General features: G+C 43.3%; 1 protein-coding gene across 2 annotated transcripts; it reads right to left on the bottom strand.

The window, feature by feature from the left end:
• Positions 1 to 68,506: 68,506 nt before the first annotated feature.
• Positions 68,507 to 142,568, bottom strand: LOC124595697. Of its 2 annotated transcripts, XM_047134555.1 has the most exons (5): positions 142,432 to 142,568; positions 132,330 to 132,360; positions 111,283 to 111,522; positions 88,668 to 89,042; positions 68,507 to 69,067 (listed from the first exon to the last, which is right to left on the bottom strand). In XM_047134555.1, exons 1-5 carry the CDS (start codon positions 142,561 to 142,563, stop codon positions 68,904 to 68,906), a joined length of 942 nt encoding a protein of 313 aa, XP_046990511.1. In that variant the 5' UTR covers positions 142,564 to 142,568; the 3' UTR covers positions 68,507 to 68,903. The 2 variants fall into 2 exon arrangements, with proteins under 2 accessions (XP_046990511.1, XP_046990512.1); XM_047134556.1 differs by lacking the exon at positions 111,283 to 111,522.
• Between the last annotated feature and the right edge of the window lie 1,611 nt (positions 142,569 to 144,179).

Below are 144,179 nucleotides of genomic sequence, written 5' to 3'. Positions count from 1 at the left end.
AATATAAGCGGTGACGTGTTTCGATCCCACGACCGAGAACATTTTGATCGTATTCGCTCGTTGCATCTGCTCGGCGCGGACGTCGCAAGACACCCACTTCAGTTCGTTGTTGATCCATTAGGTCAGTTTTTTATTACAGAGGGCAGTTAACCCTCTGACCGAACATTTTGAGCTACCGTGGCGGCTACCTCTAGACCACAAGTGTCGTCTGTCCATATCATACGTTTGCATGTGACCTAACTGATTTAGGAAATGTTGACTTATTTCCTGGGTTGACTTCCATTTACGCCATTTTGCTCACCTGCTACTATTGGAAGCGTAAAATATAGCCAGTGGGAAAGGAAAGGCAGGGAACAGCTGTATAGTCAGATAGAGAAAAAAGTTAAAGTTGGCACCGACTTGCAAATATCTGTTGAACGCCACTGCTGCACTGCCACTGTCGTCGGAATTCCAATTTCCAGTTTAACTACTGAGACCACTTATAGATGTTTAGAGGTTGATGTGGTCATTGGTGACATTATTTGTAAGGGTACTCCATGGTGTGAACGAGTCGTCCTCTGGAAGTCGGTGCAGAAGCTGTAGGCAGCCAGTGGTGAGAAATAATTTATCAGCTTCTGAGCTCGACAGGCCCAGATACAGCATTCATAGGAGGAGGATGTCGACAGACAACCAGTGCATCCAGGCCTAGATGGACAGGCAGAGATGTACTCAGATCAGGCTTGTGCCAGTGCGATGAGATGGAGATCTTGTTAGTGTTGCACCATTCGGCCTGGAGCTGCGTGAGCAGGTGGCGACCCAGACGTTGTGGCTACAATCGGACTAAGTCAACACTCAGCCCAGAGGAAGGTGGCTATGCTGCCCAGGGTCAATCCCAGATCGATCACTGAATGGCAATAACGTGTGCTGGCTGGCCCCAAAAAGCTCTGAGTTGAAAGTTTTGTAAACCCTCGTCGCTAGTTTTGTAAAGACCTCGTCGCTACTGCATTGGAGACCAAGTTGCCACTGTTGTTACGGTAGGCCGAGTTTGTGAGTTCGTGAAACGGCTTCTGGTGCAGCACACCGCAAAGACAATTTCTCTCTGCCACTACTACGCAGTACGCCCCAGGGTCAGGTAACAGGATAGGAGAATGAAGGTTCTACGACACTCCAACAAATAAGTAACAAAGTCACATAACTTGATGAATAATTAAGTCCGTAAAACTGCAAGTAATATAATACAAAAAGGAAACCCTCAATGGCTAGGTGCAGATAATAGTAGGTAAACTTCACAGAACATAGCAAATACAATTGACACCTGTCTATTCACTTCTATGAGTTCACTAAACGCTGTTCCCTGTCTAAGTCAGCCCTGGACGATGATCTACAACCAATTGGGCGAGAGCTGCTCTTGTACGTTCCGAGAAGGGTTCTGTCCGTTGCCGTCCGGCCATTGGCGGATTGTACTCGGCCGGCCGTTGGCCGAGGCAAAGTCTGTATCCTCATCATCAGCGCCAATCGCGACGCCGGTGGAACTCGAGCAAGTGGCGAGTCTCTATGGCACTGGCACCAGTTCGCATCTTTGCGCCTATGGTGCTCTTTTTCCCTGCCTTGTCTTGTTCGGACGACACAGCAGAAAGGACCTTGGTTCGATCCCAGGGCGTCAGCCTGCAGCTAGATTTCTGGTTGGCGGGCAGAAAAGCGTTGACAGCCTCACAGCGGAATCCAACACACAGTGGGCGCTGGTTCAAAGCCCAGCCGAGATGACATGCTAATTCTTGCTCGACAACCAGCTTTTATACAGGAAAAAGCAGATCTTGTCGCGGCTGAGGTTACTTACGCGACCTAACAAGCGTCTTCTGAATGTCTCGAATGACCGATTATTGCCTAAGTGTCCGGATCGCAGCCGCAGAGCCGATGTATAACGTAAATGCTGAGCTTAAGGGTTTGGAATCGGGTCCTACCTTGTGTCCACGCCGTCACAGGAGGAGAGTTTAAGGGAGGTGTATAACGAGTTTGGTGACAGCCTCTTCATCTAGAACCTCATTTGGTGACAGGTGGAAAGGGTCGAAAGGGAAAATTGTCAACATACGGCACACATCCACTGATGTAATGACTGCTTGTCGGCTGTTGGTGAGGGGGAGACGAGGAGTGGTGCACATCGTTTCCGAAAATAGCCATTCGACTTTTCGCTCCCAACCTGCATTAAGAACGTCCTTTCCGTGGAGTATGTAGCCACTTAACTCATGGACGTAAGATAGTTTGAAAAGTGTCTTCACACACATTGATGCTGTATGTGTTCTGAACTGATTGACGTTCCACTGTAGTATGGTGGTGGTACATTTTCGCTGCCTTGCCCTGTGACCTGGGTCGAAAAAAGGCCCCGGGAGTGGACAACATTCCATTAGAACTACTGACTGCCTCGGGAGAGCCAGTCCTGACAAAACCCTACCATGTGGTGTGCAAAATGTATGAGACAGGCGAAATACCCTCGGACTTCAAGAAGAATATCATAATTCCAATCCCAAAGAAAGCAGTGGTTGACAGATGTGAAAATTACCGAACTATCAGTTTAATAAATCACGGCTGCAAAATACTAACGCGAATTCTTTACAGACGAATGGAAAAACTGGTAGAAGCCGACCTTGGGCAAGATCAGTTAGGATTCCGTAGAAATATGGGAAAACGTGAGGCAATGCTGACCCTATGACTTATTTTAGAAGCTAGGTTAAAAAAAGGCAAACCTACGTTTCTAGCATTTGTAGACTTAGAGAAAGCTTTTGACAATGTTGCTGGAATACTCTCTTTCAAATTCTGAAGGTGGCAGCATCACCTAATTTATTTCGACTACATTCCATTATCCTCGTTTTGCTTTTGTTGATGTTCATCTTATATCCTCTTCTCAAGACACTGTCCATTCCCTTCAACTGCTTTTCCAAATCCTTTGCTGTCTCTGACAGAATTATAATGTAATCAGCAAACCTCAGTTTTTATTTCTTCTCCATGGTTTTTAATTCCTGCTCCGAATTTTTCTGTTGTTTCCTTTACAGCTTGCTTAATATACAGATTGAATAACATCGGGGACAGGCTACAACCCTGTCTCACTCCCTTCCCAACCACTGCTTCTCTTTCATGTCCCTCGACCCTTATAATTGCGATCTGGTTTCTGTACAAATAGTAAATAGCCTTTCGCTCCCTGTATTTGACCCCTGCCACCTCCAGAATTTGAAAGACAGTATTCCAGTCAACGTTGTCAAAAGATTTCTCTAAGTCTACAAATGCTAGAAATGTAGGTTTGCCTTTATTTAATCTAAGGTAAGTTGTAGGGTCAGCATTGCCTCAAGTGTTTCAACATTTCAGCTAAATCCATCATCGTACGAACGTCGAAATGGAAGATATTGAGAGAACCAGTCGTAAGGTAGAAAAGCAACTACAATGGCATCAGGACTGGATGAAATATCTAAGTGATTTAATAAAGGTTATGCAAAAGAACTAGGTCCCCTCCCAGCAGCAGTTTACCGTAGGTCGCTAGAGCAACGAAGGGTACCTACCGACTGGAGAAAACACGTCATTCACATTTCAAGAAAGGCCGTAGGACAGATGCATATAATTAGACCTGTATCTTTCACGTCAATCTGTTGTAGTATTATACAACATGTTTTATGGCCAAGAATCGTGGTTTTGGAGAACGTAAATCTCCTGTATGGAAATCAACATGGATTTCACAAACAGAGGTCTTGCGATGCTGAGCTCGCTGTGTTCCTCCGTGAGATCCACAGAATCACCTACAAAGGATCGATGAAAGCTGCAGGTTCTCATGTTCTGCTCGGGACTCGGGTTGATGCCATGGTCCTTGACGTCAGGAAGGCTGTCCCGCACTACCGGTTAATGAAAAAAACTTGTTTATCGAGTACCGAACCAGATTTGCGACTGGATTCAAGACTTAATTGCAGACAGAACTCAAAACGTCGCTGATAACGGAAAATTCGGCAGATATAAAGGTAATTTAAAGGGTAACCCAAGGAAGTACGATAGAACCCTAACTGTTTACTGTGTATACAAATGATGCAGCAGAAAGCGTCGGAAGATCTTCTTGACTGTCTGCAGATGATCTGTGTACGAGAAAGTAACAACGCCAGAAGACAGTATCGATTTGCAGAATCACCTGCAGAGGGTTGAGGAAAGGTGCAGATTCTGCTCATCGTGAACAAATGTAACAAATTGCGCGTATTGAGGGAAAGAAATCCACTACTGTACAACTCGACTGTTAATGAGGAAGTTCTGGAAATAGTATTTAACGTTAAATATGACGGAGTAAACATGTAGAGGGATCTTGTGGAATGACCACATAAAACAAATAATAGGAAAAGCAAATGCGAGCCTGGGATTCGCAGGAAGAATCTTAATGAAGTGTAGCTCATCCACGAAGGAAGTGGCTTTTAAGGCACTTGTTCGACTGATTCTTGAGTATTATTGATCAACATGGGATCCTTATCAGGCAAAACGTATAGAGAAGATCCGAGGAAGAGCGACACACTTCATCACGGGATCGTTTAGTTGACGTGAGAGCGTGACAGAAATGCTCAGCAAACTCTGACACACAGGTTCCAAGAAGTTGGCAGTGCATCACGGAGAGGTTTACTATTGAAATTTCGGGAGAACTCTTTTTGGTAACTGTCGGACAATGTAACACTTCCTCCCACATACATCTCGCGAAATGACCACGACGAGAAAATTGGAGAAATTAGACCTAACATGGAGGCATATCGGCTATCATTCTTTCCACAGACCATTTGCGAGTGTAACAGGTTATGGTGAATGAGTTATTGTTACCGGAAGTACCCTCCGCCATACACCGTTGATTCCTTGCCGAGTATGTTGCAGATGTAGATTCGGTATATGGGTAGCCTCCATTGTTCCGTTACATACACTCTCGACAGCTTAAAGCTGCGCTGATATCTCTCTAATGCTTTACATATTTAGAAATGTGACATTTTCTCAAATATACATTGCATACGTTTAATGACGTTGACATTGTTATTCACCACAAGAAGCCACTGATACTGATACTGATAGACTGATAAGTGGACAAACCACACGAGACACTGTTAGGATTTGAGCGCTACTGCTATCGAACGAATCACCTGAATCCTGGCAGCATTAGGATTTTATGTAGGATTTATGGACGTCCCACGATTAGCTACAGAAGTTAGGATCTGTCAAGCCAGAGCCCCGCTTGTACGGGTAAGCCTCATGGAGCTCAAGGTTCCCAGATATATCCCACTGACGTCTGCTCTGCCTCAACATTCATCCATCTCATTGGCGAGCAGCACAGCTTGATTTTTTTTTATATATATAGAGTGTTGTACTATCGTGGCGATCCGGACGGTTAATGCAATATCCACGATCCCTGTGACACAAAACGTTCAGTAGTAGCACCACACAGAGGCACTGAAGCACACCCATATCTAACGGTTACAGAGGATTGGCGGCTTCATCAATGGTCAGCTACGGTACCTCTGATTCGCGAATGAAGGCTGAGATTCGTGAGGTTTTCGCCATTTTGCATCACTCGGGAGACACGTTTGGCTAATCGAATACCACGAATACATAAACGTTGCCTTCCAAATAATGTTACTAAGTCGGATGAGTGATTAATATTTCTTGATCGTTAAAAATATTTTCAGTGTCGCATAATATTTGTTTAAAAGGCCATCTAGATCAGGACAGATACTAAGCGGCGCACCAACTCCAGAAATTTCTGCTGTATAGCAAAACTTGTTCTCGCATAAAACAAATATCGCTTCATAGATGTGTAGAATGACAACAGGTAAAAATCTGAAAACTTCACTTTTCAAAGAGTATTTTCGACACGTGTTAATTTAACTACACTCATGTTCAGAAAGAAAAAAAAACAGAACACCTTGAACGACTAGAGATAGCAGGTTCATATTAGGTCATGTACTTTAGTATGTTCTGCAGAAATGGTTAGCATTTCAGTCACCTCGGTTCAGCATGTGTCCGTTGCCTAATAGACACAGCGTTCGCCAAGGGCCCTGATAACTTGTTCCAAGCGTGCTGGCATCGACGCGTAACAGGCGTGAATGGCGTCCTATGGCATAACAATACAGCTTGTGTTCAGGTGGTTCCAAAGTTCATCTGTGGTGGTTGGCATAGGGTCACAGCTCTGCACCCGTTATTTCACCATATCCGACACATATTCGATTAGCGAGAAGTCTGATGGTCTGGCGGACCAAGGCAAAAGGCTTACATCCTGTGACACAAGAAGGGATGTTTCCGCGCGGCCTTATGTGGTCGTGCATTGTCATGCTGAAAAATGGCGTCTGTTGTATTGTCAGGAAGGATATGGCTATGGGTCGCAGAATATCATTCATGAAGGTCACAGTGATCACAGTGCCTCGAGACGCACCAACAGTGATTTGTGGTTGTATTCAGTAGCACCCCACGCCGTAAGGCCTGGAGTTGGCTCTGTCTGTCTTGTGCGAATGCAGTCTCTTTGATGCCGCTCCCCCGTGTGCGGCGAACCAAAATGCTGTTATAATTTCAAATAAACTGAACCTGGATTCGTCCGAAAACAATATCTGATGCCATTCCTGCCTCCGTGACGTCATTCCATGCATCATTGCTGTCAAGCAAGTTTCAGCACTTTCGTCAAATACATCTGGAGAAGTGGAGGACACGCACGCAACCCGTGCTGTAATAAATGGTGTCGGACTGTCACTCCTAATAGTGTACGATGCGTTCCACTGTTCCACTGTTGCGCGTGTTGCGCGAGAGTCGAGGACGACGCAGATCCTATCGGATGAGGTGTCGATCTCCTCGGCGGGGGGGGGGGGGGGGGGGGGGGAGAGAGTGTCTGAGTGATGCGACCTCACCCATCTCATCGTGTTCTACGTACTTCCGTGAATCATTCCGCACACACTAGTTAAAACGTAAATGTCTTGTGACTAGGGCCTCCCGTCAGGTAGACCGTTCGCCGGGTGAAAATCTTTCGATTTCATGCTACTTCGCCGACTTGCGCATCGATGGTGATGAGATAATGATGATTAGGACAACACAACACCCAGCCGGGAATCGAACCCGGGCTCTTAGGATTGACTTTCTGTCGCGATGACCATTCAGCTACCGGGGGCGGACACACACTCGTTATACTGCTGAAACACTTCGTCCCACATGTGTAGGAGTTACCCGGATGAACACATCATCACATTGCACCGTCTTTCTCACTACTTTGGCAGTACTGTTCGCGTACACAGCTGAGAGGCATCCTGCACGTCTGCTCAAGTCACAGTGATCCATTACCTTCGGTTTATAGCGACAACGAGAGCCGCAGGCACATTTTCCAGTAGGTGGTGTTGCGCCGCGATATCGATGTTGCCCTTGAATCCTCGGGCCGACATGGTTCAAAGCTAATCATTTCCACAGAATATCTTAATTCCTGTGTCCTGTGAATGTGAACATCCTATCTCTAGTCGTTCTAGCTGTTCTGTTTTTCTTTCTGAGCATGAGTGTATTTTACACAGTCGCGAATGTAACTTTAACGAATAAGGTTACGTGTTAGCATTCTGGAACAAAGCAGAGGAGAGGTAGCTGTTAGGATGTTGGCAGCTAGATAGCTTCCGCCTTTATTCACGAGTTGCGCAGGTCCACACGCCGTGACTCAGACTCTGTCTGCTCCTCAATACGTGACCATTTCCCCCCCCCCCCCCCCCCCCACCATGTTTCCCCACTGTGTGGCGCTATCTGCTGGGCGTTTCCGCGTAACGCAATGGCAGTCGTTTTGAATCCCACTTATCCGCAGCCCAGAGGGAACCGGATTCTCTTAGCATTTCGCGACAGGAAATTGCAGTTAGACCGACTGCGTCCTGTTTACAGTTCTCTGTGTCTTACTTCTCTGGTGGATTCTCTGACGCTTTCGAAATGGGGATACACACAACTACTTCCTCTTGTTATCTCTCTTGCTACTGCTAACGGTGTCGAACTTTCGTGACTACTTCCACAGCTGTCCCTCAATACGTTGAATGGCTTAGTTCACTAGCGAGGAACATAACTACTTATCACTGCGGTATGGGTGCCAGGTGTAGTCAATGTGTAAATTTCACCTTCAATAAAACAAGCTTTAGATGCTTTCATAATCAAACCTCTGAATGTTGGTCATCGAAAGACTAGTAACTTATGCAAATGTCCTGCGTAATGCCTTTCTAATAAAAGACCTAGGGTGTGTTGCTATACAAGAGTGTCAGCCCCTTCTCCAAAGCACTAATTGATGCAACTATTATACTAAATATGTTCAAGGAAAGAAATAGTCGTGTAACTTTTAAGAGAAAGTGGAACTATTCAGATTAAACGTACATGAGACATATCTTCAGTCTACAGGGTTTATGATACGACAGCCCAAAAGCCAACGTAAAATTCGTTGTAATGTTGTTTCAGAAAAAATTTACAACATTCTCTTCCAACTATCGGAAGTTATATTTTTGTTCTATTTAATGTGTTACACATTACGAGACTCTTTTTAAAATAATGGCTAAATTTGGATGACTTCAATCTCACATGGGTTTTACAGTTGTCATATTATTCCCTCTTGGTTTCCATTTTGAGTTTCTAACAATCTCACTGAGGACATCTAAAAAAAATATTATCATAAAGCTGAAATACTGAGCGTGGTGAAGATCTAAGACGAATACAAATTGAGAAGATAACTGTAATCACGTTATTTCGTTTGTCTGGGACGCCTTCGGACCGATGCCTCAAATTATTTTAATTTTGTAACCAGTTGATGTGATATGTTAAGTCACGAAAGTCTGACTGACAGTCATTGTGAGACTGCGACGAACATGACTGTTAGGACAGTTCAGTAAATGACCGACGCGAGAACCTTCGCTAACTGCACGGCGTCACCTCCTGAGCGCTCCCTGGGCTCTTGACCATATCGATCGGACTCTATAAGACAAGAAAACCGTGGCCCTGTCAGATTGAGTCCCTGTTTCAGTTGGTAAGAGCTGATGGTAGAGTTCTAGAGTTGCGCAGACCCTGGGAATCAATGGTCCCAAGTTATCAACAAGGCACTACGGAAACTGGTGGTGGCTCTTTAACACTGTGGGCTTTTCTTTCATGAAATGGGCTGGATCCTATGGTCCAGTTGAACTATGAGACCATTTTCAGCCATTCATTGACTTCATGTTCCATAATAACGACGGAATTTTTCTGGATGACAGTGTGCCATGTCACCGGGTCACAGCTGTTCGCGATCGGTTTGAACATTATAAAGGACAATATTTGGCCGTCCTAATCGCCCGACTTAAATCTGTTCAAACATTTATTGGACATATTTCAGAGGACCGCTTGTACACAAAATCCAGCACTTCCCAATCCAACACTTTCGGAATTATGGCGTGCTACAGATGCAGGATGGCTCGATATTTCTGCAGGGAACCTCCAGTGTATGCTACTTCGAGTTGCGGCAGTACGCCGGGCAAAGAAGGTCCGTCATGATATTAAAACGTACCCCATGACTTCTGTCACCTCGCTGTATGTTCTTTCCAAGATGAAGCTTTAACGAATTTACAAGGACATGCTAGCAAGTGATGCCTCCGAGTTTCTTGTGTGAAAACTTAAAGATTTTTTAATAAAACAAACGTTATTAACATTATACACCTTCGTTCTTCATGTCTTTGTATTTTCAGACCTTTGCCGCAAGAGGATTCCGATTTGTAGCGAGTAACATGACAGTCTGTGCGTGAAAATCAGCATTCTTCAATCGATTTTCGAATTCGCAGAGTTTGTCCACACATGGAGCACCCTCCCCTTCATCATGACAGTCCAGACTACACACGAGCCCCGTGGCACCTGCTACAATCCGATAGCTTGGATTTACTATGATCAATCATTTTCCATTAAGTGGCGACGATTTTTTTCTCTTTCCAAAATACAGAGAATATCCTATGTCTCCACGTTAAAGTCTGAATGCATCACTATTCAGATGAAGTATATAGGAAGTTGTAGAAGTGACATAGATGTTCTTTCACATATTAACATTGTTTGAGTCAGTGCCAATAATGGTACGAAGTACCCTTTGGTGAATGCTGTGCAATGGCTTCGTGAGTGACACGGTGAGTCAGACACGCACATATGGAACATAAACCACACTGAACATGCATGAGATTCACTTGCAAGTATTGTAGCTATGCTAAACCATAATACCTCGCTGTTAAGGATGAGAGAGTGACTTTAAATAATTTGTCAATATGAAAAAGGTGTTTCCTCGACAAAAATCAAGTTTTTATGCCGCCCCCCCCCCTATTCTGCTAGACTGTCAATAAGAAACATTACATAGCAGTTGGATTGGACTAAAACTATAAAAACGAGTTACTTGCAGAGCTTTTATGCTGGCTTTATTTGAAAGAGACCGTTCTCAGTTTATTTTCTAAATTTTAACAGCTTAGCTACAGACGTAAAGCTGGAAAATATAAATCCTTTGGAGTTCACCTAATTCTAATGGTTCTTGTACTACATGAATATGTGGGTTCTGAGCTTGTGGTATCCTGCTATAGCTGTAGATAATAAGTCCTAATTCATAAGTGGTAAAAACAGTGTTTCCCGTCAGTATCAACATCATCAGCCATTTGCCACCTACTGGATAACACACGGTATTCTGTAGATTTTTCCATGCATTACAGATGTAAGCTGTATGCATCAACGTTGCTTCTGCATACTTTCAATTCTTATCCACCCGTTTTCCAAAGGGTCACCGTCTTCGCGTTTTTTATTTCTTGAAATCGAGAAGATTGCTGCTCTGTCTACCATCACTTTCTTGTCTATATTTTCCACCCACCTCCACTTCATTCACTTACCTCCTCAATTCTATTATGTTTCCAACAGGCACCTGTTCATTCCTAGAGACTCAGAGATTTCTTAAATAGCTTTTGCATGAAGGTTCTACATATCACTAAGTCGAAACGTAATACACGCTGTAAATTTTCTTCTCAGACACAGGAGAAAATCCTGCTTCGTTTACCAAAATCATTCCATGACATCTTTGTTCGTCAGTTTATTTCTTTTTTGCCCATCTAGTCGTCTTCAGCTGTGTGCCTATGAGATGCGCAGTGGTAGTTAAATACCTGGTGAAAAGCATCAGATTTTAATTATGTAGTAATTTTATAATCCCTTACGTTTGCGGTACTTCTGGATAAAATTTTGAAATAAGAAGGTAGATGGAATGTATGGAGGGGGGGGGGGGGCCCTAAGAGTAAATCTCAAATGAACCCTTATTGTCGTTCGTAAATTGACATGCATGTTCTTACTGACTCAGCAAAAACGTCCCACCCATTTCTTACTGCCTAGATCAACTGCCAACAATAGCAGGTCGAAATATAGACTCGCATACTGCCGCCTTCCGAATTTCATCCTTGGTGTGTCTACGGAATGCATAGTTAAGAAAACCCAGAATCGCTTGAAAAATAGGGCTGACAAATCCAAGGCCAGGTTCTGGAAATTCGATTGTCTAAAAGACCAATGTAATAATGGTGAGATACAGTAACTTACTTCATTCGAGTTTAGGTTTCTCGCAGAACTGCTCAGTGAAATGTGCTTGGGAAATAGACCGAGTAATACATTTGTCTGAAAACGAAGATGAGGAGTAACTGGTCGGAACGTCGCTCCGAAATGAAGCCGGAAGAATTCGTCAGTACCTCATGTAGTGTCAGCTCTGTGGTACTCAGTGCATGCTTTACCTCATAGTCAAGACAAGAAAAAATACTGTCTCCTATTTGTATGTAGAGTTTTCGTGAAACAGTACATTCAGCATATTGAATTATAGCATTCTTGAAATAATCCATTTTTCAGAAGTTATTTATTCTTCAGTTATCTTTGAGAGATGTAACAGTGAAGTCATCATATCTCCGAAGACATATCTCGCAAACATTCAATTCTGCTTCAAAGTGTTGATAATTGAACATTTACTTCGTAGCTATCAAATGGCTCAAGAATGATCTACAATAGTTGCTATCCATAGAAATTATAAAGTGGATGCATATACGTATGTATGAGTGTATGTGTGTGTGTATGTATGTATGTATGTATGTATGTATGTATGTATGTGTGTGTGTTCCACATCTCCTCCTAAACCACTGGATCGATTTCAACCAAACTTGGCAAATACTTCACTTACTTCTGGAAAGAATCATTGTAGGGGTAAGAACAACCCACCTATGTGAAGGAGTGGGGGTGGGAGCGAAAAATCAGTGCGGCCAACGACGCAAGGGTACCCATACTTCAGTCATCCGCTAGTTGAGTACGAGATTACGTAGAGACTTGCTACGAACGTTACACATAATTTCAAACCGTTACGAAACTTTATCTCCGTGACGAAGACCACGATACGGTGAAAGTAAAAAAGTTTATCACTTAATACATTTTCACTATTCATACAAGTAAAACTGCCTCATGAAGCCTAATGTTTTAATTTATGACTTCCTTACTACTAATTATTAGTGACATTTTGCAGACAGTATTCATATATATCACTAAGAGTACCAGAAAAATCACAGCATTCTTCAAAACTTAGTTTAGGAGATATGACGTCACAAACACTGAGATTGGTGAAAAACTATTGTTTGATCAAGGAATTTCCATTTATTACTTCGTTACTGCTAACTCGATTCGCAACACTTTTCGCAGACAGTATCCACATCTGCCACTCAATGTACCTGAAACAATATATTATTGTACGACTCATAGTTCAGGAGATAAGACGTCACACACTGAGGTGTCTGAAAGCCGGTCGCATCAAGCACGACCTTTTAATTTATTATTTCATTACTACCTATTCTATTCACAACAAATTCGCAGACAGTAGGCACATGCACCACTGGATGTTCCTGCAAAATTATGTCGTTCTCCAGCACATAGTTCAAAAGATACGTCTTCATAAACATTAACTGCATGAAAATGAAACTGCCGGGCGAAATTCGCTAGACATGCAGGTGAAATATGTGTACAACACGTGTGAAATATGTTAACTATGTGTGAAGTACAGCTGACACTTGTCTAGCAGGTAAGGCCACGGGTAAAGAGCTCATCCTAAAATCTTTGAACGATTTTAGTCAAATTTGCTACACATATTAGTTACAATCTGGAATGTGATACTTTAGAGGTAAGAACCAAGAGTCTCCTATTGGAGTGAGTGTAATAACATGGGGAGAGAATGGAGGACGAAGAGATGCATGGACAGCGAGGGGAAGGAGGAGACAGGCACAAATAGGACGACGAGGAGATGGACATACATTGATGGAGGGAGGGGGGGGATATCGACAGAGAGAGGGGAGTAGATGGCCAGGAAAAGGAAAGGAGAGTAGTTGGCCAGAGACAGGGAGAGAAAGAGATGGGCAGAGAGATAGGGGGAAGGAGATGAACAGACAGAAGGGGAAGAAGAAATTGACAGAGAGAAGGAAGAGGAGGGGATGGACAGATAAAGGGCTGAGAGATGGAGGAGGAGATGGAAAGGGAAGGAGATCAGGACAGATAGATGGGAGGAGGAGGTGGATAGCTAGAGAGAGAGGAGGAGATGGAATAAGAAGGGCGACGAGGAGATGAATGGAGGGGAGGGAGTTGATGGACACAAGGGGAGGGAGAATGTCAGGGGAGGAGGGAGCAGATGGACAGAGGGGGAGGAGCAGATTGACAGAGGTCGGCGGGAGGAAGAGAGAGGGGCGGGAGGAGATAAACAAAGAGTGGGACAGGAGGGTATGGACGCAGAATGGTGGGGGGAGTAGATGGGTAAAAAGAGTGATGGAGATGGACAGAGGTCGGGGGAAGGAAAAGATAGACTAATGAGGGAATGGAATACATGCATGCCATGACAGCTCCAAGTACTGAGCTAGCCAAATGAAACCAGTTTCACTTAACGAAAATGCTGTTATTACACAATCAGGAGATTTTTCTAAGGAAATTGTAAAAATTAGTTTATTTGAGGACATGGTGAAGTCGACCTGGATAAATTGAATGAACCAGAGGTTGTAGAGAGTTTGAGGGAGAGCATAAGGGAACAATTGACAGGAATGGGGGAAAGAAATACAGTAGAAGAAGAATGGGTAGCTCTGAGGGATGAAGTAGTGAAGGCAGCAGACGATCAAGTAGGTAAAAAGACGAGGGCTAATAGAAATCCTTGGGTAACAGAAGAAATATTGAATTTAATTGATGAAAGGAAAAAATATAAAAATGCAGTAAATGAAGCAGGCAAAAAGGAATACCAACGTCTCAAAAATGAGAGCGACAGGAAGTGCAAAATGGCTAAGCAGGGATGGCTAGAGGACAAATGTAAGGATGTAGAGGCTTGTCTTACTAGGGGTAAGATAGATACTGCCTAAAGGAAAATTAAAGAGACCTTTGGAGAGAAGAGAACCACTTGTATGAATATCAAGAGCTCAGATGGCAACCCAGTTCTAAGCCAAGAAGGGAAGGCAGAAAGATGGAAGGAGTATATAGAGGGTTTATACAAGGGCGATGTACTTGAGGACAATATTTTGGAAATGGAAGAGGATGTAGATGAAGACGAAATGGGAGATAAGATACTGCGTGAAGAGTTTGACAGAGCACTGAAAGACCTGAGTCGAAACAAGGCCCTGGGAATAGACAACATTCCATTAGAACTACTGATGGCCTTGGGAGAGCCAGTCATGACAAAACTCCACCATCTGGTGAGCAAGATGTATGAGACAGGCGAAATACCCTCAGACTTCAAGAAGAATATAATAATTCCAATCCCAAAGAAAGCAGATTTTGACAGATGTGAAAATTACCGAACTATCAGTTTAATAAGTCACAGCTGGAAAATACTAACGCGAATTCTTTACAGACGAATGGAAAAACTGGTAGAAGCGGACCTCAGGGAAGATCAGTTTGGACTCCGTAGAAATGTTGGAACACGTGAGGCAATACTAACCTTACGACTTATCTTAGAAGAAACATTAAGAAAAGGCAAACCTACGTTTCTAGCATTTGTAGACTTAGTGAAAGCTTATGACAATGTTAACTGGAATACTCTCTTTCAAATTCTGAAGGTGGCAGGGGTAAAATACAGGGAGCCAAAGGCTATTTACAATTTGTACAGAAACCAGATGGCAGTTATAAGAGTCGAGGGACATGAAAGGGAAGCAGTGGTTGGGAAAGGAGTGAGACAGGGTTGTAGCCTGTCCCCGATGTTATTCAATCTGTATATTGAGCAAGCAGTAAAGGAAACAAAAGAAAAATTCGGAGTAGGTATTAAAATTCATGGGGAAGAATTAAAAACTTTGAGGTTTGCTGATGACATAGTAATTCTGTCAGAGGCAGCAAAGGACTTGGAAGAGCAGTTGAACGGAATGGACAGTGTCTTGAAAGGAGGATATAAGATGAACATCAACAAAAGCAATACAAGGATAATGGAATGTAGTCAAATTAAATCGGGTGATACTGAGGGAATTAGATTAGGAAATGAGACACTTAAAGTAGTAAAGGAGTTTTGCTATTTAGGGAGTAAAATAACTGATGATGGTCGAAGTAGAGAGGATATAAAATGTAGACTGGCAATGGCAAGGAAATCGTTTCTGAAGAAGAGAAATTTGTTAATATCGAGTATAGATTTAAGTGTCAGGAAGTCGTTTCTGAAAGTATTTGTATGGAGTGTCGCCATGTATGGAAATGAAACATGGACGATAACTAGTTGGGACAAGAAGAGAATAGAAGCTTTCAAAATGTGATGCTACAGAAGAATGCTGAAGATAAGGTGGGTAGATCACGTAACTAATGAGGAGGTATTGAATAGGATTGGGGAGAAGAGAAGTTTGTGGCACAACTTGACTAGAAGAAAGGATCGGTTGGTAGGACATGTTTTGAGGCATCAAGGGATCACAAATTTAGCATTGGAGGGCAGCGTGGAGGGTAAAAATCGTAGAGGGAGACCAAGAGATGAATACACTAAGCAGATTCAGAAGGATGTAGGTTGCAGTAGGTACTGGGAGATGAAGAAGCTTGCACAGGATAGAGTAGCATGGAGAGCTGCATCAAACCAGTCTCAGGACTGAAGACCACAACAACAACATGGTGAAGTCACCTTTCATAGTATATGTAATATTATGCTTTGCATCATATAACTCTTCCTAGAGTGTAGATCTTATATAAACTATATAAAAGTAAAGGAAAACAAGACAGCACAGGAAAGGAAGAATATGGTGATTCTGCCTTCAGCTAAACAGTGCAGCAATGCTGTGAGGTATTCCGCCTGAGCGGTAATTAATGACGAAGCCTCAGTACAGCTGGAGTTCGCAGAGAGAGTTGTACTTTTTGCGGCAGTCCACATCGTCGTAATACACATCGGAGTAAAGAGCAACGCTGCCATCGAACTTGTGGCTGATTTTGTTGTGGTGATCCTCGGATTACCAGCTACTGAAGTCCATGGAAGAAATGAACTTGCCTGCAGATACAGAAACTAGGTAATAACCCTACTGTATTACTTACTGAATTTCCCTCGTACAATCTTACTTTTTTTCTGAAAGCAGGTTAGTTTCATTCAGGATTCCAATACACCACCTCATCCCCTACTTTTTTGCCTACAAAACCCTTTTTTTCAAACAGAGGTTGAAAATACCACTGCAGTTGTAAATGACTTTAGTTTCACACGACCGGTTTCGGACTCTTATAAGCCCATCCTCAGGTGTCATAGCTGTGCTGTGGTCCCCGAGCGCCACGTGTACCAGGCTCGATGTGCTGTCTATGAGAGCAGAACGTTATCCCCGTTCAATGCGGCGACCTTACGTCACGTTGTTCGAAGCGGCTGCATGCACACATCATACCGCTCTACTGGTGGACGTCGGAGCCAACGTCTTGATGCATCAATAGCCTCCGTATCATCCACGTACAATTTCTTTTCATAGCAGGATCCCTTTGATCGTCATCCATGGCACCCTTACTCCAGGTCGGTATGTCGACCATATTCTAATACCCGTTTTGTTGCCTTGATAGGAAGCCATCAATTTCACAGTTCAGCAACATAATGCCTCAGCACAGAATGCGAGAGTTGCTACCTCTGGTCTTCGGGCTTGCCAAGTCCTACCTTGCCCAGCAAGATCGCAGGATGTCTCCCAGCTCAGAACGTTGGGATGATTATGGACAGGACTTTTCCACCAACTCGGGATTTTGTCTATCTAACTCGCCAGTTCGACATAATTTGGCACGTTATCCCTGAGGAAGACTTCCAACAACTCTGTCAATCGATGCAAAGCCGAATAACTGCTTGCATATTAGCGAGAGCAGGAACAACTTGCTGTATTTTTCAAGCTCTTTCTCTTGTATAAATCGTCCAGTTTTTCAGAAGTTTTCATAATTTGTTCGTCTGAACATTTTAATCACATCTGTCGATATCTATCCTGTTCGGATTACTGGAGGTGCGCGACACTAGTCCGCATTTGAATAAAGGCAGGCGACAAAGCTGTGCTATGTTGGCTGGTGCAGCGAAACAAAAGTTGTTACTGTGGCAAGCGAATTCAGCTGCCCAGAAATGCAAGTTATCGCGATAGCTGTTAGCTGTAAAAGCATGTTACACTGTCGTGTAACGATCAGGAAATTAAGATAACCGAATAGAATGTTGGCTCTAAAGCTATACAGTGACCAAAATAAAAAGTGTTAGACCACGAACATTTTATGCGTGCGGTACCAGACTGACACTCCAAAATAGTCGGCCTCCGTAACTGAGTGAACAGCATGGATGACTGCCATGCGCGGCACCCGGATCCGATTCCCGGCTGTAGCGGACATTTTATCCGAGTCCATTAAAAAGATGGGCGCTACGCGGCCGAACAACCTCAGATAGGGCCTCCCATGCAAAGGTGCCATACTATCATTTCACTTTACTCGACATTTAATGATCCTGTTGGATATGGCATGAAAAAGCCATGGAGATATAATAAATGGCATTGTCAGGACGTCATAAATTTGTAGCCTACTTTCACCAAGTTAGTGGCTCCAAATATTAGCCTCTGGTGGAACCGTTTAGGTAAAAAATACCAGGTTTCATTATTTGCGGGTTTACTGGTTCGTCGTAAGTCTGTAGCGTCACCGGCCCTTACTCTACCTCCATGGTAGCGATTTCTACTGATGAGGTGGCCACTGGGTGTGAGTAACGCTGCAGAAACTTTGCAGGCAGATATGGTTATGTCGATACAGTATGTCCAGAGGACGGACACATGCTGCTTATCGCCTTCGACTTCGAGGCAGGTCGAGACACACGGCAGAGGGACGTACGAGTAGATCCATCATGTCGGCATATCTCACAGACTGTTTGGCTTTGGTGAACTAATTTCTGAACGAGTGATGACGAGGTGCGCTCAGGACAACAGCTTGGCAAGGAAAGTAAACGCCGCTGCTTTTTGCTAGGAGAGTTTCAGCGGAATCGTCGGCAACAAATTGCTCGGAAATGGGTTGATATCTGAGCTGCCATGAGTTATCTATCGCTGCCACCATAGTACAGACAGCAGAGGGAGGTAGGATGTGGATCCAGAGTCAACTAGGACACTGACTGGCATTCTGTGGTGTTCAGCGATAAGTCTTTCTTTCCTTTGTGGCGGCCAGATCGAATAGATGAGCTGGTAAACAGCAGTATGTGACAAGAATGGTAAGCCCTGTTGTCGAAGGATTAATCTCCATCGTAGAAAATAGTATATTCGGAGAGTATGATGTAGGACGACAGACTGCAGTTAACACCACAAACGCCTTAGCGAACGTACGGATCGTTAACTGGTCTGCACAGTTCACTGATTTGTTCATACTACAGAGCATGTCGTGTATGTGGAGAGAAGACGTGTAATTTCATACCAGCCCCTAGTTACAGTGGCCGTCACAAAATTAGGCACCTGAAGACCGTACCAGCTCTTCGCAGTATTTCGTCCGCCTTGTGTACATTGTTACTTGCGCATTAGGTCAGCGCCAGCTCAATATTCTGTTTTACCCTGCTATCTTCTGTTTTCACGTGGGGTTTCAGTCTTCCGTGGAACGGTGCACTAGTGTGTGTTTGGTAGTGAGCGAAATGCAGTAGCAAGAATCTACGTGTACTGCTATCCGCTCGTTGTGCGTAAAGGAAGGAAAGACTGTCGAAAACAATATGAAATTGTCCTGTCGAACGTACTGGACACTTTTTTTGTGGTCTGGGGCACAATGAAGAGGCCAAGAGTAGCATAAATTTTCTGCAATTTCATAAAATTACAACAGAACTTCCTGGTACTTCCTTACAGACTGTAATTCGTGTTAACATTGCCGTAACATCGGCAGAATCTCTAGATGGGAGCAAGTGTTTTGATTCTCCAAGAAAGGGGTAAAAAATATGTCGATTTTGACAAAAAGTTAGTGAGTATATCTGTGCTTCGATATTACGGCAGAGGAGAGTATTCGACGGCTAGAAAAATACAGAGTCACGTCCGTAAAAAGTTGCATTTCACATAATCACAAGCAAAAATACATTTTGCTCGACTTCAGTGGAAATACTGGCCTGAAAGAACAGACAGTTGTTTTCATATAGTATATATCAGTGGTCTTGGTGAGGCGTGCATTGACGAAGAAGCAGCAAGAGCTGCCAATAAAAACATTTCGGAAGGGAGGCAATATTCTCGATCTTATCAAAGCGAGCCGTCGGAATTAGATCCTGACGGCGCTGTACAAGTACTCGAGCGCTGCCGCTCACGGCGTCTCTCGTAAATAAAATACGTTTATACGTGGCACGATACAACAATGGCGTGTCAGATATTACGAAAACTCATTTTCTTTACACAGACGGAACATTTTCACACCGCTTACGGTATTTTTTATGTCGAAATGCTTTTATGTTTACACGATACAATATGTATCAAATGCATCTCTAAACTTCGAGGTTTTTCATATATTATTTTCAGTACAAATATGGCAGTGGTTCTGTTGTTTCTTTCTTTTTCAGTATAAAACAACATGCAGCAACCGGGAAGCTTTTCTTTTGGAAAATACTGCATAGTTTTCTAAACTAGATGTACAGATGTCTGATACTTTTTTCGGTATTTTTTGCTAACTTTTGAATTACCACTAGCTGATCGTAGCAGTTTGAGATGGCCTTGATGGGCGCTGTAGCTATCTCAGTGCACTGCTACAGTGTGTGTGTTTCAGCAATGGCACGAAATTCCTCAAGATGACCTTCGCAGGGGTATTGATTCTATGGCACAATGAATAGAACGTATTCGTGTCTGTGGGAGTCACACTTCATACCGATACTGACGATGGACACAGTTTTGAATGGAATAAAAGTTTAATCATTTTCTCCATTAAGTTTCGGGCATGCAGCTTCGCAAATAGCCAGACGGTGTGGCCGAGCGGTTCTAGGCGCTACAGTCTGGAACCGCGCGACCGCTACGGTCGCAGGTTCGAATCCTGCCTCGGGCACGGATGTGCGTGATGTCTTTAGGTTACTTAGGTTTAAGTAGTTCTAAGTTCTAGGGGACTGATGGCCTCAGATGTTAAGTCCCATAGTGCTCAGAGCCATTTGAACCCTCGCAAATAAAATTTCCTCCACTGATATTTCGGCCGCGTATTGTCCGGTCATCCTCAGAGTGAGTCAAAGACTGACGACAAGACGATAAGCGCTGCCTTATATGCTCCATCGTGGCAGTACTGCGCATGCTGGTCGGCGGCAAAGAAATACGCTTATACATGAGCCGCCTGTGGCGAAGGGGTACAGACATTCGATTCGCTTATCGATGTATGTTCGGCGGCGTTGATAACAAGATGACTTCTCTGCAGTTTAATTACCCCAAGAGCCAGTTCCCATGCTTTGTCCAAAGTAAAACCGTTATCTCTTTTTATTAAATTATTAGCTACTCTAATCTCTATAGTTTCCTTAAAAACAGATTCCCAAAAAGAAGAGGTGGATTTTAAAACCTTCACATCACTGTAATTCATGGAATGCCATGTATCAATAGAATGTTCGGCCTCAGCTGACTTGTCAGGCTGTAATAAGCGTGTGTATCTTATATGCTCCACACATCTCTTATGAAAGGTGATTGTTGTTTGACCTATATATGATTTCTCACAATTTCCGCAAGGAATCTGATACACACCCGCTTTACGAATCAGTAAACCGTCCTTTACAGAGCCGAGTAAAGCTGCAATCTTCGTGGGGAGCCGGACGATCACCTTAACACAGTATTTCTCAAGAATACGGCCTATCTTGGAGGAAAGAGCACCCACATAGGGCAAAATCCCACTTAATCTGAAGGAATAACTATCTTCTCCTCCGTAACGTACCAAAATTCTAGATTTTGAGTTGAATGTTCTACGAATTTGTTTCTGAGAAAATCTATTCGCTTTATAAATGGTATTGAGGTATGTGAGTTCTTCTTGCAAATTATCGGATATACAGTGCGCCCTATGCACTTAGGTCTTAATGACGGACACCTTCGGTCTATGGAGAGTGATGGCAGCTACTGGCATATAGATAAAGATTTGTATGTATTGGTTTTCGATATACGGCATGTCCTAATGCGCCATCAAATTTACGGCGAACGACAACATTCAAAAAGGAGAGGCAGCCGTCTTTTTCTATTTCCATAGCAAATTTGATACTAGCATGGATAGAATTCAAATGCTCAAGAAATCGATGTAATTTATCCATCCCGGGAGGCCATACGACAAATGTGTCGTCCACGTACCTCCACAAGACCGTTGGCTTAAAACTTGCTGAGTCCAGTACCTTGTCCTCGAAGTCTTTCATAAATAAATTAGCTACTAGAGGGAGTGGGGGCTTCCCATAGCAACGCTATCAATCTGCTCATAAAATTCACTATTAAACTGAAAATAAGATGGTAAAAGCACATGTTCAACTAAGGCAGTAATGTTCTTATCAAAAAGTTGGACGATAGGAGAGAAAGAGTCCTTTAAATGTACCTTGGTATATAATGATATCACGTCAAAACTAACAAGCACTATTTAGCCTGACATTGCTAAGTATCTGAATAGAACCCATAGAACTACGAATGTGGTGATTACATTTTCCTATTCATAACGTGTCGAAAGCCTCTAAAAAAATTCTGTAAATATCGGATCGGTAATTGATGGTGTTACACTTGCAGTTTCCTAGAGTGCAACTGAGCGGTCGTCGCATCCTACAAGACTGTTCAGCAGAATCTGTAGGGAACTTAAGCACGTAAGCCTAAAGACGTAACGTAATCTGTACCCACGACTTTTTATGTCCAGCCAACGTAGAATTTGTCCACTCATAGACAAGGGACGCCCGGCAGTCGCAGCCCACGCTGCTCAAAAGACCCTCCTTGTCTAGCCAAAAATGTTCAAACGTGTGTAAAATCTTATGGGACTTAACTGCTAAGGTCATCAATCCCTAAGCTTACACACTACTTAACCTAAATTATCATAAGGACAAACACACACACCTATGCCCGAGGGAGGACCTCCGCCGAGATCAGCCGCACAGTCGATGACTGCAGCGCCTAAGACGGCTCGGATAATACCGTGCGACCCTTGTCTAGCACCACACGGACCTCCCCCTTGCGCTTGCTTGGCTAACCCTTGGCCCATGGCAGGCCGGACGCTGTCTTCCGTGCATACAGTTTTCAAGAGTGCATCATCAGTACAACAAAGAAAGCGGCGCATTGCCGGACAATACGCAAAGAAATATTAACAAGACATTATTGACTCTAAATTCTTCACTACACAATCAGACCACCCATGGATCATGGATCTCGTCGCAGTGGGATGGTTTGCTTGCCTCAACGACGCAGATAGTCATGGCGCAAGTGCGGAAACGTACCAGTGGAAAGGGCAGGTTAATGTGAGGTTCCTGAAGACGGGCAGCACGCTTTCCAGTAGTTACTGCGGATAATTGACATATCTAGCGCAAACCGCCGGGATAGCAGTGCGTGTTAAAGCAGCGCTTCCGAGACGAGTAGGTGCGCCGCCCCTGGTTCGAAACCTCCTGATAGGTTAATGACAAGGATTGTGTGCCTTTAAGCCTGGATGTGGTGTACAGGCGATTTTGTATACACAAGAAAGTCTTCCACTATCGGATGCCACAGTTGGTGACGAAGCCACTGCCTTATTTGTAGTCAGTTCCACTCGGACGATTAAATATGAGCAAGTTGATGACTTCACAACGGGTAACCCAATAGGTCTTGCGATAGCTGATTTTTTTTATGGAAAAATTCGAACAATATGCTCTAAAAAATGCAAATAACGAATTCTGGCGATGGTATCGGTTTGTCGATGATACATTCGTGGTTTTCTAATTTGATAAAGAAGCTTTAGAGGACTTCTTTTGGTATGTGAATGGTATAAATCCAAAGATCCAGTTTACCATAGGATGGATGAAGACAACGCAATAGGGCTTATCCTTCTTGGATATTTTAGTCATGAGACAGACTGATGAGAGGTGAAAAATAAACTATTTCGCAAAGTCGCTCATATTCATAGATATTTGCGTAAGATTTCGAACCATCATACCCAACAAGAAAGATGTGCCATTAAAAGCTTTGTTGATAGACACAAAAGAGTTTTCACGCCCGAACACCTACACGCCGAATTAAAATATCCGAAACAGGCCTGTTTGTGTCACCAAACCCTGAACGCCTGTATTATAAATTACTCCTTCATTCACCTCTGATCTTGCTTCTCTGAGTTCTGAATTTTTTGCCGAAAACTTCTTTCCTGTTTTTCGTAGGTACATGATGCTCTGCTTTGTGTCGCATGCTCTTTTATATGGTATTTACTGCTCACTTTTTGCCAGAATTTACTCGATCTTTCGGCGTCCACCTACCTCCTCGATGGTGAATTATGTATCTTACACAGACAGCACTAGATTGAGACTCTAGAGTCCTGATTGATTTCTAGTGTTATGAGACGCCTACGCATAATAGGATTTGATACGTGTGGCATTCATCTCTGCCCCCTCTAAACTTTTTATCCCTATATACACATGGCAAACATACACTACCGCTTGTGTGATTTTATTGTGACCGTCTCTGATATGGCTTTCTTCCCCACAACGTCCACAGATTACTATCAGTTTAACACAACGACCCAAGTCTTGGCATTGAACGAACCGCGCCGCTACTGGACTGTGTGTTTCACTGAAAGCGATCGTAACCCAAGATAGACTTTTTGTCGCTTCATGTGAGACCTAACGTCAGGGCTTACTTCAGTCACTTGATCGACCACTTGTCTTCCCATTGGTCCTGTCCTGAATCAAACTGCAAAGCCGCTTTCAACACTATTCTTACTCAGTCAATCTTCAAGGTTCTCCATGAGTGTTGTGTCTTTCAATGTTTTTGCATCTGTGCCCTCTGGGATTTCATACGGGATTATTAAACGTTTCTTTTTATTAGGCTGTTCACAAATCAGTATCTCTTGCCCAATGTCGTTGTTCGTTATCTTTTCCTTGTCTCATTTTGTAGCAGCTTCCAGGATAGCTACATAATTGGTTTGCTTGATTTTCCTTGTTCTAATTTCTTTTTGATGGGGTTTATTAAGGTCATTAGCTTTTGTACACTACCTTGGCCTCTTCTTTTGTTATTGACTTTATAAACAAAGTATTTTGTTGCACTGTTTACGTACAGCTATTTTAGGAAGGATGGAATGAAGATTAGGTTTAACGCCCCGTTGACATCAGTAGAGAGGGAGCAAAAGCTTGGATGGTGTCGAGGATGGGGACGCGAATCGGCAGTCCACTTTCAAAGGAAACATTCGGCAATTTGCCTGGAGCAGTTTGGGAAAATCATGGAAAACATAAATCAGGATAACAGGACGCGGTTTTTAACCGTCGTCTCGCTAAACGCGAGTCCAGTGCGCTAATCAGTGCAACACATCTCTCAGTGCTGCGATTTTAGCTGCAGGAGCTGTTTTGGTTACATTACTGCTAGGTAACATCGTTAGCGCCAAACTTGCATGTGTTTTTTCTGGTTTTTGTGTAGTTTCTCTATATCTTTCGTGTTATTTTCGTAGTTGTTCCAACCAGCCAATTAATTCGGCGAAACAGTAATGTGAATAATTTATGTATATTCAAGCCATCGCTAAAGTGGTAAATTGTTATACTAATTGTTAGTGTTTGGCATTTCAGCATTACCCGTTGTTTACCCGTTTCATTGCGTATGAGATAATTAAAATACATAATAGAACTACACATAATTTATCTATTCCGATAAGATCTTTTAGAGAATACTATCAGTTGCAAGTGTACTTTGTTCTCTTAAATAATTGTGACGTACCAGAATGGATGTTTTCCTTCTGACAACCAACGACATTTTAATTAAGAGCAGAATAGAATTGCCGTCAGCAATGCCTTCCTCTTTATGAGTTCTAGTATGGGTACTTCACACTAGTTAGAGGTTTAGGCTGCAACTGAGTTTTAATATATTCCTATGTCAAAACATCTCTAAAGTTTCGATGAAAAATTAAATTCAATTACTAATGACAAAATCTACATGTACATTCATGTTCAGAAATAAAAGACAGAACACCTTGAACGACTAGAAATAGGACGTTAATATTCACATGACATGTACATTAGTATGTTTTATAGAAATGATCAGCATTTCAGTCACCTTGGTGCAGCATGTGTCCTGTTGACGAGTAAGCACAGGGTCCGCCATGGTCCTGATAACTTGTTCCCAGCTTGATCGCATCGACGCCTATCGGGCGCGAATAACGTCCTGTGATGTAGCAATCCATACTGCATTCACCTGGTTCCACAGTTCATCTGCGGTGGTTGGCATTGGGTCACATCTCTGCACCTATTGTTTCACCATATTCCACACATTTTCGAATGGCAACACGTCTGATGATATGGCGGACCAGTCCAAAAGCGTGACATCCTGTGACACCAAGAAGGCACGTGTCGGTGCAGCAACAAGTAGTCGTGGATGGTCTTGCTGGAAAAGGTGTTTGGGGTGTTAGGCAGAAAGCGTATGGCTACAGGTCGCAGGATGTCGTTCACGTAGGCCACACTGATTAAATTGGCTTTGACACGCACCAACTGTTATCAAATAGAATCTGGATTCGTCCGGAAACACTATGTGATGCCACTCATGTTTCCAGTGGCGTCGTTCCGTACACCATTGCCGTCTAACTTGTTTCTGCACATTCGTCATAGGTATGCGCTGAGGGGACGACGTGCACATAACCCGTACCCTACTAAACGGCGACGAACTGACACCCGTTACAGTGTACGAAGCGTTCCATTGTTCCACTGTTGCTCCAGAGCCGAGAAGGACGCAGGTCTGTCGTGCAATGCCACTCGTTGAGGTTGGAGGTTGTCTGGGTTCTGCGATCTCATCCATGTAGTAGTGTTGTACAGCCCTGCGGTAACCATTCTGCAGTCACCTGTTGCACTGTCTAAACGTTCTTCCCTCACTATCACCTATTTCCTGGATGGATGCATCACATACTGTCATGGCAATAATGCGCCCTCTTTCAAACTCACTGTTTGACAGTATAGTTCGCGCATATATCTGATAGACGTCCTGCACGTCTGCTCAAGTCACAGTTATCTAATACTCTCGGTTTATAGCGACAACGAGAGCCGCTGTCACATTTTACCAGCAGGTGGTGTTGCCCACGACATCGGTGTTGACCTTTAACCCGAGGGCTGACATAGTTCAAATGCTAATTATTTCTGCAGAAGATAGTAATGTACATATCGTGTGCATAGGAGCGTCCTACCTCCAGTCGTTCAAGGTGTGCTTTTTTCTCAGAATGAGTGTACATTAGCAGGATCATACAAAAAAAAAAAATTCAACATCACGTCATTCTTCAGTCGAATAGCGATTGTAGTCTAACAGTTTCGGAGGTAAGTTCTCAGAGCCAGAAACGTCTTTGGGCGCTGCCTACGCAGCAGTCTCCTACTGACAATAGGGGACTGGCTTTCTTGTTTTTCGGGTTACGCCCGCATCTCGTGGTCGTGCGGTGGCGTTCTCGCTTCCCACGCCCGGGTTCCCGGGTTCGATTCCCGGCGGGGTCAGGGATTTTGCCTGCCTCGTGATGGCTGGGTGTTGTGTGATGTCCTTAGGTTAGTTAGGTTTAAGTAGTTCTAAGTTCTAGGGGACTGATGACCTAAGATGTTCAGTCCCATAGTGCTCAGAGCCATTTGAACCATTTTTTTCGGGTTACTTTAAATACCATATCTTGCGGTACACATCGCAAGCTATAGGCAGCATATCCAAAAGTGTGAAGGGCTGTCACGTGGTTTCCACGTAGTGGGGAGCTGCGTAGCAGGCAACAAGGCGACTTCGTCTGGAGAACTCAAGGGCACACGGTAGGAGACGAGTGAGCCCTCGCCTCGCTATACGGTATAAGGAACGTCACTCCAGTGCCTGTTGCTCCTCCGTGCTCAGCCCCCACTTGTGATAGCTCGCCTGCGTCTTTTTACGCAGAAACGCCTATCGCATGCTCTCGTTATTTCGCAGAAATTGCGATTGAGGTAGAGACAGGAAAGTGGTTTTCTTGAACATCATTCTGAGAAGGCACATGGCTAAGCAACGAACATAACACAAGTAATCAACAGTAATAAGAAATAACAGAGCGTAGCAGAAGGTATCTGCAGGACACAGTAGGAAACGAACATGACCGCAATTATCTGATGTTGGCCAGAGTAGTATATCAAAACATAGACCAACAGTTCTAGGAAATCATACACAGCGAGTCGATTACATACCATTCTCACAAATCGCATCACAGTACTGGTAGTGAAATTATTTTTTGGCCCAGATTAGCACCAACTTTTAAACTATGGCCTCTATAAAGCAGTGGAGCAGACATTAACGGTCGGCGATAAATTAAGAAGACATGAACAAATATGAGAGTAAGGGGAACAGTGGTTTATAATTTAAATAACTTAATTATATTTTTTTGCTTAGCACAACGCGTTTCGAGAATTTATTCTTTGTTTCAAGTGCATTTGTTTGCATGAATATTTTTTGTTATTTCTGCGTGTGTGATTTTCTGTCTTTCTTGCACTGACGTTGCCTATTTGAGATTATACTCGAAACGGAAAATCGGACAACTGAATCTACAATAGCTTTTTGTATGCTGAAGTTAGAGACAGTATTTTTTCCTACTTACAAGTATCCATTACACATAATATCATACACACACAAATTACCTCTTGCACTGTTCGTTTTCGTTATGGAAACATGCTATAGAGATGCTTTCACGAGGAGTTTGTGTGTAGCCATAGGTATTACATTTTCTGTGGATTCGTTATACACATAAAGTTATCATTCGTAAAATTTATTTTATCACTATTAACTATTGCGTTAACTACTGCATTAACGATTTTGTTCCTATTTTTATTTTAGATGTTGAGTAGAGCCTATCGTGTGATCAACATATTTATCGGAAATTACCATAATTGTCGTATGTAGGAGAAACATTTGAAAGAATTAACTGATTTACTAACTAGTTTGTCATTCGGAATTTTTTATTCTTGCTTTTAGTGGTGTACAAAAATTTCCAGCCTCTACATTAAATCCATTAGATGTGATTTTCAGAAAGTGGTTGAGTATTTTAAGATCTTATTCTACGTTTTTGAATGTGTGTACTGTGTTTTCTATGTACGTTGCTGTTGCTGATTTTGTAAACTGATTATATGTGTATGAGTTTAAGTGTTCACTTTCACTGTCTGAGGGATACTGAATAGCAGATCGTTAAACACAGACAGTGCAAACAGTCATATAGTATTTACATGCTTAGGTAAAGCTCGTAAATGGTAAGTCTCTTACTGTGCGGTAAGCACAGCGATTGTGAGAGTGCTGGACGTGGGCAAACGGTGACATATGCAAGTACTGTGTTGGTCCTGGGAGCTTGCTCAGATAGCCGAAGATGTTGAGATGACCTCTCGGGTAAAGCGGAAAATCCGGGTTCGAATAACGGTCCAGCACAAATTTTCATTAGTCGCGAATAAACTGTACAGCTGGAACCTTATTGTATTCGAAATTCCGGGAACTTTTCTTGTTTTCCCTACAGCTGTAGATCGTAGCGTGCATGCAAGTCTGAAAGACATCGTGTAGTAGACGGTTAAACAGACACTGCAGACAGAATTTACATGCCTATACGAAGATCGCGGTAATAACAAGTACGTCTCATCAAAGTGACTGTGTGAGTGCAGGATGGAAATTTTTGGAAGTTTGTGGTAAGTTCCTGTAGGACCAAACTGCTGAGGTCATAGGTCCCTAGGTTTACACACTACTTAATCTATCTTAAACTATCTTACGCTAAGGACAACACACACCCATGTCCGAGGGAAAAGGGGAACCTCCCATGGGGTGGAGCCGCGAGAACCGTGGCAAGGCGCCTCAGACCGCGCGGCTGTCCCGCGTGGCAGTGCAGGATGTAGACACAGAGTGACATCCGGTGGTTTTTGTTGGTCCTGGAAGCGAACTCAGACAGCCAAAGTGGTTAAGGCGAGTGCTCATACAAAGAAGGAAATCTGGGCATGAGTCCCAGTCCGGCACGCATTTTCATCTGTTGCCGGTAAGTAATACACCTGAAGTTCATGGTATTCGTTGCGAGTACATTTCTGGTTTTCCTTTTCCAACATTAGTGTCACCGTGCTGGCATTCTGTGTTACTTCAGACATGTTGCTCTATCCATGTTGATATTTAATCTTCGTTCCATGTTCAGCTACTTTAATGAATCGTCTGTCTCGGTCTGTGTCGCCTTGCCACAAAGAGCTGTTGCAGGACGATTGATTCACGGATCCAGTTTTATGGGTCCTTCAGTGTATAGCGATTTTACGACTATGACGAGTGGGGCCTGAAGATGGCATCAATGTAATGCCGAAACTGGTAGCACATAGAAGTTCTTAAAATAAAATAAACTTCTACAAATCACACGGCTGTTGGTAAATTATTGCATCAAGATGTTGATATTTGTCTTCCTGAAAAGAAGACCTTTTTCCGACTCGAGATATGTGAGGCGACTGTATGATCCTGAAATCTTGATGTCCTTACGGGCGCTAGCCGTTTGGTGAGATTGAAATTCTGCCTAGTGCTGAGTATCGCCCTCATGCAATCATCGATTTTATATTCGCAGGACAGTCCCGGTTAATGCGAGCAGTAGTGCCACAGAACGATAAACCGCAGTCTACGATTCTTCCACTGTCGAATTTTGGCAGTTGTTCTAAGCGTTTCTCCTTCTTACAGAGACAATCTACATTTACAGCGATTTCGTAATGAGAAACTTTCTGCAAAATCATTTCTTATGTACAAATTGTAGGTAATATTACTGTTACTTATTTTGTGCGATTGCGCTTAAATGCTAATCATTTGTATCGCCAGTATGTAGACCATTTCATGCCCATACTAATTTTGTTGCATGCTCCCACCATAGTCGTACAATTTTAAAATAAAGCACTTCATTTTTAACATAAGGTTAACTTGTTAAATTTTTCACGATTGTAACCAATAGAAATGTTCAGCTATTTTCATGAATCGTCTGTCAACCTCTCATCTACACTGTCGGAAGAAAATCACGACACCTAGAAGGAGTTTGTGCGACACATACGAAAGTCGGTAGGCGTGTTTCTACATCATAAAGATGATGTTTATTCAGATTTCGCACCATTCGCATAAGAGTAGCGCTAGTAACGTACATGCGAGGACGCAAATCGGGTTTGCTATAAGTACTCGCTGTGCTGGTCGTGAGCGTTAATTACCTTTAAGGTTGGACGCGGTCAGTTGATGTTAGTCAACGATACCTTTAAGGCGTTGAAGATGTCATTATCAAAACCACACTGAATTAAAACGAGGTCGTGTAAGAGAACTACGAGAAGCTGGATGTTGCATCCACGATATTGCACAAAGACATGGCGTGAGTGCAGCCACTGTACGTGATTTCTGGCAGAGGGGGTCACGAGAATATACGGTCGAAGGAAGACCGGGCTCCGGACGGCCACTGCCACTAACGAGAGGGAAGACCATCGTGTTCGGCGTGTGGCTCCGTCGCATCGTAGTGCGTTTGCAGCAGCGATTTGAGAAGCAGTTCGCACCACAGTGACACAACGAACTGTTATAAATCGGTTACTTCAAGGACTGCTCTAACCCAGACGCCCTGAACCCAAACCACCGCCAATGGCGACTTCAGTGGTGTAAAGAGAGAACTTACTAGAGGGCAGGGTGTACGTGTTTTGAGTGAAGTGCGAGACCAATTGATGGCCTCCAACCAACCTGTTTACGTGCTAGAAACACCCAACCTACATCTGGCGTTGTAACCTGGAGTAGGATTTCGTGTGACAACAGGAGCACTCTCTCGGTTATCCCAGGCACCCTGACTACAAATTTGTACGTCAGTCTGGTGATTCGACATACTGTGCTGCCATTTCTGAACAGCATTCCAGGGGATTTTTTCCAGCAGGATACCACCACTGTTGTAACCCACCACGTTCGACAGTGTGTCGACAAGTTGTCTTGACCTGGTGGATCACCAGATCTGTCCCAATCGAGCACATATGGGACATCATCGGAAAACTCCAGTGTCATCAACGAACAGCATTAACCGTCACTGTACTGACTGACCAAGTGCAATACACATGGAACTCCATCCCGAAATCTGACATGCAGCATCTGTACAACACAGTGCTTGCACGTTTTCATGCTTGCATTCAACGTTCTGGTGTTTCACCGGTTATTAATGTACCAGCAGTTATTAATGCACCATCAATTCATGTCTGCAATGGCTTATCACGCGCATACATTGACCTTTAATCTTGCAGTGTTAATCATTTTACTACTTTACCTAGACAAATGTATCCCAGAAATTTCAATGCTCTGTATTAATTTTTTTTTGGTGTGCGATGTTTTTTCATCAGAATGCTGATGAAAGCTTAGTCTGTCCCTGATCCAAGGATAGCCGTTTGATGGTTAGTGTCTGTAACCAACCGGTCGGCGTTCCAGACACAGTGGACCTATAACTGGCGTTACGGTCTGGGGTGCGATTTCGTATGATAGCAGGAGTACTGTCGTGGTTATCCCACGCACTATGAGTGCAAGTGTGTACGTCAGTCTGGGGACTATACCTGTTCTGTTGTCATTCGTGACTAGCATTTGAGCGCCCGCCCACATACGGCTGTTGTAACCTAATATGCTCTACAGAGCGTCGACATGTTCCTTGGTCTGTTCGACCACCAGATCTGTCGCCAGTAGAGCACATGTAGGATATCATCGAACGACAACTGCCGCGTCATCCACAAACAGTATTAACCGTTTCTCTATTGACCGACCAACTGCCAACACACATGCAACTCCACCCCCAAACTGGTATCCGGCACCTGAACAGCACGATTCATGCTTGCATTCAACGGTGTGGCGGTTACATCGTTTATGAATGTAACAGAATTTCAGATTTTCAGTGGCACATCGTGCTAACTTGTGATCTTGTAATGTTAAATATGATACCTACACAAATGTATTCCCGTAATTTCATTACTCTACTTATTATTATATTTTCCTCTTTCGATTTTTTTCAGTGAATGTACGTTCGTATGTCATTCGACAAGGGAATGCAGTTGTTGAATTTGTGACTATAATAGCTTTACACAATTTACAATCAGGTACTTCGGCCAGGGACTTATCAGTCATCAGTAAGAAAGTGTTCTACGATTTCCATTATCTTTATAAATTAACTGTTCACAACAATAAAAATTATTTAAAAGACTAATCTGAATTTTTATAAATCTGTTATGAACGAGTAGGTACTTTATGGCTCTATGAAGTATGTATCACCTATTGCATGCTATTTTCTTATTATTAACATAGTGCATCCTTTGTTTTTCAGGTAAGCACATGCCACAAACCGCATCTGGGACAAGGAATGTCTTCCCCATTAACAATTGAAGAAGGTAGTAGTAAGGTAAGTGTTGAAATTAATAGCGGTTTCCATTTCTACGCATCAGGAGTGCACGTAACGTGTATCCGCAGGACATGTGACTTGTAATTGAAGAAGTGTCATGATGATCTCTCCATTGGCAAAAGATTCCGGAATAGTCCCCCATTCGGATCTCCGGGAGCGGACTGCCAAGCGGGAGGTTTCCATGAGAAAAAGATTGAATAATCAACGAAAGGATAACGTTCTACGAGTCGGGGCGTGGAATGTCAGAAGCTTGAACGTGGTAGGGAAACTAGAAAATCGGAAATGGGAAATGCAAAGGCTCAATATAGATATAGTAGGGGTCAGTGAAGTGAAGTGGAAGGAAGACAAGGATTTCTGGTCAGATGAGTATCGGATAATATCAACAGCAGCAGAAAATGGTATAACAGGTGTAGGTTTAGTTATGAATAGGAAGGTAGGGCAGAGGGTGTGTTACTGTGAACAGTTCAGTGACCGGGTTCTTCTAATCAGAATCGACAGCAGACCAACACCGACAACGATAGTTCAGGTATTCATGCCGAAGTCACAAGCTGAAGATGAACAGATAGAGAAAGTGTATGAGGATATTGAAAGGGTAATGCATTATGTAAAGGGGGGCGAAAATCTAATAGTCATGGGCGACTGGAGTGCAGTTGTAGGGGAAGGAGTAGAAGAAAAGGTTACAGGAGAATATGGGCTTGGGACAAGGAATGAAAGAGGAGAAAGACTAATTGAGTTCTGCAACAAGTTTCAGCTAGTAATAGCGAATACCCTGTTCAAGAATCACAAGAGGAGGAGGTATACTTGGAAAACACCGGGAGATACGGGAAGATTTCAATTAGATTCCATCATGGTCAGACAGAGATTCCGAAATCGGATAATGGATTGTAAGGCGTACCCAGGAGCAGATATAGACTCAGATCACAATATAGTAGTGATGAAGAGTAGGCTGAAGTTCAAGACATTAGTCAGGAAGAATCAATACGCAAGGAAGTGGGATACGGAAGTACTAAGGAATGACGAGATACGTTTGAAGTTCTCTAACGCTATAGATACAGCAATAAGGAATGGCGCAGTAGGCAGTACAGTTGAAGAGGAATGGACATCTCTAAAAAGGGCCATCACAGAAGTTGGGAAGGAAAACATAGGTGCAAAGAAGGTAGCTGCGAAGAAACCATGGGTAACAGAAGAAATACTTCAGTTGATTGATGAAAGGAGGCCGGCCGCGGTGGCCGTGCGGTTCTGGCGCTGCAGTCCGGAACCGCGGGACTGCTATGGTCGCAGGTTCGAATCCTGCCTCGGGCATGGGTGTGTGTAAAGTCCTTTGGTTAGTTAGGATAAAGTAGTTCTAAGTTCTAGGGGACTTATGACCTAAGATGTTGAGTCCCATAGTGCTCAGAGCCATGTGAACCATTTGATGAAAGGAGGAAGTACAAACATGTTCCAGGAAAATCAGGAATACAGAAATACAAGCCGCTGAGGAATGAAACAAATAGGAAGTGCAGGGAAGCTAAGACGAAATGGCTGCAGGAAAAATGTGAAGATATCGAAAAAGATAAGATTGTCGGAAGGACAGACTCAGCATACAGGAAAGTCAAAACAACTTTTGGTGACATTAAAAGCAACGGTGGTAACATTAAGAGTGCAACGGGAATTCCACTGTTAAATGCAGAGGAGAGAGCAGACAGGTGGAAAGAATACTTTGAAAGCCTCAATGAGGGTGAAGATTTGTCTGATGTGATAGAAGAAGAAACAGGAGTCGAGTTAGAAGAGATAGGGGAACCAGTATTAGAATCGGAATTTAAAAGAGCTTTGGAAGACTTTCGGTCAAATAAGGCAGAAGGGATAGATAACATCCCATCAGAATTTCTAAAATCATTGGGGGAAGTGGCAACAAAACGACTACTCACGTTGGTGTGTAAAATATATGAGTCTGGCGATATACCATCTGACTTTCGGAAAAGCATCATCCACACAATTCCGAAGACGGCAAGAGCTGACAAGTGCGAGAATTATCGCACAATCAGCTTAACAGCTCATGCATCGAAGCTGCTTACAAGAATAATATACAGAAAAATGGAAAAGAAAATTGATAATGCGCTAGGTGACGATCAGTTTGGCTTTAGGAAAAGTAAAGGGACGAGAGAGGCAATTCAGACGTTACGGCTAATAATGGAAGCAAGGCTAAAGAAAAATCAAGACACTTTCATACGATTTGTCGACCTGGAAAAAGCGTTCGACAATATAAAATGGTGCAAGCTGTTCGAGATTCTGAAAAAAGTAGGGGGAAGCTATAGGGAGAGACGGGTCATACACAATAAGTACAACAACCAAGAGGGAATAATAAAAGTGGACGATCAAGAACGAAGTGCTCGTATTAAGAAGGGTGTAAGACAAGGCTGTAGCCTTTCGCTCCTACTCTTCAATCTGTACATCGAGGAAGCAATGATGGAAATAAAAGAAAGGTTCAGGAGTGCAATTAAAATACAAGGTGAAAGGATATCAATGATAAGATTCGCTGTCGACATTGCTATCCTAAGTGAAAGTGAAGAAGAATTAAATGATCTGCTGAACGGAATGAACAGTCTAATGAGTACACAGTATGGTTTGAGAGTAAATCGGAGAAAGACGAAGGTAATGAGAAGTAGTAGAAATGAGAACAGCGAGAAACTTAACATCAGGATTGATGGTCACGATGTCAATGAAGTTAAGGAATTCTGCTACCTAGGCAGTAAAATAACCAATGACGGACGGAGCAAGGAGGACATCAAAAGCAGGCTCGCTATGGCAAAAAAGGCGTTTCAGGCCAAGAGAAGTCTACTAATATCAAATACCGGCCTTAATTTGAGGAAGAAATTTCTGAGGATGTACATTTGGAGTACAGCATTGTGTGGTAGTGAAACATGGACTGTGGGAAAACCGGAACAGAAGAGAATCGAAGCATTTGAGATGTGGTGCTACAGACGAATGTTGAAAATTAGGTGGACTGATAAGGTAAGGAATGAGGAGGTTCTACGCAGAATCGGAGAGGAAAGGAATATGTGGAAAACACTGATAAGGAGAAGGGACAGGATGATAGGACATCTGCTAAGACATGAGGGAATGACTTCCATGGTACTAGAGGGAGCTGTAGAGGGCAAAAACTGTAGAGGAAGACGGAGATTGGAATACGTCAAGCAAAAAAAGGTTCATCTCTACTTAGATGAACTGATGATTATGAAGACAATTTTTTGACACAGACGATGAGCTGCAGTCCAGAGTAGAAAATTGTCGAAAAGCACTGGCGGCTGCCTTCTGTAACGAGGGAATTGAAAAGTTGGTACAACACTACGACAGATATTTATGCCTGAGCGTCGACTGTGTTGAAAAGTAGCTAACCGTTGCAAATAAAACAGTTTTGATTTTCACTGTGGTTTCCAGTTCGCGACCTATCGTTTCTTACTTTCCGAATAGCCCTCGTTTTAAAAGGCAGGCAGCATTAGAGAAGAGGGTACGATTGCACCTATGGGCGGAGTTAAAATGATATTGATTGTATAATCTCTAAGCAAGTCTCAGTATAAAGCTTAAAATCATTGAAACTCTGTAAAAAAAAAAAGAGCTTTTTCTTCATATGCTTCGTCTCACAGTCGCAGCTGGATCTCATAATGGTAATCTGCAGGTGGAGGCTGAAATGGCTGCAAAATCAGTCATTTGTGTCATTTCAAGAACATGGAACAGTAAGTTCACATCAGCTGGGAAATTTCTATGACCCTCACTCATTCGTTCACAGAGGCGCTCGGCTGAATATGTCTGAAGATGAGGTGTGGTGGAGATGGATTCTGGCGATGAAGAAGACTGGCGGAAAGTGATTTGGTACCGTCTGCTACCTAAAAAGGAAGAGTCGTGTACACATGTTTCTCGTCCATCACATAATTTCGATTGGATGAACTGTGGATATTCTGACCGCCGAACCGGCCGAACAGTAAAAAGAAGCTTTAAGAAATTGGTCTCCTTCCCTGACTTTTATTTGAGGCAGCTAACCAGTAACATGCTCCCTAATATTTGGTGCTGAAAAACTGTGTGCTCCTCTCTTTCTGTCTCCGTCTATGGCCTGTGAGATTGGACGTCGGTAAAATAGTAGAGTTTCTCCCTCTGACTTCTACATTTTTTGTGTTTGCCGGTCCTGGCTGTTCTTATATTGTGTTTAACTACTGGTTCTTACAGTGTCTGAGCTCCGATTTCCAATAGATTATGTATGGAGCTCGGTGTATTTCGAAAAAGCTCTGATTTCTACGTTCTGTCCACAAAAGAATCCTGCTGAGCCCTGCCAAAAGTGGTACATCTCCTCCTCCCTCATGCAGGTCGTTGAAATGGTTCAAATGGCTCTGAGCACTATGGGACTTAACTTCTGAGGTCATCAGTCCCCCAGAACATAGAACTACTTAAACCTAACTAGCCTAAGGACATCACACACATCCATGCCCGAGGCAGGATTCGAAACTGAGACCGTAGTGGTCTCGCGGTTCCAGACTGCAGCGCCTAGAACCGCATGGCCACTTCGGCCGGCGCAGGTCGTTGAAACAGACTCTTCCGATGGGCGTACTCTGCAGGAGATCGTACCTTCATTAACTCCTGGAGAGCAGCGCCAAGGGGTGGTTCTTCAAAGCAAAGGCCGGTCTGGTCAAGTGTAATTGACCACCACAGCTGCTGGCGAGTCCATCGAGAAGATCTCCTGGGGGTAGCCTCCCAGCCAGCTAACGTTACCTTCTGTACACCAGCTGACTTGCAGCCCAGCTCGACATGCTTACGTAATGATCTCTCTTTGATGTTAACCGTGCAGTTCTGTATGAAAATGTAATCTATGTTAGTTCTGGTAATCACTGGTACTGATACATATCTGATTTATCACTGAGGTCTAACTATTCTTATTTGATTGCATGTTTATTTCAACACTGCCTCTTCCATATGTTCAAGATCGTAAGCAGACAGTATGTGATAGCATATGATGTGATACCTTTTAGAGATAAGCACAAATATTTTGCGGAGTTAGCGCCATCTTGTGTAATGAACGTAAAAAATACAAAAAAATCGTAAAAATGGTGTCTTAATTACGTATTTCTACCCTTTTACTCCAACTTTCACCCTTCTACTTGAGTCAACTTAATTAACTTTGTATACCTGTCACATTCTGTACCATACATAACCAATGCGACAGAAAACAGCAACAGCAAACATACAAGTAAGTCATCTTTATATGTATTTATAACAAAAATGTGAGAGGTAAGTAACTGAACAACACAACTCTATATCTACATCTATATCTGTGCCCTGAATATCACTCTGAATTACATAACAGAAAATACTTCCCATCTTACTACGAATTACGGCAACTTCCCTTTACATTCACACAAAGTGCGGGGCAATAATAATTGCCTAATTGTCTCTTTTAGTGACGTGATTAGCCTGATCTTTTCTTAGATTCGCGCACTGGAGCTATATGTGGTTGATTTTAGAATGCTTCTAGATTTGTCTTTTAATACTGGCTCTTTAATCTTTGTGAGTAGGCTTTTGCAACATATTTGTCGTCTATCATGAATCTTCTGTCATTTTATTTTGTACATCATCCCCGAAACTCCCTCCAGTGGGTCAAAAAAACCTGTTACCATTTGTGCTGCCTCTTTTGTATACTGCCAACATCCCTTGTCACTCCCACTTGGTGTGGGTAGCACACACTTGAGTATTTGTACGCAATGTGTGTGTAACAGATATGATTTCCTCAACTGTAGTTCGGTACCTTACACCGGTCTTCGTGATATGGAGTAAAATGGACCGATAGGTGAATAATTTATTTTAGGATCATTGATATTAGATTCTGGAAACGTAAAGTGACATTTGCTTATCAAACCATGCGTGGCAAGACTGTACTGATTTCTTCAAATCATGGTAGAACCCCAGTCTGGCTGGAACGATGTAGCTTTTAATATTGAGGTATTACTAGGGAAATCTCAGATTTCACCTCAAGACAAGTATGTTGGGTAGTTAGTGACATCAAATTTCACACTTTGTGGAGTATTTCATGTTTTATTCACGACAGAAAGAAAACCGGATATTTGAGTCGAATCGCGTATTCAAGTGATCTTCTTGCTGCTGAAATATTTACTGTTGTTCATGTTTTGATAGTACATTGATACACCGTTTCCTGGGTTGCGATTATCAATCGGGAAAAACGTAAACCTCACAGGACCACATCGCTATCCGTCTCTTCTCCGTCTGGGTTTCTCAGAAGTAGGTAGAGCAATCAAGTAGAAATTTAAATGAAATGTTAAGATACATGGTACCTTGGCAGTTCGAAAAATTTAGGTCTCTAAGTCAACGCAATCACAACATACGGGAGTTTATGTCACATATTTTTACACTCGCAAATTCATTCTTCGAAACTTGTACGGTACTACTTGTTGATCTAGCATCTTCAAATTCGGAAAGAAGCAAGGTTTCGCAGTAGGAGTAAAGCAAAAATTCCGACCATTGTAAATATGTAATTACACCGCTCAGTAGATTTTTTTTTTTTTTTTGTCCGTCTGTCTGTCCGTTCTTCAATTCTCAGGAAGGGATATATATATCTAGTTAATACTTATGTCAAATACTAGGGTCTAAGGTCTCATACGATATAAAAAAAAATTAAGCTTCCAAGTCAATGCAATCAAAAGACATGGCTATTTGTCTCACATGTTCTGGCGCCCTCAATCTCACTCACCAAAACCTACAGAAAAACTATCTATATACTGAATTAAATTTGCCCTACTCGCACTGCGAAGAGTAAAAATGTCATATTCGCATGCAGATATGTCAAGAGAACGTCTAAGAAACTCATCAGAGGACATCATATCAGTAACTGGGGAATTGCTCGGTAACAGTCGCAACAAGGATACTATCAGTAAGTACGCTGCGGTTGGCAGCGAACCAGTCCAGTATCCTTTCACACACGACCGCAAATGTATCACGAGATACTGTCTGGATGGAGCAGTGTCTGTCACTGCATACGCTCGTGAAACATCCGCAGTAATGTGAATCTCTACATCGAGGCGACGAAGCCACTAAAATGCAGATTTATGTTTCTTTGTTCGTTCCTGGACCATGCGAGGTACAGCAAACAGCAATTCAGAATTTTCTGTTAGCCTTTGTTTGTGGCATATTACATTAATTATTTCATAATCGGATTTTTTTCCTACCATTAGACCAAGTGCAAGCGATCTTCAGAGGTTTGTATGTCTGGACAGCTGTTCACTGGAGAATGTTCTGCTACAAAGGTATTTGTCCGGTTATCCTGTTGTGTTACCCCTACTTCTGCCGCGTGCCTTTTATTGCCGCAATCCGTTTTACAGTTTGTTACAGCTTTTCTGATAGCATAGCATTTCACAACGTGTCTGGTTAATGTGACTCCCTTCTTTCAATGTTCGTATTACATTTTAGCGTGCATTGTTTCATATCAGAATAAGTTGAATTTCCTTATTTGTTCTTAGGTTTTATGTTCCTTCATTAGTGTATCGTGAAGCTAAAATTTCCTTGGTTACATTTTCTTCTGTCGTGGATTTCTTCATTGTCTCTCTTTCTGCTTCATATAACTTTTTCCTCCATAAAACTATATTCTGGTTTGATGACATTCTGATGGTAGTGTTTTCAGTTATGTACATTTTGACAATAGGAACTACATTTGTTTTAAAGTTAACTGCTTTACCGATGAAACGGTACGTTAAGTATTTGCACTATAGAGCACAGCAGGAACATCCGTTTCCAATGCACAAGTTCAAGTGTCTGCCGGCATTCTCTTACAGGCTTTCTGTACATGTTGCTTAACACAACTCCATGAAATTATGTCTACTGAAACGGAAGTTATTGAATATAAATACGAGCGCTATGCTAAATTGCATGTTCGTCGCAAGTACCATCGAGAAATTGAAAAGGATATTTGGGGAATATAACTTATTATTTGAAACACAACTGTGCAGCAAATAACACAATAACCTAAATGTATCTGAAACGTGAAATTTCGTGCTAGTAAATACCTAGAACGGAGCTCTTGAGTGCGAGTTCGCGAAAGGCACATATTACCTACCACGAAATCACAATATTAGCTGCTAATGGCGGGACTGGAAGTATCTGCTGGTGGACACAGCATGACGCTGTGGGTCGCAATTGAAATTCTTAGCCGACAGTTGACAGTGCTAATAGTGTTGATACAAAATAAACAAAGAAAACATTGCATTACATGAAACTTCCTGGCAGATTAAAACTGTGCGCCCGAACGAGACTCGAACTCGGGACCTTTGCCTTTCGCGGGCAAGTGCTCTACCATCTGAGCTACCCAAGCACGACTCACGACCCGTCCTCCTGGCTTCACTTCTGCCAGTACCTTGTCTCCTACTTTCCAAAATCCACAGAAGTTCTCCTGCGAACCTTTCTTCCAGGAGAGCTAGTTCTGCAAGGTTCGCAGGAGAGCTTCTGTGAAGTTTGGAGAAGGTAGGAGACGAGGTACTGGCAGAACTGAAGCTGTGAATACGGGTCGTGAGTCGTGCCTGGGTAGCTCAGATGGTAGAGCACTTACCAGCAAAAGGCAAAAGTCCCGAGTTCGATTCTCGGTCCGGCACACAGTTTTAATCTGTCAGGAAGTTTCATATCAGCGCACACTCCGCTGCAGAGCGAAAATCTCATTCTGGATTGCATTATATCTTCAGCAACAGTTGCCGAAGTTGGCATTTCATCAGAAAGGAATCCAAGAAACTTCGCAGAGTGAGAAAGAAGACAGCATAAAGTCTCTAAGCACGTCCACATTACGTAAATGACTCATTTCAGGACGCTGGATTGAAAGAGGAGAAGCAGAAGATGAACGTCATAACCGGTGGCCTGCCACGTCTCCAGATCTCACACCCTGCGACTTTCATCTGTGTGGTTACGAAAAAGACCGCCATTTTATGCCCCCCCTCCCCCCACATGCCTGACGCTCTTGGAAGCCTGCGACATCGCATTGGTGAAGCTGTGAATTTAGTGGTAAGAGACCAGCTGTGTCGTGTGTGGCAGGAAATTAGATACTGTTTTGATATTTGTCTTGTAACACATGGAGCTCACATTGAATGTATAAAAATTTGAACTTTTCTCTCTTCAGAAATAAACGTTTGAAATCTGTTCCTTCTTTTTGAATAACCCTGTATTAGCATATCTGCAAGATGGGTCAGTGGAATGTGTGGTGGCGTATACGCTAGACTGTGCGGACATTGTACATGAAGAGTACGATGATGACGATACATGTTCAACAAGTGAAAGCGATAATGAAACAGGAGTCGAGCCATGCAGTTCATCGTCCTTCCAGACAGGTGGCTACACATCCCGCTCCAATGGAACTTAGTAAAGGACAGTCGTTGTCCAAGGGGCAGGTACTAAACATAATTACCTACATGAAAGATCATCCGCAGCATAGTAAAAAAATAATAATGAAGAGATTTCGAATAAGTCTGTAGCAGTGTGACCGTGTAGAGGATAAGAAAAGCTATTCAAGGGAGGACAAGGCGCACTTGTTACAAATCCGGTGTTTGCGCGTTTCAAGGGTGCTCGCTACAATTTTCAGAATGAGCATAACAGTTACCTGCTACGTTGTACACGTCAAATTGCGCGCGACATAGATTACAATGATTTCAAGGGAAGCAATGTATAGTTGTATGATTTCAAACGGTACGACAGAATTGGGAGACGTAAGATAACGATATATTAAGCAAATCGTCTACTTGAGGATGCATAGCAAGCTGAGAATCAGCTAGAAAATTTGTATATGAGATAAACAAATCCATCCCGTCGTTCAGTAAGAAATTTGTTTTCAGTTCCGACTAATGGAGACACGAAGAGGAACCCTGGCAATTAGAGGTTCCAAGAGAGTCGTATCAATATCAACTAACATCACTGCCTTAACACAATCTTATACAATTACGGTGACTGTTACTCTGAATGGTAAATTGGCTGGAAAGTTATTTATTGTGCTGCGAGAAGTTGGAGGTACTCTGCCCCCTACGATCCTTTCATTTGTGCGTGATCTTGCAAAGGCACTAGGCAATATTTACGTCACAACAAGCATGAATGGAAAAAATGGGCGTAGCAAAACTACGACTGTGGCATCAGCACAGCTTTTTGCCAATAGCTGGTCAAAATAGATGGTTTTGGTTGATTCCTGGTCGGCGTATAAAAGTCATACTCCTTTAGAGCAAATTCTCTCTCCTGAAAAGTGCGTCATTACATTTCCTACCACCGGGAAACACTGGACAAATTGAGCCTGTGGATGTTTCTTTTTTTCCATACCTATAAAACACCTTATTGTACTACCTGCAGGTACCCCTCAGGGATGCATGCATGGTTTGTAGCTCCAAGGAGTTCGCCTTCGATCGCGATAGTGGTGGTGGTAGTAGTAGTAGTAGTAGTAGTAGTAGTAACTTTACTCATCCGTAGATCTCGTTTTACAAGGATATAGGGCATGTCAAAGTATTTACAAGTTTAGGCCAATTTAAAATAAGCTATTTCGTATACACATACATTTACAGACTTCTAGTTGGAGACAATCATTATATTTACTCCTAGTAAACAATACGTTTTTTAGAAATAACTTATTAAATAATGTAATGCCACACTGTTAACTCACATCTCACTATCAGTCACTGCACACACTATACACACATTGTTTCATAACACTTCAGTCACTACACACGCAAACACGCACACACTGGTGATCTCTGGGCCATTTTCTGTATCGCAACTTCCCATTTGCTATCCTGAAAAAAACTGAGTCAGCATCCCTCTATAATGAGTGAGATGTTGAGCTCAGGAAGGGGAAGAGGTGTCAGTATTGTGTAGTGCATAGCTTGGGGGTAAGTTTTCTAGTAAAGGAAAAAAGAAGAAAGAAAAACATGATGTGAAAGTTTTATGTGGAATGTTGGATGTTTTGTGATCATTATTATTATTTGTTTGCATAACACTTTTTTTTACCAAACTCCTAGTCCATTTTATCTAAGTAACCCTTCAACGTATAAAATGTATTGCGTAACAGGTATCTTTTAGCTGCCTTTTTAAATAAGTGTGTTTTTGCCATTTCTTTAATCTCTTTTGATAATTTATTGTACAGTTTTATTCCCTGGCAGAAAATGCTGTTTTGAGATTCATGTTTATTTTTTCTCGGTAAATGTTAGTCGAGTCTACCTCTTGTTCTATGGTCATGTTTGTGCAGTAATTACCAATGTTATTTTTGATGTATACAACTGACTGGTAAATGCATTCACACAGAGCAGTTAAAATACCCAGTGTTTTGAACAGGTCTTTGTGCCGATTCCTTCAAATAATGTACTTTCATACAAGCGAGTTGTAACACGAAAATATCTAGATAAGAAAATTCTTTAACCACAAATAGGGCATTTTCCGTTGTTTTGACATCAAATAGAATCAATAACGACGCATTTTTGAGACGTCCTCGGTGTGATGATGCTTAAAAACAGCATATATTCACAGGGTGTATGTAATAACATAAACCACACCAAGTATGTGTAGTCTTCAGCTGAGAATGAGAAATACAATTTGACCTCTCAGTAATTCTGCTGGTGACGTTGGTTCAAACTTTCGTAGCACGTTGCCGAAATTGTTTTGAATTTCACGAGGGGCAATGTCTCCTGAAAGTGAAATAACAGGAAATGACGTCACAAAACTCGTGCAGCTCCACATCAGCGTTAGCTAAATCGTTCCGTGTGAGGGCGGCTGTAGGAACACACGATGTTTCCCGGTCGGTGTTAGAGTCTAGTGAAGGAGCGCATAATAGAGGCCGTTATAAGGTGTTTCCGATATTTTCTACAATGTATGTTGTTGTGAGACATGAAGTTGTGGAAATTCTTGCTAGAATCATCTACTTCAAAAAATATTTGTCAAAATAATATTATTTTGAACAGATGCGCTAAAGCGGAAAACATCACCGTAGCCTTAGGAGGCTAAGCCTCTTTTTTCTTTTCTGTTGCTTCTTTGACCTTATTGAAGAACTCCTGTGTTGTTCTCTCGGAAAGATCTGCGTCGCGTAAACTCCGTCGGTGTTCCGCACAAATACACAGAACCGCAAGCGACAAAATTGATACACTAGGAACCGGTTTGGCACAGGACAATGATCCCTGGCAGCAGGATGTGGCTGAGGAGTCTCTGTCGAAATCCGATTTGTGTCATGCTTAACGTCTCTCTCTACCACATATTATCTTCCGCTACACCTTCCTCTTTTCAGGCCTTTGTGGCCACAGCTGTGCGTCTGTGTCTGTGTGTGTGTGTGTGTGTGTGTAAACTTCTTTATTGTGGTTTTACCATGTTAAAATATTAAGACTAACCAGAATTTTCCAGTTGGGGAACATTTAGTTTTGTTCCACTCGAGGGCTTGTGATAGAAATCGAGATTTTGAAATCATTATTAGTTTTGTAATTAATATAACAAAGTGTAGACAATAGTTGCTGCTGAAATTAACACATTTAACAATACAGAACTTGACTTGTTATTAATCAAGTAATAAGAACAAAACCCACGCTTTTTTGCAACGAAATTATTTCCTTAGATCGTCTAGGAATTCACACAAAAGAAAGCAATAATCCTGAAATATGAATCCCGGCAGTTCCAGAGGAACATGAGCAACGTTTTCCTTCATACTAGCCCTCGATCAGGCAGAGAATCAACGTGTCCCTGGTAAACGCGTTTTTCAGATATCCTCAGAGTCGCAAGATACACGTATTCAGATCAGATAATCTCGCACGTCACTCTGGAAAATCTCTGGAGATATCTCGTTCGTATTGGGTTGCATTAAGCAGGTCTTTCACTGGGTGAGCGACTTGACATGTCCTCTGGGTGTATTCTCTTCAAAGAAGAATGGACCGAGAATAAGGATTGTTGTGAGTTCACTACACATATACGGCAAGTGCAATGGCTCTTCACGTGCTGAATGCGGTTTAACAGTACCCCAAATTCGTCAGTTTTGTTTGTTCACAGCAACCTGCAACGTAAGATGTGCTTCGTTGCTCCATAGAATATTGCCCGGACACATGGAATCAACTTCGATCTGTGCCAGAAATCGAAAACGAAATTTAGAACGTTGCTGTGGATCATGAAGTTTCAGTTGGTGCACCGTCTGGATCTTGTACAAGTACCAGTGTAAAATAGCCCGTAATACTTTCCGTATTTCGATGGATAATTTTCGTAGTACACAATGCATGAGCACAAGCACTGCCCGAAGGTCATGCTGCATGATTAGTTACAACGACAGCTACCTCATGAATAACTCGCACAGGGATACGTTACCCTTCTCTTCCTGCTACCACACCAACCTCGCTCGTGTCTACGAATTTCATTATCATCGTCTTTAAACCTGTTAATAGCATCGGACCCCTCCTCAGATCTTCTAGTGGACTCCATACAGCACTGCTGCCGTTCACATAAAACAGTTTCACGAACAGTGTGCGGTCAGTTTTCTCAGTAGACTCCTCACTCACGTTATGGATTGTCAAATGACAGTGCGAATGTGTACAGCGCCAGATTTGCATCCGGTGGCCACAACTGGAACTAATTTGCTTTCCGGCGTAAATCGATTCCGCACCAATGCATTAGAATGTCTATCTCATTTCGCTGTCATACGATATTTACAGCCCTGACGGGACCGCCGTGAGCAGCTGCGCTTTAATTATAACCACGGCGCCATCATCGCAGTCGGAGAAGACTTGAAGAATGAAAGGGTGCAAGTGGTCCGCAAAAATGTTCACGTAGTTCACAGCAATCATGGTCCCTTCGATTGGTACCACAGGTCCCATGGAAGCCCTGGTAACTGAAGAATGACGCTGCCCTCACCGACCTGTGTCCGTGGCGTTGTAGATATTTCGAGCAACTGTTCGCCTGGATGATGGCATAAGGCGATGTAAACTTAAAATGACTGACGACTCTTACAGTTGATGATTATCGTTTTTATAAGACAATTAAGAGTGTAATTAGATTTCTGTACTAAGCTACTGTCTCATTAATTTTACATCCGCATAGCTGTACTCAAATGTATTTAATATTTCAGTGCTTATTATGTTCAACGGAATTGCTGTAAAAAATATGGTTTTTTGCTCCAGTCAAGCTAATTGACACCCATTTAGCCGTACATTGCTCGATGACATCCTGCTGCTACACTCTGTCCAACTTTTACATAACAAACACACCACCACAAAAGCTCACGCACTTAACTTACGTAGAACTTAAAATAAACCCTAATGAATTGCAAGAATAAAGATATTACTAGGCAGATAACGTTATTTTCCCCTCAGTTTTAGAATGAATGCAGTAAAATGTTTTATTACGATAGGTGTGTTACTAGCTCTCAGGCCTTTTAAAGTTAGTATTATTTAAAGTCTTAACTTCAAAAAAATTAACTCTGCTACGTAGCCTTATACATAATATTTGCTGATAGCACGTAACTTGCTTGTAAATGTACACTTGAATGCTGAGGAGGTGTACATTCAGTCACGAATGAAATCGCTTCTTGTTTACTCTGCAAAGCGTAGGCCTGTTTAATGTTGAAAAAGTGTTCTCTGTTTCTCAGCCTCACCACTCACATACTTGTCTTGTCTTATTTAATTACTACGCGATTTCAGACCTTTTTAATTACTTATTCGATGTGAATATTCCATTTATCGTTACTACTTTTCACCGTCTTCCAGAGATGTGTGTATCAAAGATGTCCTAAGAAGTATTGTAGAGGGTCGTCTGTCACAGATACTCGTCTGTCACAGATAGTTCTTCGCAATGCACACACGCCACCTGAGCTTCCACTATGAAGGAGTGCACTTGTTTATTCAGCTTCATTTTCAAGCACAACCATGTACTCTATCTTCACGAAATTGTTTTAAGTTATTTGTATAGTGTATTGTGTATTGTGTATTGGGGTATTGTGTATTGAACCGGGGACCTAGAAACGACGGAGAGGCTTCGTTCTCGCCGTAGCCCTCAGTGGTTCACAATCCCACAACAAGCTACAGCAATCCACTCACCCCACCGCCGCCCCACGCCGAACCCAGGGTTTCTGTGTGGTTCGGTCCCCAATGGATCCCCCTCCCGCCTTCTCCCATTGGGAACGTCTCATACCAGACGAGTGTAGCCCCAAATGTTTGCTTGGTACAGTAATTATGGTGTACGCTTACGTGGAGACAGTGTTTGCGCAGCAGTCGCCGACATAGTGTAAACTTAGGCGGAATAAAGGGAACCAGCCCGCATTCACCGGGACAAATGGAAAACCGCCTTAAAAATTATCCACTGGCTGGACGTCACACCGGACCATCTTACTTTTAGGATACCAAATGTTCAAGTAAAACTTAATTTGTCCCTCCGTGACAGCCTACGCGCCTTTTTAACAGCTCGTACACCTCACCATACTTCATTAATCAATAATATTAATCGTGGGTGCATTTGTAGCTTTAATCTTCTTCCTCTCCTTCTGCTCTTACGTTTGCAATCACCGTGAAAACAATTATTGATCTTCTTCATAACTGAAGTAATTGCTATACGCCATTAACAACTCTCGATCTCTTTTGTCCTCCCTTCTCTCTTGTTGATTTCCTTCTGTAACAATTTTTATTCTTTCCTCCATTTCCCAATCCTCTTCTCATGTTTACTGATCCATCCTCACCTCTTTCGAAAAAATTAGACCTTTAACGTTCTGACAAAAGTTTCATTCATCCATACTAGTATGACGCCATTACCTCGTCGCTGAGCATTTTTCTCTCTTCTCTGCCGTACGTTTGCCAAACCAACTTCACCTTTACCTTCTTTCAGTTCAATATTTCTCTTGCTCCTCTAATATCGTTGAAATCTTTCCCCGCTCCCCCCCACCACCGCCCAAACAAAAGCTTTGAAAGACTTGAGATAAAATAATGCAAAAGGGATAGCCCACTTTCCATTGGAATTTCAAAAATAATTGGTGATATTACAACAAAACGACTATTCACGTTGTCAGGAATCTGTGAGACTGGCACTATACCATAAGACTTTCGAAAAATCGTCATCCACGTAATTCTTAAGATTGCAAGAGCCGAGAAGTGCGAGAATTGTCGCGCAGTCGGCTTAACAGCTCATGCATCCTAGTTGTTGACAAGAATAATACACAGAAGAATGGGAAAGAAAACTGGGAATCTGTCAGGTGACTAACAGTTTACCTTTAGGAAAGGTGAATAATGGAAAGAAGACTGAACAAAACTCAAGACAGGTTCACAGGATCTGTGGAAAGGCATTCTAGAACGTAAAATGGTGCAAAACGTACGGAATTCTGTGAAATATGCTGATAAGCTATGGGCAAAGACGCTTAATCTACAGTAGGCACAAGAGGGACGATAAGACTGTAAGACCAAGAACAAAGTGCTCATATTAAAAAGGGTAACACGGGGATGTAGTGTTTCGCCTCTAATATTCAGTCTATACATCGAATAAGAAATGACAGAAATAAAGGTTCAAGAGTGGAATTAAAATTCAAGACGAAAAGATTGGCTAATGACATTGATATCCTCACTAAAATTGAAGAAGAATTACAGGATTTAATGAATGCAATGAACAGTGTACTAAGTACAGAATGTGCGTTGAGAGTCAATCGAAGAAAGAGGAAATTAACGAGGAGTAGGGAAAACGAGGACAGTTGGAGTTAAGGAATTCTGCTACCTTGGCAGCAAAATAACCCGTTACAGGCGGAGCAAGGAGGATAGAAAAAGACAGTTTAGCTCCTGACCAGGAGAAGTCTACTAGAATTAAATATAATCGTACGCGTTAATCTGAGAAATTTTTTTTGAGAATATGCTATTGGAGCACAACATTGTGAAGTAGTGAAGCAGTGACTGTGGAGAAACTGGAACACAAGAGAGTCGAAGCGATTGAGACTTTGTGCTACAGATGCGGTGAATACTGAAAATATGTTGGGCTCATACGATGAGGAATGAGGAGGATTTCAGCACAATTGGCGAGGAAAGGAACTTACGGAAAACACTGACAACATGGACAGGATGACAAGACTGTAAAGACATCAAGTAATAACTTCTATGCTACTAAAGGAAGCTGTAGAAGGTAATAATCGTAGAGGAAGACAGAGATTACGACACACCAAACAAATAATCGATCTCTTTCTAGTGCCACTCTAACATGGAAAGTTTGGCTCAGGAGAGAAGTTCATAGCGGGCTATATGAAATCAGTCAGATCACTGATGACTCTCAGAAATTGACATACCCCCATCATTCAATTAACCTGAAAAGAAAAATGATGATAGCCAGACGTAGGAAACCACGCATTTAGCTATAACACGCACATCCTTCTTCCGTGAATACTAGCTGATTCAGCACGAGAAGTTACAGTGAGTGGGTGACACACAACAAGCCCAACCCAATGCGTCATACAAGATGTAACAGAAGGTAAACAAGAGAAGCGTTCAGCCAACAACCGGCTAACACTCTCTTTCACTATGTTAAGCGTCACAACAAACGGTAGAAGCAAACCAAGAGGCACGTATCCGTTGCAGCAGCACCGAGCGTTGGCAAGTCGAAATCATGTACGGGACCGTTTGTCTAAGTATGAAGAAAGCACAACAGGAGTTTTCTGTCTCCGACAATCAAGCGAAACCGACTTCCGAGAAGACAGACAAGAAACAAAGAAATATACTATATGACATTGACAGAGTAGGAGCGGAATATAAGCTTTCCGACGACTTCAGTGGCGTACAAAAGCGCCGTGTTAACGAATAAAGTGAAAATACCTACAAAACGAGCAACTAGGGGCACGCGTAGCAACAACTGACAAAGAATTCAATTTCTTGTAGTTTAAAAAGATTTTTCACGTAACCTCTAGCAATGAAACTTATGACAGGTCCAAAGAGATAATTCATTGACGCAAGTGTAGTCTTTTAACGATACACATTAATAAAATATATCAGAATTGATGTTAGTAGTTCACAGAGAATTGTTGTAGGATTCTAGTACCAAAATTGTTTTTCTCCGAGAAGTTACGACAACGGAGCACATGATACCAGGGTACGATGAAATTGTTAATGCCTAACCCGACAAAAGAAGAAAACTAACAGCAGTTTCAACAAGAGGAGGAAGTCCTGTGACTAAAATGAAAATGTTATAATCTGTAAGGGGAACAGAAATAAACATTGAAGTTTTATTAATTTAAATTCCTAATAAGAATTTACAACAAGTTAAACAGAGCAACGTTTCATTTAAAAGAAGTTATTTGTTTATTTATTGTGTAGAGACTCAGCTAGCCTTACAATTCCCTTGGTGATATAAATTGTATTCTAAGTCGCAAGATTCAGATAATAAACCATTCCAGATGTATAGCTTTATAAGTTTATAAGCGCCCAAACCGGTCGTGATTGAACCAAAAAAGCTATTTACAACTGAAGCAGTTTATTATCTGGTACTACCACGAAGCTCATTTACGAAAGTTCTTTTAAGAGAATCTCATGCTAAATCATAAGGATAAGAAACCAAATTTTTCCGGTCAGTAGAACTGAAAAATCTGTCCAATGACTTACATGCAAGGAAAATTCATCATCCTTTCTCTTCTGGGTAAATTTATGTAACGCCCAAACCCTGCGGCAGACGTGACAGAATTGATACTCGCCATAATTGGGAAAGATCTCTACCTGAGGCAGAAGTAATACAGGATTTTTTAGTGATCATTGTAGCATTCTTTCAGCATTTTAACTGCACAAGATACTAGTATTTTTTTAAGTGGAATTTAAATGTTTCTCTGTTGAACCAAAAAAACTTGGAAGCCGAAGTATCTCAAGCATGGTCAATATACGTGCGATCGATGGATAAGCACACCGCAGTACTAGACTGGTGGACAAAATATGTCAGGTTCTTGTAAGCTACAGTGTCCAAAGAAAACGATGGAATTTTCTTACAAAATGGTACGAGACCTACAAGAACAGGCAAAATTGCCCATCATAATGTGATAACAAAGAAACCAAAGCGTTATTTCTCGCTAGTAAGAAGCAGCAAAACCGAAGACCTCAAAATCAACTCAAAAACAAAGTCGCTATTAGAAGTTGAAACGACCTCTTCAAAGCAATATAAACCTCTTTATAGCTCTAAACACGCAACTAACGGAAGAGCTTCAGTCTGTGAAATCCAAGGAACAGATAGAACAATACTATTCTCCCCAAGAATAAAGGCAAATAATATAAATAACTTCCGTTCCAAAACGATAGTAAATTTGTATGTAGAATCAGAAAGAGAGACTTTTGCCGTCATCACCAAACTAAACTGCACAACAAAATTATATATTCACTTTTCGAAACACCGTCTGAAATTTGGCTCTGTGGCGTCATCTCGCGCTCGTCGACGCTTGAAACAACAAGGTTTCGACACTTGCGAAATAAAAAGGCCAGAGCTCAAAGGTCATCTGAGCTGTAAAGTGGGGTAATGGTGTCCCATTGTCACCAAATTTCACCATAATTCTGCTCAAAGCCACAGGGGACTTGTCACACTTTGGGAAGATCAAAACACCCCGTATTACCCAAATTTCACCCTTCTTTTGATGCTTCTGTAATGGAGGTCAGAACAGCGACGCCCTGCGTTGAAACCACGCCGTTTTCTTATGAGTGGCCGAGGAAAACATTTCAGACACCCCGCCGCTCAGGATCTGCACTATATGGCCTCAGAGTGGCCTAAAGGGCGACAGTGAAAACGCCCCTTTCCTTCGGACATTGATTCGTACACACTTCGTGGTTGAAAACGACAGTTTGCGTTGTAATGAACAAGGGGACGTTCTTGACAGTCTTGGTACTGCTGATATCTTCCTAGAACTTGAACCCTTCTCTTTTTACTTGGTGAGTTAACAATCCCACTGAACGTGAACTCACCCCTTTGGGGTGCAATACGGGTTGGAACCACTAGAAACCGTTCAAAACCATTCGCAGAAATTTGAAAGTCATCCAAAGCAGCAAACAGTCTTACGCTTTCTCAGTGCTCCTGCTTCACGCCCTCTTGCGGCGTGATCACGGAGGGGTGAGACATCGACATTTGCGCGAATAAAATGCCAAAGGGTCCTACTAAACCACACCAGTCCGGCAATCACCACGGTTGCAGCCGTCTCATTTAGTGAGAATTTTTAAAACGTGCGTTTGCAAATAAAGTCGTCGAATTAATGCTAGGCGCCTGCACGAAGGCAACTGATACTGGAGGTGTGATTTCTTATCAGTTCTCTAACATTCTGCGTAGTGTCTGTTTGTTCTAAATCGTGTCTCCCTACCACTTTCGCGCAACGACGCTCTGAGCGTGTTTTTTTAGGGAATTGACTAGTTTGAACCTGGGACCTGTTGCTGGTAAGGAGACGCCAGACCACACATGACATGTAGAGTTCAGAAGAGTTCAGTGAGACTAGCGATGATATAAACAAATACTTAATGATTTCAGCGTCAGCTACACTGCACTTCCTGTAAAAGAATCTTAATACTAACTAAATTTAGTGGAAGGGGTTCAAGGCTTCCCTATTTTTAGTTAGCTGTTAAAATAACGTCGAAAAAGCAGTTAAGTTTACCATTGGAAATTTTATTACTCACAAAACATTGTTTATAAATTGCACTATTGATAAAAGGAAATATTTTAATACAGGATGATAAAAACCAACTGCGTTCAACAAAAATGTGAACGAATATTACCTGAGTGGCTTTCCAAGTTCTACAATGGATCGAAGGATGACCTATGCCATATCACATCCATAATCTAAATTTAAATTTAAATTAAGTTTCACAAAAGAGAAAACTATCAAAGTTGTCTACAGTGACCCTCAATCATCTTTAATTACTTATCTAACTTGTCGTAAATTACAGTGGCTGATGTGGCTTCTCAATAATTATATAACCGAGAAATCATCGCATTTCAGATTTTAACTTATGTAGCAAATGTGAATACCATGAGATTTAATTGACGATCGACACTAGTATTACGTAAAAAGGGGATGTAACAGATGAGACTTCTGCAGTTCTGAGTGAAGCCTTATGCGCTCAAAAATGCGGCATTGCGTGCGTTTATTACCTTGTCGGTGTTCGTTAGGGGGCGGCGGCCGGCGCAGCTCCATACAGCTCGCTGTCTCGGAAGCAACACTCACCTAACTTCTCCTTACTACAATTTACCGAAGTTGATAGTAAAAAAAATTCTGTCTATCAATGAGAAACGTTATACTTTTCGTGGTGGGACAATGTTTTTAAAGTTTGCAATGTAACAGAGACGCGAAAGTCTCACAAAACTTGCGGCTGGTGTGGCCCTTTTAGGGTTATCGTAACATCTATACTGTTCTTCTGGAGGGCTCTAGCTTTTAACATGGGCTGGGGGGTGGTCCTGGTGGTTAGCTGGAGACGTGGGCGTCCGTCCCTTATTGTAGGGCCTTCTAGCTTAACACGGTTCTGTTCTCGGCTTTTGTTCTCGTTTCTCCCCGCGGAACTGCGTCTGTCTCCCGGTGGGAAGGTGTGATATGCATTTAGGCATTCTTGTGTTAGTCTTTGGTATTCCATTTGCCCATTCGTAACTCGTATTACTTTGGTTAATTTAATGTCACGATTTATTCGGAGCTATGTGACATACTACTGGATTTGCTTATCATGTCAGGGTTTTCATGGAAGGTGTTGGATTTGCCTGACACCTTACAGTTCATAGATTTAGAAATCGAAGAAAGAGACTGAATTTGTATGTGGTTACTTGGAATGTAAACCTGCTATGTGTACGCATGTGTTAGCTTGAAATTTCATGTTGCGCCTAATTTTCGTTATTTGTCTGAGGCAACTCAAGACAGAATAAAACATGGAGTATTATGGTGTAAAATTTTACTGAATTGGGTTTAACAGAGTGTGCTGTTTTCTTTGAATATATACTATTGAAAATCGTACAGTCCAAATAGTCCTGCTGAGTTAATTGCAGCATTTGTTTAATCAAAGTTCCTAGTCACGTCAGGTCTTCTTTCCTGGGGGATGTAAACATCATTTTGAAGGTTTCTAGAGTCTTTTCCTAAAGTTGGAGTGTAGTCATAATAGATGGGACAATGTTTGACTGCAGACCACAGGGAAACAGTTATTATGACCGAGGACAGCTTGATTCACATACATACAGATATGGCAATGATAGGTGGAGGCATCTGGTTTCCTCAAAAGAAAAAAAAAAGTTATAATTTCACGAGTGGCTGGAGTAGTTGGAATACCTGAAGTCTCAGAGGGAACAGTGAAGTCAGTTATTAGGAAGTTACAGATTCAGGTCTGCTAATCGTTCAAGTGTGACCAGCTGATATGTGCAATAATGTGCATGCAAGGAGCTTCCTGCTAAGATAATGGCATTTGCCGTCAGTATCTGGTACAGGTGCTGCAGGGAGGACAGACGAAAGGTCTGAACAACTGAATACGTTAGCTTTAGAAAAGTCAGGAAATTGTTATTTAATGAGAAAAAGCAAAGTGTAAAGTCTTAAACGAGTTCAGTGCTAAGAATAGATATGAATAGAGTTGCTTTGTCGTGTTTTGTGCGTACAGGTAGCGAGGAGTCTGTTGAGAGAGTCAGTGTTTCAGAGTTGGAAAGGGGTAGGTTCATGGCTACTCTTCCTTTACAATGGACCAAGTTAATAGGGGCAATTACCTGAAAAAGTGTTGAAACGGAAAGGCAAGTAGGTATTGAATTTCTATATCACGATTTTACGTTTGACGTGAGTTTTGCCAGTGTCTTAAGTTTCGTGATTGATGTGATTTTGAGGGTAACTTTTTAATCAGTGCACCAATTAGTGATGGATTTGATTTGCTGTGATGTGCGTTTGGAGAATAGTGAGTCCACGTTCAAGTTGACCATGATGAATCTGCAGTTAACGAAAACGGATCTAATTATTGTCTAAAGTTTCCCATCAGGTCTGTCTATTGGGCCCAAGCCTGTCGGAAGTGAGAGTTGTGATCCTGCAATTCTAATGCTAGACTAACAAAGAAACGTTTACACTTTGCAAGAGATATGATATCGGTTTGACTGCGTCGAGGAGGCACACGAAGTGACAATAGGAGAGTTGTTTACTGTTCTGAGAGTTAATTATTATTTTTTCAGTGCACCCTGGGACAATCTGAGGTTATTCTTAAAGGTTTCACGTCAAAGAGAATAGTAAAATCTTTGTGAAGCTCGTCCCATAGCATTTGTTAATGAAAAGAGAGTAGAGGCAGAGATTGAGAAGATTTGTAGTAGGCTATCATTGAGCCCATTGTCAATTCCTCTAATAATCCACTGTTCCAAAGAAGGGTGATGTTATTGGGTTGATGTGCTATTGGGTTGATGCTATATTCGTGACAGATAAACACGATAATTTATTTTATCTTATAGTGACAGACCTTTGCTCTTGGATGAGCTTTTGCAAAAATTTTGTGTGTGTGTGTGAAATCTTATGGGACTTAACTGCTAAGGTCATCAGTCCCTAAGCTTACACGCTACTTAACCTAAATTATCCTAAAGACAAACGCACGCACCCACGCCCGAGGGAGGACTCGAATCTCCGCCGGGACCAGCCGCACAGTCCATGACTGCAGCACCAAAGACCGCTCGGCTAATCCTGCGCGGCGCAAAAATTTTATAGAGTCAGAATTCTGTCTTCAATTTATTTAAGCGCAAGCTATTGAAAAATTGAATTACATTCCTAGTTGTGGAAATATGCAGCATTTCTATGTTATGGTTCTTGTTATCATGTCCACAAGTTACCTTTCAGACAGACTGCTTTCATAACAGGGTTTACAATGTTTTTCCTCCTCATCTAAACAAGAGACAAATTACTACTTTTATGGTATGTTGATTTCTAAGATAGTTGGGAAAAGCATAGTGAGCTACTGGGCAAATAGTTGGGCGGGGGGCGGGGGGGGAGGGGCGGGGGGGGGGGGGGGTTTGAAGATGTTGGTGTGACAGTGAATCTAGAACAATCAGAGCTTGGTAGAAAATACATCAAATCTCTCGGCCATATTGTGACTATATCAGGGGTTTAACCCGATTGAAATTACACTGGAGCGATTCATGATATTTTTACTCTTACTACTGTTAACAGTTCACGAACTTGAACATGTTGATTACACCACATCTGAGTGAATTAATGGATAAAAATCCTGCATAGAACTGGGGTTCCCAGGCATAAACTGGGTCTCCAATAGTGAAACAGTCTATTCACGACACTCTCCTCCTGTCATATCCTGATTCTAGTAAAATTTTTCGTCTTGGGATGGACAGCTCTAAAACTGGTCTTGAAGCAGAAATACCCCAGAAATCTGATGTAAACAGAGTTCTGATACATCGAACAAATGACTTATTTTAACCGAGTGCTCACATAGTGTGAAAGTAACTATTCTGTTGTTTTTCAACTGGAAGCTTTGGCTGTCATGTGGGATTTTGTCAGCGTTTGTTGTTATTAGTTTGATCAGGTAGCCAACACACAAACTACCGAACTTTACAATTCTTTATGAGTGCAAGGTTAACTCACAGGGCATTTAGCCAAATGAGTGGTACATTTACAAGAATGCAATTTCACTACTGTTTATATTCCTGATAAGGATAATGTCATTTCTGGCACTCTTTCAGGATCACCTCTTGGGCTGAATAATGGGACTGAGGATGATCATAATGAGAATAATCTCATTATATTTTGCTTAAAATGTGTTGCTTTTGGCGGTTTTATCACATGTTTGCTTGCAGGTATTGGCAAGGAACAGGATAAGGATTGACATGGAAGGACGTGAAGATGAAGTGGAAAGACCATGCTAATGTTGCAGTTAGATAGTATATTATGTAATCAAAACTGGGATCTAGGTCAGGAGATGATCTGTCTATAGTTCACACTGGGTTTCTGAGGAATTGATTAACGTACTCGTCTGACATACTTCAGTTATGTGCACTACTGAGCAAAGAAATGTTACACAAGATTTGAGACAGGTGTTATTTCTTTAGCACAGGGAAAAAAACTTGCAACGTGGCTCCATGCAAACCTTATCAGAAAGTGGAACCACAGATGGTTTCTCGTCTTACTTCATTATTTCCTCTCATTAGTCCAGAATTGAATGAAATTGCTGCAGAATATTTATTCTTTCCACTCCCAAGCATCACTCGAAGATTTTTGTATGTCTCTGTGGCACCAGAACTGATGTCTGTGTCCCTCATGCCACTGAGGAGAGCCACCAATGAATCTGTTATGCACACCTTCATTAAACGTTTTCTGACACAGGTGGTCACGACGAAAAGATTATTTTTGACATTGAGCCACAGTTTAGCTCCAAATTTTGGAAGCGTGCACTGCAGTGCAGAAGAATTTATTGCCATTGTTTTCATTGATCTCGGGATTTACATGTTCAGCTGTTTGAACAAATCATAACCGAAATTATGAATGACTGTGTAACGGACAGTCAAACGAAAAGAAGATAGATGGAAAAAAAGTAAAGAAACTGTTTATAATTATAAAATGGTCACCATATCTGTTAGTACACTCAGCTACCGTGAGACTGGTGAATGAATGTCTTCATGGAAAAACATAGCCTTCAGTGGTCGAAACAAACTTGGCATTATATGGGTCTACATGTTGCCAAGATTGTTTCAAGTACGGTGCAGAAGTTTTGCTGGGAAGTCCTTACACATCCTCCATAAAGTTCCGATCTCTCATCATGTGATTTCCTTATATTTCGATCCATGAGGAAGGCCTTTGATAGCCATCACTGTACTGCAGCTGAAGTGCCGCATGCCTAGATACAATCATGATTCTGTAGGCAGCCACCATGAGGGCAATGACAATCTTGTCTCATGGAAGGATAAATGTATTGACAGTTATGGTAACTACTTCATAAATAATTCTTACTTTCTGTCCATCCGTCTCGTTTTCATTTGGCTGCTCTTCTACTTCACTACTATCTAGTATTGAAAAATCGGGTTCCCCAAGACACATGTAGACTGTTCCATAGCCTACTTTATCCACACTGAGGCATATTAAAAGTTAGCTCTGGTAATGTTTTTAAGACGGCAGCTGAGAAGCGAGGTCATTAAGGCTATTCTCCATGGGACAACAAGCGCTGGTGACATTGCACAAGTTACCAAGTGAATACCACTCTTCAGTTCAAAAGTTCTTATTTGTTTACGTGGACCATTCAGAGTGAAGCAAGGGGTGCATCAGAGTCCCATCAAAATGGAAACCCTTAGAAGAAAGAGATATCGTAAAAAATTATTTCATGCAATGTAATATCTTAAGTGGAAACGGTAACCTGTGTCATGAATTTACTGAAAATGTTGTTGCAATTAAATATGGATATGTGTGTAATTATGTTTCTTCTGCTATGTATTACGACTGCAGGTTGGTTATGACTTTGAGTGCTTATATGACTATGTACATTATGTTTGTGCCAGCACAAGCGCTTAGTGGATGATACGAATTAGTTGACATCAATAGGAGGATGTTAATGAGTACTTCAGAAGCCATCTCTTGGTAAGGTGTCAGCAATAATTTAAAATTAATAAGGGGAGAGGATTAGATTTTATTCTGTTTCTGATTCAGTTAATGATATTTCTATGTTTATGTATTAGATTCTTTTTAGTTGTACAGTATGATCTAAATGTGTTATCTTGCTAAATAACCCTTTGGTTATAAAAGTATTGTGAATTAAGAGATGGGTGGAGAATTGGGTCACATAAGTGTTGTTTACCCTTTTGTGATGCAAGAGAGGAGTGTGTGGTGTGGCACACTGTTTAAACTAGTGAGTAAGGTAAACAAAATGTAATACAATGTTTTGCACTGATCGATTTTTCGCTTCGACAAAAATCAGGCTTAATAGAGATGTTGTTGCAGTGGTATGTATATGTCTGCATGGTGTTATTTTGATTATATTTTATTTAATTATGTTCTTTTATAATATATATGTTCCTACAGGTTGTAATGACCTTGTGTGCAGGAAATCGACCACAGAGTGAGGAGTATATAGAAAGCATAATGGTAATGTAGACATACCGTAGTGTTATCAGTAATTGATTATGACATGAATGGTGGTTATACGTAATAGCAAAGTGAAGACTAATATAGTAATGAGTGCTAGCACTCGTGATCTTCGAGTGTAAGAGAAAGGACTGGTTTCATAAAGCTTCATAAATGACTACTGGGAACGTAAGACCTGTAAGAACAAATACATTTTGTTAAACAAGGATCCATGTCATGCGCTGACCACTTATACTGAACTTTTCATTTACGTCCTTGCAAGCCATCATATTGTAGAAAATTTTTGTTACTGAATTGCGAAAATTAATCTTACAAGTCTTACATTCTACCATATTGATGTATACTCGACTTGCATTATAATTACTTAGTAATTCGTGCCATAGACACCTATCGTTGGTACTGAAACATCTTTAATTACAGCAAGAACCTCTGCTGAAGCTCGAGCAAGTCTCCGGCTCTTAGACGTCACTCTGATCCCGTGAAAGCGATCTGTGGATGTCAGGCTCGAGCCACGTGCCGGCTGTTGTGACATTCGAAGAATGCGTGATACTTACTCCAATGAATGCAGGTTTAAACTGCGTGCTGCTTTGTGCAAATGTGCTTCTTGGCGCACAAAAAGTGATAAGAAGGAAAATGCTGTGTGTGATAATATAATAGAAAAGTATTACATGATTACGCGATGCTACAGTGTCTTGAGTTGTCCTGATGTTACCGATAAACCTAGCGTTTGGAAGAGTCAACTACACATTGCCCCCGAACTCTAAAAGCTACGCCTACTTCTAGTTTTACCTTTTTGGTACAAGTAAATATGTTTTATGTTACTAAGAGTAGTTGTGGATGAATTTTCGGAAGGTGTTGTGACATTCATGCGTGTGCTTCTAGTAGTGTATCTTTTATGTGTAGTGTTATAGTTGTGAATGCAGTGTAACATTTGGACTGCAGTTCCTGTGAAATTTCTGTGCTGCAACTTTGTAATTACAATGTGACTACGCAGCATTCAAGAAATGGAGTGGCACTTCTCATTCTAATGAAAATGTAAATATGAAATTTTTCACAGTGAAATGATACTCAACTGTCTAAGTACAGTGCTCCGAATGTTTGAACGTTGTTGCTAATTATTAATACTCTTACTGTGTCGCTGAAAACTCTTGGTATCTCGTTGGTTTCATCTGTTTGAGAATGGCTTCACTGATAAGAATTTAATGGGTGAGAATGATCTAACTTTAGCGTCCCTTCGTTCAGCTTCATCATATGCATTAAATGTTAAGGGTTTCAAACTAAAAGAAACTAAATAGGCAAATCTACTTCGCAAACTATACCGAAATGTCTGTTATCATTTAGTTTGTTATCTTTCACTTACCCCTCCTTCTGCATCTACTTGTTGTGTAAACATCAGTCGCCTCTAAATGTTATGTTGTTGTTGTGGTCTTCAGTCCTGAGACTGGTTTGATGCAGCTCTCCATGCCACTCTATCCCATTTAAGCTTCTTCATCTCCCAGTACCTACCGCAACCTACATACTTCTGAATCTGCTTAGTGTATTCATCTCTAGGTCTCCCTCTACGATTTTTACCCTCCACGCTGCCCTCCAATACTAAATTGGTGATCCCTTGATGCCTCAGAACATGTCCTACCAACCGATCCCTTCTTCTAGTCAAGTTGTGCCACAAACTTCTCTTCTCCCCAATCCTATTCAATACTTCCTCATTAGTTACGTGATCTACCCATCTAATCTTCAGCATTCTTCTGTAGCACCACATTTCAAAAGCTTCTATTCTCTTCTTGTCCAAACTATTTAACGTCCATGTTTCACTTCCATACATGTCTACACTCCATACAAATACTTTCAAAAATGACTTCCTGACTCTTAAATCTATACTCGATGTTAACAAATTTCTCTTCTTCAGTAACGCTTTCCTTGCCATTGCCAGCCTACATTTTATATCCTCTCTACTTCGACCATCATCAGTTATTTTGCTCCCCAAATAGCAAAACTTCTTTACTACTTTAAGTGTCTGATTTCCTAATCTAATTCCCTCAGCATCACCCGACTAAATTCGACTACATTCCATTATCCTCGTTTTGCTTTTGTTGATGTTCATCTTATATCCTCCTTTCAAGACACTATCGATTCCGTTCAACTGCTCTTCCAAGTCCTTTGCTGTCACTGACAGAATTACAATGTCATCGGCGAACCTCAAAGTTTTTATTTCTTCTCCATGGATTTTAATACTTACTCAGAATTTTTCTTTTGTTTCCTTCACTGCTTGCTCAATATACAGATTGAATAACATCGGGGAGAGAGACTACAACCCTGTCTCACTCCCTTCCCAACCACCGCTTCCCTTTCATGTCCCTTGACTCTTATAACTGCCATCTGGTTTCTGTACAAATTGTAAATAGCCTTTCGCTCCCTCTATTTTACCCCTGTCACCTTCAGAATTTGAAAGAGGGTATTCCAGTCAACATTGTCGAAAGCTTTCTCTAAGTCTACAAATGCTAGAAACGTAGGTTTGCCCTTCCTTAATCTAGCTTCTAAGATAAGTCGTACTGTCAGTATTGCCTCACGTGTTCCAACATTTCTATGGAATGCAAACTGATCTTCCCCGAGGTCGGCTTCTACTTGTTTTTCCATTCCTGTGTAAAGAATTCGCGTTAGTATTTTGCAGCTGTGACTTATTAAACTGATAGTTCGGTAATTTTCACATCTGTCAACACCTGGTTTCTTTGGGATTGGAATTATTATATTCTTCTTGAAGTCTGAGGGTATTTCGCCTGTCCCATACATCTTGCTCACCAGATGGTAGAGTTTTGGCAGGACTGGCTCTCCCAAGGCTGTCAGTAGTTCTAATGGAATGTTGTCTACCCTGGGGGCCTTGTTTCGACTCAGGTCTTTCAGTGCTCTGTCAAACTCTTCACGCAGTATCGTATCTCCCATTTCATCTTCATCTACATCCTCTTCCATTTCCATAATATTGTCCTCAAGTACATCGCCCTTGTATAGACCCTCTATATACTCCTTCCACCTTTCTGCTTTCCCTTCTTTGCTTAGAACTCGGTTTCCATCTGAGCACTTGATGTTCATGCAAGTGGTTCTCCTATCTCCAAAGGTCACTTTAAGTTTCCTGTAGGCAGTATCTATCTTACCCTAGTGATACTCGCTTCTACATCCTTACATTTGTCCTCTAGCCATCCCTGCTTAGCAATTTTGCTCTTCCTGTCGATCTCATTTTTGAGACGTTTGTATTCCTTTTTGCCTGCTTAATTTTATGCATTTTTATATTTTCTTCTTTCATCAGTAAAATTCAATATATTTTCTGTTACCCAAGGATTTCCACTAGTCCTCGTCTTTTTACCTACTTGATCCTCTGCTTCCTTTACTACTTCATCCCTTAGAGCTACCCGTTCTTCTTCTACTGTATTTCTTTCCCCCACTCCTGTCAATTGTTTCCTTATGCTCTCCCTGAAACTCTGTACAGCCTCTGGTTTAGTCAGTTTATCCAGGTCCCATCTCCTTAAATTATCACCTTTTTGCAGTTTCTTTAGTTTTAATCTACAGACCATAACCAATAGATTGTGGTCAGAGTCCACATCTGCTCCTGGAAATGTCTTACAATTTAAAACCTGGTTCCTAAATCTCTGTCTTACCATTATATAATCTATATGATACCTTTTAGTATCACCAGGATTCTTCCATGTATACATCCTTCTTTTATGATTCTTGAACCAAGTGTTAGCTATGATTAACTTATGCTCTCTGCAAAATTCTACCAGGCGGGTTCCTCTTTCATTTCTTAGTCCCAATCCATATTCACCTACTACATTTCCTTCTCTCCCTTTTCCTACTACCGAATTCCAGTCACCCATGACTATTAAAGTTTCGTCACCCTTCACTATCTGAATAATTTCTTTTATTTCATCATACATTTCTTCAATTTCTTCGTCATCTGCAGAGCTAGTTGGCATATAAACTTGTACTACTGTAGTAGGCGTGGGCTTCGTATCTATCTTTGCCACAATAATGCGTTCACTATGCTGTTTGTAGTAGTTTACCCGCATTCCTATTTTCTTATTCATTATTAAATCTACTCCTGCATTACCCCTATTTGATTTTGTGTTTAAAGCCCTGTAGTCACCTGACCAGAAGTCTTGTTCCTCCTGCCACCGAACTTCACTAATTCCCACTATATTTAACTTTAACCTATCCATTTCCCTTTTTAAATTTTCTAACCTACCTGCCTGATTAAGGGATCTGATATTCCACGCTCCGATCCGTGGAACGCCAGTTTTCTTTCTCTCTAAATGTTAAGTAGTCACATTACTGTAATAATTATATTAAAGACAAAAATAAATTTCCCTGCGCTTGTTTTGAAGTATTTGTGACAATACGTGTAGCAAACCGCGAAGAATAATTATCATGTGATTCTAGATACAGTACAGATGTGCAACATACTTGTAGTAGTTGCAGAAAACCACGTAGCAGTATCTCAATAACAGAGGACATTTATTTATATGTATTACCATCAGCGGCAAGAACAATAGGTTGTGGTCGTTATTTTCCGTTAATCAGTCGCAAATGTTTCAAGATTTTCGTCTTGGTTAAAAGCACTTAAGTCATTAGTGTTAAGCGATCAGTTCTTCTAGATTAATTAGCAACCTGCGACTTGCTTCTACTACGGATAAATGAATGAAATAATTTTATAGCGCTGTGTCACTCAACACCGTCTTTAACGTTATTACTTTAGTAGTATTAGACAGATATCTTTATTACTTGTAAGTAGATATATGAGATTCAAAGTCTCTGATGTTACTAGTAATACTGTGATTTCTCCTATGATGTAGGCGAAAACACATTTCTCAAGTTAAGAATTTGTGCACTATAGTGAATAAAATAAGGACTGAATAGACAGCGGGCGTGACGTTTAATATTAAAAATTACGCAAGTAACGAACCAATAATTTGACCACATCACCACATTTTTTATGGCTTCATACGTTGGTGAAGAGTGACAGTTTATATATGAAATGAAAATAAATGAAGAATGTACGAAGTTCAGGATTTAAAATAAAATGCAAAGATAGTTCAGTTCTATTCATTTGCAGGAGCAATATTACTAATGTGGCGATAATCAAACACGTCTATTTTTGATTGACATTAAACCATAGCAATAAGCAACAAACAGCGTTTGTCAGGAGATACCCATCTTTAGAGTAAATCCCGCTGCTTGAATCATCAGCAAGCGGAAAACCAGCCATGGTAACATTAATCTTACTACCGGAATGCAGAAAAATATGAAATTTGTAATCATTTACGAAATTCAGAGGTAATTATTACAGTGACAACACACAATAAATCTTTTCGTGTAATCTATTACTCTCGACATATTCCATACGCTCGCTAAATAACAATACAAAGCGTGTTCTAGACTTCCCAATAGGCCGCTCTTTGAGGGACTGACTCCCTCTTTGGCTAAACTGCAATTCGAAAAATTAGATATGTATACTCTACTGTATAGTCTACAAAACTGCCTGCTCAGCGCTATTAGAAGGCCTCTTTCTACGTCGCTCTAGCGGCGGCTTTGAAGCCTAGCCGACGCGGGGAGTTAGTTTCATACTACGTGGATGATTTTGCACGATAAATCGTCCTAATGTGGAACAAGTTGTTTTACATTCATATTATAAATTAATTTGTACAAATATTTATACTCTAAACATCACCCTATAATATTATTTTATTTTACTTTTTTCCCGAAATGAAAAGAAGATATACAGGTTGAGATAGTAATTCCTACCCACCACCTTTAATACGTTACAAACATAGAAATTCTTCTACGGAATAGAAGGAGTTCTCAAGGAGAAACTTTTTCAATTTATTTTCAGATTTTACCATGCTGTCTACTACATATTTTACATCACTGGGTAAGTGGTCTCAAATTTTTGTTGCAGCATTGTGCATCCCTTTCTGTGCTAAAGACAAACCTAATGTTGAATAATGAATGTCATTTTTTCTTATAATATTGTAATTATGTACCTCATTGTTCCTTTTGCGCTGTGATGGATTATTTACAACAAATTTCGTGAGGGAACAAATATCCAGTGACGCAATAGTCAGAATGCCCAACTCCGTAAACAGATGTCTACAATATGATGGCGGATGAGCACCACATATTATTCGTACACCACGTTTCTGGGCAACGAAGACCTTCTTTGTTAAAGATGAGTTATCCCAGAACATTATTACATATGACATCACTGAATAAGCAAAATACGTCAACTTACTGATTTCTCTCTCCCCAAAGTTTACTATGATTCTAAGTGCTAATGTGGCCGAACTAAGTTGTTTTAGGAGTTCCAAAATGTGTTTTTTTATGTTTAAATTCTCATCAATATGGACTCCTAAGAATTTTGAAGTTTCCACCCTACGTATTATTTCATCACCATGTGTTACACTTATCACTGGTGCAACACCCCTAGAGGTGTAGAAATGAATATGATGTGCATTGTGAAATTCATTCGCATTAAACCAGTCACTTTGTTCACCATTTCTTCCATTTCTGTATGTATACTGCGAGTGATTACAATACTGACTGGTGTCATCTGGAAAAAGAACTAGTTCTGCTTTTTGTACATCAGACGGTAGATTATTTACACTACTGGCCATTAAAGTTGCTACACCACGAAGATGACGTGCTACAGACGCGAAATTTAACCGAGAGGAAGACGATGCTGTGATATGCACTTGATTAGCATTTCAGAGCATTCACACAAGGTTGGCGCCGGTGGCGACACCTACAACGTGCTCACATGAGGAAAGTTTCCAACCGATTTGTCATACACAAACAACAGTTGACCGGCGTTGCCTGGTGAAACGTTGTTGTGATGCCTCGTGCAAGGAGGAGAAATGCCTACCATCACATTTCCGACTTTGCTAAAGGTCGGATTGTAGCCCATTGCGATTGCGGTTTATCGTATCGCGACATTGCTGCTCGCGTTGGTCGAGATACAATGACTGTTAGCAGAATATGGAATCGGTGGGTTCAGGAGGGTAATACGGAACGCCGTGCTGGATCCCAACGGCCTCGTATCACAAGCAGTGGAGATGACAGACATCTTATCCGCATGGCCGTAACGGATCGTGCGGCCACGTCTCGATCCCTGAGTCAACAGATGGGGACGTTTGCAAGACAACAACCATCTGCACGAACAGTTCGACGACGTTTGCAGCAGCATGGACTATCAGCTCGGGGACCATGGCTGCGTTTATCCTTGACGCTGCATCACAGACAGGAGCGCCTGCGATGGTGTACTCAACGACGAACCTGGGTGCATGAATGGCAAAACGTCATTTTTTCGGATGAATCCAGGTTCTGTTTACAGCATCATGATCGTCGCATCCGTGTTTGGCGACATCATGGTGAACGCACATTGGAAGCGCGTATTCGTCATCGCCGTACTGGCATATCCCCCCCCCCCCCCCCCCCCCCCCAGTATGGGGTGGTGCCATCGGTTACACGTCTCGGTCGCCTCTTGTTCGCATTGACGACACTTTGAAGAGTGGACGTTACATTTCAGATGTGTTATGACCCGAGGCTCTACCCTTCGTTCGATCCCTGCGAAACCCTACATTTCAGCAGGATAATGCACGATCGCATGTTGAAGGTCCTGTACGGACCTTTCTGGATACAGAAAATGTTCGACTGCTGCCCTGGGCAGCACATTCTCCAAATCTCGCACCAACTGAAAACGTCTGGTCAATGGTGGCCGAGCAATTGGCTCGTCACAATACGCCACTCACTACTCTTGATGAACTGTGATATCGTGTTGAAGCTGCATGGGCAGCTGTTTGACTCAATGCCCAGGCGTATCAAGTTTGTTATTCCGGCCAGAGGTGGTTGTTCTGGGTACTGCTTTCTGAGGATCTTTGCACCCAAATTGCATGAATATGTAATCACATGTCAGTTCTAGTATAATATATTTGTCCCGTTTATCATCTGCATTTCTTCTTCGTGTAGCAGTTTTAATGGCCAGTAGTGCATATATATGAGAAACAGTAGTGGACCTAAGATAACGGCACTTGGTTGTATTAGGCACCACCAGATGCGACGCTAGCTCGAAGTATCGATAGTGAAACATTAAATGAACCGCCACAGCTTACTGATTTCTCTTCCTCGTTTCGCTTGTAGCGAGTTTGTTGATTTTTTCCATTACTCTCTACGTCCAACCAGCCGAGTTAAACAGTGATTTAGGCATACAGGTATTAGTCAACGGAATCCATTCGCACATGCAGCTACAGTTGGTAGATTTAGTAAGTAAAATTTGGTGGGTACTTCATCCACTAAAGTAAATACTTAGCGCCTATAGATGAGAAGAGTCGTAGACTAAAAAAAATTAAGTCTAATACGAATATGATGGGCCAGTCTTTAATGCTTAGAAATAATCTGCTCCAGGGCATCACGGTCGACCAGTACGTTATAGACGCAAAAACATGCTACCATAGTCTTAATTATACGACCTTAATACCAGCCAATAAATAATATACAAAAAAAATTGGAAAACTTTCGTCATTTCCATAACTGGAATTTATTTACTCATCTTCTGTCGAGCACCGTCGAAAAATTAAAGTAATGACTTAAATGGATCCAAGATTTTAAATTTCAAAATATTTGTCTTTAAAGACTACGATTGCTATAATACATATACAGCGAACTTTCTTCTGAACGCAGAGCCTTAAGCGTGAAACTCACAGTACTATTATCAATAGACGTTATATTCAGATTAAATGTCACCGACACAGCAAAACGTTATCTGGTGTTCATTATTTCAGTTTGAGGTTGATATTTTAAAACTGAGAAACTAAGATAATAAAGACGTAATAAGGTGTATTCTATCTACACTGAACATTTCATTCTCACAAATATTTCTATCGCGTTACATAACGACGTCGTCCACTGCGTTATACGGCTACTGTGCCTGCACAGATCTGCGGTCTATCTTGGGGCCTACGGCTCACTCTGGCAGTATTTCACAAACGAAGAGCAGCTTCATATCGCAGCGAACGTCGCTGTAGCCTTTCACAGACAGGGCCAAGCAGTTCTCTTCTGCGCCACCGTCGTTGTTATTCGGCTGATCCGGCGCCCACAGCTGGAACTCCATGTCACTTAGGTGCCTTCCTGTAATCAGAGCGCAAAGATTCATAGACTGGGTCACGTTTAACATGGGTAATGTGAACTGTTCATTTTACTGATGAAATTTTATAGCTTCTCGGAGAGTGGCAGTCGATGGAAGGCATAAAGCATCATCCGAAATCGTGCTAAATGCTTTCCCCGAAAATTATTTTGAACAATTAATTCAGGAGCTCACTCGAAGTGTGTATCGTTGCGAAAACGTACTTACCCTCTGAGCAATAAATAATCTTGAGCAAATAGGGACCATCATGATGGATACATGGATTAGCCGTGACTACAAGGTCGTTGTATTGCTACTGAATACCGTAACATCCAAATCCACCAAAAATAAAAGTAAAATGTACGTGTTTTAAAAAGTCGATAAAAATTCCTGACATACAGTATCCACTTCTTTCAAACCATGTACAGGAGATAGGGTTTACATTCAAAGAAATAGTATTGGCGGCAGTTTGGAAATTTATACCAAATAAATTGATCTCCTATGGTACACAAAAGAGGTCAGAACACTGTTGCAGAAGCAACGATTAAAAGCATGTCAAAGTCAAAACTACACAAAATCTCCTATTGGAAATACCTTACTGGAGTTCGGAATGTAGTACGGACTTTAATGCGAGATGTTTTCAATAGCTTCTACAACGAAGCACTGTGTCGAAGTCTGACATAAAATCAAGACGTTTCGGTCATGTGCAAAGTTCACCAGCCGTAAGACACGATCAACACATTCATTGCGGTGTACTAATGGTAATACTACCGATGACGGGGCCACTAAATTACTAAACACGGTTTTCGGAAATTTCTTTATCAAAGCAGACGAACCAAGTATTTCAGAAACCGAATCAAGAACAGCAGCCAAGACGAGTAGCTTCGATGAAGATGTCCTCAGTGTAGTGAAGCAGCTTAAATCACTTAACAAAAGTAATTCTTCTGCCCAGATGGTATACCAACTAAGTCTTTTTGTAAGAGTACGCTGACACAACAGATCCAAACTTTGCTGTCATATACTCGTACAGCCTCTCTCTCGACGGAAGATCCGTATCTGAAGTCAGGAAAGTAGCACAGATCACACCAATACCCAAATAGGGGTAATCCGATGAATTACAGACCAATATCACAGACGTTTATTTGCAGTAGGATTTTGGAAAATATACCGTATTCAAACATTATGAATTATCTGCAAGAAAGTGATCAATTGACATATAGCACGCACGGATTCAGAAAGAAACAGTAATGTGAACGCAACTAGCTCTTTATTTGCACGAAGCAATAAGTGTTATCAGCTTGGGATCTCAAGCTGATTCCATATTTTTGGATTTCCAGAAGGCTTTTGATGATGTTCCACACAAGGGGCTTGTAATGAAATTGCGTTCCTGTGGAGTATAGTGCCAGTTGTGTGACTGCATTCGTGATTTCCTATCAGGGAGGTCACAGTTCATAGTAATCGACGGGAAGTCATCGAGTAAAACAGAAGTGACGTCTGGCGTTTTTCCAGGGAAGTGTTGTAGGCGCTGCTGTTCCTAACCTACATATAAACGATTTTAGGAGACTAGCTGAACACTCTTAGATTGTTTGCGGCTGATGCTGACGTTTACCTCCTAGTAAAGTAATTAAGAGATCAATATCAATTCCAAAATGATTTAGACACGAGAGCTGTATGGTGGGAAAAGTATCAATTCTCTCTATATATCGAGATGTGTGATTACTAAAAAGAATCCGTCAAATTTTGGTTACACGATAAATCAGTCAATTCTAAAAGCCTTACATTCAGCTAAATACTTAGTAATTACGAACTACTTAAATTGAAAAGAACAAACAGAAAATATGGTGGGGAAAGCGGACCATAGACTGCGTTTTATTGGCAGGACACTTAGAAGTTGTAACAGGCCTACTAAAGAGACTGCCTACATTAAACTTGTCTGTCCTGTCACAGGGTACTGGTGAGCGATATGGGATCCTTACAGGATAGAACTGACAGAGGACATCGAAGAAGTCCAAAGATCAGGAGCTCGTTTTGTAGGAGCACGGAGTGTGATAGACATAACAATCATCCTCTTTGGCGATAAACAGAAAAAAAACAATGGGTTTTATGATTGCAGACTAATACCGTTTATCCATTCGACTGAAACACAGTTACACAAATGCAGTAAAATCCATGTAAGGAAAACTAGACCTGTAATGAATTTTACATTTAAAGTATATTAGAAAGGAAAAGACACAAACATAGAACTCGAACTATCAAATTATCGTATGAAAATGTTATCCTCCTTGTTGGTTTTACTCCTACCCGCACACCCAATGCCGACTTATGCGTATCCACATTATCACATGTTTCCATCGATAAGCAGACGAGTCGCTCGTAGGTCATGGGCACTTGGCATGAAAAAGTTTTAATATTTCTTGATCCTAACAGAACATTTACGATGTGCCTTAAGAAAAGAGACACCTGCTGCTCTTTGCAAAGGTATATCTTTATAGTGCTCAACGAAGATGCTCGGTGACACCAAGGATGTTGCCGAACTGAGGGTTTGGGGTGGGGGGGGGGGGGGGTTGGTCTTCGAGAGACTCTTTGCTTTTTCATTCATGCGTGTATCAAAGTCGCATCGCTCTCTGATCGCACCACATGAGGACTGAAGAAGTATAGCCAACTTTGTTGCTTCGCATCACCTTCGAATTTCGTCGAACGCTTTTGAGCGGTCCATAGTGGATCCACCGTGCGCACTCCAAAGCAGTGCGACCACATTCAGTGAAGTGTCTGGCTCACATTGTCCTTAGAGGAGGCAAAAAAGAAGTAATGAAATTCGTTGCCAGTCAGCATTAATTAAATCAATGGGTAAAGTCGAAAATTTGTGCTGTAGGGGGATTCGAACCGGGGGCCTCCTGCTTACTAGGCAGAAACTCTGACCACAGTGGTATGGAAATGAGCCTTTGGCGTCAATGGCCGGGAGGCCCCTTACTGGGCAGGTCACGCTGCCTTGGTGCAGGTCTTATTACATTCGACGCCACGTTGGGCGACCTGCGCGCCGGATGGGGATGAAATGGTGATGAAGACAACACCCAGTCCCTGAGCGGAGAAAATCCCCGACCCAGCCGGGAATCGAACCCGAGCCCCTTAGGACGACAGTCAATCACGCTGACCATTCAGCTATAGGGGCGGACACCACAGTGGTCATTGCAGCTGACTGCGCGGAGTACCCCAGTGGGCGTCCCATCGGATCCAAATTCTCAACTCTTATCCATACACCACTAATTCAGAGCCCCTTGCCCATTAACCTCATTAGTCGCGGCGTTTCGCAGGTTCCCGTAAGAGTTCGAGCGTGGTGTGCATCAGCACTGATCATAGGCCGCTCTCGCTTTAAGTATGGATGTGGTGTTTGTTCTTTCGGACATGTCCAACTGACACCATGTTGATCCTGCACCCACTAAGAATCAAGACACAAAGGAATTAACGACAGTAGCTCCTCCGAGGAGGGTTAAATCATCTGGGTGAGGGGGGGGGGGGGGGGATTAGGGGGCGGCCGGCATTGTCAAAGATTGTAAAGAAGGTCGTCGTTTCCATTTTCGAAATGTATTGGAGTGAACGCCACAGGGTAGGGGGTGGCTCCATTGACCATCTTTATGCAACTTCCAGAGGGCGGAACGGCGGGTGAGTGTGTGTGAAATGTTTTCCTCGGCTACCCATAAGGAAACCGCGTAATTTCAACGCTTGGCGCCGTGGTTCTGATCTCCTTAGCAAAGGCGTCATAAGATGAGGTGAAATGTGTGTAAGAAGGAGTGTGACGACCTTCCCATCGTCTGACATGTCCACGGTGGCGTTGGACAGAATTGTGGTGAAATATGGTGGCAGTGGGATACCATTAATGTATCTTACAACTCACAAGAATATCGGATTGTGTATGTGTGTGTGTGTGTGTGTGTGTGTGTGTGTGTGTCGACACCGTGCTGTTCAAACCGTCGCAAACCCGAGGGTGACGTCGCAGGTTTCCACGCTTTTCGTCCTTACAGAGGAAAGTTGTAGGCCAATTTCAAACTTACGTGTTGCAATGGGAGACAATTACACGACTTCGTAAAACTGACCAATGCTGTTGGGCAGCGTACTTTACTGCCTTTTAATCTGGATATCACACTCTAGACCGTCTGCAATCAGTCTCAAAACGTAGTTTAACAGTATTTTAATAAAATCATTGAAGTCACTGCATGCACAACCTCACGTACTACGACTCGCGACTGTGGCGCACACAGTATACTCACTTGGCTCCAGAACGCAGGAACGCCCCTTTTCTAATTGGTTTATTCTAGTGATAGCCAGTGACACCTTCAATCAAAATCTTTTCGTGTTTCATTCAATTACACGACGCAGTTCGGCCCTGTTGGTCTATCATCAGACTCAAATCGTTTTAATAGATAATTTATTTCCGCTCTTGAGTGTGGTGAAATGTATGTTCTTGTTAAGAGAGGAATAGATGTTTTGTATCATTCAAACAGCTGCGGAAAACAATGAGAGAACTGTGAAAAAACAGTGAAACACTTACTGAGCAATCATGGGGAAATACTTTTATCATCCCACGCCAGCAGACGTTGATTTGTCCTTTCTGTCATCACTCATCTTGTCACTGAAGGCGTATATTTGTGTATAGATCTTAAAAACGTTTCACAATTGTAGTTTAACATCGTATAGTCAAAAATGAGTTTATCACAAAGTGTCAGGTATCTGAGTATTAAATAAATTAATATGTGCAAGGAATAAATACAAAAAACCTTTTTAAAATTATTAAATCAAATATGGCTACCGAAATCAGTGTTTTTATTTTAGCATATGTTGAGTCATTTTTATTTTATGGAGGTATAATGTTAAACTACGCTAGTCAAGTATTTCTAAAATGTACAAGCAAATGTGCACCATGAGTGACGTGATATCCGATGACAGAAAAGAGACTGATGTATGATGGCGTGAGAAGGTTAAAAATATTCTTTCCTGATTGTTCGCCAAGCTGTTCACTGTTTGTGATTCTTCAATTTCTCCAGGCGTATTTTATGACGAAATAAATCTCGGGTGAACAGCACAAAAGAATGGCCGGCCAAGGTGACCGAGCGGTTCTAGGCGCTACAGTCCGGAACCGCGCGACTTCTACTGTCGTAGGTTCGAATCCTGCCTCGGGCATGGATGTGTGTGATCTCCTTAGGTTAGCTAGGTTTAAGTCGTTCTAAGTTCTAGGGGACTGATGACTTCAGAAGTTAAGTCCCATGGTGCTCAGAGCCATTTGAACAACTTGAACAAAAGAATGGCTTGCTTAAGAACCTTGTACACAGAGCTCACACCATCTCCGGCAGGGACAGTCTCCAACAAGAACTGGACCATCTGAAGACCGTGTTTCGGAGGAACGGTTACAAGGAAGGGCAAATTTGGAAGGCTATACGTCCCACACCTGCATCACCAGTGGAAACTGAGGATGAACCCCAGGACGAGGCGGCCTTGGCTATTATTCCGTTTTGTGGGGCCTTATCCGAAAAATTGGACGCATTTTACGTAAACACCAAGTGAAAACCATCTTCCGTCCTCGAAGCAAAACGAAGAGCCTTCTTGGTAGTGTCAAGGACAACCTTGGTCTACGTAAATCAGGGGTTTATCAGATACCTTGCCAATGCGGTAGTATATACATAGGGCAGACCATTCGTACCATTGAGGACCGATGCCGAGAACATCAAAGGCACACTAGACTGCAGTAGCCCAGTATGTCGGCAATCGCTGAGCGTTGCCTGTCGGAACTCCACAGCATGGATTATGACCAAACCAAAGTCCTGACACAGACTTCCAAATACTGGGACTGTGTAATCAAAGGAGCCATAGAGATCAGAGTAAGGGAGCCACAACTAAATCGTGACAGCGGTTACATCCTTAGCAAGGCGTGGGAACCCGCGATCACCCGGATTAAGAAGAAAAAGGATATTTCCCAGAGTGTACCGACTTCCGGGGAGGAGGGAAGAATAACGAGAACGGTGCCAGCAGACCCTCCTGAACGAGAAAACCTAGGACGCAGCGCCAAGACGGCGGGAGAACGGACGCTGTACCTGGACCGCTCGCGGGGCGCGGACAGCACCAACTCATAGGAAGCGCCTGAGGGAGTGGAGGGAGAGGGATTGTCCTGTACAGGGTGTTACAAAAAGGTACGGCCAAACTTTCAGGAAACATTCCTCACACACAAATAAAGAAAAGATATTAAGTGGACACATGTCCGGAAACGCTTAATTTCCATGTTAGAGCTCATTTTAGTTTCGTCAGTATGTACTGTACTTCCTCGATTCACCGCCATGATTTCATACGGGATACTGTACCGGCGCTGCTAGAACATGTGCCTTTACAAGTACGGCACAACATGTGGTTCATGCACGATGGAGATCCTGGACATTTCAGTCGAAGTGTTCGTACGCTTCTCAACAACAGATTCGGTGACCGATGGATTGGTAGAGGCGGACCAATTCCATGGCCTCCACGCTCTCCTGACCTCAACCCTCTTGACTTTCATTTATGGGGGCATTTGAAAGCTCTTCTCTACGCAACCCCGGTACCAAATGTAGAGACTCTTCGTGCTCGTATTGTTGACGGCTGTGATACAATACGCCATTCTCCAGGGCTGCATCAACGCATCAGGGATTCCATGCGATGGAGGGCGGATGCATGTATCCTCGCTAACGGAGGACATTTTGAACATTTCCTGTAACAAAGTGTTTGAAGTCACGCTGGTACGTTCTGTTGCTGTGTGTTTCCATTCAATGATTAATGTGATTTGAAGAGAAGTAATAAAATGAGCTCTAACATGGAAAGTAAGCGTTTCCGGACACATGTCCACATAGCATATTTTCTTTCTTTGTGTGTGAGGAATGTTTCCTGAAAGTTTGGCCGTAACTTTTTGTAACACCCTGTATATTACATGGCGCCGTCCAACTGCCGGTCAGTACATCAGCGCACCTGATGATGGCAACGTGCTCGATTGCCAAAATATTGTGTCCTGTGCACACTCATACCAGGCTGTTCACCAGAGATTTATTTCGTCTGTTCACTGTTTCTTTCTACATCTACCTCTACATCATACTCCGCAAGCCACCTTATGGTGTGTGGCGGAGGGTACTTTCGGTACCACTGTATGATCCCTCCAACCCCGTTCCACTCGTGAATTTTCTCCAAGTGGTCAATGCGCGTGATGTATGTGGGCTGAAGTAATATGTTGTCTGACTCCTCCTGAAAAGTGCTGTCCCGAAATTTCAATATTAAATCTCTCCGTGTTGCACAACGTCTCTCTTCTCTATCTCCTCTATCAGTCCTCCCTGCTAGGGATCCCACATAGATCAACGATACTCAAGAATCGGGCGAACAAGTGTCTTATAAGCCACTTCCTTCGTCGATGAGTTACATTTCCTTAAGATCCTTCCGATAAATCTGAGTCTTGTGTCTGCCTTTCCCACTATCTGTCATTCCACTTAAGGTCGCTCTGGGTAGTTACGCCTAGATATTTTATGGCAGACGCTGTCTCCAGCTGTGTGTCACCAACAGTGTAGTGTAGAGTAGTGGATTTCTTTTCCTGTATGTGCCCAATATGTTACATTCATTTACGTTCAGAGTCAACTGCCAGGCCGTTCTGCAAATTCTTACTATCTTCTGGCGTTACTACTTTGGTACAAACAACTGCATCATCTGTGAATAGCCTTAAAGAGCATCCGACGCTTTCTGCTAGGTCATTTACATGCATTGTGAACAGCAACGGCCCTGTCACACTTCCCTGTGGTACTCCGGATATTACCCTCACATCTGTCGATTAATTTCCGCTAAGAGCGACGTGTTGAGTTCTATCTGCAAGAAAATCTTGAATCCTATCGCAGGTCTGCTCCGATATTCCGTAAGCTCGTATGTTTTTCATTAAACGGCAATGCAGGACGGTGTCAAATGCTTTATTAAAATCAAGGAACACGGCATCAGCCTGAGCGCTGTTGTTCACTGCGCTGTGGATCTCATGGAGGAACAGAGCGAGCTGAGTTTCGCAGGATCTCTGTTTGCGGAATTCGTGTTGATTTTTATAGAGGGGCTGTTCATTTTCCAAGAACGTCATAATTCTTGAGCATAAAACGTGGACCATAATTCTACAACAGATTGACGGTAACTATATAGGTCTGTAATTGTGTGGACCTGTTTTACGGCCTTTCTTAAAAACGGGAACGACCTGCGCCTTTTTCCAGTCGTTAGGCACCTTACGTTGCTCAAGCGATCTACGATAAATTACTGCTAGAAGAGGAGCAAGTTCCTTCGCATAATCTTTATAGAATCTTATAGGTATCTCATCTGGTCCTAAAGCCTTTCCAATACTAAGCTATTGTATGCTTTTCAATTCCGCCACCGGTTATCTCAATATCTGCCATTTCGATGTTCGCACGACGATTGAATGGAGGGACAGTGTTACGATCTTCCGCGGTGAAACAACTTCGGAAGACCGGATTCAGTATTTCGGCCTTCTATCTGTTATCTTCCGTTTTGGGTTTGATGTGGTCACTGAGAGAATGAATAGATGATTTTGACCCACTTACTGATATTACATACCAACAAAATCTCTTAGGGTTTTTACTCAGGTCGGTTGACAACGTTTTACTTTCGAAATCGTTGAACGCTCCTCTCATTGCTCTCCTTACGCTCATTTGCTCATTTTCGCTTCTTTGAGCTTTTGTTTGTCAACTAGGTTTTTACTTCTCTTGTATTTGAGATGAAGTTTGTTTACGTAGGGCTTTTCTAATATGGCTATTAGACCATGGTGGATCTTTCCCATCCCTTAAAACCTTACTCGGAACATACTTGTCTAGGGCATTTTGAACGAAGCCTTTGAATTTTTTTCCATTTGTTCTCCACATCTTCGTCCTCATCGCCGAATATTTGATGCTGACTGCTGAGATATTCTGAAATTTGTATCCTGTCACCCTAGCTGAGCAAATATATCTTCCTACCTTTCTTATCATTCCTTGTAGGACCCGTCGTCATAGATGCTGTCACAGCCTTATGATCACTGATACCTTCCTCTACGGTAACAGATTCGATAAGTTGGTTCTCTAACTATCTGCTCAAGGTAATTTCCGGACAAGACATTCAGAACAATGCCACATGATTCCCTGTCTCTGGCACAAGTTTGGTTGCCATAGCCCTCCTAATCTGTACCTGGCACGTTCAAGTCACCCTGTATTACAGGAGCATGATCAGGAAAATTACTAATTATATGATGCAAGTTCTGTCTGAAGCGTTCTACAACTACAGGTCCTGAACCAGGTGGTTTATAAAAGCATCCGATCACCATTCTATGATAATTTCACCCAGATTAATTCGCATTCGGAATCCGTGATAACCTCGCTAGATTTTATCTAATTTCTTACTGTAATAAAAACGCCGCCACCATAGGACCTCGTTGTCATTGACTTCTAGCTTCAACCAGCTATCTGTTCCCAATACTATCTGTGAATTGTAACCTTCAATACGCGATACTAATTCTGGGACCTTTCCTTGGATGCTCCTGCAGTTTACTAAAATCATATTAATCTTTTCTATCTCTGATCTGCGAGGACCAAGATTCTCTGGGGTCACTTGGGCTGATTTAACGGGAAAATCGTGTTTGCTCCCAAGCGAGGGGTCCTCTAACCTAAAAAAGCCCCCATGTGCACACCACACGTACTCCGCTACCCCAGTAGCCACTTTCTGCGTGTACTGCACTCCTGGCCTAGGGAAACCCTACAATTCTGCACCCTAGAGCGCATATGGAGAAATTCGCATCCGATACCGTCGCAGAGCCGTCTGAGCCTCTGGTTTAGACCTTCTAATTTGCTCCATACCAGAGTACCGCGATCAACCCTGGGTACGATGCTACGAATAGAAGCTTAGCCTAAACCTCGCGCGCGTAGCTAGTTGCCTTCACCAAATCAGATAGCCGCCTAAAGGAGCCAAGGATGACCTCAGAACCCAAGCGGCAAGCATCATTCGTGCCGACTTGTGCCACTATATGCAGCTGGTTGCACCCAGTGCGCTCGATAGCCGCCGGCAGGTTCAAATGGCTCTGAGCACTATGGGACTTAACTTCTGAGGTCATCAGTCCCCTAGAACTTAGAACTACTTAAACCTAACTAACGTAAGGACATCAGACACACCCAAGCCAAAGGTAGGATTCGAACCTGCGACCGTAGCGGTCGCGCGGCTCCTGACTGTAGCGACTAGAACAGCTCGGACACACCGGACGGCGACGCCGGCAGGACCTCCTCCACATCACGGATGAGACCTCTCGGCAAACATACCGCATGCTCACGGGAATTCTTTCTCGCCTTGCCTGCTATCTCCCTGAGGGGCTCCATCACCCCCCTAACATTGGATCTCCCAATGACTACCAAACCCACCCTCTGTATTTGACTGGGCAGGAAAATCGACCTCTGGCCCAACAGGAGAAGCATATCTTGCTGACTCAGAGTTATCATCAACACTGGGAAGTACCTCGTTGCTAAGACGTAGGGAGCCAACCGCACAGCCTGCTCCGTCTTTCGCCTTCCGCCCAGTGACACGCGAAGCCACCACTGTCTGCTACCGACTGTGGAGTGAAGAGGGACCGGTCAGATGTTGCGTACCGGAAGCCACAGTGACGTCCGGGCCACCAGGGGATTCCAGTGACACCAAAGGTGTCGTCGTAGGTCTCGTCAGCACAACTTCGAGCATTAGCTAGAAGCTTGTCGACGGTAGTCAACGCAGCTTCCAGCTGTTTACTGACAGCAGCCAACTTCCTTGTATCCGTTCACAACTAGCACAGTCCCTAGCCACATGGTACTGTGTATAAAATAGATATAGGGTCTCAAATGGCGCTACTTAATTTGAAGATATACCAAAGGAGAATAAAGTTACACTGAAAATTAGTGTGCAGATTTCTTACTGAACTCTGAAACCGCAAGCTATTAAACAGAAATAAACTTCTCCACACTTAAAATTTACTCTAGGAAGCCGCCCTACACAAGGATATTCACAAGACTTACGCAAAAACAAAAACTACTATTAATTTTCTAATCACTAGTCTACACAGTAAAATACACATGTACAGTTCACTTATTTTCAGAAGGACGTGAACGAAAAACAAAGACTAAATTAATTTACAGATTATCACAAAAGTGCTGCTGCTGCTGCTATGCTCAGTTTTTCATCTCATTTTGCAGAGTTTATTCGCTAAATACATAAAATAACACGAACATACATTTCACCTTATTCAAAAGCAGAACTAAAGTACGTACACTATGTGATCAAAAGTATCCGAGATCCCCAAAAACATACGTTTTTCATATTAGGTGATTTGTGCTGCCACATAATGCCAGGTGCTCAATATCAGCGACGTCGGTAGTCATTACACATAGTGAGAGAGCAGAATGGGGCGCTCCCCGGAACTCACGGATTTCGAAAGTTGTCAGGTGATTGGGTGTCACCTCTGTCATACGTCTGTAGGCGAGATTTCCACACTCCTAAACATCCATAGGCCCACTGCTTCCGGACACGAACAGCACTAAAGCGTACAGGCCGATCTCGTCTGTTGACTGATAGAGACCGCCAAAGTCGAAGAGGGTCGTAATGTGTAATAGGCAAACATTTATCCAGAACATCGCACAGGAATTCCATACTGCATCAGGATCCACTGCAAGTATTATGACAGTATGGCGGGAGGTGAGAAAATTTGGATTTCCTGGTCGAGCGGCTTCTCATAAGCCACACATCACGCCGGTAAATGCCAAACGACGCCTCACTTGGTGTAAGGGGTGTAAACGTGGAAACAGTGGAAAAACATTGTGGGGAGTGACGAATCACGGTACACGATGTGGCGATCCGATGGCAGGGTGTGGGTATGGCGAATGCCCGGTGAAAGTCATCTGCCAGCGTGTGTAGTGCTAACGGTAAAATTCGGAGGCGGTGGTGTTATGGTGTGGTCGTGTTTTTCATGGAGGGGGCTTGCATCGTTTATTGTTTTGCGTAGCAGTATCACCGCAAAGCCCTACATTGATGTTTTAACCCTCTTCTCGCTCCCCTCTGTTGAAGAGCAATTCGTGGATGGTGACTGCATCTTTCAACACGATAGAGTACCTGTTCATAATACACTGCCTGTGGCGGAGTGGTTACACGACTAACACCCCTGTAATGGACTGGCCTGCACAGAGTCCTGACCTGAATCTTACAGAACACCTTTGGGATGTTTTGGAACGCCGACTTTGTGCCAGGCATCACCAACCGGCATTGATATCTCTCCTCAATGCTGCACTATGTGAAGAATGGGCTGCCATTCGCCAAGAAACCTTCCAGCTCTTTACTGAACGTATGCCTGCGAGAGTGGAAGCTGTCATCAAGGATAAGGGTGGGCCACACCGTATTGAATTCGAGCATTACCGATGGAGGGCACCACGAACTTGTAAGTCATTGACAGCCAAGTGTCCGGGTACTTTTGGTCACATAGTGTATTAAGACGATCTGCACATAAAGCTGGACCCATAGGGTCCGAAATTAATCGTGCAATTAAATAAAGTACGAAAGTAAATTATTTTAAAGGTGTTTTTATTCTTACTTCTTGTGTGCTGAGTAAGACATTTCATAGCTGCAAAAAAGGATAAATTTATACAAAAAAATCACATATGCGTTTCACGCCACACCCCGCTTTATTCTAAATGGTCATCTTTAGGCGAAATCGAAAATCGATCGACGGGAAGTAGAAGCGTGCAGCCGCCCAATTCAAAAATGTCTAATAGCCAGAGATGACGCTAAAAGGCACTTCCTGTACCACGACAAGCATGCTGAGTCCCTTCAGCGACCATCTGTTACAAGCATAGGCAACAGTATGTGAAAGGAACTTTACAACGCTTTGCGCAATTACTATCTGTTTTCTGTTTTTCAATGTACGTTACTCATTTATTATAACACAAAGTTATTTCACACGCTCAACATTCTAGCTGTTCAGAAGCCTAGATTCGTTCTTCTCCACACATGTTAAAGTAGTAAGCGAACTACAAAATGTTTTTAACTATTGAAAATTTTGTGTTTTCAGAAAATTTCTGTATCTTCAAAACTATGAAATACATTTAATTGAAACTGGTATGGCACAATTATAGTTGTCGATATCTGCACATTACAATTTTATTAATGTTGGTTCACGGAAACGGATAAAACTGAAATCACAATGGGGCAAATGATTTAGCCTCTCGCTACATGCCCGCATGCTGCAGCACGCAAGAGGAGGCATTGTCCAGTGTGGGAACCAGCCACCTGGGACCTCTCCATACAGCGTACATAGGGCCCCCAAACTGCCTAAAACTGAACTACATTTTACTACGCTGCAGAGGATGTGGCGGGGGGTGCAAAGCGTCCCAAGATACTATGGTCCAGGGCACCGACATTTGTAAATCCCACTCTAACGAAGGACAAATTACAGCTGCCATGTTTCCAATGAAAGTTATTTTTTTCGTCAGTCTGACTGGTTTGATAAATCCAGCCAACCTCTGTTTTCCCTGCAGGTTTACCGTTTACAGCTCCATCAAATATCACGGGAGTTATTCCTTGACGCACAGATTGTCGCACAGATGACAAAATGGTAGATATCGAAATAGACGACAGAGGGATAGAGAAACAATTAAAATCGCTCAAAAGAGGAAAGGCCGCTGGACCTGATGGGATACCAGTTCGAGTTTACACAGAGTAAGCGAAGGAACTTGCCCCCATTCTTGCAGCGGTGTACCGTAGGTCTCTAGAAGAGCGTAGCGTTCCATAGGATTGGAAAAGGGCACAGGTCATCCCCGTTTTCAAGAAGGGACGTCGAACAGGTGTGTAGAACTACATCTCTAACGTCGATCAGTTGTAGAATTTTGGAACACGTATTATGTTCGAGTATAATGACTTTTCTGGAAACTATAAATCTACTCTGTAGGAATCAGCATGGGTTTCGAAAAAGACGATCGTGTGAAACCCAGCTCGCGCTATTCGTCCATGAGACTCAGAGGGCCATAGACACGGGTTCCCAGGTAGATGCCGTGTTTCTTGGCTTCCGCAAGGCGTTCGATACAGTTCCCCACAGTCGTTTAATGAACAAAATAAGAGCATATGGACTATCAGACCAATTGTGTGATTGGATTGAAGAGTTCCTAGATGACACAACGCAGCATGTCATTCTCAATGGAGAGAAGTCTTCCGAAGTAAGAGTGATTTCAGGTGTGCCGCAGGGGAGTGTCGTAGGACCGTTGCTATTCACAATATACATAAATGACCTTGTGGATGACATCGGAAGTTCACTGAGGCTTTTTGCGGATGATGCTGTGGTATAACGAGAGGTTGTAACAATGGGAAATTGTACTGAAATGCAGGAGGATCTGCAGCGAATTGACGCATGGTGCATGGAATGGCAATTGAATCTCAATGCAGACAATTGTAATGTGCTGCGAATACATAGAAAGAAAGATCCCAAATGATTTAGCTACAATATAGCAGGTCAGCAACTGGAAGCAGTTAATTCCATAAATTATCTGGCAGTATGCATTAGGAGTGATTTAAAATGGAATGATCATATAAAGTTGATCGTCGGTAAAGCAGATGCCAGACTAAGATTCATTGGAAGAATCCTAAGGAAATGCAATCCGAAAACAAAGGAAGTAGGTTACAGTACGCTTGTTCGCCCACTGCTTGAATACTGCTCAGCAGTGTGGGATCCGTACCAGATAGGGTTGATAGAAGAGATAGAGAAGATCCAACGGAGAGCAGCGCGCTTCGTTACAGGATCATTTAGTAATCGCGAAAGCGTTACGGAGATGATAGATAAACTCCAGTGGAAGACTCTGCAGGAGAGACACTCAGTAGCTCGGTATGGGGTTTTGTTGAAGTTTCGAGAACATACCTTCACCGAAGAGTCAAGCAGTATATTGCTCCCTCCTACGTATATCTCGTGAAGAGACCATGAGGATAAAATCAGAGAGATTAGAGCCCACACAGGGGCATACCGACAATCCTTCTTTTCACGAACAATACGAGACTGGAATAGAAGGAAAAACCGATAGAGTTACTCAAGGTACCCTCCGCCACACACCGTCAGGTGGCTTGAGTAGTATGGATGTAGGTGTAGATGTAGATGTACATGTGATATCATCCTATACTCTGTTCTTGTAGAAACGTTTCCCTCTCCACCGACTCTGCGGGAAACATTTCTTGTCATTGCGCCAAATTTTTATCATCCTTCCACATCTACTTTAACATCACAAAACCTTCTCCTCTTCTTGATTTTCAAGCAGTCCAAAAATACTTCCCTACAACGCTGTACTGGAAATGCACATTCTCGGAAACTTTTTCCTCTAATTAAGACAAGAACACTTCTTTCGGCCATATGTGCCCTCTTTGCCAGTGATTTTCCGCTTTTTAGGTTCTTCTTGCTTCGCCTGTCATCTGTTATTTTGCTACCAATGGAACAGAATTCCTTAAATTTGTCTACTTCACGTTCACCGGTTTTAATTTCAAGTTTATCGCTAGTCTCATCTGTGCTTCACCTCGTTACCGTCATCTTTTTTCGGCCTACTCACAGTCCATACTGCGTGATCGTTAACTGTTAATTCCATTCAATAGATCGTGCAACTGTTCTTTACTTTCACTGAGATAGCAATGAGGTCAGGGAATCTTATTATTGATATCCTCTCAACCTAAATTTTAATCACACTCATTTCGTGGTTTTGTTGACTGTTTTGACACTCAGGAGATGTTCGTCGCAAGCCAGTACAAGGTTGAACGAGGAGAATCACCCAACACCAGATCCGCTACTGCTCGACGAAATCTGAGTACACCTGCAAGAAAATTGTCTGCACAGCTTGCAGCTTCCCCGAGAATTGCTGGTGCTGTATATTGGAGACTCAGAACAGCAGGGATGTTCGCCAGACGTCCGGCAATGTGCATCCCGGTCGCTACAGCACAGAGATTTGGTCCATGTATTGTGGAGTCGACAAAACAAAACTGGACCATGACCGAACGGAGGAATGTTTTCAAAATGATTCTCGTTGTTCATTACTCTGGAGAGAGCCTGGTAGCCGATGCAACCCCTGGAACGCCTTGGAAAGAGACTGGTTTGGTGGTGATGTAGACATGGTGTGAGAGGCGTCATGTTGCTCGGAGAAACATTGTAAACTCTGTCAGAGTACAGAGATGAGGTACTGCTACCACACGTTCGCTGTTTCAAAGGTGCTGTCCGTTCAGACTTCCTATTTGTGGACGACAGCGCCCGTCTGTATGGAGCTGATATGGTGGATCAATTTCTTGAAGGAGAAGATATGAGTCGCACTGACTGGCCAGCGAGGTCCCTGGGTCTGAATCCTAGAGAAAATACCTGGGATGCGTCAGGAAAGCGAATTGCATCACATCAGCCACCACCAAGGAGAGGATGCTTTCAGACGTCTGTACCACTCTTGGTGAGGAATGGGATCGATTACCGAGAGAGCTTTTGACCCATCTCGCACAGAGCGTACCACCTCACTATAGAGAATGCGTGACTCTTAGCAGTACCCATACCCCTATTAACAGCTTCTATTGATGTAGAACAGATTTCTCAGCTGTTTAATTTTCTTGCCAATATGTATCTTAGCTATCAGAACTTTCCAAAACATTACCTTTGAGGCACTGCTGTACGCCAAGCAGCGGCTTGCTAAGTAACCCTTCCGACATACTGATTAGGGAATGTGACCTCTTTCCGTAACTATGCTTAACTTTTGGAAACTGGTGTAGATAAATGTCTTTTAACGGAAATTATTCGAACATTCAAAAATTCAGAATTATTTAATGACAAAATATTTTTAGGTGTCATTTGATTTTTTCATAAGAAAACAGAAAACAAAGCATAAAATAAAAAGACGTTATTTACTGCTTTCTAAATATTGTTTGATGCGTTTTCAAGTTTACAGGGTGACACAGCTGCCCCTACCGAAGGGTTTTACGCAGCTCACAATACCTTCCAAAACCACACGCAAGATTTTCGTATTCCCTGCGCCCCTTAGTCCTACAGAAAACATGAAAAGGCCTTTTTTAAAAGAAATTTAAAGTAATTATATTTTGTACTGCAATAAGTTATCGCTAGAGACCATAGATTTCGAATTATTCAAGAAAAACAAACAAAAGTAACCTTATCACGTCTTTTTATTGAATAACTCGAAAACTGTAGCCTCGAGTTGAAATGTATCCCAGAGCAAAATTCAACTACATCACATTTTGTACAAAAAGACCCTGTTCTTTTTTTCTGCGGTACTGGTAGTTTGTACATAGTGACTGAGAAATTATGAAAATTTTATGTGTGGCTTTTGAAGGGGTTTGTTGGCTGCATAAAACCCATTGGGTAGGTCAGATGATTCATCATGTATATTTTCTGGTGTTCATGTATATCTTTTGATATGTTTGCTGACAGTTTTCCTAGTCTTTCATTTCTCAGGAGTGCAGCACATGACATTTGGCAAAGAATAATCATCATGAACTTTCATTCAGTCATTAATAAACACGTTTGTCATTGCTCGTTCTTACAGTTTGTTATTATACACACACCACAAAAAGTTTTGCATCACCTCGGTTCCGAGATTTCCGGAACCTGTACAGAAAATTGGAATAGAGATGAACATAAATATCATTTTTGCTCTTTTTATTGCTCATGGAAACTACACATTTCTTGTTGTACCACCATACAGAGAGACCTTCAGAGCTGGTGGTCCAGATTGGTGTACACACCGGTACCTCTAATACCCAGTACCACGTCCTCTTGCATTGATGCATGCCTGTATACATCTTGGCATACTGTCTACAAGTTCATCAACGCACTGTTGGTCCAAATTTTCCCACCCCTCAACGACGGTTCGGCGTAGATCCCTCAAAGTGGTTAGTGGGTCACGTCGTCCATAAACAGCCCTTTACAATCTGTCCCAGGCATTTTCAATAGGGTTCATGTTTGGAGAACATACTGGGCACTCTAGTCGAGCGAAGTCGTTATCCTGAAGCAAATCTTTCACAAGACGTGCACGATAGAGGTGCGAATTGTCGTCCATGAAGACGAATGCCTCGCCAATATGCTGCAAATATGGTTGCACTATTGGTCGGAGGATGGTATTAACATATCGCACAGCCGTTACGGCGCCTTCCATGACCACTAGCGGCGTACACAGGCAGCACATAATGCCACCCCAAACCATCAGGGAATCTCCACCTTGCAGCATTCGCTGGACAGTGTGTCTAAGGCGATCAGCCTGATCGGGTTGCCTCCAAACACGTCTCCGACGATTGTCTGGTTGAAGGCATATGCGACACATCGGTGAAGACAACGTGATGGCAATCCTGAGCGGTCTACGTGACATGTTGTTGGACCCATTTGTACCGCGCTGCATGGTGTCGTGGTTGCAAAGATGGACCTCGCCATGGACGTCGGGAGCGAGGTTGCGCATCATGCAGTCTATTGCACACAGTTTGAGTCGTAACACGACGTCCTGTGGCTGCACGAAAGGCATTACTCAACATATGGGCGTTGTTGTCAGGATTCAGCGAGCCAAAATCCGTAGATAGCTGTCATCCACTGCAGTAGTAGCCCTTGGACGGCCTGAGCGAGGCATGTCATCGATAGCACCTGTTTTTCTGTATCTCCTCCATATCGGAACAACATCGCTCTGGCTCACTCGGAGATCCCTGGACCCTTCCCTTGTTGAGAGACCTTCCTGGGACAAAGTAACAATGCGGACGCTATCGAACCGCTGTATTGACCGTCTAGTCATGTTTGAGCAACAGACAACAAGAGCCGTGTACCTCCTTCCTGATGGAATGACTGGAACTGATCGGCTGTCGCACCCCCCTCCCTCTAGTAGGCGCTGCTCATGAGTGGTTGTTTTCATCTTTGGGCGGAATTAGTGACATCTCTGAACAGTCAAATGGAGTGTGACTATGATACAATATCCACAGTCAACGTCTATCTTCAGGATTTCTGGGAACCGGGGTGATATACAACTCTTTTTGATGGTTGTATTTCGAACCTTCTTCTTAAAAAGGGTAGCACTTCATTATCACACTTTTACATTTTAGGTGCCAAACAGCACAGCAGACAGCTGCCAGAACACACGTAGTTTTTGTCCTGACGGATACACGGAAACGTCCTCTCGGTGCAGACGGTACTGAGTACAGGAACAAAACACCGTGAGTGCTGCAGTAGGGTTACTTGTGTAGAGTAGTCAACTGATATAAGGCAGAGCCGCGCGGGATAGCCTAGTGGTCTAGGGCACTTGTCGCGGTCCGTGCGACTCCGCCTCCTCCCCCCCCCCCCCTCCCCCATCCCCCACGGCAGAGGTTCGAGTCATCCCTAGGGCATGAGTGTGTGTGTTGTTCATAGCGTAAGTTAGGTTAGTTAGTGTGTAGGCTTAGCCACCGCTGACCTAAGTAGTTTGGCCCCTTGAGATCTTACTACAAAAGGAAAGAAAGAAAAATATAAAGTCGATCGTTCAAAATGGGCTAAATATCTCCCCAAACCAAACTAACAGTCATAGTGACCATAATGTAGCGCTCCGCGCAGCGTACCTGCGTCCGTGACGAAGTCGCCCTCGCGCTCGTGGTCGGTGAAGCCGACGTAGTAGAGATCTGCGCTGGGCTCGAGTAGGCGCAGCAGCACGGCGGCGCGCACCCACGTGTCGGGGACGGCGAGCGTCGCGTTCTCGCGCCGGCACTCCTCGGCGGCTAGCGCCCGCGGCAGGCTCCGCGCGTGCGTCTTGTAGAAGCGGCCCGCGTCCTCCTCCCACTTGTAGGTGCCCGGCACGCCCAGCGACAGCGGCCGCTCGCACAGGAACGGCGACAGGCTGTCGCACCGCGCCTCGCCCATTACCCCGTCGCTGCGCAGGATGCTGCAGTTCTCCCGCGTCTCGTTAGGCTTCAGCGTCAGACTCGCGTCCAGACTACCTATCAAATTGCAAGTATAGGTGAAGCAAAATATGCCTCATTCTACGAACGCAGGCAGCAGAGAATTCTCATAGAGTTCGTAAATCTATAGTGAAATCCCATATGACCACCATTAAGCCTCATAAGAAAAACTCCGTCCGAACAGGCCTTGAAGGCCCACCGGTACCGACCGGCCGCCGTGTTATCCTCAGCACTTAGGCGTCAATCGCGGCAATGGCCTTGCCGCAGTGGATACATCGGTTCCCGTGAGATCATCGAAGTTAAGCGCTGTTGGGCGTGGCCGGCACTTGGATGGGTGACCATCCAGCCGCCATGCGCTGTTTATCCGGGTGACTCAACCTCGTGATGCCACTTGAGGAGCTACTCGACCGAATACTGGCGGCTTCGGTCAAGAATACCATCATAACGACCGGGAGAGTGGTGTGCTGATCCCACGCCCCTCCTATCCGCATCCTCCTCTGAGGATGACAGGGCGGCGGGATGGTCCCGGTAGGCCATTCGTGGCCTGAAGACGGAGTGCATAGGCGTCACTGCTTGGGGATTCAGCACTCCGCTCTCCCGACCGTTGTCAATTTTCGTGATCGGTGCCGCTATTTCTCAGTCAAGTAGCTCCTCAATTGCCCTCACAAGGTCTGAGTGCACCCCACTTGCCAACAGCAGTTAGCAGCCACGGACAGTGACCAATCCAAGTGCCAGCCAAACCCGACAGCATGTAACTTCGGTGATCTGACGGGAACTGCTGTTACCACTGTGGCAGTGTGTCTCGAGTAATCGTAAATCCATCATAAAAATATATGGAGTAAGGAACAGCGGTACGTCGAACAGTTGCACAAATTTATACCATTAGCGATATTTCTGGACACATTATTTAGGTTACTAGTTTCAGCGCCTCAGTAGCGTCTTCTTCTTACCCCTATATGCCTACAAAAATACTTAACACGATAATGTATAAAATAATTTCAATACTACAATAAAACTCTTACGTCCAATGGGAACAAGTAAATAAATATGAACTAAAAATAATATCAACAACAGTATTTCATAGACGAAAGGTATGAGTGATTTGTAATTTGATGTATGAAGAGGACGTCCATACCTAAAACACAGATTAGAAGAGTTCTATGAATAATGAGAAGGGGGCTATTCTTGAAACATCTAATGAAAGAATAAAGATCAGGGGAGAGCTATAAGAGGAATTATTAGTAACAAATTTTAAAAACGAAATATAACGTTACTAAACAATGTCCATGACACAACTATACATATGAAGTATTGTACATTTGGTAGCCAAAGAAATGAAAGAGGATATGTAAATCCAATGCAGGAGGTAGGTAAGTGTGTGCATAAACGTACTGTTATAAGCAACAACAGTTGGTAACCATGCGTGGTTTAGAATGTCTCAAATGGCTCTAAGCACTATGGGACAACATCAGAGATCATCAGTCCCCTAGACTTAGAACTACTTAAACCTAACTAACCATCACACACATCCATGCCGTAGGCGACCACAGCAGCAGCTCGGTTCTGGACTGAAGCGCCTAGAACCGCTCGGCCGGCGTGGTTTAAAAAATGGAAGGATAATCTTCATGAACCATTTGTCGATATAGATTGAAGAAACGTATCATAAACATAAACTATGTTTAATTTTCATATCATTACTGCCCCGACGTCTTAATCTAACTAGGCAACACTTCTGTATTACGGCTGCAAACTGACACTTCCTATTGAAATATACTGCTGCTGTTTTTCCTATGAGTTGCATTTTACTCTTCAGAAATTTTTGGGCTCCTCCCAGTACCTGGTACGATACATTAAGTAAAGGAGTGAGGAACAACGGCCGATCGCACTGTTGCAGAAATAAATACCATTGGCCGTATTTTTGGAAACTTTATTTATGCTACTAATTTCATCGCCTCAGTAGCGTCTGCAGACCCGTATATGCTACCTCGTATCGATGGAGTGTTCTTGCAACTGAATGGCCGCTGTCTCTTACACCAACTTTAGATGTTTTCACCCCACATTTCACGTGTACGTGCCTACAATTCGCGTAAGATAACATACGGAGGCATGAAGGCAGTCGTCTTTCCCTCGATCTGTTGGCGAGCGGAACACGAAAGGAAAGGAAATCATCAGTACTGGTACTGGGTACCGTCCGCGACGCACTGTACGGTGGCTTCCGGTATGTATGTAGATGTAGACGCACATGTACATGTATGTGTACCAACTTGTATGGCTTTTCACGATGTTTTTGTGTATGACATGATCCAATCCCATCTTCTTTTCAACCTAAGAAATAATTCATTTCGTTGCTAGATACACATTACACACATTCCTACCTCAAGTTGCTTTACATTGTGATATTGTCATTTTCTACTACTACTATTCATATCTTTATCATACACTCTAACTCTTTTACACTATCCCTATTACACCTTCTTTATGAAATTTACTACTTTTGACTTCTTATTAAATGTGTTTCGTATTTTCGATGTTGAATATTAGGTTTGCTACATATCATTACGCTCCATAGTTGCCTTAATAGACCTGATGCACACATACATTACGTATATGAACTGCTATTGTTCATATTAGTTTTAGTTCATAATTATTTACTTCTGTCTGTTTGATGTAGCAGATTTATTGCATTATTGGGCTTATTTTATACTATATTTTTTAAAGTATTGTTAGTAACCATACGTGGACCTGAAGAAGACGCTACTGAGTCACTGAAACTGGTAGCCGAAATAAAGTTTCCAAGAGTAACGGCTGATGGTATATATCACTACGACATTACCCCTCCAATATCTTAGTTTGTCGTCTCAATTAACAATATGCTGAACAAATTGTATAGCCGCTGTGAGGAATATGGAATAAGGATAAATGTGGAGATGACTGAGGCGATGATTTTTACAAAGTAGTTGGGGAAGCTAAAAGCGATGATCTGTAATGAGTTACTGAAACATGTTGATAAATTCATGTAACTTGAATGTAAAAAGGCACTAAAATGACAAGTAATCAAGAATTAATAACAGAAATAGCCGTCGCAGCACAGTCTGCCTCCATAGCTGAGCGGCTCGAGGTCTAAAAGTCAGCAGCAGCAGGGAGAACGGCCTGCTAACTCCATGTTCCTCCATACCGCGTACGTAGGATGCCGTTTGGCGGAGGATGACTCTGCGACATCGCACGATCTACAGGGCCTGATCGCGGAATTTAGTTTTAGCTGCTGCAAAAGAAATGTTTTACAGAAGGAGTGGTATGTTCTAGGGTCCAGTCAATAACTAATAATCGAAAAGATCAGTGAAATGTCTTGTCTGGAATGTTGCCCTCTATGGTGCTAAAATTTGGACACTGCATCGGAGAGGGCAGATACGCTTAGAAATTTTTGAGTCGTGGATCTGGAAAGGAATAGCAGGTGTGAAATGGACTGTTAAAGTAAAGGACGAGGATATGTCACAAACGTTGTGTAAGGAAAGACAAACACTGCAAACAACGAAGAGAAGGGAACAATTGACTAGAATGGATGCACTAGATAGATACACTAGAAGGGATCGTGACAAGGAAGTCGAGGAAGACCTCGATACCAGTTCATTTACATCAGGATGAATGCATCATATGCAGGAAAGAAGAGTATGGAGGAACTTCAGAAGGAACTGAGGATGTTGAACCGCTAGTGATAGACCTCCTCTCAGAGAGAGAAAGAGATTGGGAAGCTTGGAGACGTTGAGGTTTGCTTTCTGATGTGATAATAAAACAAAGTTTTTGTCTTTGGTAAGGATAGAAGCTGAATTAATGAATCAAAATTTGTGACAAAACGGGGACTTGAACCCAGGTCTCCTGCTTGCTAGGTAGATGTGCTATCCACTACAGCCCCTGGCAGAGTGGTTACCAAAGCTGCATGGCTGGTGTAGTAGACAGATGATCTGCTTTAGAGAGAGGGATACCTGTATTCAAGTTCTGGCCTTGCCACAAGTTTTAATTCAATACTTTAGCTTTATCTTTTCGAAGATAAAGATGAGAATCAGTATGTCCCCAGGAAAATGTAATTATATGAAAGTTTCCATCAAACAAGGATTCTTCCACCACGACATGTATTTTGCACAATAGTCATTTGTTTTGACCATGTCTTTTTTAAGTCATTACCTATAATACGGAGAAAGCTACTTTTCCAACGAAATTTACACGAAACAGTGTATTCCTTAATCGGTCCCCAACTTCTTTGTTATTGTAAAGGGTGCCTTCTATCTTTGCACTAGTTTCATCTGCTGTTTGATTTACTCTATATTTTGATCCAAAAAAATGGTTCAAATGGCTCTGAGCACTATGGGACTCAACTGCTGAGGTCATTAGTCCCCTAGAACTTAGAACTAGTTAAACCTAACTAACCTAAGGACATCACAAACATCCATGCCCGAGGCAGGATTCGAACCTGCGACCGTAGCGGTCTTGCGGTTCCAGACTGCAGCGCCTTTAACCGCACGGCCACTTCGGCCGGCATTTTGATCCAAATAAAACCCAAAACAATACATAGCTGCGATTCATGAAGTAGGCCGTAAATTGTTTAACTTTGTGTATATAAAGAGATAATAATTTAAACTAGAATAAACCTTCTAGAATGAAATTTTTACTATGCGGCGAAGTATGCGCTGCTATGAATCTTTCTGGCAGATTAAAACTGTGTGCTGGGCCGAGACTCGAACTCGGAGACTTTTGACGTTGGCGGGCAACTTTTCTACTACTAAGCTACCGCAGTACTACTCTCAATCCGTCCTCACAGCTTTACCTCCGCATCACCTCCTCTTCTATCTTCCAAACTTCACAGATCTCCTCCTGAGAAACTTGCAGAACACCTGCAAGTTTCGCAGCAGAACTTCCATGAAATCGTTAATCATGCATGGGTAGCTCACTCGGTGGTAGGTCCGCGGTGTGGACGGTGCTCAGCAGTCCAAGCTGCTGCGCACGGGTGGTGTTTGTTTACTATCGCGTCACTGCCCTTCCAAGCCGAACAAACTATCATGGCCAACTCTTACAAGGAGAACACTCGTAAGTTCACCTTTCCGAATGCATACGCATAACCCAAAGCACCGGCCTTCCAGCACATCTTACGTGATGATGCCAAGATGCCCTGCGACGGATCGCTGGCATTCAGCTATCAATCGTCACCAACGTCATTTATGATAAGATGGTCTCCGACACTACTTGCAACGATATTATCCAACGGAGGCGACAGTGACTCAAATTTCCACACTCCGACGGCAACATCGGGCCATTAGAAGTCGACAACTCCGAACTTTGTAGAAAAAATCTACATGAATGAATTCTAATTTCAGCACATTAATCTGTCAAAACAGTAATTAATTAATATAAATCAATAATATAAAACATTTTAACCAACCTTCGAACCATCCGTGTTTTCGATCTGACTTTCGACGTACGGGAAGACGAAGTCATCGTGGCGTTAAGCCCGTATACGAAAGTTTACAATTATTTAGCCGAAACTTGGGCACAATTCACAATGTACCCGGTGCACAGCGGTGTGAGACAGGTCCGAATAGACCTCAAAAGTCATGTCCCATCATACATTTTTGTAGGTGGATGCCAAGCAGTGGTGATTTATTATGGACAACACCAAACATGTTCTGATTGTGACTAAGAAGGTCATGTGCGTAATGAATACCTGCAACGCCGTATCACACGACTGCAGCACGATGACACAAACACCGACCGAACCGCAACCGCTTTCTCCATTCACATACACGGCGGCACTGCACGTTCAGCCCTCACAAGACTCGGCGGCATGGCACGCCAAGCCCTCGCAAGACGCAGTTCATTACCATCTCCCGACGTCACCGATGTGGATGAGCGGACTTGGCCAGCATCGCCACCTCTCGCCTGTGTTGAAACTGGCTGACCGTTTTCATGAACAGAGCATGGGGATTTCCCGTCTCCACCCGAATCGGAAATGGGATGTGCTCGTACGCTAAGCCAACACTAAAATTGGGGGTCTTCCCATGGCTACCCCAGCGAGCAATATGGACTGCCATTATCCTCCACGACAACCTTCATAAGCTATGAGTATACCGGCAGCACGGATCTCCCTCTGGGCACACCGAATAGCTACTTTCAACACCGGTAAACTTGATTGCTCTGCAACTTGACACGAGTAGCAGACGTTGACGTCGCCCACTTAAAAGAACTGCGGATGGCGACTTGGTCCAGGTCTTATGGATATGAGACGTACTAGAAGGGATAGCAGTTTCCAATTTATCTACCAACGGAACGAGGGGTGGCCCTGAAAGCTGAAGGAACCATAAACATTAATCTAAACACATCATCGGGCACAGATAAACGGAGGTACAAGTCCAACTTCTATGCAGAAGGCATCACGCCTTTATTTCTCGGAAATTATGATCACCTCACCTTAGGCAAAGATTTGAACTGCGTTCTCGAGAAGCAGACCAGTACCGACATTTCACCACACTCCCGAAACTCTGCTTCTTGGTCAGCCGCCTTTGACTCGTCGGCACTTGGAGAGCGGTATGCGGCGACCACTAGGGGAATACACGCATCATGCATCATAAGCCACACGATCATATATATATATACACTCCTGGAAATGGAAAAAAGATCACATTGACACCGGTGTGTCAGACCCACCATACTTGCTCCGGACACTGCGAGAGGGCTGTACAAGCAATGATCACACGCACGGCACACGGACACACCAGGAACCGCGGTGTTGGCCGTCGAATGGCGCTTGCTGCGCAGCATTTGTGCACCGCCGCCGTCAGTGTCAGCCAGTTTGCCGTGGCATACGGAGCTCCATCGCAGTCTTTAACACTGGTAGCATGCCGCGACAGCGTGGACGTGAACCGTATGTGCAGTTGACGGACTTTGAGCAAGGGCGTATAATGGGCATGCGGGAGGCCGGGTGGACGTACCGCCGAATTGCTCAACACGTGGGGCGTGAGGCCTCCACAGTACATCGATGTTGTCGCCAGTGGTCGGCGGAAGGTGCACGTGCCCGTCGACCTGGGACCGGACCGCAGCGACGCACGGATGCACGCCAAGACCGTAGGATCCTACGCAGTGCCGTAGGGGACCGCACCGCCACTTCCCAGCAAATTAGGGACACTGTTGCTCCTGGGGTATCGGCGAGGACCATTCGCAACCGTCTCCATGAAGCTGGGCTACGGTCCCGCACACCGTTAGGCCGTCTTCCGCTCACGCCCCAACATCGTGCAGCCCGCCTCCAGTGGTGTCGCGACAGGCGTGAATGGAGGGACGAATGGAGACGTGTCGTCTTCAGCGATGAGAGTCGCTTCTGCCTTGGTGCCAATGATGGTCGTATGCGTGTTTGGCGCCGTGCAGGTGAGCGCCACAATCAGGACTGCATACGACCGAGGCACACAGGGCCAACACCCGGCATCATGGTGTGGGGAGCGATCTCCTACACTGGCCGTACACTACTGGTGATCGTCGAGGGGACACTGAATAGTGCACGGTACATCCAAACCGTCATCGAACCCATCTTCTACCATTCCTAGACCGGCAAGGGAACTTGCTGTTCCAACAGGACAATGCACGTCCGCATGTATCCCGTGCCACCCAACGTGCTCTAGAAGGTGTAAGTCAACTACCCTGGCCAGCAAGATCTCCGGATCTGTCCCCCATTGAGCATGCTTGGGACTGGATGAAGCGTCGTCTCACGCGGTCTGCACGTCCAGCACGAACGCTGGTCCAACTGAGGCGCCAGGTGGAAATGGCATGGCAAGCCGATCCACAGGACTACATCCAGCATCTCTACGATCGTCTCCATGGGAGAATAGCAGCCTGCATTGCTGCGAAAGGTGGATATACACTGTACTAGTGCCGACATTGTGCATGCTCTGTTGCCTGTGTCTATGTGCCTGTGGTTCTGTCAGTGTGATCATGTGATGTATCTGACCCCAGGAATGTGTCAATAAAGTTTCCCCTTCCTGGGACAATGAATTCACGGTGTTCTTATTTCAATTTCCAGGAGTATATATATATATATATATATATATATATATATATATATATATATATATCGCTATCGCTGATGCTCTGCGTGTTAGAGAATGGGCGATATATATATATATTGGAGCGTGTGGATCTTTTTGACACACAACGTTTGCTATCTGCGTTTACGGATCTTGACATCTACATCTGTACCATCAGCTTTCGCAGACAATGTACACTGAGGGAAAAAAGTCGCAACACCAAAAAATAATTAATGTAGAATAATGAAATTTCGGGAATACATTTTTCTATTTTACATTTTTAAGTGATTAACATTGCAGGTTGTTAATGTAAGCACGAGATAAGCCACTGAAAACGTGAAATGCTGGTACATTAATAACCGGTGTAACCGGCAGAAAGTTAAATGCGAGCATGAAAACGTGCAAGCATTGTGTTGTACAGTCTCTCTATGCCCATTTTTTCAGAGGTGGTTGCGGCACTCGGCTGTTCGATACAGAATGTCTAATCAAACACCTTACAGCCGTATTGTTTCTAAACTTATTTCATTTGGCTACCAATTTCGGCGATTTACTACGTCATCTTCAGGCTCCTGACCGACGTGTCGGAAGATTCCACCACGGTTCTGGTCAAAACGGGGGCCAGCATTCGAATACTGGTATCTGTAGATTTCTGCTTGCTACAGCGATCACTTCAACCATCATCTGCCGGCAAATCACCGAAACTGACAGCCAAATAAAATAAGTTTCGAAATTAGAGGGCTGAAAGGTGTTTGGTTTGATATCGTTGTGTTGTATAGATGCCGTATGTCAGTTTGTGGGATGGAGTTCCATTTCTGTTGCACTTGGACGCCCATACAGGAACGGTTAATGCTCGCTCTCGATAACTCTGGCGTTATCATCCGACGATGTCCCATATGTGCTGTACTGGACACATCTGGTGATCTAGCTGGCCAAGGCAACATGTCACGCTCTGTAGAGCATGTTGGGTTACAACAGCGGTAAGCGGGAGAGCGTTATCTTGTTGAGAAACACCCCCTGGAATGATAGTCATGAGTGGCAGCAGTACAGGTCGAATCACCAGGCTGGCGTATAAAATTTGCGGTCAGGGTGCTTCGGATAGTAACGAAAGTGTTCCCGCTCTCCTATGAAATCGCATCCCAGATCATAACTCCAGATGTGTCTAGCACGCGGACAGGTTGTTACCAGGGCCTCCAATGTCGTTCTAAGCAACACGCGGCCATCACTGGTACTGAGACAGAGTCAGCTTTCAGCAGGAAACACAACACACCTTCATCCCGCTCTTTAATACGCTCTCGGTTGACACTACTGAAGAAACAAATGTGGGTCAATGGAAAGCACACGACAGGGAGTGTGGCCTAGAGCTGTTCTTGAAGTAGAGGCTTTCAAACAGTTCGGTGTGTCACTGCGGCGCCAACTGCTCCTCGCATTGCTGCTGCAGATGCAGTACGGTGCACAGAGACAAATGTGTGTTACACGACTTCTCTCCCTCTTGGTTGTGCCACGTGGACGACTGGAGTCGATCTTCCTGTAAGCGTACCTTCCCGTGACCACCGCTGCCAGCAATCATGTACAGCGGGTTCATTCCTGCAAAGCCTTTTTGCAAGATCGCAGTCTAATTCTGCGTAGCCCTATTACAAGACCGCTTTCAAATTCAGTGACGTGTTGATAGCGACGTCTTTCTCAAAGGTGTTCTTGACTAACAACGACTCACCACAGCCGGCCGAAGTGGCCGTGCGGTTAAAGGCGCTGCAGTCTGGAACCGCAAGACCGCTACGGTCGCAGGTTCGAATCCTGCCTCGGGCATGGATGTTTGTGATGTCCTTAGGTTAGTTAGGTTTAACTAGTTCTAAGTTCTAGGGGACTAATGACCTCAGCAGTTGAGTCCCATAGTGCTCAGAGCCATTTGAACCATTTTGACTCACCACATCCGATCTCTAAGGTGACTGACGCTTCCGACCATTACAGCGTGTATTTAAAGCGAACCTGATCTGCATCCTCGTAGTGGCGCTACAAGAGCCATTCTTATGCGAACGGCGTGACGTTTCGTTTAAGTCGCACAACTCCTTCTTGGTGCTGCGATTTTTTCCCGTCCTTGTATAGGGCTTAATGCTCGATCCTGTAAACTCAACAAAGTTCTGTTATGAGAAGCCGAATTTCAACAGCAGATTACGGCCACGTGACAGCTTTGTGTTAAACGCATCATGCGATACAGGACCACACTGCAGTCGTGGATACTGTGCGCCAAACCGGCCACCCGCTGCATCCTGGCACATTACGGTAAAGTCAAAGCCAGGTAGAATCAACAAACAACAACAAAAATGGTTCAAATGGCTCAGAGCACTATCGGACTTAACTGCTGAGGTCATCAGTCCCCTAGAACTTAGAACTACTTAAACCTAACTAACCTAAGGACATCACACGCATCCATGCCCGAGGCAGGATTCGAAACTGCGACAGTAGCGGTCGCGCGGTTCCAGACTGTAGCGCCTAGAACCTCTCGGCCACTCCGGCCGGCACCAAACAACAGATTTTTACCGTAGCGCTCTAGGCAATCTCACAGACCTTCGCCCGTCACCAGATCGTCCAAAAGAAGCTCAATGAATCAAAGCAAAAATTTTAACCTTGACCAGGGGCCACTTGGAGGGAGCCACTATACGAGCGTGCATCCAAGACAGGATTAGCGGTGAATGCATCATATAGTTCAAAATTTTCGATGAAGTCGACAGGCCTTAATGTCAGCCTTAGAAATACCTGACGGACGATGGGTGACATCGCAAGCTCCTATCAACGATGCCTTCACAACGCACTACACATTCCTCCATCAAGATACACCGGCCGATCCGGTGGCTATTGCCAAAGTTCGCCAGGGGATCCACGACCGCAATCCTCATCACCGCAGAAGTGACTACTGACGAGTCCTTGCAGCTGTGGCAAAGGATAGCGAAATCGGTCGACTGGCCCGGATGGCTTACCAATCGGGTTTTACACAACCTCAACATCTGATGTTCCTGCGATGGAGGGACATGTACCTGGAACAATGGTCCGGCATGGTGCTCCCGCCACCAGTGTTCATGGAAGGCTTAATTTCACCAGCCACGAAACGCGAGGCAGATCACATTACTTCAAGATCTTCACGCGCCTTCTAGCTGTGCGACTCAAACATGCGTTATAACTAATTGTGTCCCATGAACTAACATCCTTAGGTTGCGATAACAACATCCATACTGCCATTAATGAATATCGAGATATGATCGTCGTTGCAACACACCCGACTGTGAGGCGTTTTAATCTCCACCGTCTTCAACAAAGCGTTCGACTGTGTCAGCCATGCATTACTCAACGCAGCTATGGATCTGATGGCAAATCCCCCACAGTTCATGCAGGCGATCATGTGCCTCTTTCGAGGGACGATGTTCAGGCTTCTCATCAGCGAAAGACTCACAGAATCTACACTGAGCCGGCCGCGGTGGTCTAGCGGTTCTAGGCGCTCAGTCCGGAGCCGCACGACCGCTACGGTCGCAGGTTCGAATCCTGCCTCGGGCATGGATGTGTGTGATGTCCTTAGGTTAGTTAGGTTTAAGTAGTTCTAAGTTCTAGGGGACTGATGACCACAGATGTTAAGTCCCATAGTGCTCAGAGCCAATCTACACTGATCAAACGCCCAGTACAGCAGGGTTTTCTGGTATTGACCATGGTTGACGGCACCGCGATGGAAACACTTATCTGCAGACTACGGCGATACTTGACTGGGAGCACGGTTCCCGCTGTCGCGCGTATGCAGAGGACTTGGCTCTTGTCGTACGTTCAGCGGACGATAAGCAAGCCACGATGCAATGGCTTACCCACTACAGCACACGGGCAGGGAGCGCTACCAACGTCGCAAAATGAGGCGCCATGAAGATCGGCCAATGCATTCCCACAGATAGCGTACCTCCCTGTCATCTGGTAGACACCCTCCGTTGTCCCGGGTTGGTGTACGTGCGAGACATTCGCCGTACCTCGTCAATGAACTTTCGGGCGAACATACAGAGCCATCTGCTAAGCCCGCTGAATACTTGACAGAGGGTCACTTTTCCCAACACATATCTGGCAGTCTGGATACCCCATATCAAACAGATTCTGCCCATCACTGCGACAATGGTAGACAGACTGTAGGCAGATATCGGGTATTTTATACGTTCCAGACACATCTTCAAAGTCCAGTTTGATGCTCACTTTATCGAAGCGGGATGTTGGCCTAGTTCTGTTTAAGGTTAAGAGTTAGGACATCGGCACTTTACACCAATACCATGGTCCGGTTGTGAAAAATCCAGAATAATAGTTTCACTGGAATGTTGACCGTTGATTTCGCACCTATTTTGAAACGCCTACTGACGCTATTGGCTTACATCCCACCAGTTTCACACGTCGGCCGTTTCTATCTGTTAAACAGCTGCAAATGCGCCGAGCTCACTACGACCAGGAAGGCGACCAATCGTGACATCTACCATCCCCGCCCCACAACCCCTTTGAAGCACGTCACCAGCAGTTCGGAAAACAATCCATTAACTATATTACAACACTCCACTAACGCCACCACGGCCTGGTACCTTCTCGTCAAGACAATTATACTCTAAGGCAGAAACTGCACCGCATTGTGCTGGTACACTCACCATTGTGCCTCAAGTGCAACGCCGAAAACACGAATTTACGCATTTTCGAGTGTGAGGAACCAGCGGCCTCTGGACCTTTGTACAGAAGATGTTGGCTGTCTGTCTCCAAGTATCCCCACATAACATTTCTCCAACCACGCCTCTCTATCCTGACGCGGCTTATCTCCCATCATTTAAGTGGTACGCCGTCACATGGATTACTGGCATGCCTATCAACTACCGCTTCAGTGACGACACCGTCAATCCAGCAGACTTCTGGACACATTTCCAAGTACAACATCACAACCTGCGCCGACATCGACGCTATCGGGACACTGTGGCGAACTGTTCACAGAATACTTTTGTCAACCAGCCCAGGAGCTGGAATCTCGAAGAACACTGCAACCAAGACAAAACGACGCCTCTCCCATTCGTCTACCGACAGAACGGACATCTTTCTGACAGCGAGACACCATGGAACATGGCACTGTAAGTCTTCTTAATATACTTAACTTTCCCGTCCCTTTTTTTCCTCTTCTTTTTCTAAACACTTTCCCTTATACATGTTTTTGCATCCGTGGCCTTACTGGTTTTTCTTCTTCAAGTACACTGCCATCGTAGCCATTTAATAATCACATAAAAAATCAAAAAACTAAATTCTGCTTTCCTACACATCCCAGAGTCATCTGCCCCCGGTAACTGAGTGGTCAGCGCGACAGAATGTCAATTCCAAGGGCCCGGGTTCGATTCGCGACTGGGTCGGAGATTTTCTCCGCTGGGTGTCAAATCGAAAGACTTGCACCCCCCAACGGTCTACCCGACGGGAGGCCCTAGTCACACGACATCTGATACAGCGGGGAGAAATTATTATGCAGGCAGTGCTCCAAATACAAAAAAAGAAACAGTCAGTAGAGCACTTGCCCCATGAAATGCAACAGTTCGAAGTTCGAGCCTCCGCCCGCACACAGTTTTAATCTTCAAAGAGGTTTCAAATAGCATAGTTATTCGACAGCTTATTATAAAGAGAGACAATAATACCACTAACTTGTAATATGCATTGGTGACGTTTACTCGACTTTTAATAAAGAAATAATGTAGTTTCGCGAAGCCTTACAATAGATCCTATTTGAAGAGGAACTGGCGTTCATTGGAAATTTCCATAAATACTGTAGTATTGTATAAATTGTTTCGTATCAGCACTTTATACTAGATTTCGCCTCTGAAGAGAAATACTCTACCAATATAAAAATGGAAATGTCGTGTGGCTAGGGCCTCCCGTCGGGTAGGCCGTTCGCCTGGTGCAGGTCTTTCGATTTGACGCCACTTCGGCGACCTGCGCGTCGATGGGGATGAAATGATGATGATTAGGACAACACAACACCCAGTCCCTGAGCGGAGAAAATTTCCGACCCAGCCGGGAATCGAACCCGGGCCCTTAGGATTGACAGTCTGTCATGCTGACCACTCAGCTACCGGGGCGGACACTCTACCAATAGAGCCACACAAGCACTTCTGTTCCCTCAGAGGAACAGACTGATGCTAAGTGACGGCTTTTAAAATTAATAACCAGAAGGAGAAGACCTATCATAATCCACGTCACTTCCACGACGAAGGCTGTTATGCCCCACATTGATCGCACCCAGTAGTTTGACGACACTACTACTGTTCACCACATATGGAGTTCAACTGTGCGCCCAGCCAATCCGGTTTAGATTTTTCGTAATTTCCCGAAATAAAACTAAACATCCTACCGAGCCTAGGAAGACCTAAAAGTACCGACCGAGCGCTATGTCATCCTTAGCCGATAGGCGTCACTGGACGAGCCTATGGAGGGGCATGTGGTCAGCACACGACTCTTCCGGCCGTTGTCGGCTTTCGTAACCGGAGCCACTAATTTTTAATCAAGAAGCTCTTCAGTTGGCCTCGCAGTGGCTGAGTGCACACCGCTTGTCAATAGCGCTCAGCAGACTCGGACAGTCACCCATCTAAGTGCTAGCCAAGCTCGACGGCGCTTAACGGCGGTGATCTGACGGGGAACAGATTTACCATTGTGGGGAGGTGGTTGACCATTTCCTGAAATAAAATGAAGTTCAGGATGCTGCCTTAAACAGGCTACGGCCTAACAATTATTCAATCTTCTCTAACTAAACTAATGGTTAGTTGGTAAAATAGTTGTTGTAAACGAGCAACCAAAGTGACAGTTTTCACATTGCCTCTACAACAGCATCGCCATGTACGCTCAGACTGCAGCATTCACTAAATAGGGTCCTGCGGTTGTCGCCGCATCCCGTACATCTGTCGCCAAACGACTCGATCCCTCCACTGTTATTCATCCTCTTCTATTTTTCTTCTTGGGTTTCCCTTAGCCACAATTTTTGTTGTCTCCCTCTTCCTCTTTTTCAAATGGTTCAAATGGCTCTAAGCACAATGGGACTTAACTTCTGAGGTAATCAGTCCCCTAGAACTTAGAACCAATCAAACCTAACTAACCTAAGGACATCACATCCATCCATGCCCGAGGCAGGATTCGAACCTGCGACCGTAGCGGTCGCGCGGTTACAGAGTGAAGCACCTAGAATCACTCGGCCACTGCAGCCGGCTTAGACAGTTCTCCAAACTACAGCATAACGAACAATACCTTCAGCGGCTCTGTGTCAAAGCTTTCTCAGGCTCCATGAAGACAAAATGATTGCTTACATTCCTTTCCAATGCCTTCGCCATGATCTGCTTTAAAATAATAGTGTTATCGACTCATGGCCGTGTGTACTTAGCCACTTTATTCTTCCCCTTTTATTTATATCCTTCTTCATTCTTATATTTAAAATTCTCTCGAGCACCTTGACATGACAATTGCTACACACTTTCTTGCTTCCCCTTTTATGTACGGATTTTATATTCACTCTGCTGGAATTTCCTTCCCATACCATATACAACTATTAAATAATTTGCTTAGATATTCATAGAGAACACTTGCACCATACCTCAATAATTCTACTAATATGTTTCCAAGACGTGGTGATTTCTCGATTTACATTTGCGTAGCCGCCTTCTGTACCTCTTTCGTGATTACTTTCTCTACCTCTACACCAACCTGATTCTCTTTCATTTCTGATTGTATTTCATTGTACTCTGGGCCTTTAAAATGCTTTTACCACTCTACCATACCGTTAACCGGGAGATTGCTCCTTCTTGCAGCTCTTTCCTCAGCCTATCAACCATTTTCTATGGTGCCATCACTTTTGTATCACCGGGTATAGGTCGACTTCCTCGAATTCATCCTCCTAGATTACATTTTCTCTTTTACAGATGTCCTTTTTTATTCTCTATTCATTCTATTATACAGGCTCTATGCTGTTTGACCCGTTGCTCCAGCCAGTTGTTATACATCTCCTTTATGCTTTGGGTCCACCATCGTTGGGGGCCGATTTCCTTCTTCCGCCGCTTCACATAGGCATTTCTTAATTCCTTGGTACATACATCTCGCCTCTACGTGCCTCAGTTTGATTGCTAACCGTAATTTATAAAGACATTTTACGGACTTGTGTTTCAGACTGTCTAAATTGTATTTAATAGTATCCACTGTCCTTGAGGGAGCATTTGGCTTTTGCTCTTAGCTATTACTACCAACTTTGCACCCAACAAGAAGTGGTCTGAATGAAATTCTGCATCCCTGTAAACTCTTAAGATCATTTGCTCTTATGTTGGAATTTTTATTCTGAACGATATGGAAAGCGTTGTGCCTTGAAGACAGTGCACTTAGCAACACATGATGTTTCCTGATCCGTGTTTCAGTCTAGTGACCGAATATACACTCCTGGAAATTGAAATAAGAACACCGTGAATTCATTGTCCCTGGAAGGGGAAACTTTATTGACACATTCCTGGGGTCAGATACATCACATGATCACACTGACAGAACCACAGGCACATAGGCACAGGCAACAGAGCATGCACAATGTCGGCACTAGTACAGTGTATATCCACCTTTCGAAGCAATGCAGGCTGCTATTCTCCCATGGAGACGATCGTAGAGATGCTGGATGTAGTGCTGTGGAACGGCTTGCCATGCCATTTCCACCTGGCGCCTCAGTGGGACCAGCGTTCGTGCTGGACGTGCAGACCGCGTGAGACGACGCTTCATCCAGTCCCAAACATGCTCAATGGGGGACAGATCCGGAGATCTTGCTGGCCAGGGTAGTTGACTTACACCTTCTAGAGCACGTTGGGTGGCACGGGATACATGCGGACGTGCATTGTCCTGTTGGAACAGCAAGTTCCCTTGCCGGTCTAGGAATGGTAGAAGATGGGTTCGATGACGGTTTGGATGTACCGTGCACTATTCAGTGTCCCCTCGACGATCACCAGTGGTGTACGGCCAGTGTAGGAGATCGCTCCCCACACCATGATGCCGGGTGTTGGCCCTGTGTGCCTCGGTCGTATGCAGTCCTGATTGTGGCGCTCACCTGCACGGCGCCAAACACGCATACGACCATCATTGGCACCAAGGCAGAAGCGACTCTCGTCGCTGAAGACGATACGTCTCCATTCGTCCCTCCATTCACGCCTGTCGCGACACCTCTGGAGGCGGGCTGCACGATGTTGGGGCGTGAGAGGAAGACGGCCTAACGGTGTGCGGGACCGTAGCCCAGCTTCATGGAGACGGTTGCGAATGGTCCTCGCCGATACCCCAGGAGCAACAGTGTCCCTAATTTGCTGGGAAGTGGCGGTGCGGTCCCCTACGGCACTGCGTAGGATCCTACGGTCTTGGCGTGCATCCGTGCATCGCTGCGGTCCGGTCCCAGGTCGACGGGCACGTGCACCTTCCGCCGACCACTGGCGACAACATCGATGTACTGTGGAGACCTCACGCCCCACGTGTTGAGCAATTCGGCGGTACGTCCACCCGGCCTCCCGCATGCCCACTATACGCCCTCGCTCTAAGTCCGTCAACTGCACATACGGTTCACGTCCACGCTGTCGCGGCATGCTACCAGTGTTAAAGACTGCGATGGAGCTCCGTATGCCACGGCAAACTGGCTGACACTGACGGCGGCGGTGCACAAATGCTGCGCAGCAAGCGCCATTCGACGGCCAACACCGCGGTTCCTGGTGTGTCCGCTGTGCCGTGCGTGTGATCATTGCTTGTACAGCCCTCTCGCAGTGTCCGGAGCAAGTATGGTGGGTCTGACACACCGGTGTCAATGTGTTCTTTTTTCCATTTCCAGGAGTGTAGAATCAAATGGAGGATCTCGTGCTAGAAACAGCAGTTTCCAGCCATTGTTACTATGTTTGTGTTGTAAGAGATGAGAATGGGTCTTGTGCATAGTATGTAAATATTACGAGCTGTACATATTCAAGTGCTGTGTTATTGATTAAAGTTATTTTGAGGATTCTTAATTAGACTTCACTTACTGATAGTTAGTAAGTAGCCGAACAATAATTTAAGACAGATTATTAAATGCATTATTGATAACATTTTCTCTGTTGCAGCACTTTTAAATATGAATAGAATATTTGTTCGTACGTAAACGGCCATGTTGTACCATCGAACAGTATTTTACATTAGGAAAAACCTTACTATTGGGGAGTAATTTTTGTAACTACAGAAAAAGACAGCGGCGCACATAAAGTGTTACTACGTAGAACATTCTCCCCTACAGCATATTACTGACCTGGTACTTTTAGACGACGCTCCCATGTGTACTTGTGGATCTGCTTATGAGTAAAGAAACCATTTAAAATCTTCAAGGACAATGTCTCATATAGCAATTACCCTTTATCGACTGTCATTTAGTGTGTCATCTCCATATCTTCTATATATCTTACAACATTTAGTCTTGTTGTGAACAACTGATACTTTCAGTGTTATAAAGTATGACATTTTAAAGATAACAATTTATGTCAGGGAGATGGAGACAGAAAAGTAGTGAGAATCCCTCTCCTGCATTCAGAGTGCCTCTCCTTCCCAGTAGGTTTCTGTCCTGCACCCTTTTGCGAATCTGTCAACCAACGATCCGTAGAGAGCGGTAGTTATGTTGCTTCGTTTCTTTTCAGAAATTCTGTTTCATGTGTTCGACCATTTTTCACTTGCTAATATGATATAACAAGGCGATAACACCAACAGAAACCCCAACACAGCTGAGACTGGCGTTTGAGCAGCAGGCGTTTAGCCCAGCTAGTTCATCGCCACGGTCGAAAAATTAAACAGAGGGATGTAGCAAAAAAAAAAAAAAAAAAAAAAAAATTAATTAATTAATTAATTAATTTGCGTTCGCGATACAAAGAGGATTGTCTATCAAGAATTTATCATCAGCGATAGGATCCACTACAGTCGTATCATCTTTTATTTCCTAAAAGGTGCATCTGCAAAGCCGTAAATAAATAATGACTTCTACCCAGATTGTTAGCATTAAAAGACTGAACAGAACTTATACTAAAATTCTTAAGAAAAAGCCCCATGTACGTATATAACATATGAGTCCCTAAAAGTCGAATAACTGAAGGTAAACTAGGTTCAAATAGTGTATCCCAAGTTCATGGCATATAACAGGAGACCCTCTCAATTTCTTGGTCTGACGGAAAGCCTCTTGCAGAGGAGTACCTACATAAAAAGAGGCAGATCCCCAAATTAATATAATCCAAATGCGAACTATTATAGGACTCAGCGTGCCATAAAACCAAATCCAAAACTTATTAAGCTGCTGGCTTAAGTGCGTGCCAAACATGGATCCGCATGGAAAGGTGGTCTTTCAGGATCTGAAACGATAATAAAATGGGGTATACATCTTTGCACATGAAAACATGTGTGAATACATAATGTGACCCCAGAGAAAAGGTTGCGATTTACCAGTGATGCATACACACCCATCAGGTCTGTGCCAAGCACGCAACGAAGTTGAAATGCCGGCGGGAGAATGCACTGCTCGGGCCAACGTAGGGTCAGCGTCCCATCAAGCGAAACATCTGAATCTGACATCCTAGCCATGTATACTATTTTCTGGTTCTAAGATGACTGAAGGCTCTGCCAAAAGACAGCCTGTATGAGGCAGTCGAAGGATTGTTTTCTCACCATGGCAACACAGTAGTGATGTCGGACAGTGTTTGGCCATAAACAAAATATGTAAGCCGGCCGGGGTGGCCAAGCAATTCTAGGCGCTACAGTCTGGAACTGCGCGACCGCTACGGTCGCAGGTTCGAATCCTGCCTCGGGCATGGATGCATGTGATGTCCTTAGGTTAGTTAGGTTTAATTAGTTCTAAGTTCTAGGGGACTGTTTACCTCAGAAGTTAAGTCCCATAGTGCTTAGAGCCATTTGAACCCAAATTTGTAAATTAAAGGTGGAGGGGAAGAAAGGAAAGGTAGGCGATCACTGCTGTCAGCTGCATTGGGACATTACACATAATCAGCGGCGACGGAGTAAAATGTGTACTGGACCAGGATTCGAACCCGGGATCTCCTGCTTACTAGGCAGGTGCGTGAACCAACCGGCGATCTGGGATACATCGGTATCGCACCTGTGCACAGTATCTCGGCACGCCGATCCACACTCCTACCAAGCGCAACCTATCCGTAGTCCCTGTCCATTACACTCCGTATTCGCTCTCTGAGATTCCCAAAGGAGGACGGACATATTTGCGCATCCGCACTGAAGAAGATGAATCCATTACCCATCTAGGCCATTCAGAACGTGTGGTGTATGTTCTTTCAGACATGTCCTTAAGAACAGACAACATGCATTCATTTAACATCTAACATAAAAAGTGACAGTAACTTTTTCTTTTCCTACTCAAGCCAATTCAAGTTATGCCTTGCCTTCTCCAGCGACATTTTCGTCGTTCGTGAAGAAAGAGAACTGGAGGGGAAGAAAACTGGATTCACTAAGTATAATAGCTGGAGAGGTTTTATAACCAATTTCCTTCAGTTCGTAAAACACTGAGATTAGCGCATTACCTCTGATGGTCCTATTCTAAAGTTGATGTAGTTTTACAGACTTTCTACGAAGTACAGAATGTTAACTACATTATTCTTTTTACTTTTGGGTGTGTCTTCGTACTAGCATTTAAGACAACCTGCAGTGTCGAGACTTGTGGTCACTTTCTGATAGTTACTAGCACTTTTAAATTCTACCCAACATCAAGTAGTAACAATAATAATTTCGTGTGCCTCAATGGCCGGATGTAAACTATTTCAACTGGACGCCACCTAGGCGATATGCGTGTCCCTGATCTGCCCTAGTCATCCATCTGGGTAAAGCGAACCACGTACCGTTGCAGCCAACTCTTCACATCGTTGAGCAGTTTAAAAAATTCACCGTGTAACCATCCCCTTATGTCTTACCATGTTACGCATTAGAACATTCAAGAAAAACCTGTGATAAGCGTTTTCAATGCTATTTACAACTAATTGTCTTCCGCTGTATATCCATAAACAGGGTGAAAAGTATTTAAACCGACAAACTCTGGGAGGTTGTAGGGGACATCAAAACAAATATTTTCCCCTAATGTTATTTTTTCCTATGAGGAGTATTTAAACCGGTAGAGGAAGATTTCTCTGGCGGCAGATTAATTAAACCAACAAACACTTTTCCATTTTTTATGACCAAGAGACAACACATTAACAGAACCCAATCTGAATTGCAGTAGATTTTCAAAAATGCCTCCATTGACATGTAAACAAACTTTACACCGTCGGATGATGTTCTGTCTGACACGGGCAAAAACCCCAGGAGTATCTTAATTGTTCCTGTTGCTGCTACTATCCGGGCAACCAGATCCTCTTCTGACGCAACAGGAGTTGTGTGAACAAGGTCCCGCATCTCTCCGCACGCAAAAAAGTCCAGAGGGGACATATCTGGGGATCAAGTAGGTCATGGTACAGGACCACCTCTGCCAATCCACGTCTTTGGGAACCGTCGGTCCAGGAATCGACGCACACGACGACTGAAATGTGCTGGCGCCCCTCATGTTGGAACCATATACGTTGTCTTGTAAGGAGCGGGACGTCTTCCAGCAAGTCTGGAAATGCTCTGGCGAGAAAATTGTAATAGTTCCTGCCATTTAATGGCCTAGGCAGCAGATACGGCCCAATTAAACAGTCCCCAACAACACCGATTCACACATTAACGAAGAACCGCATTTGTTGTTGATCAGTTCGCTCAGCGGCTCGTCCGTTGTAGTGCGCTGCGAAGTACGCACCAACCGCATCAGTGTACTCACTCCAGGTGTATCGCTCCATTAGTAAAAAGAGACAATGCACTACTACACTGATGGACAGCAGTTACCTGCAACTGAAGAGCGTAATACGCCCTCTAACAACTAACGAACGTAATACGGCCTCTAACAACTGATGAGAGTAATACAGCCTCCACCGGTTTAAATAATCCTTATAGGAAAAAATGACATTAGGCTAAAATATTTGTTTTGATGCCCCGTACAACCTCCCACAGTTTGTCGGTTTAAATACTTTTCACCCTGTATAAATGTCCCATTCTGCCATGAACTGACAGGCATTCAGAGACAATAAATATCCAGAACTAGCCGAATACGTTAGGTGTTCTATAGATTATTTCACCGATGAGTGTCAACCTACCCTGCTGTTTATCATCTGAGAAGCCGAGGAAAGCGTACCAGATGCCCTTCTCCTGGCCGAACACCGACTTCAGCCCATCGAGAGCGTAGCGGTCCGGTGGAACGGCGAGTCTCGAGCCATCGGCCTCGCAGCTCTCCTTGGCGGCCGACCAGTTCTTGAAAGTGCGGTACAGCTTGACCACCGAGTAGCCCGAGACGAACTTGTAGCCTCGCGGGACGTCCGGAACCGTTGCTGCAGCAACTGTTGTCAGGAGACAGACACAGGTATCAGTCGCGAATGGTAAGTAGGTGTACATTCTGTTCCGCGTAAAATCGATGAAAGGCGAGAGCTTGAACAAAAACATGTTGCTTGTTTTTTTTTTTTTGGGGGGGGGGGGGGGGATTGGAGGGATAGATGGATGGGAGAATGGGGGCGGGGTGGGTAGGCTCTTGAATAGGTGGGTCGGTTGGTGCGTATCTGTGTGTGAAAGCCATAAACAGTGAAGTAGATAGGAGGACAACGACAAGTAGAATGAGAAATAGATAGGAGAGATGCAACAATTGCAATGAAAATGGATAGTGGAAATACGTACTACAATTATGTAATTCCAAGTCGAATAACTGCTTGCATAAGGGCCAAAGATTGACCAACATGTTACTGGATTTCTCAATTTGTGAAGCGGTTTCCTTTGAATAGATCATCAATTTGTTCTGAAAATTTAGTCATTTATTTGTCTGTACATATATATCACTTCTACAGATTTCCCTCCCATTCGGATAATTTCTTCGTGGTGCGTCATTTTTGTCTTAAAAAAGTATTATGATTATATTTTATTTTTACTCTGTAATGCATAAAAGTACAACGTGCAAAATTACGTACATCCACCTTAGTTTGCCGGCCGGCCGCAGTGGACGTGCGGTTCTAGGCGCTACAGTCTGGAACCGCGCGACCGCTACGGTAGCAGGTTCGAATCCTGCCTCGGGTATGGATGTGTGTGATGCCCTTAGGTTAATTAGGCTTAATTAGTTCTAAGTTCTAGCCTACTGATGACCTCAGAAGTTACGTCGCATAATGCTCAGAGCCATTTGAACCAGAGCCACCTTAGTTTGTGAAAGAGTTTGTAAAACTGAGGTTATGTTTCACTCAAAGACAGTGTTTATTTCGTGTATTCTTACTTACATTGCGTGTGAGTATTGTATAGGTGGTGTAATTTCAAGTTTTAATTACTGTAATCGTAAATTCAGGCAGATTGTAGCGCAGTCGTTAGGTATTTGTTTTGTTTTGTACGTCGGTGGCACTTGTCTGTCTAGTAGGCTCTCAGAGACCAGGGTGGCCTGAGCTCCCAGTTCGTGCACATCGACAACGCAGAAAGATACGTATATAGCTTCTTTTCTGTTTTTACTTCGTAGATTCTTACTTAAATTGCGTGTGAGTTTCGCATAGGAGGTGTAATTTCGAGTTTTAGTTACTGTAATCGTAAATTCAGGCAGATTGCAGCGCAGTCGTTAAGCAATTGTATAGGTTAGTTCATACATTCTTTGCTTGTTCTCTTGCGTTATCTAGGCACAGACTCGCGTTTCAGTAACTGTTGTTCAACATCGATTAGAATGGACATGGACTGTGATTGCTGTGTTTGGATGAGGGCTGAGTTGGCATCCCTTCGCTCACAGCTGCAGGCGGCGCTGACTTCGGTCGCGCAGCTTGAGGCTGTTGCCAATGGGCACTACTGTGGGGAGCCGGACTTGGGTTTCACGGGGATGTCAACCTCGTCCCGTCTGTCCCCAGATCGGTCTGCCGCTGTGGTTGCCCCAGTTGCTGCCCGCAGTGGGGCTGAGCCCTCGCCTGTGGTTGATTGGGAGGTCGTTCCAAGGCGTGGCAGGCAGCGAAAGACGTCCCCAGAGGCTGATCAGAAAGCCTCGCCGATGCGTCTGACAAACAGGTTCCAGCTGACTGCCCTGTTTCAGAGGATGATTCTCAGCCTTCAAGGTCCGGGCAGTCGCAGAGGGTGGGCTTATTGGTAGTTGGGAGCTCCAATGTTGGGCGCGTAAGGGGGCCCCTTAGGGATATGGCGGCTAAGGAGGGGAAGAAATCCAGTGTGCACTCCGAGTGCATTCCGGGTGGTCATTCCTGATGTGGAAAGGGTCCTTCCGGATGCCACAAAGAGCACAGGGTGCAGCCAGCTGCAGGTGGTGGCACATGTCGGCACTAATGACGTGTTTCGCTTTGTTTCTGATGAAATTCTCTCTGGATTCCAGCGGCTATCTGATTTGGTGAATGCTGCCGGTCTTGCTTACGAGATGAAGGCAGAGCTCACCATCTGCAGCATCGTCGACAGAACCGACTGCGGTCCTTTGGTGGAGAGCCGGGTGGAGGGTCTGAATCAGAGGCTCAGACGGTTTTGCGACCGTGTTGGCTGCAGGTTCCTTGACTTGCACCATGGGGTGGTGGGGTTTCGGGTTCCGCTGAATAGGCCAGGAGTTCACTACACTCAGCTGGCGGCTACACGGGTAGCGGAGTCTGTGTGGCGTGGACTGGGCGGTTTTTTAGGTTAGAAGGCCTCGAGAAAGTACGGGGTGGGCTGCAATCTCAAAGGGTGCATGGCAAATACAGGACGTGCTTGGATCAAGGAACAGTCGGAATTGTAGTTGTAAATTGTTGTAGTTGTGCTGGGAAAGTCCCTGAGCTTCAAGCGCTAATAGACAGCCCAGAAGCTGAAATCGTTACAGGTACAGAAAGCTGGCTAAAGCCTGAAATAAGTTCTGCAGAAATTTTTACGAAGTCTCAGACGGTGTTCAGGAAAGATAGATTAGGCAGAATTGGTGGTGGAGTGTTTGTGTCTGTCAGTAGTGGTTTATCTTGTAGTGAAGTCGAAGTAGATACTCCGTGCGAATTAGTATGGGTGGAGGTTATACTTAACAGCCGAACTAAGTTAATAATTGGCCCCTTCTACCGACCCCCAGACTCCAATGATATAGTTGCAGAACAGTTCAGAGAAAATTTGAGTCTCGTAACAATAAATACCCCACTCATACGGTTATAGTTGCTGTGGACTTCAACCGATATGTTGGCAAAAATACTTGTTCAAAACCGGTGGTAGGCAGAAAACATCTTCCGAGATTGTCCTAAATGCTTTCTCCGAAAATTATTTCGAGCAGTTAGTCCACGAACCCACGCGAATTGTAAATGGTTGCGAAAACATACTTGACCTCTTAGCCACAAACAATCCAGAGCTAACAGAGAGCATCATGACTGATATAGGGATTAGTGATCACAAGGTCGTTGTAGCTAGGCTCAATACCGTTTCTTCCAAATCCACCAGAAACAAACGCAAAATAATTTTATTTAAAAAAGCGGATAAAGTGTCACTAGAAGCCTTCCTAAGAGACAATCTCCATTCCTTCCGAACAGACTATGCAAATGTAGACGAGATGTGGCTCAAATTAAAAGCAACAACAACAACATGGAACTGATCCCCCATGGTACACAAAATAGGTCATAACGCAGTTGCAGAGACAACGGAAAAAGCATGCGAAGTTCAGAAGAGCACGAAATCCCGAAGATTGGCCAAAATTTACAGACGCGCGAAATTTGGCGCGGACTTCAGTGCGAGATGCCTTTAACAGGTTCCACAACGAAACATTGTCTCGAAATTTGGTAGAAAATCCGAAGAAATTCTGGTCGTATGTAAAGTACACAAGCGGCAAGACGCAGTCAATACCTTCGCTGCGCATTGACGATGGTACTGTTACCGACGACTGTGCTGCTAAAGAGGAGTTATTGAACGCAGTTTTCCGAAATTCCTTTACCAGGGAAGACGAATGGAATATTCCAGAATTTGAAACACGAACAGCTGCTAGCATGAGTTTCTTAGAAGTAGATACCTTAGGGGTTGCGAAGCAACTCAAATCGCTTGATACGGGCAAGTCTTCAGGTTCAGATTGTATACCGCTTAGGTTCCTTTCAGATTACGCTGGTAAAATAGTTCCCTACTTAGCAATCATATACAACCGCTCGCTCTGTACCTACAGATTGGAAAATTGCGCAGGTCGCACCAGTGTTTAAGAAGGGTAGTAGGAGTAATCAATCGAACTACAGACCTATATCATTAACGTCAGTTTGCAGTAGGGTTTTGGAGCATATACTGTATCCAAACATTACGAATCACCTCGAAGGGAACAATCTATTGATACGTAATCAGCATGGTTTCAGAAAACATCGTTCTTGTGCAACGCAGCTAGCTCTTTATTCGCACACCGTTCCTCCCAAGCGACTTCTAATCAAGCTGCGGGCCTATGGGGTATCTTCTCAGTTGTGCGACTGGATTCGTGATTTCCTGTCAGGATGGTGGCAGTTCGTAGTAATAGAGGGCAAATCATCGAGTAAAACTGAAGTGATATCAGGTGTTCCCCAGGAAAGCGTCCTGGGACATCTGCTGTTCCTGACCTATATAAATGACCTGGGTGACAATCTGAGCAGTTCTCTTAGGTTGTTCACAGACGATGCTGTAATTTACCGTCTAGTAAGATCATCCAAAGACCAGTATCAGTTGCAAAGCGATTTAGAAAGGATTTCTGTATGGTGTGGCAGGTGGCAGTTGACGCTAAATAACGAAAAGTGTGAGGTGATCCACATCAGTTCCAAAAGAAATCCGTTGGAATTCGATTACTCGATAAATAGTACAATTCTCAAGGCTGTCAATTCAACTAAGTACCTGGGTGTCACAGTTACGAACAACTTAAGTTGGAAAGACCACATAGATAATATTGTGGGGAAGGCGAGCCAAAGGTTGCGTTTCATTGACAGAACACTTAGAAGATTCAACAAGTCCACTAAAGAGACAGCTTACGCTACACTCATTCGTCCTCTGTTAGAATATTGCTGCGCTGTGTGAGATCCTTACCAGGTGGGATTGACGAAGGACATGGAAAGGGAGCAAAAAAGGGCAGCTCGTTTTGTATTATCACGTAATAGAGGAGAGAGTGTGGCAGATACGATATGCGAGTTGGGCATATTAAAGCAAAGACGTTTTTCTTCGCGGCGAGATCTATTTACGAAATTTCAGTCACCAACTTTCTCTTCCGAATGCGAAAATATTTTGTTGAGCTCAACCTACATAGGTAGGAATGATAATCAAAATAAAAGAAGAGAAATCAGAGCTCGAACAGAAAGGTTCAGGTGTTCGTTTTTCCCGCGCGCTGTTCGGGAGTGGAATGGTAGAGAGATAGTATGATTGTGGTTCGATGAACCCTCTGCGAAGCACTTAAATGTAAATTGCAGAGCAATCATGTAGATGTAGATGTAGACTTGATGTCTCAATAAATGATGGTGAAATAACCATTAGTGAACTCACAATCATTTATGGAAGAAACATTCTATTCTTTTGTGTGACTAGTTCAGGCAATCATCCGTAATTACACAGGGTTTTCTACGATCAGGTATAATACTTTCCACATGTTCATCACGATATTCTTTCTTGTTCGCTCAGAATCGACACTCAGTGTTTTATTTACAGCTCCGGTGACTGCACAAGCTGTGTTAAGAAATAAACGTTAGCACTGAGACGGCGAGGAAGAAATAAGAAGGGTGGAACACAGGTATTGCTTCTTCTTTTTTCATATAACCGAAATATACGGCAACCTGCGTAAAGAAGCGTAACCAAATATATCCCAGATGAGTGCCGATTTGCTATGATTTTATGGGACCACCTACTTCATTAATAAACGAGAACCGTAATACAACAAAGCGGAGTCGTAGCAGTTTTGCAGTACTCCTATAAGCATCCAACTCAACTGTCTGCGATTACCTAGTGAAATGGAATAGTCCCTCTTGGCAACAAAGATGCACTGGAAGTCGGCGTCATGTATGTCATCGTAACATAATATAATATTATTCAGCATTTTTTGTTACGAGTGAATTTAGGACATACATTTATCATTAATGGCTTCATTCGGTCGGGCTACATTTCTCAGAAGATGTTCTCCTAATTTTGTAGTCGAAAGGATAGATTCTTTTCGCCAAAGGGTTTGATGAACTTGATATTCATTAAGAAATAATAACATGCAGGGTGCGGTAAAAAAGTGTGCTTGTTGGTATCTAAAAGCTCCCGAGTTTTGCGCGCAAACCGTTACGTGTGCACTGTAATGCCGCTAATTGTCTCCCACACATCCTTCTTGAATCATTGTAGCAAGCGTCTACGAGTCGAGTGATTCGGTTAGTTGCTGGCTAATATATTTCCATTGTTGTGGATCAGACAGCTTGGAATTTTGCGATGGATGAACTCAGAGAGCAGCGTATTTGTATAAAGTTTTGTTTAAAACATGGCGAAAGAGTTCCAGAAAAGCACCAAATGTTGATACAAGCTTTCGGAGAAACGCTTTAGGCCAGAAAACGCTTCAGGCCAGACACACCTCTATGACTGGTGTAAGTGTTTCAAAAACGGGCGAACATTGACTGATGATGACGACCCACCAGAAAACATTCAGTGTGATGTCCTTAGGTTAGTTAGGTTTAAGTAGTTCTACGTTCTAGGGGACTGATGACCATAAATGTTAAGCCCCATAGTGCTCAGAGCCATTTGAACCATTTTGAAAACGTTCAGTAAGTGAGGGATTGTGTAAGATTGTAAATAATCCATCCAAGAGCACTAAAGCAGTTTGGGAATACATTATCACATATGTAAATGCATTATGAGAAGAAAACTGCAAATAACTGCAACGAAGTTTGTACCATGACTTCTTTAACACAATCAGAAGCAACATCGTGTGAAAGTCAGCAGGGAGTAATCAACTGCTCCAAGACCATCCAAACTTCCTTTCAAAGTTTCAGTTGTAACAAAATTTGTGTATAAGGTTATGAACCTGAGACTAAGCAGCAGTCGTTGTAATGGCAGAGTCCTCCTTCAGATCACCTAATGTAAGCGCTACATGTTAAGAATAACAGTAAGTCCTTGTTGACTGACGAGCTTGTTCATACACAGTTCGTCCCTCCAGATGAAACTGTACAGAAAATAAAGAATTCCATCGCGACGTTCTAAGTCATGTGAAGGAGAACATGAAGTCCACAGCAGTGGGGTGTGATGACTATATTCTCAGCCGCGTTCATGAACGACCCCAGACGGCCTACATCATTCAGACCTTTGGAACTACAAACAAGGCGACAATATTGTTCCTCACCTCGCCGCACTCACCAGACTTGGTTCCGTGTGACCCGATTCTGCTTCCCAAGATGAAATTCAACTTGAAGAGGCGAAAGTATGACGCAGTGGAGCAGATTCAAGTTGAATCGCAGAGCTTGCTGAATACCCTAACAAAGAAAGATTTCCTGGATCCATTTCGAAAACGACAGAAACGTGGGGATTTGTGTACTCCCTCTCAAGACGACTGATGATAGATGCTTACGTGAGGATTTAAGGACATTTTAGCCAACGTAATAGTAATTTTATGCTTTCGATAGAACAAAATCCACAGAAAAATAGATAAACCACGGATTTAGATCGTGCAACGTCTGTTCATGGTTCCTCATGAAATAATAAACGTACGAGGGGGGTTCAACAAGTAACGCAACGCAATTTTTTTCCTCGATCAGTTTGTCTTAAAAATATGTGGAATTTCTTGTGGGACTTCGTGGAATGTTTCCACTTAAACCCCTACAATTCCGTGAAATTCCAATTGGTGGCGGCGCTATTCGTAGCTTTGAAAATGTTGTCTCTGTTGGAGGTGCGTTGCAAAAAAAGCGCTGTCACTGAGTTTCCTTTGGCGGAAAATCAGAGCATTGCAGATTTTCATAGACGCTTGTAGAACGTCTATAGAGACCTGACAGCGATCAAAAGCACGGTGAGCCGTTGGACGAGCCGTCTGTCAAAACCTATCCGACCTCCTGCGTGTCGGCCGGCCACACACAGCTCTGACGCTGGCGAAGTAGGAACGTGCAGACACTCTCGTTCGAGGTGACCGACAGATCACAGTCAAACACCTAGCTGCGTAGCTGTACATCTCTATTGGTAGTGCTAACACACTCGTTCAACAGTTAGTTTGCTCACAGGTGTGTTTTCGCTGAGTTTTTCGCCGCATAACAAAAGATCATAAGGAATAACGAAGGACCACCTGTGCGAAATTGCTTGCGCGTTACGAGGCTGATCGTGACAGTTTTTCTGTCGAACGTTGTCCCACGTGATCAAACATGGGTCTATCATCTCGAACCGGAAAGAAAACCACAATCCACAGAGTGGCGCCGAGCCACCTGTCCTCTGAGGAAAGCTGCATTCTCAGCCGGTAAAATTATGGCGATGGTCTTCTGTGACTCTTAAGGTATTATCCTGTTTGATGTCCTCAACTCTGAAGTGTAGTGTGCTACTCTCAGGAAACTGAACAAACTACTTCAGCACGTTCATCGCCTGAAAAATACAAACGAACTTCTCCCTCTCCATGACAATGAAAGACTTCAAAGAAGTCTGCGCACCCGAGAGGAGCTCACAAAACATCGCTGGACCTGATGGGATACCAGTTCGATTTTACACAGAGTACGCGAAGGAACTTGCCCCCCTTCTTTCAGCGGTGTGCTGTAGGTCTCTAGAAGAGCGAAGGATTGGAAAAGGGCACATGTCATCCCCGTTTTCAAGAAGGGACGTCGAACAGATGTGCAGAACTGTAGGCCTATATCTCTAACGTCTATCAGTTGTAGAATTTTGGAACACGTATTATGTTCGAGTATAATGACTTTTCTGGAAACTAGAAATCTACTCTGTAGGAATCAGCATAGGTTTCGAAAAAGACGATCGTGTGAAACCCAGCTCGCGCTATTCGTCCACGAGACTCAGAGGGCTATAGACACAGGTTCCCAGGTAGATGCCGTGTTTCTTGACTTCCGCAAGGCGTTCGATGCAATTCCCCACAATTGTTTAATGAACAAAGTAAGAGCATATGGACTATCAGACCAATTGTGTGATTGGATTGAAGAGTTCCTAGATAAGAGAACGCAGCACATCATTCTCGATGGAGAGAAGTCTTCCGAAGCAAGAGTAACTTCAGATGTGCCGCAGGGGAGCGTCGAAGGACCGTTGCTATTAACAATATACATAAATGACCTTGTGGATGACATCGGAAGTTCACTGAGGCTTTTTGCGGATGATGCTGTGGTATAACGAGAGGTTTTAACAATGGAAAATTGTCCTGAAATGCAGGAGGATCTGCAGCGAATTGACGCATGGTGCAGGGAATGGCTATTGCATCTCAATGTAGACAAGTGTAATGTGCTGCGAATACATAGGAAGAAAGATCCCTTATAATTTAGCTACAATATAGCAGGTCATCAACTGGAAGCTGTTAATTCCATAAATTATCTGGGAGTACGCATTAGGAGTGATTTAAAATGGAATTATCATATAAAACTGACCGTCGGTAAAGCAGATGCCAGACTGAGATTCATTGGAAGAATCCTAAGGAAATGCAATCCGAAAACAAAGGAAGTAGGTTACAGTACGCTTGTTCGCCAACTGCTTGAATACTGCTCAGCAGTGTGGGATCCGTACCAGATAGGGTTGATAGAGAAGATCCAACGGAGAGCAGCGAGCTTCGTTACAGGATCATTTAGTAATCGCGAAAGCGTTACGGAGATGATAGATAAACTCCAGTGGAAGACTCTGCAGGAGAGACGCTCAGTAGCTCGGTACGGCGTTTTGTTGAAGTTTCGAGAACATACTTTCACCGAGGAGTCAAGCAGTATATTGCTCTTTCCTACGTATGTCTCGCGAAGAGACCATGAGGTTAAAATGAGAGAGATAAGTGCCCACACAGAGGCGTACCGACAATCCTTCTTTCCACGAACAATACGGGACTGGAATAGAAGGGAGAATCGATAGAGGTACTCAAGGTACCCTCCGCCACAGACCGTCAGGTGGCTTGCGGAGTATGGATGTAGATGTAGATGTAGATGTAGATCTAGATTCAACATATAGCCCGGACGTCGCACCTTCCGATTTCCACCTTTTGGCCCATTGAAGGATGCACCCCACGGTTGGCAGTACGTGGATGATGCGCAAGTTATTGATGCGACAAGACACTGGGTCCGACGTCAACCTATAGAGTGGTACCATGCAGGCATATAGGCCTTCCCAGTAAGGCGTCGTGTGGCAGTCGCACTGACAAGGGGAGGCCGCCAATTGTGAAATTCAGATTCAATTCATACTGCGCATAATAAAAGCTCATGGCCAGAGGTGTAATATGGCAAAGCACCAAGATGCACTTCTCAGCCGTTGTCGAGAAAATCGACAGTTAAAATAAATCGTTGCTGTGAAATACTCTCTACGATTAACAATTTCCTACAGCGTCGTGGCGGAGCGGTAAGCTCTCGGGTTCGTAATCCAAAGGTCGCCAGATCGAATCTCGCGCCATAGAACTTTTGTTTTTAGTATTTTTTTGTAATTCAAATGTGTGTATATATATACACACACACACACACACACACACACACACACACACACACATATATATATATATATATAAAATTCCCGACAATCAGTTGCAATAATTATGCATATAATAAGTTGTTGAAAGTCGTTTGTCATGGAGAAACTGGCGACTTCGAACATCATTATGTTTTCCGCAAACAAAGTTGTATTTCACAATACCACGTATAGTTAACGGAAGACGTAGAAACGATATTCCGAAACGAATACGTATAGCGTAAGTCAAACGTTCAAATTAGAATAGAAACCCCACGAACACAAATTTGCTGTGGCAGGTATGAAATATAAACTCCGTTACTCGCTCGTTACACTTGAGGGACAGACGTTGAATGGGCCGAAACGAGCCGCTGCATAACAGCGTAGTTGCCTGCTAACTTCGAAAGAAGGTAGATGCGGTCCCTAGCGCAACTTATAACATCGTCGAAAGTCAGTGCGAACGTGAGAGCTTTGGTACACCCTGTTAAACAAACAATATATATATATATATATATATATATATATATATATATATATATATATTTGAATTACAATAAACTAATAATAAAAAAAATGTTGCATGGCGCGAGATTCGATCCGGCGACCTTCGGATTACGAACCCGAGCGCGTACCGCTGCCCACGACGCTATAGAGAATTATTGATCACGGCAACGGTTTCTTTAACTGTACATTTTCTCGACAACGGCTGAGAAGTGCATCTTGGTGCTTTGCCACATTACACCTCTGGCCATGAGCTTTTATTATGCGCAGTATGAATCGAACCTGAATTTCACAATTGGCGGCCTCCCCTTGTGAGTGGAAGTTAAGGTGAAAAACAGGGTTTTGTAACCATTAGGGCGGGGAAAGTATGTGAATCTGAATCCTGAATAAATTCAATGTCTGCAAGGTTCGCAGAAGAGCTCCTGTGATGTTTGGAAGGTAGGAGACGAGGTACTGGCAGAATTGAAGCTGTAAAGACGGGTCGTGAGTCGTGCTTGGGTAGCTCAGATGGTAGAGCACTTGCTCACGAAAGGTAAAGGTCCCAAGTACTAGTCTTGGTCCGGCACACAGTTTTAATCTGTCAGAAAGTTTCATTTCAGCCACACTCCGCTGCAGAGTGAAAATCTCATTCTCTAAATTAAAAGTCCTTTCAGAAAGAAGATGTGTTGCATTACTTACTCAACACGCCTCGTATGTAACAAATACTACTTTGGCAACGCAAAGAAACAAATCGAACATATTTGTTATCTGAAATTTAAGTTTAATGCGCTGGTTCTAGAGTTCTGCCCAGGACTACCACGTTATACTTTTCTTTTATTGGTTCACATTATAAAGACCTACTGACAAGTCCAAAGAGGACAAATGTAGCCTAACACGCGAAACTGGGAAACCCAGTCGTTAGCTAATAACACTCTTGAAGGTATTTACGTGCAGATTTTAACTTTCGCACGGTCACTGCTCAAAACGAAAGCACTGCTCACAGTTTCTGGCAACCCTGGCGTGCATCCTGTTCCAGAACTGGTCGCCATAATTAGGAAGTTAGTGAATACGTTACCGCTAACGTCCGCCACCGTTTCCGATTTCCTCTTTTCCGAATAGGTTGAAGGTCTGATGATGCGCCGGTTCTTCTCATTCAGCACTTTGCATTCTTGACCTATTCGTGACATCGTCATTATATTGGGCTCAAATTGAAAAACATTTTTATTTTAGCTGGTGGTAAACCTTTCGGGATGCGATGTCGTGGTCCAAGAAACTCTTCTGTGCCTGACGTTTCGTCCAGGACTGCGCTGGAAATCCTCAGAGGCGTTGCGCCGCTGAGTCTTGCCGACTTAGTCTGTGGTTTTCACACAGGGTCAACACCACAAATTGCTTTCGCAAGGTCCATAGTATTTGCATACAATTCTTTTCAGGCTGTTGCCAACGTTTTAATCGTCACTTATTCTACGATATCTTTTAGAAATATTTTGTGCAGCAAAACTATCGTCCTAAAGCAGACGCCGTAAAGCTTTACGTCAGGTGTTACATTTTCATTGATTATTCGAAGTGTTAAAAGTCTTAGCGTATTAGCATGAACGCCTACCTAAGTCTTAGCATTCGGCAACGGTTCAGTTGCACTCTCTTGGAACGTTACTCATAAAGTGTCTACGTCTCACGGCTGTTAACATACAGACATTTATATCGTTGCTATTTATTTAAGAGGAAACTTTTTGCCCGTGGAAGCTCGTGTCTGAGATCATCAAGACTTAGGAGAAAGAGAAAAAATTATATCCTCCTACAGGGAGTGGACAATGGTACGAGAAACACCACAGTCACAGCACAGCAACAGTAAAAAAAACTGTTGGGATGGAAAAACATGGGATGGACCGGTTCAGCCAAATTGATCATATAATCCTTGGCACAAAAGCAGCCTTGGAGGATAACCACGGGACCCAAGGAATACAACTTTTTTTTTTGTGTCATCAATCTTTTCACTGGACTTGCAACATACGTCGTGAGTGTTTTGCTGGTTATATCCCTATCTCCGCGTTCCTCTACAGCTGCAACCCTCGACAGCTGGCTTTAGTGTCATAAAAGTTATTCCCTGACGTCTCAACAAATGACTTTTATCTTCGTGCCCCTTCTTCTTGTCAGTGTTTTCGTTGCCTCGCCGATTCTACGGAGAACCTTCTCATTCCTGAACAGTCCACCCAAGTTTCAACATCCTTCTGTAGTGCGACATATTACATGCTTCGATTCTCTTCTGTTCCGGTTTTCCCACAGTCCATGTCTCACTGCCATACAATGCTGTGCTCCAAACGTAAATTCTTCGAAACTGCTTCCTCAAATTAAGACCTTTGATTGATACTAGCAGACTTCTCTTCACCAGGAATGCCATTTTTGCCGTTGCAAGTCTGCGTTTTATGTCCTCCTTGCTCCGCCTGCCGTGATTTATTTTGCTGCCTAGGTAGTAGAATTCTTCACTTCACCTGCTTCGGGATCACCAGTTGCGGTGTTAAGTTTCTCGCACTTTTCATTTCTGCTATTTCTCATTACTTTAGTCTTTCTTCGATTTACTCTCAATCTACATTCTGTACTCATTAGATTGTTTATTCCATTAAACAGATGACGTAATTCTTCTACAATTTCAATAGGATAGCAATGCCTTCAACGAATCTTAACACTGATAACCTTTCATCTTGAATTTTAATCCCACTCTTTCTTTTATTTCCGTCACTGCTTCTTCGACGTGTAAATTTAACAGCAGGGGTGAGAGACTACATCCCTGTCTTACACTCTCTTTAATCCTTACACTTCGTTCTTGGTCTTCCACTCTTATTATGCCCTCTTGATTGTGTATTGCCCACCTTTCTGTATAGATTACACCTATTCTTCTCAGGATTTAGAACATTTTACACTGTCGAACACATTATCCAGGTCGACAAGTCCTGCGAACGTGTCTTGATTTTTCTCCAGTCTCGCTTTCATTGTTAAACGCAACCTCGGTTCTCTAGTGCCTTTGCCTTTCCTAAAACCAACTGGTCGTCACCTAAAACATCCTCTGTTTTACTTTCTGTTCTTCTGTATATTATTATTGTCAACAACTTGGATACATGGGTTTTAAATCTTATTGTGCGGTAATTCTCGGACTTGTCGGTTCTTGTAATAACGCGAATTGTGTGTATGAGGTTTATCCGAAAGTCTGACGGTATATCGCCAGTCACATACATGATACATACCAACGCTGATAGTTGTTTTCTTAACAATGGAATTCTCATTGCATTCTTAACATTACCGCCCTTGCTTTTTATTTCATTGAAGGGTTTTTTGACTTTCCTATGTGCTGAGCCAGTCCTTCTATCGTTTCGTTTCCGATTTCTTCACATTTTTCATGAAGTCATTTCTCATTAGCTTCCCTGCACTTCCTATTTATTTCACTCCTAAGTGAGTTGTATTTCTTTATTCCTCAGTTTCCCTCATAATCTTTGTACTTCCTTCTTTCGTCGATAAAATGAAGTATTTATTCTGTTAGCTATTGTTTCTTCGCAGTTGCGTTTCTTGTATCAACGTTTTCATTTCCGACATCTGTGATTACACTTTTTAGAGACGTCCATTCCTTTTACATTTAATTTTCTACTGAGTTATTCACTATCCTAGTATCTATAGCCTTAGAGAACTTCAAGCGTATCGTATTTCTTAGTACTTTCGTACTCCACTGCCTTGACTGCCCTAATCATCAACGAATTCGAGCCATTTTTCCATCATGATGCGTAAACTCGAACAGAAGACGGAAACAGTGTGCTACAAGACACATCCGACCAAATGACTTTCTTCTATTGCTCCTTATCCACGCTGCATGGCCTCGGGACCTCGTTTTCCTGTTCGGTAATTTTCGTCGCTGATGAGTGATTTTGGAATTACGGCTGATCCTGCAATTCCGTTCTTATTAAGCTTCCTTTGTGCTATTTCGGTACTGACATGGTTCGTGAGTGCGACGTTCGTTTTTCAGTGGCTTCTACAGTTTTCTTGCTCTTATTTGACCAGTTGCAGCTGTAGCGGCGCATCAAAGCTAAGTACTAATTAATTGTTTGTGTATAGTGGTTTATTTAGGAACTTTAGTAGTCTTCAACCGGTGTTCTTGGTGTTTTCTGGTGAAATAATTTCAGAAGAACCTTTTGGAAACTGTTTTCAGCTTCGTTACTGTGTCATTAGACGTTTGATTCTGTTTCTGTATTAGTCTTTTGTTATATTCACATTTGTTGTTTATTAATACTGTTAATAATAGTAGTTACTTCCCTTGTAGAGTAAGTTTGTGATTATTGTAGTCAGGTTTTAACATCTTCTTATTGTAGTAGCGGAACTTAGAAAAAGTAAAATTTTACCATGAGTGAGAAGTGTGGCTTTGCCGTAGGTTCGTGAGTAGTGGATTGCGGTGTGAGACTTGTTCGAAGTATTTTCACTGGGGGAATGCAGTGGGGAAGCCAGTGGGCATTCTGGTGAGATCCTCTCCTGGAACTGCAGGTTATGTAGCAAGAGTAAGTTGATAGAGGAGCAGGAGCGTAAGATCTGTGCCCTTCAGGTGCAGTTGAAAAACGCACAGGAGGAGCTAGATAGGATGAGGAGGGAGAAGGGGGTTGGGGAAGGGGAGCTGGCTGTTGGCAAGAGATCTGCTAGGAGAAGAAGATTTTCAGATAGTTTTACTACTGTCAGAGTCTAGTGGAGAGGAATCTCTAGTAGCTGTAGATGTAGGAAGTATGCAGCAGACCTCAGTAGTTACTGTGCCTAGAACAGTTGCAAAGTCGAAGAGGAAGAAGAAGGTTCTGCTGTTAGGTAGTTCTCATGGCAGAGGTGTAGGCCAGCAGTTGCAGGAAGTGCTGGGGAGTGAGTACCAGGTCACCAGCATTGTGAAGCCTAATGAAGGATTGGCTCAGGTGACTGTTAACATAGGGGGGTTATGTAGGGATTTTACTAAAGAGGATCAGGTAGTGATTGTGGATGGGGCTGGTAATAGTATTGATAGGGATGGGGAGTATAACATAGATGGTGACCTGGAAAAGATAACCACTCAGACTGGCAACACGAATGTGCATTTCGTGGAACTGTTTCAGCGTCACGATCGGCCTCATCTTAATACAGCCGTCAGGCGTAATAACATGAGACTTGGGGGTGCGCTGATGACAGAAAGCTTGGGTCACATTTCAGTGGTGTCGGTGGAGTCTATCAGCAGGACGGGTTTCACTAGACACGGCCTGCACCTCAACAGGTATGGGAAGGGGAGGTTGGCAATGCTTATAGGCGACAGCATAGGTGGGGTTGGTGGGATCACTCATGGGAAAATTCCTGCAGTAGTGGGTATTAGAGCTGCACCTTTTTTAGACTGAAGTGAGCTGATAGGTATTCCTGCTTAAGGGAAGTCTCTCTAACAAGGGAATCACTTTTGACAAAGCTTAGGTATCCGAGTAATGAGGGAATTAGTATATTTCATCAAAATATGCAAGGTATTAGAGATAAAGTTAGTGAACTGCTTATAGATGTTGACTCTGAAATTATTGGTATATCTGAACACTTCTTAAATAAGGAGATAATTCAGAGGCTTCCTTTACCAGGATACAGGTTGGCTGGCAGCTTTTCGAGGAGCTCTTTGCGGTGTGGGGGAGTAGCCATGTATGTGAAAAACGGCATCGCATTTCAGTCAATTGATGTTTCAAAGTACTGCACTGAAAAGATGTTTGAATGTTGTGCAGGTGTGGTTAAATTTAACGGAGCTAAACTTCTAACTGTTGTTATTTATGGATCCCCAGACTCCGATTTCACAACATTTTTGCTAAAGCTAGAGGAGGCTCTTGGTTCACTTTATAGGAAACACAAAAAGTTAGTTATATGTGGTGGCTTCAATATTAATTGTATAAGTGATTGTGCAAGGAAGAGGATGCTGGTAGACCTCTTTAATTCATATAATCTTATCCAAACCGTATTCTTTCCAACGAGAGTGCAAGGGAACAATAGAACAACCATAGACAACATTTTTGTTCATTCCTCATTACTAGAAGGGCATTCTGTTAGCAAAAAGGTGAATGGCCTTTCAGATCATGATGCACAAATTTTAACTTTAAAAGATTTTTGTGCTGCAACACGTGTTAAATATAGTCATCAGCTATTCACGAAAGCTGATCCAGTTGCTGTAGAGACCTTTGTAAACCTTATAAAGGAACAAGAGTGGCAAGATGTTTGTAGCGCTGATACAGTAGACGATAAATATAATGCTCTTCTCAAGACTTTTCTCATGCTCTTTGAAAGTTGCTTTCCTTTAGAACGTTTAAAACAGGGTACTAGCACAAACAGGCAGCCTGGGTGGCTGACTAGAGGGATAAGAATATCTTGTAGAACAAAGTGGCAATTATATCAAAACGTTAGAAACGGTCAAAATCTAAATGCAGCAGCCCATTACAAACAGTATTGTAAGGTGCTTAAGAATGTTATTAGGAAGGGAAAAAGTATGTGGTATGCAGATAGAATAGCTAAGTCTCAGGATAAAATTAAAACAATATGGTCAGTCGTAAAGGAAATTGCTGGTCTGCAGAGACAGGTCGAGGATATAGAATCAGTGCGTAGTGGGAATGTCCGTGTTACTGATAAGTCGCATATATGTGCAGTATTTAATAATCACTTTCTGAATATAGCAGGTAAACTAAATAGAAACCTAGTCCCAACAGGGAATCATATAGCGCTCTTAGAAAAAAGTGTTCCGAGACTGTTACCTGAAATGCTCCTCCATGATACTGACAAGAGGGAGATTGAGTTAATAATTAAATCACTAAAGACCAAGAACTCTCATGGATATGACGGGGTATCTAGCAGAATACTGAAGTAAAGTTCTATGTATGTTAGCCCAGTTCTCATCCATATCTGTAACTTTTCCTTTAGGAGTGGTCGGTTTCCTGACCGATTAAAGTACTCGGTAGTGAAGCCACTTTATAAAAAGGGAGACATTGATAATGTTGACAATTTTAGACCTATTTCTATGCCATCGGTGTTTGCTAAAGTTATCGAGAAGGTTGTATATACAAGGTTACTGGAGCATTTAAATTCACATAATTTGCTGTTAAATGTTCAATTTGGTTTTAGAAATGGTTTAACAACTGAAAATGCTATCTTCTCTTTTTGCTCTGTGGGGTTTTGGACGGATTAAATAAAAGGTTGCGAACGCTAGGTGTTTTCTTTAATTTAACGAAGGCTTTTGACTGTGTTGACCACAAAATATTACTGCAGAAGTTGGACCATTATGGAGTAAGGGAAGTAGCTTACAATTGGTCCGCCTCTTACTTTAAGAACAGAAAGCAGAGAGTAATTCTCCGCAATATTGAGAGTGGTAGTGATGTTCAGTCCCAATGGGGCACTGTTAAGTGGGGCATTCCCCAAGGGTCGGTGCTGGGGCCACTGCTGTTTCTTATTTATATAAATGATATGCCTTCTAGTATTACAGGTGATTCAAAAATATTTCTGTTTGCTGATGGCACCAGCTTGATAGCGAAGGATCTTGTGTGTAATATTGAAATAGTAATAAATAATGTAGTTCATGAAATAAGTTCGTGGCTTGTGGAAAATAATTTGATGCTAAATCACAGTAAGACTCAGTTTTTACAGTTTCTAACTCACAATTCAACAAGAACCGATATTTTGATCAGACAGAATAGGCATATTATAAGCGAGATGGAACAGTTCAAGTTCCTAGGCGTTCGGATAGATAGTAAGCTGTTGTGGAATGCCCATGTCCAGGATCTTATTCAGAAGCTAAATGCTGCTTTATTTACCATTAGAACAGTATCTGAAATAAGTGACACATCAACACGAAAAGTTGTCTACTTCGCATATTTTCATACGCTTATGTCGTATGGTATTATTTTTTGGGGTATTCTTCTGTTTCAAAAAGGGTAGTTTTGGCTCAAAAACGGGCTGTTCGAGCTATATGTGGTGTAAGTTCGAGAACCTCTTGTCGACCCCTTTTCAAAAATCTGAGAATTCTGACATTGCCCTCACAGTATATATTTTCTTTAATGTCGTTTGTTGTTAGCAATATTAGCCTATTTCCAAGAGTTAGCAGCTTTCACTCAGTTAATACTAGGTAGATATCAAATCTGCATGTAGAATGCACTTCCTTGACTCTTGTGCAGAAAGGAGTGCAGTATTCTGCTGCATCCATTTTCAATAAGCTACCACAAGAACTCAAAAATCTTAGCAGTAGCCCGAACTCTTTTAAGTCCAAACTGAAGAGTTTCCTCATGGCTCACTCCTTCTATTCTGTCGAGGAGCTCCTGGAAGAGCTAAAAAATTAAGCAAATTCCAGTGTTACATTGTTGATTTTCTTCATTTAAACATACGACTTGTCACCTGAATTTGTTTTTTATATTTCATTTTATCTGTTTCTAATATCGTGTTATAATTTCATGTATTGACTCGTTCCATGACCATGGAGACTTCTCCTTAATTTGGTCCCACGGAACAATAAATAAATAAAATAAATAAATTTTTCGACATAGTCTTCTTCAATGACAGTTCGTTGCCACCACTAAAAACAACAATCCTGTCTCCAGCCATCCTGGTTTAGGTTTTGCGTGATTTTCTTAAATCGTTTCAGGCAAATGCCAGGATGGTTCCTTTGAAAGGGCACGGCCGATTTCCTTCCCAATCATTCCCTAACCCGAGCTTGCGCTCCGTCTCTAATGACCTCGTTGTCGACGGGACGTTAAACACTAACCACCACCACTAAACACAAACTTTCGTTTTCGTTTCGACTTAGGGGTTGATGTTTTTCCGCTTTCCTTGTATGCGGTGTTTATTGAGAAAATATAGAGAACCGGCATTTGAAGCAGACTGCAGAACGATTTTACCGCCGTCAACGTACATTTCGCATAAGGAACACGAAAATAAGAAATAAGAAATGAGGCCTCAAACGAAATATGTAGAAAGTGTTTTTTCCCTCGCTCTGTTTGCGAGTAACACAGGAAAGAAAACGCCTAGTAATGATACGAGTGCCTTCCGCCACGCATCTTACGGTGGCTTGCCGAGATCGTATGTAGATGCAGATGTAGAAATATTCAGGATGCTCCCTCTTGAAACATCAAACATTTCGGCTATCTGTTTTACTGAAGCACCCACCACACGAGCACCAATGATTTGCTCACGTTCGGTTTCAGTTCGCTCCAACGCAGTGCAGTCACAGCTATACAGTACAGTGTTCTGACCACGACTGACATTTCCAACGCATTGAGGACACTGCGCAGGTGCCGTTCGTTGTTAAATACAACAGCGCATCCTGCGGGCTTGGCTACCACCTGCTTTCATGTTCATGCAAGTATTTCTCGTGTTGCTTCGATTTGTCCAACCCATACACGTGAACCAAATTTGGGCACGAAATGCTGTACGAGTACCAGGAGTAAAGAGTGTGCAACGACCGCCAGACGACACAATAATCACGCAGCAGACCTGAGGTTAAGCGCATCATAGTACGCGATGTATAACGCGATAGGTCGCCTGACGAGGAAGTAGGGCTCGGAACGCCTGTTTTAGCTGACGAAGTCACGCACATTGCATAATGTAATGCTTGTTTTGTGACTAATTTCGGCATTATACAAACCACATCTTTCATTGTATGTCACAAGCAGCACTTTTTAAGAATAGTATCCAGTGGCGATAAAGGGGACTAGCAGCGGATACCTGGACTGTCTCAGAGTCTTATGAAGAGATGAGGTGAAGGACCCACACTAGGAGTTAAGTTCTCCATGTGCTTTGGTTCTGTATGTGGGATGGCCATTTTGTAGTTTCCGTAGAATAATTTTCCTGTTTCTCAGATATTGTTTTTGAAAATATTTGTTTTTCTCAATTTTCAACGACTACCAAAGTGTCATAGCGGAAGCTCATCTTGTGTCCAACTGAATCAGGGTATCAACAGAATCCATTTTTGAAGTTAACATTAAAAGAGTTAAATGTTCTTTTACAGGACTTACCTTGAGTCAAAATAGTTGAACAGTGAAAATTATGCAATGATTTTTAATTAGTGAAAGCATGATTTACGCTATGCAGAAAACCTTCTCAGTTCCACTGTCTATTTTAGAACTTACATTTCCTTACCGTAGTAGTTGAAAGATTTACTTGCCTTTATGGCACGTCACATTGGTGTTCCCGGCCTGAAAAATGGAAAAAGGAGTAGATTACATGAGAACAGATTGCAGGGCAAGAAATTCTCTGTATATCTAGCCACAAAAAACGGCAGATTAGTTTCCCGTAACAACTGAGTAAAATATGATACTCCTTTATAAGTACTGAAATAGCCTATCTGAACAAAGATGGTTGGTTGGTTGGTTGGGGAAGGAGACCAGACAGGGTGGTCATCGGTCTCATCAGATTAGGGAAGGATGGGGAAGGAAGTCGGCCGTGCCCTTTCAGAGGAACCATCCCGGCATTTGCCTGGAGTGATTTAGGGAAATCACGGAAAACCTAAATCAGAATGGCCGGACGCGGGATTGAACCGTCGTCCTCCCGAATGCGAGTCCAGTGTCTAACCACTGCGCCACCGCGCTCGGTCTGAACAAAGAACTGCTTGCTGAATGGTAAGGGAATGCTTGGAGAAGGATGAAGAACAGTAGCGCCTCCACTTGTCGTCGACAACAACCTCATTAGAGACGAAACACAACGAATAAGACGAGGGACGGAGGATGGGAATCGATACTGACTTTGTCCGAAGAACCACTTTGGTTGTACGGTAACTAAGCAAGCTGTGGAAACCACGGAAAAAATAAATGAAGCCAGACGACGGTTTTAACTCTTTTCCACCCCCCTCGCCCACTTTGTCTTTATTACTGGACAAATTTAAAATTCTTGGTACAAAATGAATAGTCGATTTCTGCGAAGACAGTTCTTCACAAAGACCCATACGTGCACTTGTCAACAGATACACATACTTCTCATTCGAGATAACTATTATAAAACAATAAATAGAATGCATTCGTTTAGGTGCATCGCTTTACAGGACCTTTTTTACTTATTTTGATATGATTAAAAAAGCTGGAAAGACCTTACCGGGCCAAGTAACATATATATATCGCCCGGTATAGCGATAGATGTGGGTCGCAGTAATATGAGCAGCAGTACACTTTATGAATCGCAGATTATCATAGGAAAAATGAAGTATAACCGTAACTGAACATGCCGTTATGAACAAGGTGGTTGCATATTTCTAGTGACGTTTTAATATCATGAATCAATGTAGCTACAGTAGTTTGTGGGACTTACGGTGCATGCAGATCTCTTGTATTAAGATTAATAAATAAGTAAATCCCTATCACAACATTCAGTGACCCGAATGAGATACTCGTAGGTGATCAGAGCTATTGGTATGACAGTTAGTGAAAAATCAGCTGACTGAAAGGGTAGAAGGCGTCATATTTTAAAACAGGCGTAACTGAACTAGTTACATTCGTTTAACGATATGTTATCCCAGTATATCATTATCTAAGTCACGTACAGTACGAGAAACAAACTGCAAGACCTTTTATCCGTTAAAAAATGGAAAAGGTTCTCTGTAATTGACTCTTTAGCTTTTTCACCTGATTATTGCAAGAAAAGACATAATATGCTTTTCGCCACTACTATGTAGAAGTATGGGAGAGTAAGTATATTTCATGTGTGGTTCACCAACGTCCTACTGTTGAAACAGCTTCTGCCTTACTGTTTTGCACGAACAACTGAAATGGTTCTAATTTTTTTTATTTCATTTCATGATTAAGGTAATACGGCAAAACTGCCGTCTCTTATCATCGCTTCGGAAACACAAACAATTAACCTCTTAATTGAACTTTGATATAAGTTCAAGAGTCTTCACCTGGCAAAGGGACATCATCATCACAGCTTCTTTTTTTGTGGTAGGTTGAGGTATGGCGCGATTGGTGGATATCGGTCTTACTGTCCTTTTTTTTCTATCCTGCACATTGAAGGTGCGGCAGTGGGACTTGAAGTCTCGTACCAGTCTCCGACGGTGTTAAGTTCAAGGTAGCAGGCAATAGGTATCACAACTACGTAGGTACTGATATTGGTGGTCGTATGGTGGTCGACACATATCGAGTGGTCGTGGCCATAAGAGACAATCGCTAGCAATGATCTGAATCTAAGTCCTCAAGGATGGTGAGAGGAAAAGGGTAGCGGTGCCAGTGCTGGGGAGTCGTGGTGCCAATGTTATGGCATCCACTTTGTCATAGAGATGGACGTTTTCAGAGTTACCATGTTTGTATCGTTGTGGAGGGTACCTACCCTCGTGATGGGAGCTGCATGCAAGCACCACCGAAGCACCTTATTCTGCAGGTGCTAGAGGGTCTTCATTCAGGAGGCATTGATAATGGCCCACACAGTGGAGCCATAGGTGAGGGAAGGGTGGACAACCAGCTGGTGTAATAGGAGCTTGGTTTCTAGGTTCATTTCCCTGGTGTTGAACATTGGGTACAACGGTTTTATCACCTTCGGTCCTTTCTGGGCGACATATTCTGCATATTGATGGAAGAGCACTTTTGTATCTATCCGGACACCTAGATATTTGGTACACCAGCTGGGGACCATGGGACCAAGATGCCTGCAATAGCGTTGTTGTGGCGGAGGATTGGGCGCCGTTTTGTGAAGTAGACTGCTGTAGTTTTTACGGCATTGAGGACAATCATGTTTGAACGACACCAGGTTATTGTCGCATCCACCTGCCACTGGAGACGACCAATGAGCTGATCTGTCGTCCGGCCGGTCGTATAGAGTGCCGTATCATCGGCTTATTGTGCCAGGTGGCAATGTGGGATGACTGGCATAACAATGACATAAATGTTAAAGAGGATGGGAGACAACACAGAGCCTTGAGGGGTACGACGTAAGCTTGGGAGTTTTCCTTGCTTAGTAACCAGGAATGTTTTACTTTGGAGGAAACTATCAACGATCTTGACATAGATGTCGGGGATGGTCGTCTGTGTCAGCATTTTGTACACAAGATTGTTCTGCCAAATCATGTAGTACACGTTTTATAGGTCAAGGAAAACCGCTGACGTCGACATGTTGGAGTTAACGCCCTTACTGACACGCTCTGTGAGCTTGGAGTTCAGCCGACACGTCTGAAGTGAATCACTTCTGGACGGATTGTCCCAGCCATCAGTAAAGGCTGGGAAATGTGGTGAAGGAGTAAAGATTCTAGAACCTTTGCCATGGTATTCAGCAGACAAAGGGGCCTGTTGTTAGTAGAGACCATAGGATCCTGTGAGGGCTTGGGGATGGCAATCAGTTTGGCTGCTTCCACTGTGGGGGGAAAAGGCCGATTGTGAGACAGTGGTTCAGGATGCTGGTAAATAAGACCAGTAGCTTTCGTGGGAGTCAGTGGAGGTGTTTGTTTAAGATGCTATCCAAACCTGGAGCTGACTGCCCACGCTTCTGCCAGAGGATCCACTGGTTTTCCTCTGGGGGCACCAAGGTGAGGGCCAGTCAGAGGTGGCCTTTGTCTGGAAGCGCCAACGGCCGCCAGAATATTGTGTTCATCCTGGAGTTCATCAAATTTAGAACTCCTGGATAGGCAATTGGTTGTCGGCCTAAAACACGTCGGCCAGAGATTCTACCAAACGCAGGGAATCCTAACTTAAGCCAGCCACTGTGCGGATGGGATGGTTCGTCTTCGCTGCAGAGCGCCATAAGACTTGGACAACAGGCCATTCTGATTTATGTTGGAGGAGAAAGGTGGACATCTTGTCCTCCCATTGTTCTGTTTTCCAGTCAGCGAGGTGGTGGCAGAATTCACGTTGGAGACACTTCATGCGATGCTTATCGCGAGGATCACGAAACTACTTCCACCACCTGCTGTAGCGGTTCTTCTGGATTTTAAGTTCGCACAATAGGGGAGACAAGTCATCCAGTGGGGTTAAAGCCATTGGGAAAATGTAAGTCAATGTCTTGCTGGATTTTCGTGGTTAGGTAGTCAACAGCACCAACCAGGTTGGCAGGCATTGCCAGGTCAAGGTGTTGCCTAGTGGTGTTGTTGAGGATCCTCGAAAATTTGTCCCAATCCCTGATGGTCAAGGTAGAACGGATGTCTACAGACAGAGCGACGTCAGTAAGGTGCAGGAGCATAGGGTCATGGTCAGAGGCCAATTCATGGAGTGTATCCAACGAAAACTGCACCAAAATGTTCTTGAAAATGGAGACTCTTATTTGGGTGGGATTGTGTGGACCATAGACTGACAACATCAGAGGATCCCCCAGGTCAAAAAAAAGTTTGGATTAGCAACATGAGAATGCCAAGCCAAATGCTTGGCTCTGAGGTCTGCTCCAACAATAAATTTGTCAAATGATGGCAAGGTTCAGAGGTCCACTTCAAGACGTGGTAAGTTAGAGTTGAAATACATCACAGCAAAAGTAATAACACCAAGGTGAGTAGAAACAGTGACCACTGTAGCGTCTAGATGTTCTAGTGGCTGGAGAGCTTTGTGATTATAGTGTCTTAGGTAGGCAAACTGCCATGCCCCCAAATTGGCAATAGTTATTGCAATAGAAGACCACGTTGTGGAGACAAAAATAGTCGGTACATTTCGGATGGGTTTCTGAGATGAGTAAAATCACATGGTCGTCTTAAAGGAAGGCGTTCAATTCAGTCTTCATACGTTTAGTTCCACTAGCGTTAAAAATACAGACAACTAGATCCCAAAGGGGCTGATGGTTGCCCTGTCGGCGATTCGCCATTATAATAAAATCTGTCTGAGCCCATCAACAAGGGTGGTGGGTCTTTTGAGCTGTTTCATGGAAGACAGTCCTGATGTGGGGATGCTTGAACAGAGAGATGACTTGGAGGATCTCTCTAGTGTCATCCTGGAAAGAAGCATCTGTCTGCATAACTGAGGGAACATCCCAGGTGTGTTGCTTAACCCTGCAGTGGGCATGGGTGGGTGTGGTGACTGGTGGAGGAGGTACCACAATGAACGGTTGTAGCGTTTCAACAGGTGGGTGTGAGTGGGCTGCAGGCAGTCATTCAGTTTAGTAGGCATTGGTATTCGTCACGGAGGATGGATGAGTGGGAGTAGGCTGAGCTACAGCAGTGAATATGGTCGTAGGTGATGGGGTCGAAGGGGGCTACTGTGTCACAGATGCGTCAGGTGCCTGTGCATCAGTCATGAAATGGTCGTCGGGCTTACCTATTCAGACAGGGATGTAGGTGCTGTCCCACGATGGCGGGGCTGACCGATTCGTCATTGGTTTCCTTCTGGGAGGGTGGGAAGACTTCTGGTATATAGGGCAGCCATTTCAGGAAGCTCACCTTGGTACACAGGAGATACCTGTTGTCATCACATATCGTTGTCATCACATATCATACCTATCCGACTACACTAACGGCTGCGAGAAACAGGTCTGTTCGCGACTAACACGGTTGACTGTGGTGGTCCACGGCTCCGCGGACATCCACACTCTCGGCCCACACTCTCGACTTTGAAGATGTCGTCTTGAAAGTCGAGACTTTGGCATGTTCGTGGAGCACCACAGTCAACGTCCCTCATCATGCAGAAGAGAAACCAACGACGAGTACTCGAAACGTTGCAAATGCCATGGGCTTCTGTAGAGCATACAGGTCCCCGTTGTGAGCGAGCTGTGAAGCGGGAGATTTGAAAGCTATTTCATCCTCAGACGTATCAGCCAAATCGTGTTCGTCACTTGACAGGAAAATGGTTCTGAGGAAGCTAACCATCCAGAAAAGGCACACTATGAATTGTGGAACATCTTAGTCGCAAATTAATATATTGACATGTTTCGATACATTGTCATCAGACATAGCTGTGATACAAACAAAAGAAAATCAGTATAAGAAGGTGCCTCAGAAAAATATATGCACTATGGACAGCAGTTTCCATCAATAATTACAATGAAGTACAAAAGCAAACCACATAAAAGTGGTCATATAAGATACTGAAACTACTGCACTCATGTATGTCAGGCCTGATGCCCAAATGACCTACACCGAAAAACGTAGTGGTAAGGAAAGCTACTGCCATTAAAAGATGGTGTTACCAACAAGACAGATAATAGTTGCCTACCAAAGAGCGTAACCACTTCTTTTTGAAAAGTGTGTCTGAGAGGGGGGGGGGGGGGAGGAGGCTCATAGGTGTTTTGACTGGTTTGATGCTGCTCGTCAAAACGAATTTCTCCTGTCCCAACATGTTCATCTCAAAGTAGCAATGGTAATCTATGTCAACAATTATTCTCTGGGTGTATTCCAGTTTCTTTCTTCCTCTACGGTTTTTACCACTAGGAAAGTAAATATATTGAAGTGACAAGAGTGCTGAGGGACCTCCTTTTGCCTAGCGTAGAGCAGTATCGCGAAGTGAAATAGGCTCGACAAGTCGTATGTTAGACGTTCCCTGCAGAAATACTGAGCGATGCTGCCTCTATGGCCGTCCATATTTGCGAAAGTGTTGCGGGTGCAGGGTATTGTGCACGAAATGAAGTCTCCATTACGTCCCATAAATATTAGATCGGATTCATGTCAGGCGATCAGGGTAGCCAAATCATTTGCTGGAATGTTCAGAATGTTCATCAAACAAATCGCGAATAACTGAGGCCCAGTGAAATGACATTGTTGTTTGGGAAGATGAAGTCCGTGAATGGTCCAGATGGTTTCCAAGTAGCCGAACATAACTATGATTGGTTCAATTGGTCCATCGGACCGTCTCCATTCCATGCAAACGCAGTCCACACCATTATCGAGCAACCATCACTTTGTACACTGCCTTGTTGACCACTTGTGTCCATGGTTTCCCTACGATCAGCTCTTACTAACCAAAATTGGGACTCATCGAAGCAGGCTACGGTTTTCTCATAGTCTAGGGATCAATCGATACGGTCAGGAGCTCAGGAGAGGCACTGCAGACGATGTCGCGCTGCTAGCAGAGGCATCAGGATTGGTCGTCTGCTGCCGTAATCCATTAACGCAAAATTTCGTCACATTGTCCTTGCGGATACGTCCCGTAATTATTTCTGCTGTCATTTCATGCAGTGCTGGTTTTCTGTTAGCACTCACAACTCTAAGCAAACGTCGCTGCTTTAGATCGTTAACTGAAGGCCGTCAGCCGCAACGTTGCCGGTGGTGAGAGGTAATGACTGGAATTTGGTATTCTTGACACGCTATTGACATTGTGGATCTCAGAATGTTGGATTCCCCAAAAATTTCCAAAATAGAACGTCTCATGCGTCTAACTGCAACTACCATTCAGCGTTCAAAGTCTAAAATTTCGTCGTGCGACTATACTCATATCGGAAACCTTTTCACATGAATGACCTGACTGCAAATGACAGCTCCGCCAAAGTACTGCCCTTTTATACCTTGTGTACTTGATACTATCGCCATCTGCGCATATTGCTATCCCATGACGTTTGTCACCTCAGAGTAATTTAAAATCATACAATGCCTCATGTCAGGGCCGGTATTTACACAGTTGGTAATTTTCGTTACTTGGACATTATGCAGTCGTCTAAGGCACATTTCATTGCCGCATTATATACACGGAATTTCAAAATTCCTACTACAGTTTTCTAGGAACTGTGGAGGTGGCTTAAGAGATGATGTTTTGATACGGAATCCATGTGCGCAAATGAAACGAGGAAGTTCTTGTTCAAAACTAATTTATCGACGTCTTTCGATGTATCGTCATCAGACATAGCTGTGGTAACAATAAAGAAAAGCGGTGTAAGACTCTGCCTCAGGACAAATAAATGCGTAAACGGACTGCAGTTTCCATCAATAATAAAAACAAAGTACAGAAACAAACAGCACAAAAATGGGCACATGAGATAAATACAGCTGTCGTATAAGTGGAGCCTGGTACCAAACTGACCGTCCATCGAGAACTGTCGTGGTATGGAAAGCAACTGTCGTCAACAGATGGGGTTATCAACCATACAAACAGCACCTATCAAAGAACCTCATACATATGAAAGCATGAAATGCATAAATCGTTTGTGTGCTATACGAACTTGAAGGCCATGGAAGAGCTATGGTTATGACCGCACGACAGCAATCAACATACTTTGAACGCAGAATGGTAGTTGGAGCTAGACGTGTGGGACATTTCGGAAACCGTTAGGGAATTCAATATTCCGAGATCCACAGTGTCAAGAATGTGCCAAGAATAGCAGGTTTCAAGCATAAAATAAATAAATATAACAAAATATACAGACCGCATGCAGGATGTTAGTTGTTAAAATTATAAGACATGGACGGTTAATTGAAATGTCCATTAAAACGAACTGCAAGGTATAAACGCAGAAATATTTGAACGTAGTTTCATTAATGATTACGATGTAGGGATGGCATACGACATAAAACAGTTTCATAAACAGTTTAATATATAACTTCCTGGAAGATTAAAACTGTGTGCAGATTAATCTGCCAGGAAGTTTCATATCAGCGCACACTCCGCTGCAGAGTGAAAATCTCATTCTGGAAACATCCCCCAGGCTGTGGCTAAGCCATGTCTCCGCAGTATCCTTTCTTTCAGGAGCGCTAGTTCTGCAAGGTTCGCAGGAGAGCTTCTGTAAAGTTTGGAAGGTAGGAGACGAGATACTGGCAGAAGTAAAGCTGTGAGGACCGGGCGTGAGTCGTGCTTCGGTTGCTCAGATGGTAGAGCACTTGCCCGCGAAAGGCAAAGATCCCGAGTTCGAGTCTTGGTCGGGCACACAGTTTTAATCTGCCAGGAAGTTTCATATCAGCGCACACTCCGCTGCAGAGCGAAAATCTCATTCTGGAGCTATAATATAGACAGTGATAACAGATTTTTTCCGAGGAGATACAGTAGTAAAAAGGAAAACAAATGTATCCCTTGTACTCGGGTGATTCATATGAAAAGGTTTTCGACTTGGTTATGGCCGCACAACATGAATCAGACTCTTTGAACGTAGAATGGAGCTACACGCGTGAGACATTTCGGAAACCATTAGGGAACTCAGTATTCCGAGCCGACAGCGTCGAGCATGTGCCGAGAATAGCAGATATCAGACATCTCGCCTCATCACCGGCAACGCAGTGGTAAATGGCCTTCCCTGAACGACCGAGAGCAGCTACAATTACGTAACGTTGCCTGTGCTAACAGAAAAGCCACATTGCATGAAATAACCGCAGAAATCAATGTGGGACAAACCACTAACGTATGCGTTAGGACAGTGTCGCGAAATTTTTGGTTAAGGTGTCGCGAAATATGGCGTTAAAGGGCTATGGAACCCGACGACCGACCTGTGTGCCCTTCCTTGCAACACGATGTCGCCTACAGAGATAGTCCTGGGCTCGTGACCATACCGGTTGTACCATAGACGACTCGCAAACGGTGTCCTGTTCAGATATATTAGTGAGAGCTGATGGTAGGATTCGAGTATGACACAGAAAAGAAGAAGCCGTGGGCCCAGGTTTCCAGCAAGTCACGGTGAAGTTGATTGTGGCTTCATAATGGTGTGGACTTTGTTTACATAGAATGGAGAGGGTCCTCTGGTCCAACTGAAACGATCATTGACTGGAAATGGTTATGTTCGGCTACTTGGAGACCTTTTGCAATCATGCACGTACTTCATGAACCCAAACAAAGGCGGAAATTTTATGGATGATTAAGTGTCATTTTGCCTGGCCATAACGGTCCACAATTTGTGTGAGGAACATTCTAAACAATTGGAGTGTGGATTGGCCACCCAGGTCGTCCGATAGAATTCCAGCCAAAATTTATGTGACATTATCGAGCGGTCAGCTAGTGCACAGGCAACATTATTACACTTATAGACTGCTGCAGATATAGCATAGCTCACGATTTCTGCAGGGTAGTTCCAACGAATTGTTCAGTCCGTGCCACGTCGGTTTGCTGCATCAGGCCGGGCAAAAGGAGGTCCGACGCGGTATTAGGAGGTATCGCTTGACATTTTTCAGCTCACTGTATACGAATAACCACGTTATCCTTTAAAAATACACGGGAAAAGGCGACCATAATATTGTAAAGCATCAGCGAATACATTTCATTACAGGGTTTTAGTCATTTGTCACATATTAAACTGTCATATCCATCGAATAAACGAGAGCAATACATATCTTCTTTCATTAGCAAGCAGTGATGCAAATGTGGAAGCACAGTGTCCAAGCAGTTCTGAACGAGATGACTTAATCATGAAGCACACCAGGCTACGAGGGTTGATGCTGCGCCATAAAGGCATCGTAGGCGTACCTGAGCTTCGTCGCAGTGCAGGGCCACGGTAGGGCCTCCGCGGTGCGCGCAGTCGCAGAACAGGTCGACACCCGCCACCATTCTGAGACCCGCCACCGTTGCCGCCAGCAGCCACACCGCCTGCAGTCCCATGCTGGTTACTGGAGCATCACAAAAACACAACATTCATTTTGATTTCTTCAGTTAATCACGAGCATTGCAAAGGGAATCAACTAACGTCGGATCTATAAAATTCTTATGGTGCTACACCGTTTAGGATCATCTCTAATATTCTTGGTTTTTATTCATAGAATAAAAATCCTCCTCAATTGCTAGTTAATTTCTTAATTTTTTCCGCGACCGGTTTAGAACATTACGCCTTCATTTTCAGATGGCAAAAAATAATTACGAAAACATGAATGCTTGGCGGTCGGGCCAATCAGTCGATTCGGATCCAAACCACGGCAAACAAACGCATGAGAGCATAGGACCAGCAATCACAGCCCACGCCTGGGTAACCAGTCATTTTCATGTTGTGCTGTTCGGCCGTGCGCTGTGGTTGCTAATCTTATGCTACCTTGCGTTTGTTCGACGCGGGTGTGATCCACAATGAGTCTGGTCCTACCCCCACACATTGATGTTTTCGTAATTATTTGGTGCTACCTGAAGATGAAGCTTCAAGATTCGAAACCGGTCGTGGAATATTTTAAGACGCTTACTAACAACTGAAATGGGTTTTTATTCTATAAAAATGTTCCTCAGTTGGAGTTGCTCACCTGATCAAATATTTTTCTAGATCTTAAACCTAAGAACAATTGCTTTTGTCATTTTCATCTTCCGGAAGTCGCCTTTTTAATTCTTCAACCAGTGAGAAAGCTATAAATTGTACTGTAACCCAAGATTACACTAATCGATCTGCGAAGGGAAGCATGGAGTTGCCATTGTCAATCTCAAATTTTGGTATCCTAAAACGCGAAATGCACATACTGTTGCGACCACTATCATCTTCAAAAGAAACTGGAACACTTAAAAGTATTTTTTAAGGACTTTGGATACTTGACGAAATATGTCTGCCACACTTTACAATGTGTACCTTAAAATTAGTTACAGGCGGTGAATGATAGCAACGACGAATAAATCCGATTCTTTTCTTTCCTATTTGCGAAATGTTGCCTCAGGATAGGGTAGAGTCCGGAGGAACCACCTGATAAAAGCGATTTTCTTCCTTATGCGTGTACTGCCGTGTCATCTTACAAAATACCGAGTGTGTCATCTTCAGTTGACCAAAACGCCCGTTTATTGTAGTTGGTCATGGGCGCATCAACCCAGTGCTTAAATCCGACGCTGGGTGTGTTTAAATAAATATCTTACAATCATGTAATATTGCATTAAAGCAAACGGTCCAGTCACACTAACGTGACCACTGCGTATGTTCGCCGTCGACGTGCAATAACCACTCACGAACGGCATGTGAGCGCCAGCAGTGGAGGGTATATTAACCGGTTTGGGGTGGGTGCGGGGGGGGGGGGGGGGGCGGGGAGCAGTGTAGTCTATGCCGTAATATGGAAATGAGTGATTTATCTGACGTCCAAAAGAGCCTGTTTATTGGTTTTCGGGTCAAAAGTGGAAGCATTTCCGAAACGATTAAGTCTGTAAGCCGTTAGAGCGCCACCTTGATTAAGCATATCGCTCATGGCAAAAGGCGCTACACAAAACCAGTGCCGAGGCAACTGTGTTGCGCGATGGGCCGTAGATGATATGGGTGTATG

Source organism: Schistocerca americana, chromosome 2, assembly GCF_021461395.2.
Source record: "Schistocerca americana isolate TAMUIC-IGC-003095 chromosome 2, iqSchAmer2.1, whole genome shotgun sequence".
NCBI lineage: Eukaryota > Metazoa > Arthropoda > Insecta > Orthoptera > Acrididae > Schistocerca > Schistocerca americana.
This window is presented reverse-complemented; position numbering and strand designations above follow the sequence as displayed.

Excerpts from the sequence above, each read along its gene's own strand:
- LOC124595697 (XM_047134555.1), bottom strand. The coding sequence starts at position 142,563 with ATGGGACTGCAGGCGGTGTGGCTGCTGGCGGCAACGGTGGCGGGTCTC. Across the intron at positions 111,523-132,329 it reads CAATGTGACGTGCCATAAAG|TTGCTGCAGCAACGGTTCCG; the intron begins GCAAGTAAATCT and ends TCCTGACAACAG. Across the intron at positions 69,068-88,667 it reads CGACTTCGTCACGGACGCAG|GAAGGCACCTAAGTGACATG; the intron begins GTACGCTGCGCG and ends CTCTGATTACAG.